This window comes from Nipponia nippon, unplaced genomic scaffold (genome assembly GCF_047370975.1).
Source record: "Nipponia nippon isolate SJK-2023a ecotype South Korea unplaced genomic scaffold, ASM4737097v1 scaffold_7, whole genome shotgun sequence".
Taxonomy (NCBI): domain Eukaryota; kingdom Metazoa; phylum Chordata; class Aves; order Pelecaniformes; family Threskiornithidae; genus Nipponia; species Nipponia nippon.
This window is the reverse complement of record NW_028262391.1, coordinates 21,527,821-21,671,999: the sequence shown is the minus strand read 5'-3', so window position 1 is coordinate 21,671,999 and position 144,179 is coordinate 21,527,821. Positions and strand designations below refer to the sequence as shown.

The window sequence follows — 144,179 nt, the reverse complement described above, 5'->3', positions numbered from 1 at the left end:
AAACTCTGGCTTGTTTACTCTCGTATTAGTAAGTCAGGTATATCTTTTCCTCTCCCCACCACCAAACCTTGGAAAGAGAAGTCAGTCTGCTCTACTGTGCTATAGTACAAGATGCTTTTCATAGCTCTGCTAGGCTAAATACTGCAGAGTTCAAGCACAACATGGTATTTGAATTACACTAACATGTAAAAACATCTCTGGATAAAAAATACTTTATTGCCACCAATTTAAAACCATAAACATGCTTTGAATCCAATTCAATATATTCCTTATTTGTTCCTGATTCTCTCCCGTTATTATTATTAGAAGGCATAAATTTCTAGCAAGGCTTGTGCTTGACAGGGCTCCATTATTTGCACATGACAAGGTTTATCAAAAACAGTTGGATTTTTATGAGGAGTCTTTTATGTTTCCTCCATAAAATATAAATAAATGAAAAGGATTAGACGGAGGAAGCAGAATATAATTCATCACCAATGTGAAGCTGAAGGAGCAGACTGCAGATGGATGAACTGAAGAAGAACATGGTGACTGGTCTAGAGAAGAAAACTACACTCTCTCAAGTGCTGGGGAGCAAAGAGCACAATAAAGGAGCATTGACTTTTCTTGCCATTTTTAGGTGTCCCTAAATGCACAAACTACCGAATCACCCTGAGATGCAAAACCACATACAAAATAGTAGTGCTTTATTTGTTTTATTTCTTTGGCTGATATTTGTTTGGTTTGTGGTTGCAGAATAAACTGAAAGACCAGAAACTCAAAATTAAATCTGCTCCCTGTAAACAGTTAGAGAGCAATTAGGAGGAAAAACCTCTTAAGGTGGCAGTGTCTCACTCTGTTTTCCATTACCCTCACATCAGTCAGACAAAAATCTGTTAAATTGCTTTGTATTCCCATAAAAATAAGTGGTGGACAAAATGACCCACATTTTTTTGCCCAACTAAAGCTGAAAAGTCATCCTGCAATCCTAAAGCAAGCCCACGGGATTAATTCCTCCCATCGTATATGCCGTACAAAGAAACTCCAGGAACGAGGTTGTTTTCTTACACAAGTTCGGCAACTGCATCACCTTCCATGTCTCTGTCTGTGGTAATGGCATATACAAATTAGGCACGTGGTAATTGCGACTATTTGGATAGAATTTACAAAGTAAGCCACAAAAGTCTGATGATTTCATAAGCAAAGTGGTAACAAGCTTCAAGTATTGAATGGCTCCAAAAATCTATCTTTACAAGCCCAGTCTCTACTTTCCAGCAGAACTGAACTTCAATTTCTCTTGAAACTCTAAAATTTGGGCATTAAGTTTTGGTCCAATTCAGAATGAAAATAGTTTTGCAGACGGTAAAAACTCTAATATTTAGTTTCAGTAAGGTAAATACAAAAGACAACATGCACAAACAAAATATTTTAATACAGCAGAAAGACAAAATACCTTATTATCTTATCAAAACAAAGTAAAAAAAAATTTATAACCATTTATTTTGGCACTTTTTCCTGCCAAATTTCATCAAAGTCAATATGCTCCCATAGAACATTTCTCTTTTGGTGAAACTGCAGTGAAAAACTTCTCAAAATGTTACAGTTTGAAGTGGGCATTTCCAAGGACTCTCCTGAAATGAAAGCTGATGATCATCATAGATATTTGGAGTGGAACGCGTGCAGTTCTTAGATGCAAGTGCCGTGTAAATACTTAGGCAGGTGAATTGTGAAAATATTATCTTACCTTAAACCATTGCAGGATTCTCCGTATTTTTTTCAAAACAAGTAGAAAGACCCTCCCCTAAGCTGATCTCTTACTACCTCATAACCTTACCTATAAAAACTTCTGGTTTTTATCTATATGAGGTGTGTCTTTCTTCCCACACCTACACAGGACTCTGCCTGTCAGTACTAAATCTGTTTCCAGCAACAAAGGAGCCAGGGGAGAATGTCCTTAGAGAGCAAGTGAATTATCCAGAATAAGTACAAAAGCTTAAGTTAAAATAATGGCTTACAGAATGATGGGTACAAGATGGAGAGGGACTGTCTCAAGGAGATAAATTTTGCTAACAGTTTCCACAGTGAAAAGGCATACATTATATATAACCAACCCTCTGATTCAAGTGTGTGATTCACAGTAGAAATCCAATAGAGAAACATTTTCCGGCACTTTTACATCACCTCCTCAAAGCATTAATTAAATAACAAGTGTTAATGTGTAAGGTAAACAAAACCTTAAATATTTTACTGCTATATTTCAGACTTAGTTCAGAAAGAATAACTTCATGTTTCATTCTTTCCTTCTTTTAATATTGTCATTTTTGATCTTGATCCCACAAACTTTTATACATGTGATTTCCCATAAAAGCAAAGCTGAATGCTTGCATTATTGTTTGCATGATATGCGCCTTACACTGCAAGTTCTTTGTGCAGTATTCTACCAGTACTAGATAAACAGAGAAATAATTAATGGGCAACAGGAGAGATTCAGGTGCTACTTAAGGTAAACTCATTCCCAGGAATTTCTTTTGATGCAGGCTATGTAGCGTTGTATTGACTAGCTAAATCTCTACGATAATGAAGTCTATCTTTTATTCAAGGATCTAAACCTGAATGTTTTCATTTGTTGGAAATGAATTGTGACCTCCTGGTACCTCTCCCTCTGCCAGGCTATGTGATATTTAAATGTGTTGTATATGCCCTGATTTAATCAGGCTGTCAAATCTGACTCAACTGATGATAGAATCTGACCAGATAACCTTATTATTTGTTTTGGACTGTTGGCTAAATCTTTGGCACACCCTGTACTGGATTACACCATAGATCAAAACAGGGAGGAAAAAAGGAGCCATGAAATGATATTTCAATATATGGGAGAACATCTAAATCTGATCTGTAGACATGCTAGCAATAAACACAAGGCAAAATCCAACTCCAGGCAGTCTGGGAAAGTTTCCTTGTGTACCGTACACAAAGGCATCAGCATTACATTTGCTCTTGCTTCTCCTTCTGATCATTCAAAAAAACACAAAGCTGCTACAGTTTAGCCCCTCTTCTGGATGTAAAGCAGTGATTTCCATTAAATCAAAATTAATGAACTCACAGGGAAGTACTGATATTTAAAGCAACATGCAACAAAGACATCTTGGATGTGTTAACTGCTACAACCTGGGACTTGTTCTTCCAAGGCCCATTCAAAAGAAGCAACTGATTAATTGAGAGAAGTCAGCACAGAGAGTCCAGCAAACAATAATTATTCTACAGGTCACCAGAGCTGTACTTGCAACTCTTTGATAAAAGAGGGAGCTCAGTCACCAATTGGCCACCACCTCTAGTTTTAGTCCCTACTGACCTTCTGTATGCCAACAAAGTGCCAGAAGTGATGTCTCTAGGACATGTGGGATCCCTGGAGCAGGGCATGAAACACAGAAGTGATATGGGAAAGCTGATTTATGCAGCCTTACTCTCTCCCCTGCATTAGACATTAATACATTGTGCCAACACACACCTTGTACCAGAGACAAATACCAGCCCCTGTGCCACCAAACGAGTGAACAAACAGAGAAGTAAAGTTAAACCAGAACAAGCTCAAGGCTCCTCTGTGCAGTGCACTGAGCTTTGCCATACCAAAAAGGCATTAGGTAGAAAGATTGGTTTTATAGCATGGGCAGAGCACATCTGAAAAACAGCAGAACAGAGAAAAGGATCTAGCAGAATTAAGCGGACATAAAGGAGCACAAAGAGGCAAGTGGGACATCTCTGTTACAGAGAAGGGCTAGAAGGGATCAGTTCTGAGGAGCTTCAGTTAAATAACTTGTTTTTTTCTATTCAGACTGAGTTGGAAAGGTTTTCCAGACCCAGCTCAGTACATTGCACAATGTAAACAGTATACATTATGACCCAAGGACACAGAGGACAGGGACTGACTCAGTATATGCAAGTTCTCCTTAGATCTATGGATTCATTGCTTAACAGGACCAACCAGATACACAGGAAGCAGGTGCTACGCATATGCCTTCATCTCCTATTGCAGTAGACATCTGGCATCTCTGAATACCACAATTCATGTGCAACTACTGGGCCATGTCCCTCTTCTGTACCCATCCTGTGACACTGGTGCCGTAAAGGTGAGAAGATCACCTAACAACTAGCCAGACTTTGAGCAGGAAACCCCAAAGTATCATAAAAATGATTGCCCTGTGAGTTGAGTGCCTTATGCCTCAGTCTGCTGCAAGAGCATATGAAGTAGCTGGAACATCTGTTGTGCACGGCTGCTGAATCCCCATAACATCAATGGCCTTATTACACACCAGGATGAGTTACCTCTGAGACTGCCTCTCCGTTTGTGGCTGTGATTTGTCACTGCTTTCATTCTCAATAACAGTTTCATAGAATGAACCAGGGAATACAGAAAAATATCTCAGACCATCTGTTTAGAAGGTGTATTTCACACTCTAGGGCTGATTCAAGCGCTACTAAAAAGGTGACAATTTCAGTCTAGCTCTTAAGATCTTCTTGTGTTGCTTTAATGATAATAAAAAGCAGCCTTTAGCTCCAAAATTTTGCCACAGTCTAAAACACAGACTAAAATGAGGTTCACAATGGGAAAGTCCTGTTTAACTAATCTGATATCCTTCTATGAAGGTCACCCCCCTAGTGGATGAAGGGAAGGTGGTGGATGTAGTTTTTCTGGATTATAGCAAGGCTTTTGACACTGTCCCTCACAGCATCCTTCTGGACAAGTTGTCCAACTGTGGGATAAGTGGATTCATGGTGCACTGGATGAAGAACTAGCTGAACGGCAGAGTTCAAACAGTTGTAGTGAATGGGGCTACATCTGACTGGAGACCGGTCATCAGCAGTGTCCCTCAGGGTTCAGTTCTAGGGCCAGTTCTGTTCAATGTATTTATCAACAATCTGGATGCAGAAGTTGAACGTGCCATTAGTAAGTTTACTAATGATACTGAACTGAGAGGTGCTGTTGACCCTCTTGAGGGACAAGATGCCTGACAGAGGGATCAAAATAGATTGGAGTATTGGGCAATGATTAACAGGATGAAATTTAACAAGTTCCAGTGATAGATTCTGCTCCTGGGATGGAGTAACACCGAGCACAAGTATAAATCGGGGGAGGAGTGGCTGGAGAGCAGCCTGGCAGAAAGGGGCCTAGGGGTGCTGGTTGGCAGGCTCAATATGAGTCAGCAGTGTGCCCTGGCATCCAAGGGCAAACTGCACCCTGAGGTGCATCAAACACAACACAACCAGCCAGTCAAAAGAGGTGATTATCCCACTGTATTCAGTGTTGGTGTGGCCTCGCCTTGAATACTGTGTGCAGTTCCGGGTCTCACAATTTAAGAAGAATGTGAAGGTCCTTGAATGCATCCAGAGGAAGGCAACAAAGCTGGTGAAAGGGCTGGAAGGAATGTCCTATGAGGAGCGGCTAAGGACTTTGGGCTTGTTTAGTTTGGAGCAAAGGAGGTTGAGGGGCGACCTCATTGCTCTCTACAGCTTCCTGAGGAGGGGATGTGAAGAGGGAGGTGCTGATCTCTTATCCCTGGTATCCAGTGATAGGATGCATGGGAATGGTTCAAAGCTGCACCAGGGGAGGTTTCAACTGGACATTAGGAAGCATTTCTTTACTGAGAGGGTGGTCAAGCACTGGAACAAGCTTCCTAGAGAGGTGGTTGATGCCCCAAGCCTGTCAGTGTTTAAGAGGCATCTGGACAATGCCCCTAATAACATGCTTTAACATTTGGTCAGCCCTGATGTGGTCAGGCAGTTGGACCAGATGATCATTGTAGGTCCCTTCCAACTGAAACAGCCTATTCTATTCTAGTCTATTCTATTCTAAATAATCTTAAGCAAGTGATAGTCATATTTTATGGGTCAAATTCTTCCCCGCTAATCACACCAGACAGTAATTCATTCCTTACATAGTCTGCCATTTCCAGGGGATTCCTTATCAAATGGTGCATTGTCATGGGCAAGATGGGAATCCCACACACTCCAAATCCAATTAATTAGTATGGACTAGACAGGAAATACATCTGACTATTATTATTATTATTATTATTATTATTATTATTATTATTATTATTATTATTATTATTATTATTATTATTATTATTATTTTCCTGCTCACTGAGAAATAGAAACAATGACATTACATTCCACTACTTAGAAATACCAAACCGCCAAACCCAAAGGAATAAGGAAGAACAAGGAAGACCGATTAAAAAAAAAATTACTAAGTTAATTGAGCAGAACATCATTATTTCCTCTCAAAAAAATTTGCTTTTCATCTCAAAGGATTCATAAACATTTTGTAAATTCTGTATGTACAGAGCTGTACCTGCTCTGTGGACCTATTTCCATAACTAGCAAGTGAGTTTTTAAATAAATGAACTGTGGTTATTTTCATTAGTGGTCTGGTAAACTGGGATCATTTGCTAAGATGACAGAAAATATTTGATTCAGGCCAGCGATTGTTCGCCTTGGAAACATGATTGTACATTAAAGACATCCAGTCATGGCAAAGTTATCTGTCCCATCAAGACAGCTTGCTTTGCACATTTCTACTACTTTAGATCTGTGGAAAGCCGGTTCCAAATAAGTCAACCAATGTCCAAGAAGCTATGCTCTATTGAGAGCTATAGTAATGCTCACAGTTTCAAATGAAGGTAATTTGATTAACTTATGCTCCACCTACCAGACAGAAGTTGTACAAAAGAGATAACTAACATACAAAGCTTTGTAAAATGTTTACATCTTTCTTGAAAACAAACTCCCAGAAAAGAGAGGTCTATAATAAGAACAGTTGTTCAATTAAAAAATTCATTCACATAACTTTGCAAACTATTCAACAGCTGTTTCACAGTGACTCAGAAGGTTGTCGGCAGCCTGCATTGCAGTTTGCCCACTCCTAGAAACCCTCTTCTACATAAGCAGACTTAAAGGAAAGTGAAATTGGTTCAGAGTATGTTACAGTTTGTCTTGGAGTTTGACAATTAGAGATCATTGCTGTAAGCTTGGTGAACAGACTGCTGCTTTCATTACCTCATCATTTTCTGAAACCTGAATCAGAGCAACCCCAAAATAAAGTAACCCAAATTTAACCACAACAGTATCGGCCTCCTGTACATTTATACACGTTTGTATAAGTTTAATTGGAAGTGTATGTTCATATATCAAGCCTGGAGACTTGGCTTAAGAAGACAGATAAATAAATGGTATGTGGCCCCCCAAACTTTTGGCTGGAGGGAAACCAAGGAGTGCTTTGAAGTTTCTTATAAAATGTAGAAACCAGTACCTGACTCAAAGCGGGGATATGCAGATTAGAATTCCTCAGGTACGAAGCTCTTCTGGCTCACAAACTGTTTGTGTTTGAATATAGTCTAAAGGAGAGGGGAAAAAAAAAGAGATATACCATAAGACTTTTTTATGACACAATTGTGGAAACCATTCCAAATTCCTGTTTTTTTCCCCTAACAAGGAGTCCTTTTGGCATATGTTGGAAGCTGCTGTTTGATATTGGTAGATTTTATGCTAGTTCTCTGCAGAGAACAAACTATATAGTCATAATTTTTACAAGAATTTTAATTACCTGTCAAATTATTTTGTGTTTCACTTAGGGGGGGTGCAATGGTATTTTTTTATCTTACTTTTGGTACTGTTCTCAAATCCAGTTGCCATCATTTAAGAAATGTTAATGATGCTGATGAATACTAAAGGTCAGACACTTAGCTTGTGTAAATTAGCACAGCTTAGTTGATTTCTGCAGCTCTACTGATTTACAGTTACTGAGGACCTTAAGATCCTGGCACTGCAATTTTTTAGTCTTGGCTATAGATTTTGTTCCATATATTCAGCTGTTTAGAAGTATTTGCAGGGTCAAGTGAAAATGCAGGTTAATGCAGTGAATGTCAATCAATGTGAACCAAAACAACTTTTCACGTTCATTTCCACTTGCATTCGTGGATACATAGTTTTGACCTTTTCTTTTTTTTTCCTTCTTTTTTTTTTTAATATGAACACACACAAAAAAAAGTGAACCTTACTTTAAACCCTTCAAGTTTCCAACCAAGACATGAACAGGGTATTACATGTGGTTTCAAACTAGCAAGCTCCAACCCCACCATTTTTGATTTGCACATCCCTACACTTTGAATCTGAGAACAGTCTGTGATTTTAGTATAAAATCATAATACAGCAATCCTGGACTCAAAACTGAGGCTATGTATTCAAAAACAGAGTAGATGATAACCACCATAAACTCTTTGGAAGAATCTAAATGCCATTATATTTTAGCAAAACTTCTAAATCGTTAGTTTTAGCATGGCTCCTAGTTTCATCCTGTGTGATTCATCTAAAGATGCAGGTTTACCTTTATGCAGTATGTCTTAACATGCGTTATGTGTTTTGTGTCATAATTCTAACCCCAGGTCAAAGTCTACTGCACTGACCAGTGTGACCAGTGCATTTGCTCTTTATCTGTATTTACTTATCTCATACGAAATGAGAGCTCTTCAGGGCAGGGCCTACAACTATTTCTAAATGAGTCTAAGTTTTAATGGCAGGTCCCAGCCATCACTATGACACAATTACCTATGATAAAATTCCTCTTTAGTTACTCTTGGGCAGGAAGTACGGAAGTAACACAGAACTCAGCTAAGCAAAATAGTGACTCATCTGAAAAAACAAGTGGACATGTAAAGACTGTTGGCTAGTAATTCTACATGAGATCCAGACTTTCTTAAAATGGTCAGCTAAAAGCATTGTAAGATAAATGAGTATAGCCTAAACAAAACTAGCTGTTCTGAAGATTGAAAAAAATATCAGAGATGTTAGTAACCCTCAGGGGAAAAAAAATCAAAACAATTCCATTGAAATATTCATAAGAATGGGACAAAATATACAATGGCCATGACAACTTCCTTTTTACATCAGGATAAACTGAAAATTATAGTAAATTTTCTCCCTTATTCCCATCAGATAATGAAATATTTAAACCAGAAACAAAAACAAGCCATTTGGCTGTGAGGTGCTGTAAAGCCACTGATTTGACTCTGGCAGAAGAAAGGTTTCAATATAGATACCTGAAAACTAAGAGAAGTGTTTTACTCTAGGGGTTAAGGATGAATAGTGACTGAGTGCATGAGCACACTCACAAATTTCATTCTGGAGAAGCTAAAGAAGAATTTTGAAGAAAGCATTTGAACAATAGTTTTTGTCAAGAAATATGCATTTTCTAATCAAAAAAGACACCCATCCAACCCCCAAACCCCATATTCTTCTGCTGCTTTCATTATTCTGAGAATTGTTCAAATAACTAGTTTTTAAACAGCAGAATGCACAAGTGCACCTCTATAGCCCTTTCCAGTGAATGACTTTCTAGCAACTTGAAAGCTCAAGTGTCAATGTTTCTGAGTGAAGACATCTACTGCTGAAGGTTTGAGGCCCAGAGAAAGAAATCAGGTCTTGAGTCTGCTAGTTTGAAGTTTTTTCCCTGTGTGTCTTCCACAAGATCTTTCCTACCATAAAAAAGGTGAAGATCATCAGAGACTATAGGATGAGTCAGGTAGGAAGGAACTGATCGCTCTGCTGCTACACTTGGATATGGACAATGAGGCTATAAGACTTCTGCCATGCTCATTGACTGTGGAAACGCTTGATGGGGCTGGAAGACTTGATATGAAATTATTGCCTTAGCCTTAGTAGAATGTCATTACATTATTGGTTTGTGTCAAAAAAGGCGATTAAGGTAGAATTTACTTTTGTTACCACATTTAGCCTTTCTAGAGAATTTTTAAAGTTATATTTAATGTTTTAAGTCCCCAGACAAAAAGCTGTAAGAATCAATGATTTGTCTTGCCCTTTTTGTTGCTTTCCTTTTCAATCCTTTATCCCTGGGTTATGAATATTAGACTGCAACAGGCTGTGGTAATATAAAGTATATTGATTCGCCCAGTGCTAGGATACTTTAAAAAAAAAAAAAAAAGAAACATAAGAACAGCAAGAGGAATGTGCTTAGCAAAAAAACAATAACTCTGGGTGAATGTGTTTATGTTTTTAAGTAGGGCCTGACATAACCTGGCGCTAAAGATACATGCTATACGTTGCAAGTGGGATTTCATAGAACAACTTCAGCAAAATCCCAAAGCTTTCTGGCAAGATCAATGAAAGCAAAGGAAACATAACTACCCCTTTTTCTGAAAGCATCAGAAATCCTGGAGAAGAAAACACTTTTAACAGAAGCAAATGGGACATCTAGAGGAACAGATAAAGCTCGGATGGACTCCTAAAACATTTTTGCTTTTTTCACAGAATTATCAGTATTACTCATTTCAGAATTACACCAAAATTGGATAAAAAGTGGCACAGTAATATAAAACAACTTTTTGGAGCTTAGGTGATTTGCAAGGAGACCTTGGCTGGATGAGAGTAAAGGGCTTGAAAAACTTCTTTCACTACTTTAAGAATTTGAGAACATAACTTAGAAATTTTGTGAGAGATGGCCCATAGTTCCCTCTGAGACAGGCCCTCACCTACCTGCTGACTGTTTACTCTGGCATAGATTCTTGCATATTCTAAATAAATCGTTGTACGTAACAAGTATTTCAACTTTTGCCCCTATCCCTAACCAGGACACACATAAAATTGGAATTTGTATTTTAAACCAGCTACATAGCTTCCTTTTACATTAAACAGTTTCTGCTCCATTCATACCTACCTGAAGCACAGCAGCCTTATCATTCTAGGATCTACAGCCTCTGTGATATTATTCTTTCTCCCTTCCCACAGGGCAGGCACAAAGCTGCATTTTGCAGTCTTTACCCAGGGAAGCTGCCTGAATCCTTGAGCCCTCTGCAATTTGACTGCTATATGCATTACAATATATAGATACATGAGCAATTTTTTACTCTTCTGTCCAGTTTTCTCACCATAAGCAGAACTCATTTTCCTGTCTCTCCCAAAGTAATGCAAAACAAGAATTGCAAAAGTAGTTTATTTTACCTTAGCTATCTTCAGTCCTTAATATGCATAAATACTACTGACTAATGGAAATGCATATTGTCCTCTAGAACCCATGACAGTCCATGGGAGCTCTTCTTCCATTTCTAGCAGCTTTAGATGAGTAACGTACGTTAGTCAGCCTTCCATGTCTCCCACTGTCATTCACACCTTGCCCTCCCAGAGCTCCGGCTGTGAGGCAACATGGCACAAGAAATTTAGGCATATTCACGTATCATGTTACCACAGCACAAGAGTCCAAAATTAAAGTAAAACCAGTCATTTAAAACAAACTTAATTTAAAGAAAAAGAGCTGGCAGCGTAACGTGTGGATGACAACAGACTGGAGCATAGGAAAGTTTGAGCTGTGTCAGACTGCATCAGTAGTGGATGCTCAAAAAAAGGTAACAAGGAGAAAGCAGGCACCAATTAATCCTTCCCCAATACACTCCCAACATATCACAGTTGTTGAATATACTCCATCAGTAGTAATCCCTTTAAATACAATGCTGTTCTATACTCAGAGAGGTACTGCACCAGGCAAATATAGCAACAGCAGTTTGATCCTAATTATTTCAAGGAAAACCCAAGATTAGACCTTTGTCACATGCCGCAATGTAAAATATGCACAGGAGCAAACTAGAAAAGAAAGACGGGGAGAGTGTTATGTACTTGGTCACAGCTAACACAACTAGATAACTTCTGGACCATGCACATCTGCCAGCTCAGAACAGGGGCACAGTGAAGATAAATGGCTCTACCCCCAGCATTGTACATCTGTCTTAAAAATTGCACTCAATCTTTCCATTTGCTTTTCAGACAAACTACTCTGTTTTCTCCCACTGAGGAAGAAATACCTGTTGTGCAGCCAGTCTGTGTATTTCTCCCTCTCTTCCTTCCCATCCATGCTCAGAGCAGGGAGCAGTCCCAGCTAACCCTACAACATGGTCATGCATGAAGCAACCTCTTCTCAAAGGTGGGATACTAGGATGGCAATAACAGGATGTTTTACTCTTCCTTCTTGTTAGGACAATGTAGCCATAATTATTATACATTATGCTTTCCAATAAAAATGATTATTTACCCATATTGCCTGGGGAGAAAGTTTTGGATAGAGAATCTCCAACATATCTGCCTGCACTTATTCCCATTATAAGGTTCACTGTGTGAGGAGGAGGCTGGAGCACCTCTCAGGGTTCTCAGGGATAGTTGCACAAGCGTTAATGAAACCCCATTAATCACAGCCCTAGCCATCACAAACTTGTCAGCACAGGAGGTTGCAGACTACCCACAGCAGGTAGAGAGGTTAGAAAAACATGTCACAAGAAGGTACATGTATGACCTTTCCCGAGTCTGCAGTGTTGGTCAAAACATTTTCGTGCTGTGGCTAAACCGGAGATGGGAGAAAAATGCCATAGGGAGAACATCTGCAAAACTTAAAATGACACAGGCCAGGGAATTTCCACAGTTCCACTCTCCACCTATCAGAGACTTGAATGGGAAGTATTTCTCCATCCACTTTGCCAGGCAGGTAATTATTTGTACTCCTCAGTACCCATATTAACTGCACCTGCAAAGGAGTGTTGTTCTCTAAGTATTTTGCATGCAAAATGTGGCAGAGGAGAAGACAGAACTGTTTCTTACTACCAGCATCAAAGCCCAGGAAAAAGCCGTATAAGCAGGAACTGCAATACTGTGAAGAGAAATAGCTTTACTTACTTGTCATGCAGTCTTCTCTCGCTCTGCCTGTCACAGTTGTGCTAGACATGCAGTAATCTTATACCTCTCACATATAGCCCAGGAGATCTGGCACCTGATAAGGTTTCACTGTTCATTCTGGGCCAAGTTCGCTCAGGTACACTGGTGCGAATTTGCAGTCACCCACAGTCAGCAGATATTCCAGCACAGTTTAAACCAAAAGTACACTTCTGGCCTCTTGTTACTATTCTGGACACCTCATTATCATGGAGGAATTTAGTATCTCTGGAGCAGATCCGGTACAAGAAGGGAAGCCTTTACTGTTCTCCTGTGTCAGATAAAGTGTCTTGGAACCTGCTCACAGATGCAGACTCAATCAGATAGAAGCTGCACACCCATCCCAGGTTTTCCCTGACAAACACAAGCAGATGTAGAGATTGATTGAAAGTGTCATTTAATACGAGGTCTCCTTCCTAGTGTTCCCATAACATTATTTGAAGGCCAATTTAGAAGCTGTGGAGCATACAGCTGGGAAGTCACACAAAGGCTTTTTTGGGAGCCTTGATTTGTCTGTATCACAAGTCAAAAGTAGTCTTTTTATAACAAATATGTGAATGAGTTGCTGGTTTTGTATCTCAGTATTTGACAAGCTAGTCTTCTTTTTCTGTCAGAACAGCCTGTACTTTTCCTCTGTCCCCAAACAGCCATATTCTGAAAATATATAGAAAGGGCTATGCACTTTCCTCCTGTGGATATTTACAAGGGAAAAAGGGTATAATGAAATGTAAGATAGTAAGAAAAAATATATAAGTTTCTGTAAAACATGTTTCTAAGTCATTTGGAGGATTTTGTTAACAAGAGATAGTGTTCAGTAATATCTTTCATTGGTTTAAATTTATTGTGATACAACTTCTTTTGATTAAAAGGGCCGAATTCACAGATTTTTTTGTATATACTTTCAAGTGATCATACAAAGACTTTTTTTAAGAAGAAATAGAAAGATTGTATTCAAAGAACATGCACAAATTAATTCAGTATTTCATACGGGATACAAAGAGAAAGGCAACAATTTGTAAACTGTGAGATAAAAAAAGATATCAAGGGAAGAGGGATTGCTTTACATAACAAGCTTTGATTGTAAATAAAATGTCTGGGCAGGATGTTTAACTGTAATAAATTGGCTGTTTGGGTCTTTGCTGACGTATCTTTTTAGCTTTATTGACATTAGCTATATTTGTATAGAATTTCATTGTATGCGAAAGAATTTCTTGTTCTGGATTTGAACAACTGGTTTACAGTATGAGCATCTTGAAAACACAAAACATGCTGATGAACAGAGACTGAGAAGGTAAGGAGAAAAGGGCTGAATTTCTTGCGTACAAGAAAATCACAGGCAAGACAGGAGATGGAACGTGGACATATTTAATTGCATTTAAGCAGGATCAGCATTTTGTTACATTTCTTTTACTAGCCATTTGTAATGCAGCAAGAAAAGGGGGGGGGGGGGGGGCAGGGAAGAAGGCTCTCCATATTGCATTATTGTAATCTGAGTTACCAGTGAAACCAAAGGATTAGACTTCGAGTTTAGTTAGGGATGACATTCCTTCCATCCACTCCTAGCATTTACTGCTAAATGAACAACAGCCCTGCCCTCAAATTCCAAGAAGATGGAAGCGGTTCATCAGCCAGGGTCTGGAATAAGCCTAAATGTTACATAAAAGGATCGAATATCTTTCCCATTCTGTTCCATTGAGTTCTTCAAACAAATTTAGTATTTTCATATTCTTTTTCTAGTTGAGATTTCTTTCCCCCACGTGTTGAATTTTTTCATGTTCACCCAGCAAGGTTCAAGAACCTAACCCAACAACCTGAGACCCCTGGGAGCTGCGGTCCTTCCAATGCTTCAGTGAACCTTACCAAGATCCTGCAGAGATGTGTCTAACCAGAGGTGAGGGCAGGGGGAAGCAGGGAGGCTGCACAGCATTGCCCTTGCCTCCTTAATTCAACACAGAGGGCTCACTATACTGGGCAAGGGACTTCTCACATACCATGCCTACTCTTCTCTGGTTGATCCGTGCTTCCCCACAGCATGTATAATGGTAAAACAAGCCCTTTTCACTCTGAATTATACCACAGGGCTTTTGCCTGAAGATATGTCATTTGAGAATGGGAGGATCTGTCCATTTAGGGAAGAGGCTTATGTTTGGAATATGGCTGGAGACGCCTTTCTACAACCAGGCTGACACAAGGTAATTGCAAATCCCCGCTCCCCAGGAGGTGCGTTCTCATTCAGAGAATGGCGGAACTCCTCCCTGCTCAGGATTTAAGGTGTTTTCTCAACTCAGACACAGTAATTTTCATGGCAAGACTAAGGAAAGAAAGGGAAAATCTACACCGCACAAGGAACAAAATAGAATACACACCGAACACATGTCTGGAAAGACATTAGCACTACCTCAGTGGGTCCTGTGTCTCAGTAGCTTGGGCTTCTCAAATAAAATCTTAGGGGTCTGAATAGATTAGAAAAGACTTATGGGGGGAAGGAGGGGCAGATGACTAGACTTTCTACGTTTTTTTTTTTCTTTCAAAACCCACACTTTTTCATTTCAAACAGGATGGCTAGAAATTTATCCCCGAATGTAGTAAGCACATGAAATGCATATGCCTTTAATGTGCAAATTCTATACTGCACAAGGGAATAACTAATGAGCCACTATTTTAATGAATCAAGTTAAAATGGCAAGGTGACATACCTCATTTAAGGGAATGAATTCTTAATGTCATTGTAAAATGATCCCCTCCTTCTCCTGGGAAGGGAAGGCAATATTGGTTTGGGTTAAAAAGTCCTACATTTTTTGTGTCAATTGCAGATTTTCCACAGTCCTCAGGAGATCTTTGTGGATCATACTCTTCTGAAAAACAATGGCAGGTTTTGGTCAGCAAAGTTAATGAATATGAAGAAAACAAACCCAAGCAGTACTCAGCAAAGAAGTAAGGTGACTTCATGTTCAAGAGCTCATTCACAGCCCACAGAATAAGCCTCCCCATGGGCACCCACTACCCTGAGAGAGAGGCGGCGTGGGCACATGCAGCCTGACCAGTGCAGCCCAGGCAGAGCTCTGCAGTCGGCGAAGAAGCATCAGGGGTGCAGCCCTTCAGAGACCAAACCTCCACGGGTGGTCTCTCTTCACCCCCCTCTCCTTTCACTCTTCCTACTGCCAAACGTCTTCACCCTGTCCTCCTGCCCTGACCTGTTCCTCACATGATTTTCTCTAACCCACAAGTGTTCCTAAAAGTTCCTCAGAATGGTACTTTATGCTAGGTCTTGCTAATGGTTTGGAAAAAAAAGTCTTTAAATCCATGGTAAAAATCAATCACCCCCCTAATACTTACCATCTCTTTCCACATTCTTAAGTTGCATTGGGTGTAGGTGGCAGGGTGTTGGCAGCGGTGGGTTGCAGGAGCAGCCTCTGTGAGGAGAGGTTGGGGCCGCCCCAAGCCAGACACAGCCTGTTCTAGCCAGTTCCTCAATGGCCCCGCCGCAGGGCACCACTGAGCCCAGCAGAGAAGCCAGTGGTACCCCTGAGAAAAAGGACTTAAGAAAGGGCCAAATGCTGCCCAATAGCAAGAGGTGAGGAAAAAAGTGTGAGAAAAAAAGTGTGAGAAGCAGCCCTGCTAACATCTGGGTAAGAGCCGGGGGGGGGGGGGGGGGGGGGGAAGTGCTCCAGGCACGCCAGAAGGCATTCCCCTGCAGACCATGGAAGAGCCCACACAGGAAAAGGTTTATCCTGAAGGACTGCAGCCCACGGGAAGGCCCCACACTGGAGCAGAGGAAAAACGTGAGGAGGAAAGAGCGGCAGAGAGGAGCTGTTATGGACTGATGACAGCCACCATTCTCCACCCCCCTGCACTGCTTGAGGCAGCGGGGTAGAGGAGTCAGGAATGCAGGAGTGAAGTTTCTCCATCTATGAAATTAAGAGAATGGAGATGTATCTCACAGGACCCCTTCTAACAGGGACCTATAAGAACTACAGAATACTTCCATTTTGTTACTGATATGTTTTATATGTGAGATCAGTTTGCATGTGTTCTTTGGATAATTCAACAGATAATATTCTTGCATTTTAAAATTTATAGAAACTTATTTCTGTCCTACTCTGCAGCATTATTCAAGACAATGTTCTGCCCAGTTAATTAACTTAGAAATCTGAAGAGGATCTGCAAGTAGCACTAAATTCCTGCATACTGCTTCTTAGGCTCCCATAAATTCTTGATTCACGTTGACAAGCCTGATCCAAATCCCAGTAAAATCAATAGGAATCTTTCTATCAACTTCCATGCACCTTCTGAGTCATTTCAAAACTCTCCTGACTATATAAACTTTTCTCAAAGCAGTATAAAAAAAAGGTGTATTTGAAACATTACGCTTTCAATCTTCCACCCCTAATAACAACATAAGATGGCCCAAAACCCCTATATCACTCAGTTTACTGAACTGATATCAGATATTCATTTGTTTGCAGGCAATATTGCAAGAAACAAGAACTGATTCAGTAAAGTCTAATATTTCCCCTAAAGTCCTGGCTCATCAGCAAATTAGTGAGCAGCCAATTAATGGACAGGATACCCAGTTCTCAGCAGGCACATCTAACAGTCACTGAGAAAAGAAGAGAGATTCTTCAGAATTATGTAAACAGTTCTCATAAACCTTGCAAGGCGCTACAGACAAGTATTTAACTAGCCTCTCCTGCTGGGAAGTGAAAGAGACTTGAATCATCTGTCTGTGGAAACGGACCAGAGAAGGGCAAGGCTTTGATTTACCGAGTGGGAAGGACTGCAGCAGATTGCTGATAACTTCTTTATGTAAAGCCCACAAGCTGCAAAGATGGAACGTGACTGCAGGAGGGATGAACAGCCATCCTGGAAATGGGCAAATAATTTATTCAGAACCAATTGTCCATTACTGTTCACAAAGAAATTGTTAGAGTCTAAAACATATTCATTATTTCCAATTGTTCCATTTATTTCTTCAGCAAATCACATGCATGTTCTGAAGATACTCAACTTGTGAAATGTACAATTGACTATTCCATTCACAATCTGCATTGTCTTGGATAGCTGAATTATTTGCATAATTTAATTACATAACTCAGGGCAGGAAAATTGAGCCTTTAATCACCATGAGTAATGCTTACTCAAGGAACAAGTCCTATTGAAGTCCAAAGAGTAAAGACTTTTCAACATTAGTAAATGAGTCAGAATCTGGCCTTATTCATAGGTTGTGCTCCGAGGTAGTTTTACTCCTTGCTTTTCAAACATATACCTATCCCACACAGTATTGTCAGGGAACAGCAATAAATGCCTTTTGACTTGCTTAGTCAGCCAGCATAGCATCAATTCAAAACTGAAATGCTACAATGAAGTATGTGAAGTTCAACACCTCAGGTAGAGGAAGGAGAGGGGGGAAATACCTGTATCTCCAGAGTCTCCATGCTCACAAAGTACAATGATTCAGACTTTAAAAAGAAAAAAAACAACACAATGTTCAAGGCTGTTTCCAAATTTAGATAAACATTAGTAGGATAAAAGAAAGTCTAAAACATCATACAGCAAATGAAAAATAAGACGGAACTGCACCCGATTAGCTTTTAGCACCACAAAAAAAAATTATGAGCTGTTCTGTCATCATTTCTGGAGGTCTTTAGGAGGGATCTAAATTGCTATTGTGGGAAGAGCACTAATAGAAAAAATTACAAACATATGCTAACTTGCGGTGTTTTGTATGCCAATTAAAAACACACCAACGCCCCCCCCCCAACAAATTAGACAAACTCAGCAAGCAATATTCTTTATTAAGACAAGTATTGTAAAGGAGACTGCAGCACAACGATTTGACAAAAAAAGCTCTGTACCCTAATGAGAGTGATGGCATGAATCTGAACTGAAACTGTAGCTGCAAATAGCGATCAGCAGAGACACCACACAGCACACTACCCAGTTCCAGGGCAGCAGTTTCAGAACTGGTGTCAGTGGGCATCTGTAACCTACACATGCACCTGTAAAGGAGAGGGTATGGGAGGACTGAAAGAAAAGGAATGTCCAAAAGGAAGTTTTCCTATGAATGAGTGACACTTTTGTGGTTTTTTTCTTTGTACTTAAAAGGCCACATTTTCCCAAAAACATGGTTTCAGCAGGAAGGAATTTGAACTCAATCAGCATCAGTTTTATCATCCATTTCAGGTAGATATCTCCAGCTTTCCTTGAGAAAAGGTGGAGAAAAAGTTCAACCCTGCTTTGTTCTATTTAGAGATTTAGCCAAAGCAGTACTAAAGGCAGGTCTAGCCAGTAATTTGAATGTCAAGCTATTTGCCTCCCATCATTATTATTTCAGTTTGTACCTGCTTGAGTAGAGTTTTGCCCACATCTGTTATGCTTGGTTCATTACAAGAGCTTGCTAATAAATAAACTGTTTTAATAATAGAGTTTTGGGTCTTGCACTACAACAAAGTTATCATCTGTATCTTAGGCCTTTTATCCTCCTTTTATGTGGAGGATGGAAGTTCCTTTTGTGGAGGATTTCGCAATTTCATTTTGCTTTCCTTGGGAAAAAAAACCTCTGGATTTGCAAACATCTCCAGATATTGAAAGTATTGCTCTGGATCAAAACGTTTCAGTGTTGGTGGACTTGGTGGGGGATGTTATGCAATAGGGCACAATAGGGCAGAAGAGGCAAAAACATTATCAACTGTTCACATCCAAACACACTACTGACTCCAAAGCACTGAGGGGATGTGGGTTTTCTGGTGGCGGCGGTGGTTTGGGTTTTGTTTTTGTTTTAACATATACTGTCTCTTAGATTAAGCATTCAGACTTCAGGTTTCTGAATCCCGCAATTAGGCTTGTGCAAATGTACCTGGTCTTTTTATGCTCTTCTCCTTCCCTCCTCCCCTTTCATTCTCTCTTCCGCTTCCCCGTCCTCGCAGTGAAGCCTCTCAGACTTGGCAAGAGCAGCTGGGCTCCAGCCAGCTGCTACTTCAGACCCAGGTCGTGCTTTCAAGGCATAGTCCTATAGCAGGGTGCGGTTGAATTGCGAAGAGCAAACCTGAGCCAAAGAGCATGAGGCCCTGGGAGAGCACACCACACAGGTACTGCTGGATGTGGGGACCCCCTCCATGTTCACCACCCCTACAGGCTAGTGGAGACAGGGAGCTACCTCTGATAAAGCCAGATCAGATACCAGCATGACCATGTTAACATCATGCTGTGCCACAGTGTTAACACATCCCATTTTTCTAAAACACACTGGATCAGGCAATGGCTTTTCCACTGAAATTGAGCTAGTGCTACTTTTGCTTTATTTATGAATCTCAGCCAACCTTTGTTTAGTTTAGTTCCTCAGTACTCTACCCCATTTAACACGTTAACTTTGCACTGAGGTCTAAGGGAATAAACCCAGCAACAGGGAACAGAGGAGGCCATTCAGTTTCCCTGGGTCTTCAGCTGGCAGTGTTAATCCTCACAGCTCCAGAATCACAAGTCCTCTGCTCTTACAGGCACATTGCTTGTATGAAAAAAGGAATGTTAAAATTTGATGGGGAGAAATAGCAGATCTGCATTAAATTCAGTCAAGCAAAACAGATCTGTTTTTTTAGCCATTCGATTACATGTTATGTTACCCTTTTCTTTAAGACAATCAGAATTAGCCACAGTAGAAAGACGGTTGCAGTGAGCTGTCCCCACAGAAATGATAACACCTAAGCCTGATGGAAATCTGAGAGCAACCGTTGGTTTCTGCCACACCTCCTGCTGGTCAGCACACTAAGGAAGCAGCCAGCTTTCTAAGACTTCAGTAAAGCAAACAGAGAGTACTGGATGCACAAGGGAATACATGAGGTAAACTTCACCCTTGCAATGGTGCAGAATGAAAGAGTTAAAAGAAGTTCCCTTGTACACATTCTACACAAACTTACATGCCCAGAGGCACTGCATTTGGCTTCCTGTACCTTATGTTTTTCCTTTTTACTTACCCCTAGTGGTTCATTATTGCAGGCCTTTTGACTTGTGAGAACAAGACTCCCCATTCCCTCTGGGAGTTTCGCCGCTGCCCTCTCGCTCCCTGTTACTCCCTTTTCTGTTTATCGTCTTCCAACTACCTCTCCCACTCAGGTTGGGAAAGGAGGTAAAAGGCAAAATTTCTATCATGATTCCTCCCTCCTCCACAATCTCTTTTCAAAATCATTTTGCTCTTAACAAGAGAAACACCACCCCGGTGTCTCAAGCCAAGCAGGTTCATTTAGAGAGCAGAGAGAAAGAAACCCACAGGCCAGCCTAACAGCACAGAGACATCCATACCACCTTCAGACTCTGAAATGCTGGCTGTAATCTGCCTGAATCTTCCCCTCCCTTTGAATCTGCCTGTAGTTTAAGCAAATCAGGCTCCAAATACTCCATGCCTGCAAGTCTGCTACACTTGTTTGCAAGATTCAAATCCTTAAAAGAGGCAGGGGCTGCTTTTGTGCAGTAACGGCCATCTCAGCAGCAGGTGCTTGCAAACATGTTGTTGCACTAAAAAGAACCGCCCTTTTCTGTTAGTATCAGTCAGATATTAAATGTACTCACAGTAAACTTGATTATATTTGCAGAGTCATTTATTTATCATAGCTTTTCACCCTGCCAATCTTTTTGCCTACCTTTATGGTTGAAGTAACCAATTTGTCAATACAGAAATCCCCTCTATATCAGTCTGAAAAACTTTTTAATATTTCAGACCTTATTTGTCCCTCTGTAGGGTAACAGGTAGTTTCTTGCCCTTCTAACAGGAGACTGTGACACAAGGTTTGTAGTAGCAATTGCATCTTTCTCCCTTTTGTCCAGCCACCTTTAACTTCCACAGGAAACAGAACAGCTGACTGAAAGAGCATGGGAAGCCGAGCTCAAGAGAGATGAAAGTGGCTGAAGGAGAAATGTAAAAAATATAAAAATAAAAATAATTTACTGCAGGATTTTTCTAAATATATCCATTTTCCTGGTGGATGCAATAGTGTGTGCTGCACGTTTTCTTTTCTTTTTTAAGGACAAATAATTTGCAGGTGTGTGAAGTTCAACTACAACAAATCTTTCAAACTGAAGCTACATTTTCTTTGTATGATTAATATGTTACATTACAGCTTGCTTATAAATTAAAGGAACAGAATATGATGTACTGCAAACGAGTTGTATATTTTCCCTACTAAGCTCCAGTGCCTGTAAATCATTTCCATCACACTTCATTTTTAATTTGAATTCATAAAAGGTTGTACATTTCTTTGTGGTTTTAAATAAAAAATGATTAAAGGCTGTAAACTTAAATGTTTATTAAAGGAAAAAATATGCTGATCTGAAACTTCAGGAATTAAAATATATGTAAAATATAAGAAAGGAGAACAAATAAGATTGCTAGTTAAGCCCTGGGAATTTAAAGTGAAATTTGAGGCCTTCCACTACAGATGCATCTGTGCCAGGGGAGGGTGGTAAGGGAAGGCCAGGGTGAGGAAATGGAAGGTCTGGAACAAGAGTGCCCCCCCACAACCCCGGCCAGGAATTTTGTGAAGTCAGTTTAGCCAATTGGTAGCTGATAATTGAAAGAACTAGAGCCAATGGAATTAAAACAAAGGAACACAACTTCCCACAAGATGCCAAACCTCATTCCTGCCCATCTGTAGATTTACAGATAGGCCACCAGAATGTCTAACCAAATTGGACCTTCAGACATTATTATAACCTCAGTGAGGCCAGGTCCCAAGTGAAGACTCAGATCTTACTTTTGGTAGCCTCAAGGTTATGCCTACAGAGTAAAAGCTCTGAGGTAGGCTTTAGTAATGATCTTTAGGTGAAGCATTAGTGTTAACGGACAGGTCACGCGTCCATTGCATGGGGATTCTATGTTCACATTCTGTTTATTGTACCTCTCATCTAATTTAAGGAGAGATCACCATTACTAATACAATGACCAGCAGGGGGAAGTAATTTTAATTACGTTAGAAAGTAAGTCATTAACATGGTATCAGACTGAAATTTTGCAAAATGTTTTCTATTACATATATAGTAAGCTAAATTACAACTGATTTTAATGCCTCTTTCAATAAGGTATTTTGCCTGTCAGTAACAATCTTGCAGAAGCCTACTATTAATGAAAACAATGGCCCTGATTCTACACATAAAAATTCATAATTCCTTAAAAATTCGCAGCACCCCTGCCTCACTTCTCCATTGATTGATTTCAGTGGGAATGTGTGTTTGAAATTTTGAAAAAAATTTTGATGTATCAGAATGCAAGCGAGGAGTTTGAAATCCTTTTTGTCTCCCACATAGAACTGCTGTAGTGTTATCAATAGCAGATCAAACTTTTCAGAACAAACTGCAAGGCTACATTCAAAACTGCACATCACATTTTTTCAAATGGGAACAGCTCCCAGTTCACATTCTAGCCACTGGGAGTTCCCATTTCCAAAACAGCAAAGTTTCCCCAGAGGAGAATGATGTGGTACTGGAGAGCTACACTCTGCTCAAATCATTTTAACTTGTACCTCTTCCATTTCATAGAGAAAGGTGAGTTACAAAAACCCTGAGCTCTCTGTCTGACAATGCTGACATTTTCTTAGAGAGTACTGCATAGAGAACCCAGGTTTATCCTTCAGCAAACACTCCTGCAGTGTATGTGTGTGCAGTATGACTATATAAACAAAATTCAGAAAACAAAAAAGAAAACAAAAGCCCCCACCATCATACTTTTGTCTGTTTTGTTTAAGCAGAAAAAAAAGCAGAAAACCAAGAAACTGCAAATAATTTAAGTTTTAACAGATGATGAACTTTACATTCTGATGTGTTTTTCTTGGTCTGATCTGGTGACCAGAGACAATTCCCTCTAAATTCCATCACTGATCATGGGTTCAACTGATGAAGAAACCCCTCGGCCCCAGCACACACTTCCACACGAAGTGGTGGTCAGGCCACGCAGGGTGCTTTCAGGTAAGCAGGCTCCAGGCCACGCCACCACTACAAACATGCAGCAACACAAATCCAGACCAACTTTAGGGAGCCCAAGTGTAGCAGGGAAGCCTCAGGACCGTCTTGCTCTTTAGAGCATGCTAAAGGTGGTATCCATGTAAAATAAGCATAAAGTTTGAGATTTTTATTCTGTACTGGATGAGAATTTCTACATTTCAGCCAGGATCACTAACCCCGCACTTTGTGTCTGCAGTGAGTGTAGCAAAGCCCCAGCCAGCAGGACCCAACAGGCTACTTGGAGAATCATATTTATATCAGGCGCCCGAAGAATGTTCTTTTGCTTGGCATTTCCTGCCTGACTGGTTCTCTTCCTAACAACCAAACTTTGTTTGTCTTAATTAAAGATGTTTACTTTTGCTGTGATTGCAGTAAAAGCCCATGTCCTCATAAGAAGCAATTTGCAGAAAACAATGCAGGGCAGGAAATCAACTCATAACAATGTCCAGCAAACCGAGCCTATAATATTTCTGCTGGGGACAGTGGCAAACTAATGAGCAATCTCCTAATTACACAGAAGCTATTTAAGTAAGCACAATAGTCTAGATGATGCTAAATTGACACCTCTTGCAGACAAACTGCTTAGTCACAATTTAGTACAAGCAGCAGCTGCAAACATCTATAGACTGTTCAGCCAATAAGCCTGTCAGAGATGCAAAATAAAAGCAGGCTTTTTTTTTACAGATCAAGTGTGTTTTATCTCACTCACAGATCAACCCTGCTGTAAACTCGTATTTATTTCAGTCTACATTCCTAGCAAATTTAAGCCTTCCTTTGAAATCAGCGGGCACTGCAAGCACAGAATCAATTCCTAAACTAAGGTCCAGACACAATGATGAAGTCTTACAATAGACCTCATTTGCTGCAGTGTTTATGCATTTATGAAGACCAGCTCTTCTGTATTGAAACCTCCTGCCACAGTTCAGGATTGTTTAAGGATTATGAGGAGTACAAAACTGGACTAGCTGCCAGTGAGGAGAAATTATCCATGATATTCAGGCTTCTTATGATAGATTAGACACATTCTCAGGAAAAGAAATATATCTTGGATATAGTAGTGTAACTTTTTTGTTCACTATGTTATGTATTCTAAAGCTAACTGGGTAAAGCCCTTCTTTCTAGTTGTGTGTTGTCTGGAAATTTGTGGAGGCTGCACTCTGTCCCACTGTAGAGGTCATTTATGAAGCCCCAGCACTGACCCCAGCTGTGGCATACATCACTAATGACTGGCCTCCGGCTGGACTTTGTGCCACCTATCACAACTCTGAGCCGGGCAGCACAGCTCATTTTCAGTCCCTCTCACTGCCTATTTATCTAGCCCATATTTCATCGGTTGTCTGTGAGGATATTATGGGAGACTGTCAAAAGCTTTGCTGAAGTCAAGGTAAACAATATCCACTGTTCTGCACATCAAAGCATGCTAGCTTTCTGCACTGCTTCCAGCTAGTGGGGGGGGGTTCTTATCCCTCTTCTTTCCTTAAGCTCAACCTAAAATAGCTTTATCTGCCCACCATAAAACAATTAATGTATTTAAAGTGAGTTTGAATTATTTACAGAAGATGCATAAGTGAGTACGTACATTTTTAATACTAACTGCAAAATCAAATAATACAGTTGAGTAAATACCAGTTATAGTTTGGATGTTATAATAAAAATTAGGTATGAATTGAATATATCGACTTTCTCCATGTTCTAAACTTAAAACATCTGCTATCTCACAGCCCTGTGGAAGACCCAGTGCAGCTAATTCAAGTTTTCTCATTTATTTCAGTGAGGTCAGGACCAAATCCCTAGTTTTCACTATCAAGCAGCTATCAGAAAACACGGAGTTCTTTACACACCAGCTTCTAACAGAGATGGGAGACACAATCTGGCCAGGAAGCCCAGGCTTTAAAAGCACAAGGCAATTGAATGATGCTTCCCATGAGACCATACATCAGTTCAGGGGGATATAGTTCAGCCACAAAACAATCCAAAACAAGACTTTTTAATCTTACGCAACAAACCAAAACATTTAAACATTTCTCACAAGTGCGACATCCAAATTCTCTGTTCACAGACAGCATCCTGGGAAGCAAGATGCTTTTTCCACTTAAGGTTCTTGTAAACACCTCAGTGATCAGGAGTTCTCTAGAAACATGCACTATTGATCAAAATTACAGCCTGACATTAGTTTGTAAATATCCCAAAGCCCACCATTTCCACCTGTAGGGATTTGGCAATACAAACACAACATACACGAAGCCAAAACCAGAGCTTCAAGGGCACTCTGTTTTTCTTAGGAATCAGAAGGATTTTGCCTCAGTTTCCCTCCCAGTTTCCATTCCCACACTTACATTTAGGAATTGATCCAGAAGTAGGCAGGCTGCTCCCTCTTCTGCCACTGTCAGGTCCTTTGTGAGACTGCAGGGTACAGCAGCCGTCCCTGATGGGGAAGCACCTTGTAGCTCTTACACTTAAAGTGTACTATACTAGCCCAAATACATGCAGAAACATAGATATTATCAGTTTTAGTAATGTCAGGGAATAGCAAGAGCAGAGCTGCTCCAGGAGGAGCCAGGGGCTGAGGAAGACCATGGCACCAGCAGGGTTGTATCCTCCCCAGCAGCACACAGTCCCACCATGCCAAAGCTGGGCAAGCAGAGCAGGGTGGGGACAACAACAGGTCTCATCAACAGTCCAACAACCATCAGGGAAAGACAAGGTAGCAAGTCACATCCGAGGTCAAACAAGAAAATCCAAACAACAATTCAGGAACAGCAAGGAAGTAGACTGAAGGCCTGAGCTTAAATGGGGCTCCTGGAGCAACAGGCTTCTGTGGGTGTGGGTGGAGGTTCCAAGTGAGGCTGGTCATGGCAATCGAGGCCTATTGCTGCACTTGGGGCCTTGACAAGTAATTTGATTTAATATTAAAGAAACATCAAAGAAAATAGGAGATGGTTTCCTATTAAGCCATATTTATCACTCTTCTCAAGTCTGGGGCCTCGCCACCTCTTCTCCTCTATCTTTTTCATACTCTAAAAATGGAAAACAGATCCACAAGTGATGACTGTCCTTCACAGAAACTGTGAACTTCCAGCTGAATTGTGTTCAGATAGAGCCTGCTTGACAGGGCTAGAGTACCTAAGGAACGAGGCAGGACATTGCCTAGGGATGAAAATCATTTTGGAGCTTATCTCACATACTCCATAACCTGAAAGTATCTCTTCCTCTCCCAAAGTCCAGCCAGAGTGGAATATAAGCCTATCTGAATCTGCTCAGCCATAATAATGAAAGCTGATAGATCCATTATTAATTTCATATTTGCTTCCCTTGCTTTACAATTAAACATTATTTACTAATAATTCTATACCATATACTCCAGCCCCTAAAAGTGGATAAAAGTACCTTTAATTGCATACTGTCCTTGATAGTTCTTTTTACTACTATCCTAAAAGGCAATACTCGAAAGAAATCATCTCCCTGAGCTAGAGTGACTCACAGCATGACTCACTTAGTGTTTTCTTTCATAAAAGGACTGCATTCCACTTTTTCCTGGTTTTAAGTTTTATAATAGGCCATGTTTCAACCGTGATAGAGCTAAGATATGCATATCGTATAGTCACCACTTTGCAAGTTGATTTACTACCACAGAAACCATTTAGAGTTCTCCAAAGAAGCTTTGAAGGTTTTAATATCAGAATCTTTCTCCAAGGTCTGCTTTGGTACCAATATTTGATTAAATTAAAACCTAATTAAAGTCTAAAATGAATGATGTGCATTTTCTCTACATTAGACAGACCTATTTGCATTCCATGAAAGATCATTGACATGGCAGCATGCCATTTGATTCAGTTTAACTCAATGATGTCCCAATGAAATTTATCTTTTTACCTACCAGCTCTCTGCCCCACATAGGCTATATTTGTCTTCTCTACCAGGTGCCCAGGGCCTGAAGGTTTAGACAGATTTCATTACCTGAGGTAGATAGTGCATAAAAACATCTAATTGATATTAGCCAGTCCATTGAACCATTCCTTTTCTTTGCTTTGTCCCCACCTCCACTGATGCTGATTACAAGACATTTTGCTCAGGTTTTGTCCCTGAGCACGAGAGGCATTCTTCAGTACCTGAAACCCATCATTAACTATCTTCCCCTTCAGGAGTTCTCTACTTGTTCCCAGGTATTTTGTTCAGCAGAAACTCACTAAAGCATAGCAGTGTTCATAACAAACAGTGAATTTTAATTATTTTCATCCAAGGAAAGCTGTCTTAAAGTTGCAACTAGAACAATTATGGCATTTTAGCTGAAAACAACGGGATGGTATTTTGCTATTGGAGATAAATTTCAAGGGAGTTCCTTGTTTTAGGGCATGGATCCCTATTGAGTCTGTACTGATACAGAGAGGAAAGCTCATCTGGGGCTTAAAAAGTAGCATTGTTGTCTGCCACAAACATTTGGCAGAGATAATTTTAATTTAGAAGAGAAGGGAAGTGAGTTGGTCATTTATAATCACGAGAACGCAAGTAAATAAAGACAGAAAAGCAAACCTCTGTTCACTCTGTAAACCTCCCATACTCAGTCATTGAAAGGAATTTGTGAAGAAAATATGAATGCAATGATTATGAATGAATATGAGATTTAAAAGTCCACAAAAACTGATATAAAGAACTCTTCTTTTATCAAAACTGCTTCCTGACAGGTCAGATCTGCAACTGCTTGCTCAGAGTGCTGGCTGGTATTCTTCACATGTTTTCTTTCTCATGCAAAATGAGGCATCCTGAACAGGAATACAAGGTGAGTCTTTCTAAGTCAGTGGCAAAGCCATTCATGTCACAAATATAGTCTTCTGATTTTGGGCAACCAAAACCTGTCCTTTATGAAGTCTTCCAAGTGGCAGTGCTGGTCATTTGCCTTCAGGCCTTTCCTCCTTCCCTTTCCTTCTTCCTTTGCTCCTGCAGCAGAACAGTTCTGCCTCTCCTATGCTTTAGGCTTCTGCTTACCACTGCATGAGAGACAAGCCAGTCTCACTCTTCTCCAGCCTTGGATTCAAAAACCCTGCACCCAGACACAGTTCTTGAGATATTCCCAGCACTAGTTTTCTTCAGGCTATCCAAGATCCTTCACTGTTACTGCCTTCCTTGCTTCTACAAGTTTTTACCATTCCTTAGAAGCCACACAGCAGACCTCCCTAAACCACTTTTTCCTTCTTTGTGTATCTTCATAAAGTGCAAATAGGGCTCTCTTCCAGGTCTCATTATAAGGGGCCATGTCAAACTGTAACTTGGGACTGAGCACCATGTTTTCTCTATAAGTCACACAATGAATACCTAAGAACATTTTTCCTACTTGTCCCTGTAGACTACATTTCCTACAGAGCTTAATCAAGAAGGCCATTTAAAAGGCAAGTAAGCCACTTATTACAACATCACATTTAACCACAGTGATTTGTTGCTGCATTTTGGTAATAAGTATTTAGGATAGGAATATTCCTCATCGCCGCTCTGAATTAATGTCATAAATGAACTTTACACCAACTTACATATTTCAAAATTAGTGTAATAGATAACTGATAGATATTAATGTATCTATCTATTTGTCAAGCCTCCTCCACACAGGCCATATAAGCCATATAAAATCTATACTGAAAGACCAGTTAACGTATTTTTTTCTTCATACAAGTCACTGGAATTTTTCTGAATTGTACCTGCTGAGCCTGTAATGGAAAACAGACAACTGTGGATTTGCTGTGGGTAAGGTAGGAAAGAAAGAATTAAGTATTCTTCTGTTAGCCCATATCTGTTAAATCTCAATTTGTTCTGCTGCTTTTCTAAAACAAAACCTGTTGGTAAGTCTTCTGTGATTACTTCTTACATTAGGTAAATCTGCTTACTGCCTGTTGCAATTCTACTTATTGTGGTACCGAAGCACTACACACTCTTTCCTTACAACACTTCTCTGATGTAGGAAAGAGCTACAGTCCCCATTTTAGGTATGGAAAACCAAGGTACAGAGAGATCAGGTTAGATATAAACTCAAGCTCATACATTTGCCATTGGGCATCACTTTGTTCAGGAACCAACAGGGTGTGAATTCCCTCACAGAACTGCCCATTGCTTAACAGCTGATTTCCATTAACAGCATTATGCCAATCATCTAATCAGCTGTCAAGGTTTCCTTTGCAGTTTTCTCACGTTAAGGAACAAGAGTATTTGCAGGTTTCCTAGTTCTTTTTGGTTTTTTTCTATAAATCTAAATTACGACTGACTAGTAGTATTCCAAGTCTTAACTGGGACAGGGTGTGGAGCAGGACTAAGCACTTTGAGGTGTCAGAAAGATTCAGAAACTGAGTGAGAAGCAAGACATAAATGGCCACCAGCAGCAGAAAGCAGTAAGGAGTGCTCATGTTTATGGGGGGAAAAGTTCATTGCTGAGAGTTGAATGGGAAGCAAGACAGACAGACATAAGCCCCTCACCTTGCACTGCCACTTTGACTGCTACTGCCACAGCAGACAGTTTTCTCTGGCCTTGATCCATCAGATGAGGCAGCATGAGAATGTGTTTCCCAGGCACTGCTGAGACATCTAACAATTCCTGCAGCATATCCATAACTCAGTTGAATGTGTGACACCTCAGCAGAGAGGCAGGGATGCATGACTACTGTGTGAGATACTTGACGTGCTCTCCATAACATCCCCTTCTTTTATTTCCTCTGCAATGGTCAACCTTTTTGCAGTTAAAGAGCCCCATTTTCTCTCTTCACCTCCCCTCCTGTCCTTTTTCCAAGGTTTTCTGTGGAGATGGTTCTCTGTTCTTGCTGGCACAACATTTGCCATAGAGACCAGTCTTTCCTGAGCAATGTGCCTTGTCCAGACCCAATTTACACAGGTAAGTGGTCCAAACCACATGAAGGACACTTTGAGTCTGCTATGTCAGTCAAGCTCTTTGGCTGGCTAGCATTATGATTTATGTAAGTATGCCCTTGAGAAGCTAGAAAATAACTGTGCCTGATATTATACAAAGAATACATAATTTTCTCTTATCCACTGGCCAGGTTTATGAACAAATGGCTGTATGTAGAGAAGGAATTACATTAAGCTCATTAAAAATAATTTGACAGGAAACAGGATTCATTTCCACAAAACTGGGCTATGAATGAAATAATAAAACATACTGTCTTTTCTTTAGCAATTCAATGTAATTTCTGTTATATTGCTGGGACATTTATGATACAGCACATGTATCAACAAAAACCTCTATCTTGCAAGCATGCTCAGCATTTGCTCATGGCAGAGGAAGTAAAGGTAACATTTTTCTTCAGTTTACACTTGGGCATGTGCCCTACAGGAGTCACCAGATATGATTCTTTAGTTATTTCAGAGTTAAAGTGATATAAAAAATCCTGGATTGGTATTTAGCCTAATTCTACAGATAGTGTTTATTTAAACATTATCTGCCCAGGATGACCAGTTAGTATTTACTTTACAACTCTCATATTAAGGCTAAAGAATTATATGTTTAGCTATTTATCTGATCCATTAGTCTCTCTTCCACAGTTTGGTAGCTGATTTGATATTCAGTGTATCATAGATAACTATCTTGTTATAGCTAAATGAAATGTGCATTTGGAAATGTTCATTAATACCATTATCATTAATTGGTTCTTACCTGAATCTCACTGCTGTAGGGACTGTTCAGATTAATGACAGATTACAGCTAGCCTTTTTTTAAAGGAGAATTTTAACAGCCTCCACACATTGCAAATGAAGTCTAACGGGCCGAATCCTGTTCTCCTACTGATTTAAAAACAAAGTGATAGTTTTTAGGCTATTCTTACTTTACACCAAGATATCAGGGTTCAGAATCTATCCCACTTTGCTTTTTTTTTAATTTAGTGCAATATTATGTCTAGGCATCTTAATCTTTGGAGGGAAGAACACACATTGAAATTCATATCATTTTGCCTTCTACTGAACATATTTGCTGAGGTGCATACAGAAACATTCAGGAAAAGCCTGAACTTAGGATAATCAGCAGCAGTCACACACATGAAGTCCTCCTGTCACTAAGCTGCTCTTACTTTGAACCTCACCTACCCAGTCCTTGTAACTCCTCTGAGTTTAGCTGTCATCTGCCAGTGTAGTGCTGGCACTACACGACAACTGAGATACCAACTGACTGCAGCTAAGGATCTGGCCTTGGGAATACACAGGCACAGGTGTGTCTGGGATGGTCATGCATCAGATACTGCATGTTCAATGGCCATTACACCTTAAGTTGCACCTGCAGTGTACTGCTAAGCTGTCAGTCTGTAACATAAAACAACCCAGTAATTGGAATAGCAGCTGGCTTGTGACCCATTAAGACTCTCCCTCATACAGCTCTCTCACCCTAGATTGTTTCTGAGCGTGTAAGTGAAACACTTTCTAAAAGGACAGGCAAAGGAAACCACAGGAGTCATGCTAAGACCCTGGAATACAGAATTTAGTCACTTCTACCAACACTGAATGAGTCCTCAAATCACAATGGCTATGGGACTCCCAGCCTCCCCATCAGAATGCGAAAAGATTAAGTAGTATTTTCTCATACACAAAGCTATATCCCGTCTGATTAAAAGCAAATGAGATTCTTGATCCAGCTTGTAGGATTAAGTATCTCCTAGAGAGATGACATGAGTCCTACAACGTACTTATTTTTAATAATTTACTCATAAGAGGGTCCACACTGGGATTGACTATAGGTGTAAAGAACTAATTTGTCTTGGTCAGCATATTAATTGACTTCTTGACTTCTCTCATGCAATGTAAAACAGATTGTCTGCTGCAGCAAAGGAAGTGCATTTAACCATCCAGCTGGTGAAGTCCTACATGGCAGACACTTGTATTTGGAACAGCCATTTCAAAGAATGCAACAGCCATTTGCAAAACTTCAGCAAAGGAGATCTGTTGAAAAACTGGTAAGTGCTGGCAGAGAGAAGTGTGTGTGTGTGTGTGTGTGTGGCCATATGCATGAATGTAAAAGGAGGAAGGAGACTCTTGTAACTCTTTTAATCCTGCAGAAATTCTCCACAGGACTTCAGCATAGAGAATATAATTTTTTTTCTTAACTTGGCAGCTTCTATTGTGCCAAAACGACACCTGAAGCAGCATTTGAACAAAAAAAACCCAAACAAAAAAAACAAACAAACAAAACAAAAAACCACCAAAACCAACCAACAAGCAAACAAAAAAAAGCCACACACAACATTCTTCTTTCCCCTCCAAAACCCAGCCCTGGATCTATAAAAGTCAAAGAATTTACTGTGTGGGTAAATGACACAAGTTAGTCAGTTTTTCCAACTGAGAAACACTTCACTGAGATGGCAGCAAAATGCAACTTAAAGCCTGAAACATGTTAGGTAGTGCACAATATGCTCTTTTAGACTCTGTGAGCAAATCTAGTCCTAGGTTACAATATATAAATGTGCCTCACACACAAGCACTATTCTTTCTAATGAAAAAACAATAATAATAAAAACCCTTTCCTCTAATAAAATTACTAGTAAAAATTATCATTAATGGCAGGCTTTATAACAAATTCTGTTGCCCTCCTGCTGTCCTCTGCACCTGCTGACTGTCTGGCACAGCCTGCCTCCTGCCTTGTCCAGCTGTTTTAAACGATACTTCACTCAGCAATGCTTTTTAATGACAAGAGTTTCTAGGAGGCTGATTCTCCATCTAGTATGCTCAGTGTGAAACCGCCCCTCTTTGTCCTTATGACACATAAAGGAAGCCTGACTCACCTGTTCTCCTGCTGTTGGCCCAAATTTCTGGTTTATTGGTAGCTCTTTGCAGTACCACGTCATCCCAAATCGGTAGTAAACACAGTGGAGTCCATCACAAAAGAATCCTGCCAAAACAACTTTGGATCAAATTATTCTAGTGATTCCCACCTTGTCCTCACTACTACAATGAATGTAATTGAAGAAAGAAAAACGTAACTTAGTTTCTCAGGCTTTGCTGCTCCCCAGGTACCACAAAAATTAATTGGCCAGGCAGTGTTCACAGCCCAAGTTTTACCAAGTGAACAGGAAACCTCCTCACAGTGGATTTAACACAGAGCATGTACTAACTAACAAAGAGGGTAAAGGGAATAGTGAGATTCACCTTGTTGAACACAGTGAGTCTATTTAAAAGCAGCATAAGGGCAGACTCAGAACTCAGCAGCTGAGTCGGAAAAATGGTTCTCATAAATGTTGAAGTTACCCACCGAATGCAGTCACTGGACGTTTGTGCCATTTCCATGCTGATTGTAGTCAGCAGATAGCATGCCCTCAATTCAACAGGGAGATGATGTGCCTTCTGTACAGCGCTGCTTTTATTTGAGCCAAAGCCAGTGAGCCACTAGGCTCCCTGCCACCTAACAATGAGAAACACAAATTACAGCAGCAAATGGTCTTTTTAGCATAAACAACGTTTCCAGCCTTCTCTGATTCTGCTCTGCCCTAATCCATATTTACCAGTTTGCGGAACTAATTCCTCCCGTTTTCCTGCCACTATTTGCATGATTGCAGCTGCCTTTACTGATACGCGATGAATTACATGAAAATAAAGAATGAGTGTATGAAAAGGATATGAAAACTACAACGGAACAAGACCCACATTACAGGTGTCTCTTCCCCGTTCCTGCGTACCAGACACAGACTGCCTTTGTTTCCCACACTCAGCTGATATGGCACAATCCCAAACTCATTTTAGGCAACAGGAATCCTTCTTTTGGCTTCAACACGTTTCAGAGCAGAGGTAAGGAAGGAAAAGTTGTCACAGTTACAAAACAACATTTTTACTATTCAGCAAAGCATCACTCAAAAAACAGTTTTAGCCAACTTTTAGCAGAACTTTTGAGGAAGAACAAGCTGTGCTGGACAGCCCTATCCTCTTGAGGCCAATTCTTTATATTCTAAGCGCCTAATCTTCATTATCTTTGTTGCTGACCACTCGATAAAATAATCATTTGATCTTAGAAGTTGTTTAGCCTAGGAAGAGGCAGGAAATAGAACAGCATATTCCTATATTAAAAGGTTAGTTCAGCCTCCTTGCTCCACTAAGTTTCGAAGCTTTCCTCCTAAAGTTCCTACTAAATTTCCCTCTTGAAAAGACTGCTACTGACAATCAAGGGAAGTAAGCAATTACAGTCTTATAATACTTGAAAGATGTAAAGCTAATCAAACATCTTCACAGCAGTTTTATGAAAGATCATCTGACTTTACGTATGCATATGCAGGTTCTGCGATCTGAGTGCGCTAGGAAGTTATACCATACTTCTTAGGGCTTCAGTAAAGACTCAGTTGCAGAACAGCCTGAATTTCTCTGCTACAATAGAGTTATCAGATACTGTTTTGGAAGCTTAAAGTCCCTGATGTGTTTTTTTATCAGATGTCAGCCAATTTTATGGTGATGGCCAGCTAATACCAAAGATAGCTGATTAATGACCCATGGACCAGAAGTGACCTGGAAGTCCATTTCCCGAGACTGTGACATCCTTTTCCTGAGTCACCATATCCACATACCAATAAGGAATTTTCACACTGCAGTGACCAAAGCCTCTTCCCTTTTGCCGCCTTTACCAACAGTCCAAACAGCTTTCTCCTTCATGTGCCAAAATATGCATGTGCCAGGTGACTTTAAGACAAAGATGTAAACCCAGTTAGGTGACATCACTGCATTCACCTTAGGCATGTGTCATATGTGCATCCATGCACGACATGTACATTAATCGTAACGTAAGCACACTAACATACAGATGACCTGTCTAGTAATATGGTGGAGGCGTATCACAATAAACAGCTCTTGAAGACCTCTTCCTTTTCTTCCTTTTCTGTAACTTCTGCCTTTTTTCCCAGTGATTTTTGGTTTGGGGAAAAGGGATTCTCCTTTATTTGAAACACAGAACCAAGCCACAGATTCATACCCAGATTCCTATTTTAAAAGTTCCAGTGCTCAGGATTTGGGGTTTTGGTTCCACTCATCACAAAGCCAGAGTTACTTGACCATGGCTTACTGAAGCTCAGGTTTTTTACAGTTCCCCAACTTTCAGAACTTTAGGATATGTGGGTTTCATTTGTCTCTGATTTTGAAGAGTTATCACTGACATGACAGCACACAATCTTGTTCTATATTATTTCCTTTAAAAGTTGGGAACTTCTTTAATCACAAATAATGAATAAAAAAAAAACCTAACGTGACAAATTATACATTTATGACGTTGCTTTTTCCAGCGCTACTTCAGTGCTTACATGTTGTAGTATTTTCTTTTTGTGAAACTAATGTGTATCTATTACTTCTAGCAGTTAGTAGGTGTAATTTCAACATAATTTAAACATGCATATCAAAATATTACTTGTGGGAAGAATGATCAGTTTGTCTATAGGGTTTTATTCCTCACAGAAATGTGGCTATAAAAAATTAACATTGTCCTGAATGTATCCCTTTTATAAACACAGCAGGATTAGGAAAGCATTCCAGAACGTATATCTGTCACTGTAGCTGGTATCACCCTATAACTCTGCTTAGCTAAAATCACTCTCTAATCAGAAAGGGTAATAGATTTGTTCTGATGGCACTGGAAAGTGATCGTGCAAGTGACAGATGTCAAAAACATCATTCTTACCAAACTCTCTCTTCACAGCTGAGATTAAATAGAATAGCCTAATTGCACCTTGTGCTCATTTAGTGTCTTTGGAAGCAAGAAGGTAGGATTTTAACATCTATTCTACAGTCTACGTTGTAGTCTTAAGTTTGAGCTTTGGTAGCCAGAGGAAGACGAAATACGGCTTCATTTTCTATCTTCTAGGGAGATTAAAAAAAAACGTTAATTTAAGTAGCAGACTCTGCACACAGAGGGAAAAAAAGATGGCTTGAATAAAGATCAGGCAGAAACATCAGCAAATGTTAAGGCCCTCCAAGCTCAGAAGCTGCCTGAAGCATACACTCTAAGGCTGTATATGAGGGCTCACACTAAACAGAGGCAAGAACAACAATTTGGCTCTGCCCACCACCCTGCCTCAGGGAGAGGAGCCCAGGCAGCTGCCTTTCTCCTGTTTGTGCACAGCAGGCTAAGGGCTGTGAGGGAAAGAAATTGAAGGTCTATAAAGTTAGTTCCAAGGCAGTCACAGCAGACAAAAGATCAGTTTAGTGTCTTTGTTCTTAGCTGCAGTTCTACATGGTGTCTGGGAAATTCCTATTGACATCCCAGTCACACAGAAAGGCACTTCAGGTACATATGGCACAAGTGCAATGTTCCCTTTTTATGGGTAACATTTACCTGCAGGGTTTGGCTATCCTATAAAGTGTCATTTAAGAATATTCTCAAGGGCTCTCTCATCAGAAAAGAGAAAAAAATATACTTGTAGCTTGCTTGGCTTCTACACTCTGTATTAAAGAAAACAACCTGCTCCAGTCACACAAAAGGTAAATAGATATTTCACCATCATCTCACTATTAGCTAGCACTGAGTTTTAAAATTCAACAGCATGACCATGCTGAAAGGAAAACAAAAGAAAAGACAAAGAGAACCCATGTTCTCTGAACCAACAAGTCTTGAATTGATACAGAAGAATGGGAGAAAAGTATTTGAATTAAGTCTTTCATCCAGAATCTGTAATAGTCAGGCTTTGAGGTAACAAGAAAAAAAACATTTCTGCAGATGGGTTGGGGTAAGGGAAGGAGAAAATAAAAAGTCTGCACAAGAAAACAAATACGCTGTACTCAGTCATCAAACTTATATTAGGTTTGTAGCCAAATAGCTTTATTTTATTTTTCAATTACCAGACAAGTTCATTTATGGAATAGCATGAGCCTTTCTTTCCTACAGTTTTTAGTATAATAGAAAACTAACTAGAGAAAACTGGCAGATGCAGTTTTTATCAATAAAGCTCTGGTTAGAGAAGTTGAAAATCTTTTTCTTTCATGCTTTCAAGTTCTTATTGTATACAATTGTTTTCCTCAGGGGATTATACCTGATCCCTTGAAGCTTTCGCTGCCAAGACAGTCCAGCCTTATTGTGGAATAAGAGCAGACATTGATAGGCATGGACCACAAGGGAGACTGTGGCAGCTCTGGGCCCCTCTCTCCCAGCAGGGTTTTGCTGCTCAGCCTTTGAGGGTCACCTGAGTATGGCTTAAAGGATCTGGAAAGGAGAGGATAACTGAAGGCCAAATATTTTAAAAATGCAAGCCCTTTGCCATTTCTTTATGAACCTCTCCCATCAAATAAAATAGATTCAACATTGTTTGTTTCCAAATGTGCTGGAAATGAAAATAACTGCAGTTATTGAAGCTGTGGGAGGTAAAATGGATATTTCAGCTGCAATGGGATGAGAATGCCCGTTCAAAGGTTCCCTTCAAGCTCTTTATAACAGACAAATCCTCAAAAGAAAACATACTTTGTTAACTTTCATTTGAATACATCCTGCTCCAGCCAGACAGCCCACTTAAAATGACAGAGAGGTAGTAAATTGTTCTACTGATTGGTTAGCTGGGGTTTAACAGCTTGAGCTTATCAGGAAAGTGATAGGAACAAAAGTGTTGGGCATATCACCATTCAAACAAGACCTCCTTCCACTCTCCCTGAACTTCTGAGGTGAAGGCCTTTAATTCCTCTTCGCAGTAAAAGATGTCCTGAAAACACTGGGAGATGGACAAAGGCCACCCAGAAGGGATCTTATTCAACAAGCATTGCATACAGCATCCCACAAGAAACCCTCTTAATGTGAAGTATTTCAATAGCTGCATTTGTGTACGGGTCCGTGTTTTTCCAAGAAAGTGTTTGCCTCAAGAAGTCCCTTATGAGGTAGAAACAACAGGAGATCTTGTCCTCAAGATACTTCCGATATCTAGTAAATGAAAGATGATGAGAAGCACAGACTTCCTGTTATTTTGTTCTGAGAAATGGCACCCCAAGGCATTAAAATGCCCAGGAAAATATGGAGGGCCAGATTTTCACAGGCACTCACAATACACACTGTTGAATGGAGATTCAAAATGCTCAGTTCCTGTTTTCTGGCCAATCCATTTAGGCTGCCGACTTCTGGCTCTGAATCCCCTCCAGAGCTCAATGGCTTGTACCCAATAACATGCACATGCCACTAAGCTCAACATTGTCAGACATCTACAAGCTCATCAGAAGCATTTGTACGTTTGGTTATTTCTGTTTGATGTTACAGTCAACCTTTGAATAATTGCCTCTGAAGAAATAGGAGTAAATAACACACATTCAGTCTGGCCAAAAGCATTTTATCAATGCCAAAATCTCTACAATGTACAAGACTGTACAACAGACAAGGACAACCCCTCAAAGGCAACTATGATTGTTGCATGAAAGAGTAACAAAGCTCAATTAACCAATTAAATTGTCTGCCAAGAGACTAAGGAATTCACTGTTCAAACATATACAGAATTAGGCTAAATAGAAAGTGTAGAAGTCTAGTAACGCAGGGTGGCCTTGCAAGGAAGCAAATACCACAGGGATCAGTTGGTAAGGCAGCCCCAAAACTCAAGGGGCAAAGGAGACCATAGGACGTGAAAGTGATGGAGAGACATTTAGTACATCTCAGTGGTCATGGTCATTTAACATCCTGAAATAAAACACAATATGGAAATCCACCAGTCAGGTATGAGCTCTCAGTTGTGTTGTGTATGAAGTCAAAGATACATGTATCTTAGATCCTCTTAGGATGTTGTCGTAAGAGGTTCCATGTGTGACACCACTAATTTGAGCTTCAGGTAGAGAATCCATATGCCAGAATTTAAAACTAGATGTAAGCTTCCTCATTTAACCCCATCTCCTATGTTTCTCTGGTTTGTTTTGTAACAATATTAAAAATGTAACTATAGCCCCTAGTGAAATCAGAAAGATTTATGAAAGGGAAATCATGCCTGACCAACCTGATAGCATTCTATGATGACATGACTAGCTCAAAAGGTGAAGAGAAGGCAGTGGATGTTGGTTAACTTGACGTCTGCAAAGCTTTTGGTGCTGTCTCCCATAATATCCTTACAGACAAAATGATAACATATGGACTCGGTAAATGGACAGTGAGGTGGACTGAAAATGAGCTGCACTGCCTGGCTTAGAGTCGAGATCAGTGGCACAAAGTCCAGCTGGAGGCCAGTCACTAGTGGTGTATACCACAGCTGAGGTCAATGTTGGGGCCCACACTATTTAACATCTTCATAAATTACCTGTATGGTGGGACAGAATGCACCCTTCTCAAATTTGCAGATGTTACATAACTAGAAAGAGTGGCTGATGCATCAGCTGGTTGTGCTGCCATAGAGAGGCACCAGGACAGGCTGGAGAAATGGGCCAACAGCAATCTCATGAAGTTCAACAAAGGGAAGTGCAAAGTCCTTCCCCTGGGGAGCAATAACCACCTGCGCCAGAACAGGCTGGGGACTGACTGGCTGGAAAGCACGTTTGCAGAAAAAGACCTGGGGCTCCTAGTGGACACCAAGCTGACCACAAGCCAGCAGCGCATCTTTACGGCAAAGGCAACAGCCTCCTAGGCTGCATTAGGATAAGCAGCTGCCAGCACAAATCTGGAGCGCTCTGCCCCTTGTTGAGCTCCCTAGGACAGGAGAGACAGGGACACACAGGAGCAGGTCCAGCAAAGGGCCACAAAGATGATTATAAGGGCTTGCAGCATCTGACACACGAGGAGAGGCTGAGAGGGTTGGGGTTGTTCAGTTTGGAGGAGACAAGGCTTGGGGGGATCTTATCAATCTGCATAAATACCTGATGGGAGAGATTAAGAAGATGGAGCCAGGCTCTTCTTGGCAATATCCAGTGACAGGTGACAGGACAGGAGGCAACGGGCACAAATTGAAATACAGGAAATTCCATTCAAACATAAGAAAACACTTTTTCTGTGAGGGTGGCCAAACAGTGGAACAGGCTGCCCAGAGGGGTTGTGGAGCCTCAGTCCTTGGAGATAATCAAAACCCTGACTGGGTATGGGCAACCTGCTGTAGCTGACCCTGCTTTGAGCAGGGGAGTTGGACTAGACAATCTCTGGACATCCCTTCTAACCTCAACTGTTCTGTGAAAACCTGCCAATCACGGTTAGAATCTATGAAAAATAAAGGCATCTGTAAAGTGTCAAATTTCTGTGTACATTTACTAAGAATATATATACTACGGGTTTCACATTTACCTTGAGGCTCTCGCCAAGTTCTCACCAAAGTAAATGTAACTTAGGTGCATATATCAAAAGAAAAGCAAATCTCACAATTGGTAATGGTAACATTAAACTAACTTTAACATACATGATGCAGGATGTGGTGGCGTTAAGCAGAAAAGTTTAAATGCAGCTTTTCACTCCAATGCACTTCCCCTGTCTCAAGCCTCACCAAATGTGTATAATGTATGTTTGTATACATTCGCATACAGATCTTTGTGTACTTTAAAGAGACTATCTTCCTCTGTGTCTTAGATCATTTGCTTGCTATTTTTGGCAAAATGTAAGAAGTATTTTATATTTCTATTCATTTCTACCAATATTCTCCCAGCTCATCCCTCCTTGCATAATACTTCTTCTTTGATTTTTCTTTCACCTTTTACTCTTCCCAGTGTGTGATTTCCAGTCAGGTGACATATCATGATAGCCATAACACATCTGAAAACAATCCAAAAGTCACAGGCCTATCAGTTCAGTGCCAAAGACAGCCACTCTGTGTACAATGTGGCAGAGGCTAATCTAACTCTTCCCATCTTTTTTTTTTTTTTTTTTTAGCGAGGGGCAGGGGGATTTGCAATGGGTAAGGATGAATCAAAACTTTGGAAAAAAGAAGCCAGAGCCTATTAAACTTGTTTACTGAGGTCCAGAAATGCAGAATTGCCTGTTGTTGCTGTTCTAATTCCAGACTTAGTCAACAGTACTGCAAATCAAACCATGGTACCTCAAGCACACAGAGAGATACAAATAGATTCGAAAGAGTCATTAAACCCCCCAAACCAGCTGCAAGTCTGTAAACATTGCTCCTCTTAGAGCAGGGAAACTCATCCCTAATCTCCAAAGTATCATTTGGGATTAAATTGATAGGAAGAATATGAGTTTAAAGGAAAATCTGCTGGAGTCTGACCATTCGAGTACATGCAATGTTTGTAATAAATCCTCCAGTAGTTTGTACTCTTCATTGCAGATGTCCATAAGCTATTTGCTTATTTTCCCAAGCTATTCAAGACATTCAAACATTTTTTTTCCCCTTCCGGAAATGCTGATATGAATCGTATGGACAAAGTAAACAGAGTACTCTGTTAGAGTTTCCCTTTTTACAAATGAGCCATAAAATTGTCCATTAATCAGCCTTGCTTCCCCAGGGGCCGGGCTGCATTGTTGAGGTTTCCTTTTCCATTTCTGATCCCTATTTTGTTGAGGAGATTACAACAAAAAAAAAAGTCACAATGCAGTAAACCAAAAAGAATAGGCTTTTGAAAACTGCCCTGCTTTCCACAGAACTTGGGCAGAACTGCAGTTTTGATCAGTGGTGGAGAATTCTAAATTTAAACACTCCCTATTTTTCATCCCTTACCTTCTAGTAAAATAATAACCCTATCACAGCTCCTTTACCTCCCATCCAGAGGACACGGTGTTCCTATCTATTTAAATTACTCCAACAAGTTCCTTAGAACAATAAAAAGGCCCTTTAAGGTCTCCTGGAGTAAGTGTCTACAACCAGAGAAATAATGAAAAGCTGAGAGAATTTACTGGGAATCTGGCATTTCAGAGCTTTGCCTCCTGTTAATTCCTGGGAAAGGTGTCAGTTCTGACAGTGGTTGAATTTATCCGGAGGGCATACCCTTTTAAAACAGGGCAGGAAGAAATATACATCTATTGTACTTTTCACTCCACAATGTGTGCCATCTGTGGGCACAAGGGCAACCAGCAACTCTACTGCACATTGGATCTTTGAAGATCCAACTATTTACCTAGGACAGCCAAGTCTGCACCTGGTTTTGAAGATGCGCGGTGGGAGTGGGGTAAAGGAGCCAACCTCAGTTGTAGTAGGTTTTCTAGCTGACTTTGCTGTGTTTTTTAGAATAAGTAGAAAGCTCATGAGGCTTACACGGGAGCACTGGAAGCTGGTGTAAAATAGCACAGAATGAACAAAATGCACCAACCTGTGCACGATTATGCTACCAGTAGATCTGGCCTCTGCTGTCATTGATTTGCTAACTACCATCTAAAAGCTAATGCCTTTGTCTTCTAGGTGTTAGACAATTTAATACAAACTTTCCAATTCATCCTGTTCCTAATTCAAACTTGGGCTCTGATATTGCCTCTTCTGCCTTCCCTGTCTTTCACTATCTGTCACACGAGTGGGGGGAGATGACATAAGCTCCTTGCAAGGGTATATTTTTAGCAGAGCAGCTTATTTAACATGCAAACCAAATACATAATCAAAGTGGGGTTTTTTTAAAGGGAAAGTCATCTCAAGGTTGACTTAAAAGCCAAACAGCTTTATCTCACCAAAGTCTCAGTTAAGTGCTGCAGTGTGGAGCCCTATGTGTAAGGCAAGACTGCTCTTTCCAGTAAGGCTCTGTTGATCTATGATCTAATCTAAGCTCTTTAAATAAGCTTTTAAGTGTGTAACTAAGAACCCCTTTATCTGTTATTAATGTCTCATTCTGTTATCACTGCAAGCAATTTAAATATACCAGTCATATTTGATGAATTCCTCTACAGATTTCCTTCCCTCCCAAAAATATGTGAAGCTTGGTAAGGCATTTTTTTTTTTTCCTCTCTGTGTTCCTTATGAGCTCAGTGGCACTCTAACATTAACCTCATGCACATAAAACACTGAAATGTCTGGACATGCATGCAATGTGACTCACTCACACCTAGTGAACAAGTTCTCTCATTCAAAGACTACAGAAGTGTGAGTTTCTTGAATCACTGATTTTATTAGTACAAACATGTTGAACTTTACTAACATACCTTTTGGCTTTATTGGCATACCGTATTTTATACGTCTTAAAGACCTTGGCAGTTTTTTCACAGTTAATTTAATCGAGATAGCATCCAGGGGAGGAAAAAGAATACCTAACTACATCATAAAAGGAATTTCTCCTAATCTCTCTCATATTAGTGGTGGCTGACCTAAGACGGTACCTGCTATATAACCTGGCTTTTTCTCATGGGGGTTCATTTATTCTTATCTAAAGCCAAATCTTACCACAGCTCTGATTCCAGTTCAGTCTGAGCTGTGGGAAATGTCTTGAGTTTTCACATACTGTTAGGGAACCCCTGTGTCCTGCATGAAACCTAAAGCAATGCTCTTTATGCATATTTGCATTGGCTTCTGTGTCACCCAGGAAAACTGTTCTTAAAAAAGAGCAAATAAAAGAAAAGCTGCTGAGAAACAATTAGCTGCCTTGGGAACAGTACCTGCCAAGTCAGCTCTTAACTTGTGCATTCGGTTGCCACAGAATTTGATCAGCTCCATAGCACATTGCATCTGACTTATCCTGTTGCATCCCAGAACTGCTGAGCCTTTTTCTGCAGACAACAGAAAAGATATTGTAAAGGTCACATCTACCCTTTTTAAATCTTCCAGACCAAGGAAAGAAGTCTGTTCCTTTTCTTACTGTTGCAATGAGATATTTAGCTCAGTGGTGAGATAAATGAATATGCAAAAGTTAAAATCAGGATCACAGTTCCGTTCTTGCTTAAATAAAAATACCTGATGAAGTATTTTATTCTGACCTTCAGCTGTCTTATCCATAATTGACTTAGACTTACAATCCTTCAGCAGGTATTACGTTGATGAGAAATTCTGTGCTAGCTAGGAAGACTTAAGCAAGTTTTGACTTTGCTGTTAACAAATAGGTGCCTCTAGACAATTTCAGTCCAAGCCCCCATGCCTCCCTCCAGCAACCTATTGCAAAACTGGCTAAGTAGTACGATCCTGATGCCTTACGCCAAGTCAGTGACCAAAAGCATCTCTAAAGCCAGTTAAACTAAAAGAACAGGTGTAGAGCATGCAGAAGGAACCAGAGAATCTCATCCTATGTTTTTCTATGGAGGTATAAATGCAGTAAGAAAATGTCTAAATGCTGTAATTCAGCAATGCCTGTTTTTTCCATTACTTACAGATTCAGGAAGAGAACAGTCATCGCCTTTCATCTTGTTCACACTGACATACATATGTATACACACATCCTTATGTGTGCATGCACACACACACATAACAGAGAAAATGAGAAAACACGGATTCAGAAAGAACCTAAGTATGACATCAACAAAGCAGAAAGTGCAGAGCTTTGAAATGTTAAACCCCACGCTAACAGAGTGTTTGTACCCGCCCCTTTGTGAATACAGCTCCATGAATAGCGTACAACATTTTTAAGACACATTCCTGGCTCTTACTTCATAACCCTGAGTGTTAAAATTGTAGCATAAAGGTTCCTATCACAATTTAATGTACCACCAAATTGTAATATGTCAAAATCCAGTCAAGAAACCACTGAAATCATAAATTCCTTCAATGAAAGTTACTAAGTCTGATGTTTCAGAAAGATAGTTCAGCTAATTCCATCCTAATACATAAAGTCTACCTAGTAGAGAATATAACGTGGGTGACAACATGCACTCCTGAAGCAGGCCTTAGTAAAAGACACAAGGATATAGCTAATTCCTCATGGTAGTCACTAGGAAAGAGTGAATTCTGTACCACCATGTCTCCCCGCCTCTTTCTAAATCTATTTTATAACTGTAAGAGGTCTCCTTCATTGCCCCCTTGCTTCCAGTAATGACTTGATTTTTTTTTTTTTATTCCTTGCTTTTTTAACAACCTTTGCAATGCAGAGGGTCTTTCTGGAAAAAATACGCCTAGAGCTTTCATATCATTTGCATATCATTTTAAACACATTTACATGGCATTTTAATCAAGGAAAATGCAGATGCACAGTTATAACTTTTTATTTATAGAGTTCTTATAAGGCACTCAGCAAAACATACAGACAAAATATGACCTCAGGGCTGAAGAAGAAAAAGTATCAGTGAGAAGACTATTAGCATGTCTTGAAAATCCATCTGATTAACGTCCTAATTTACATATAGCTATTATTGTTTGAGGCTATTCAGGATCTTATACTGTTTTGATTTAATCGCTTTTACGATAGAAAAAGCCTGCCTACAGATACCCACAAAGTGGCTCGTACATAGAGCCACATGACTCTCTTACTCAGTTCTCGATGTCATCCAGCAGGTATCTACTGGGGCAGAGATGCTCTAACTCATGGGTGCTTGCAATAAACAGATTCTTGACAGCTCTCACATGATACTGACCCTCAAATTTCAAAGTTTGCTAAAAATAACACTGAAGATAACCTGACATCTATTGCATCTCCTCAAATTGCCATGATCTGGTCAGCCTAGCTACATGTCACATTTCCATGAAATATGGTACTGGTAAGGGAGAAGGGTCATCATAATGAAGCTGGCCAGGAAAAAGGTGTTCTGCTGTGCCTCACACCAGCTAGCTTGTCACCCACTCACAAGTCTTCCCACCCAACCCTTCCCAACAGCAGCAGCAGGCAGAAGCTCCAGTTCTCGCCCCAAAAATATAATTAAACCAGTGGCTGACTCACCTTTGCCTCCCAACTTAAGGAGTAGTGCAATCTGCAGAGAAGGAAGTTATGTGGGAACTCTGCAGGGAACGACAAGCTCTGGAGAGGTGGAAGTCGAGTATGAATTCCAGAAACCAAGGAGTTCTTCAAATGTAGTCAACCTTTCTCTATAATTATAGATAAAGCAACCATACCAGAGGAATTTTGTAAGGCCGCGCTTTAAAAAGTCAAGTAATGCCAGATTTATAGCTATCAGAAGAATCTTAGCCTTTTTAGACACATACATTCTGATGATTCTCACAATCATAAGAACCTGGGACAGAAATAAGACCTGACTGGACACTAGATTTTAACTCCATGAAAACCGCTCATATGCTTCATCCAAAAAGTTAAAGCTGAAAATTTCTGCAGAATTAAAATACTAAGACAACTTTCTCCAAGATTTTTTCCAAAATATGACATGCACCAGATGAAATACCTTCATCAAATTTCCTCCTGGGCCTCTGGAAGCCAGAGAAGCAGCTGACTGAAATTGAGAAGAATCTTCTCAGTTTAGAAATTACTCACAAATAAAACCGAAGAAAGTTTCATCTTTGATACGCTTGTCCATCTCGAACAATGAATGAAGCGTCTGTCCTGGAAGGAAAGAAACAAGTAAGAAATAACGTAGTTATTGATGCCATGCTTGGTACAAAGATGGTGCTTTTGATATGCAAACTCCATAAATATCTGCCTGAATCTGACAAGCAATGCTGTGAGATTTAACAGGTGTTTGTAAAATGTTTGGTGATTCCTAGGTGAAAAGTCTTTCTGAAGTATTATTATTATTGTAGAAAATAGGAAAGGCCAGTCTTACTAAAGTAAAGGAATAGAAACTGTAGAAAATATGTAAGAAAAAGAACGAAAACCACTGTGATACTTCAAAAAGCAGCTCTTCTAAAGCCATCACTTACTGTTCCATAGATGTTCTACTTTTTTTTTTCCAATCTTCACAAAACATCAGTGTTTCCGATTTACGTCTTATTCATATGACAGAGTTATTGTATAATCTAAATCTCTTTCGGGGCAACAAAGTAAACAAAACTGCTAGTGCACTATATACATTCTGCAATTCGGCAATAAATATGTTCAGAGTTCAGCTATACTTGATGATCACCAGAATGTCACTGTGCCCAGACATCTTATTTGCAGCTATTAGGATGCTATTCTTTTCACAGCTGCATTATTCATTCCCAGGTAAGGTACATGAGTGTCTTCCACATGGATATGTGGAGAGTTCTTCTGTCTGCTGAGGGAAAGCCTTCATCCAGGTATCATATGACAGCAACTGATAGTAGGGATGATGAAAAGAACCACAACAAGGAAAACATATCAATATTTTCTTGAATTACTTCCTACTTTCTACAAGTTACAAACCACCTTTAGGTTATAAAAACCTGGAAGATGCCAAGTACTTCATTTAAAAAAAAAAATCACGTCGTCATCTGGGAATTTTTGCAGAAAATTATACCACTGACTAAGTGAAATAGTTTGCAAAAAAAGGACATATCTGGCATTCCGTGTTTTTTTGAGTAGAATAAAAATTTGTATGAGATGTGATTCAGCTCATCTCCAAGTCAGTGTTTCAAACCCAGTTAAGGCCCATAATTATGATTGAACTTTGTAATCTCATATGAAATAACTAGATAGACTCCGTCCATTTCAAAATGGCTATTCATATCAGGTGTCTAAGCACTACTGTCATGAACTTCCATACTATTAACTGCTAGTGTATTTTAAAAATGCATGGACCGATCAGACAGTATAACATTGTCAGCGTTCATAATTTTATCAAAATTTTCACTGTATTGAGTATTTTTCTTCAAAACGCCAGCTGCAAGGGTCATGTGACTTTATCTGGAAGTCACATTTCAGAATAGTTTCTTACCTGTCCTTTTAAGTGAAGCTTGATAGCATAAGGCAGCTGAACCCTATCAAAAGTACAGCAACTACCAAATAAGATGCTACAATAACATATTGTTTTAAAACCTCTCTTAAAGGCAAAAACTATCTCATGATTATTATTAATAACACTACATCAGTGTAGATCAAACTTAAGGACAAAACCACATTTTAAGCTGTGAAAGGTCCCACTGGTCTTGGTACCTGTACTTGCCAGGTTTATTTATATTTAATGCCAGCCTGCCTGTAACTTATAAAAAGCATCTATATTTTTCCAAATCAAAAATGTGAATGTAATTTTAAGATTCATATAGAGCAGGAAAAAAAACTGGAAAGAAAGTGTAAATCTTGGTGATTTATAAGAACAGGTTTGTATTTTAAAATTATTTCCATAAGATGTAGTCCAAAAAAAGCTGCACTGAAATCCAAAATAAAATGAACTTTATATCAATTTTTTTTCGGTGATTAGAACAAAAATGAGAAATAACAGAGCTTGCTATATTATTACTATTTGATAAACAATGTGTGGTATGGAGTTTGTTATGAAAGGCTAGTGTCTGAGCAAAAGGCTTAGCTTCTTAAGGCTTATAATAAAAATGTGAAATATCATGAACTGGGCAGGGGAAGGATTTGCAACACCAACAGATTAACCTTCATTCTATAAAGATAGGAGTAAGCAAATAAAAGAAACATGCCTGTCATCAATAGCACTGTGATGATGTGATGAAGGTCACGTTTGCCAGAATTTTCATTTCTTCCCCCAGGGAACATGAAACATGTCAAGTACATGATCATGTACCTGGAGGAGCAGTAATACTGCTTGTGATCAATCATCCTTTCTGCCTCTTGAGTGGAAAGCTAAACTTTCAGAAGTTAGCAAAATCAAAAATGAATTAATGCATGTACAGCTTAAGAACTGAGACCACTCTCACTAATAAGTGAAGTGTCAGGAACTATTAAAAAGTCATTGAATAATCACCTGTCCCAAAACACAGCAATAATTCTGAATGTCTCATCAAACGAAATTTTCAATAACAGCCAGGTAGAAGAAAAACACTGGTTCTTTTTCTTGTCTTTTACTCATTCAGTTGTGAAGTTATAATTTGTGAAGTGATGTTTCTGAACAAATATTGGGTTTATTCTGCAGTTTTTCTGTATTTCTGAAATTAATCATTTGAAGATTTATCCTGAAATTTCCCTTTTTTCAAGGGTTGCATTTTTTGACAAGTATTCTGATATAGATGTGCACTCCTTGTCCTTTAAGGTTGTTCTGATCTAAGAATTACCCCAGAGAAATGTTACAAAAATTATTTTGGTTTTTTTTCCTGTAACATAGAGTCAGAATTGTTAAAATTCTTCTCAAGATCTGCAAACCTCAACAATGGGCTATATCACAGTTTAGAATACAGCTCAAGTCAAGAATTGTGAAGTAGGAAGAACAAAAGTGAAATATGTCAATGAAAAAGCATAAAATACTTTCACCTATCTTGCTATCTCTATTTGGTTGAAATATGCAATTTTTAAAATATTTTAGTGTGATCATATTAGCCTGTTTTACTTCACTTGCTTAAAGAATAATATTAGACTACTCACAATACAGAATGTTAAACTCAAGAAGTTCATATTGTCAAATATCATTAAAAATATATATAAACACATATATATAAAGCTCCTATTTTAATTCCACTTTAAGAAAAAGCCAAGCACATCTAAAGTCCATTTTAATTATTTTTGGCCTTTATATTTTCTTCCTGAGTTATGTTGAGAAAGAGAAACCGTATCACCAATAATATTTTAAAGCCATCACTTAATGTTCTATCATACATCACTGCACATTTCAGTTTCCAGACCTTTCAGTGGTTATACAGCTGTTATTTATGGCACTAGCTACTAGTTTTATAGGCTGATTATCAGAAAGGGAATAGGAGTTGGGCTTTTTTTCTGGCTTCTGTCTTTTCAAAAATGAAAGCAGAACAAAACCGGCACAAATAAGAAGGAAATTGTTCTCCGGCTTTTGCTCAGTTTGTGTTGTTTTCCTTTCAGGTTCTCTTCTATGGACTCCCACTGAAAACGTGTCTCTAAGGAGCATTTGTTAAGGCTAAACTGACAGGTTACTGGTGGCCTTTGTCTTCCCGTTTTTAACTATTTTCATTCTTCCGTTATATCAATGACCAAAATATTCTTTCCATATTTATATACTGGTGTCAGGTCTCATAAAGCCACACAACACCGAAGTAGTATTCGATTATCTCTTACTTAACAGCTCTCCTGCATCAAGCACATAAGTATGTACAGCTCCAAAGACAGCACAGTACAACATTAAGAGAATTTTTATAGTAAATAAAAGATGACAAGTCCTCTCCCTCTCCACCTGTCAAACAAAAATACATTGTATCTGTTACATAAAACACTAACAGTAAAATATAATTATTCCGATTTAAAAAAACATGAACAGTGACACTACATTTCAACATCAGCAGGTGATCGTTACCATGTAGGCCAAGTTACCATAGGAGAAAGGAAAACAGATAAATTGTTTAAAAGAAACGGTCTGTTACTAGAAACGCAAGCTCATATGTGCCAACAAATCGTATCACAAGAAAAAGATCAAATTGACGTGAACACAGGTTATAGAAGTAAAATGGAAGAGATATGCTTTTAAAGATAATTAAGAACTAAAACAATCATATTATAAATATTCATTATAGAAAGATAGCTTCACTCCTTAGAAAACATTTCCAGGTTGCAAATGTTGTAATTGACTTTTTTTTTCTTCCTTGTTATGAAGGATGAAAGACCACAGCATCTGCTGTACTACACAATTGGTCTGTTCCTAACACTGAAAAGTTGGGCACTTAAAGGTGAAAATATGCAAGAGGCTTTTCTCTCATTACTTATTTCTGCAGGTCTGTAAAACTGAAAGGATTAAAACTTTAGATCCATTGATTACAAGCCTAGGGAAAAGACTGGAATGATGCAGTTAATACCCAGCTTCTTTTTAAAGAGAAAGTCACAATGACTTATTCTGCCTACAGAAATAAGAAATAAGAGGATCTGGCTAGAAGAAGATCTCCAAAACGTGGAGGGCAAATCTTAACACAATCAACTTTTTGGAGGTTTTCTATTCCCATGGTGAGAAAACAGCAGAGGTGTTAATTGTGAGCTACAGTTCAATATAAAGGCCCCACAGAGCACTCAGTACTCAGTTTTTTGTTTCTCATGAAAGGCCCATTTTTTTTTTTTTCAGCTAAAAATTCAATCTCCAACCCCTCTGTTCCACTCAGAATTCATAGTTATGCCTAATCTGCTGCTTTTCTGGCTTACTTACAGGCCCTCTTGGCAGGTAGTGAATGCAAAATCATTTTAATGGGGGAACCCCTGGGAACGGGAGCAAAAGTTTTGAGCATTTACAATTTTACAATGACGTACAGCCAGCTGTTAGAAGAAATAAGCCTCCATCACTGGAGCTCACTGGAATGAGACCATTTGCATGGATATTTTCAACTCAGCAGTCTGCTAAAGAAGGAAACTAGGTCATCCAAACAACAAAAGAACAGGATTGGTCTGCACAGGGAAACATCAGGAGGACGTATGTTACTTATTAAACCCATCGCACGATGAGAACTCCATGCCCAAGCTGAGGGTCACAAACTGTTGAGGCCACAAGCAAAGCGAGGGTCAATAGAGCTTGAAGGCTCAGATGGGCAGGTAAAACAAATCAAATGGTTCAGAATGGTAGCAAGCAAAGAGAAGAAACTGCTGGACAAGGACAATTTTACATGTTGGACGGTTTATACATGAATTTAGTTTGGATCTAGCCCAGAGCACATTTTGGGCAACATGATCAGACACTAATTCCCATCTTTTCCATTACTTACCATCTCCCGAACAATAGCTCTAAGTGATGACAGCTGGTGCCAAACTTAAAGAAAATGGACCTAATTCATTTCCTGCTGAAATGAATAGAAATCTCTCCTTGTCTTCAGAGGAAGCTAGATTAAGCCATTTATTAGCAAGAATATCTGGTCATAACAATACTATTATAGAACAATCGGAAAAATTATAAGAAACTGAAGAATAAGCACTGTGGTTAAGAAATAATAAGAAACCTACATTTAAATATGCATCATTCTCCCTTTGATACAAAAGTCAGCCATGATGTCTTATTTCACATTCATTTCTTCCCACACATTCAACCAATCAGTGGTTCCCAAGGTATCTGTTTATCTTGTTTTCCTCTACTTCATTCTTCTCCATGGAATTGCTCTCTCAACTGTTTCACGTAACACAAATGTTATTTTCAATCTAGTGCCTCCTAAAACATCCACAAGAAGGACATTAAAAGAAAAATATCTGTCTTAAAAATCTTGTATTCATTTTGGTGTGGGGTTTTCTAAAGGAGGGCAGTGGTTTATAGAGCTGAACTCTCCTGAATTCCTCTGAAAAAATCTCACTTGTAAGTCAAGGATGGTGCCTCTGTGAGGACACTATCTAGGACTCAGTGAACGCACAGTCAGAGGGTCTCTGCTTAGTTTCATGGTACAAGGTGCCTATATGGCTATTCTGAGCAAGGATTGAAGTCTTTTTCACACTCAGGAGTTAGAAGGGGAAATCAAGAAGACAGGGGGTTCGATTGCACTGGGCCAGGGAAGAGGATTAATATTCACCAGGTGGGCATCAGGTGGGAGAGGAAGGCACTAGCAGGTCAGTGGTAAAAGCAGCTACTTATGTGTCTTCATCCTTGGAGGTTTTCAAGTCCCAAATGGATAAAGCCCTGAGTAACCACATCTGATCTCATAGTTGACCCTTTGAGCAGAGTTGGTCAAGAGACTCCCTGAGATCCCTTCCCACCTGAATTATCTTGTGATCCTACACTTCTTACTGCCCCCACTTCTTAATCTCTGTCTCCCAGCTGAGAGGAGAGAAAAAAAGAAAAAAAATCTGTCAAACACAGTTACTTAGGTTAAAAAGAAAAATCTGTCTCTCTACTGGACTTGAGAAATCCTTCAGTCCATACCCCTTCCACAAGGGAGAACCATATCTATACCATTCCTGACAGATCTATAGTTTACATTCCTTAAGATTTCCTTTGCAGAATAATAGAGACTCAACAGCCTCTGCTAGTAATTTATCCTGGTATGCCACTATCCTTCTCAGGAAGGTTTATTCCAACTCAGTATGTAAACCTGTTTTGCTGCAGTGTAATTCCATAATTTCTTGTCCCAGCTGTTAGACGTGGAGGGCAGATTATTCCTTCCCTCTTTACAGCATCTTGTTCTGCATTTTTAAATGAATGTCAATCTTTTACCTAGCCTGAACAACCCCAGTTTATTCAAATTTTCCCTGTGTTTTAAGTCACTGACCATTCTCCTTGCTGTCCTCTGCACCGTCTCCAATTGGCCAACATCCTTCACAACATGTAGTGCCCAAAACTTGACAACCTACTCCAGCTGAGACTGAGGCAGGGAACAGAGTGGAAAGTTGACTCCATGTATCTTGCAGGCTATGCTCCACACACAGTCATGTTTGCTTTATTTACAGCATCATGAGGCCCTTGGCTTGAACCCAACTCGTAACCAGCTATAACTCTAAGCTGGATGTTTTCCTTCAGAATTGGTATTAGCCCATATCCTACACCAAATACTGAAGCAGTTGATTTGTTCTGCCTAAATGTTGAACTTCCATTTCTCCTTTCTGGACAATATGCTGAATTTTCCAAGTCACATCTTCAACTCTCCAGATTATTTTGACTTCTAATTTAAATCTAACAAACTTGCAAGTCCTTCATAAGTCCAGCAATCCCTCTATTTCACCATTTGAGTCATTAATGAAAATAATGACCAGAACTACAGAGTTGTGTAAGTAGGAGGAACCTGTTACTTCCTAACTTCTCTCCTAACCTCCTTCCTCCTCATTTCAAGTCCATTTCTTTCCTCCCTCCCTAAGGCATCTGCAGAGACCAGGCAAAGCACAAGAGGAGAAGGCAGGCTTCAGCCAGCCTAGCAGTCAGCGATGTAATTTAGTAGTGGTAAAGGCCAAAAGCATCAATAAAAAGATAATAGGATAGAGAACTACAATTCAAAAGTGGAATTCTTTATAAGGCAGCTGATATCACACCTTGTTTGCCATTTTCCTGGAGATTTAAAAGTGTGACATTTACATGTCTAAATGGTCCTGCACACAAAGCAAGCTACACCTGTGATCATGACGTGTACTGTCTCTTGCAGGTCAAAACAAGACAGTAGAAATAGCAGTATCTGATATTCCTACATCCCCTGTAAAAGCCTTCTGGCTGAGCTCAGCCCTTTCTGATGACACCCATCAGACAGTCTACAGTGTCTTAGCACTATACAATCTTTCTAACTCTTTTCAAATGTTCTCCTTGTATTCTCAAACCCGGAAACTTTCAGCTTAATGGCTTAATTATGCACTCAGATAATGTAAATACAATAGTTTGGCTGCTGTAAAAAAAATCCAATTTTGTCTGCTCACAGTGTCTAAGTGTGAAGCAATTTGCAGTGAGGAAAATCCTGTCTTATCCTGAATGGAGCCAGAAATCTTGATAATGTTCAGTTGTATTTGAGTGCTTTCAATTTTGTGGTATTTCCAAACAGCGGTGCCCCCTTCCTAACTCTGTAATGTCCCTTTTAAGACAACGCCAGAATCAAGGCCAAAGCCAGTAGTCTTTATGGAAGGGTTTAAAATATATATATATATATATATATGTATATATATATAATGGGAATTACTATGACTATCAAAAATGAAAGTACTAGCCTGTTGCTAATATAAGTCAAAATGGGAACTCTTCCCTTTGGAATAGAGATTGAGTGTACAACTGGAAATCACCCACAGTTCAAGTTGTAGATAGATGCAGCACACAGTGAAAAAGAATCTCAACAAAAAAAAAAAAAAAGGAAAAAAGGGAAAAAAAGAAAAAAAAAGAAAAAAAGAAAGAGAGTTACTAAAAATTGGTTATTCCAATTTTATGTTAATGTAGTTGCATTAATCAGCAGTTCAACTACCATAGCCAAACACTGGAGAAAAAGAGGATCACACAGGTATAGGCCCCCAGAAGCCTTTAAAGAAAGGTTTAACTGCATTTCCTGTCAATATCTATCAAGGACACCAAAACATTGCGCTATTTTCCACCCTATTCGACACTGAGAAGGACATAGGATTCTTTTTTTCCCTCACCAAAAACTGAGTTTGTTCTCCACCTGAGTCAGGATTGACCTACTTAGATAGTCCATGAAACATATAACATTATTTCCAAGTTCATTGTTTTCCTCTACAACAAAGAATCTCTTCATGTTCCCCAAATGTATCACGTGCTAAAAGGCATCTGCAAAATCTCAGAGAGGGCAAACACAGAAATCCAGAGAAAAAATACACCTAGGATATAATTGCAAAAGTGCTCAACATTAGATTAAAATTCTTTTTTTTTTTTTTTTTTTTTATAGTTTCAAAACCAGGAAGAAGGATGATTTAGGAGCTTTCCAGACCAAGGAAGCATTTTCCACTTAGTTTAAAGAAAAATTACAGGCTTGTCCTGGCACCTAGCAGTAAAAATACAGGCAAAAAATCTCAAGGCATCTCCTCCATTTTCACAATAACTTTTTCACAGCAGTGCTAGGGTAAAATAATGACAATCTCACATCCCTGCTGCCAGCTCTTACCCATTGTACCAGAGCATTATAAGCATTTGGCAGCCATCCAACAAGCCAGAACTGAAAATTATTTAGCTGAAAAATAAAGTAGGGGTGTTTGCCACTTATGTTTTAAGCCAAATCAATTCGTCAACCAGGTTCACCACTTTCTTGTGCAAGAGCTTGTGCTAGAATAGCAGTTGTTAACACAAGGGTGAAGACTACATGGGTTGTATTTTTAGCCAGCCTCTAGCTGCAGACTCAGAATCCCAGAAGACACATTAGCATGTTTTGAGCAGTAGGTTGGTGGGAGGGAGGAGTCTGTCACTGAATTCAAACCTGGTCTCACTCACACTAGCTGCACACCAGTATGCTGCTCTCAATTTTCATCCCTGTAAGGGAAAAATCAAGACCAATGAGTTAATGAAATGTCGGGTGAAGAATGAGCTAAACATGTCAAAATGCCACAAAAAATATTGCTCCCAGAAGAGAAAGAATCAAGAGTTGACCAGAAATGGCATATGGCTGGTGATCATTATTAACAACTGAAAAAGAAAAAAAAAAAGCAAAACCAGAAAAAAAAAAAAAAGAAAGGTCTTCTCCCACCCCACAATTCAGTCAGATCCTTTCATGGCTACCACCCTAAAATGATAAATTATAGGCATTACAAAAGATTCCAAAATATTTATGGCAGTCCCTCTAGTTCAGGTTTATTCACAGCATATTCAAAGATGCAGACAACTGAGGAACCTCCCATATAGTTGAAGCTCAGTAGTATTGAATAAAAAAAAAAAAAAAGTAACAGCGACTGACTCTTAACCACAAAGATGAAATCCAAATCTCACCTCTTTAAATGTCATTCTGCTATCATCCTTCTCTTCATTAACTTTTCTTTCCATGCCATGTTTTTCATTATTAATTCTATCAGTGAGCATAGTTATGCAATTAATTTTGCAGTGTTTTTGTTAATTTTCTTCCCCCAGCCCATAATCATATATAGTGTGTCTTTCTGTAAGAAACAAGCTTAACAGGGTTAACAGATGACAGTATTATGCAGCAGAGGCATGGAATCTAAATACGTAACAGACTGTTATATGATTACAAAAAAAAAAAGTAGCCTTCTCTCTGTATAACCTTATTACAAGATAGAACAGATATAGAAAGAAGCAAGATGAATTTTAATCTGCAATAGACATGCTCTCTTATGGATTATAGTCCTTGCATTAAGAAATCAAAATAGATTTCAAGTGGATAATCAAACTCTGAAATTTTGTCATCTTCTTATAAAAGGTCAGTTCCCTATCAATGTAAATCAGCTGAATTGTATTTCATACCATAACATTTATCTGCATCAGTGAAGGATCTGTAAACACAGAGAAAATAGTCTTGCAGTTAAGAGTCTAGCCTAGGAATGAGGAGCTTAGAGTTTAGTTCCCAGCTGTGCCACCACTGCATGAACTTCAAATGTAAATCCCCTCATTCTGAACATCTATTTCAGCTCTACAAAATAAAACCAAAAGTTTTCTGGATAGCGTATTTAAATTCTAAGCCACTTGAAGCAAGATAAACGATCATTGTTGTTATCAAAGTGGTAGAAACATAGTGCTCATCCATTTTTTCTCTAACTACTGATCTGGTCTCTGTGGGCTAGTCCAAAAAAACTCTATGATTCACACTGGGATTCTGTCCACACTAAGAGAGATTTTTAGTAAAATTGTCCAAAAAACTTTCCCAAAGTTATTTCCCAACCTATGAACCTCTGAACCACAAAAGACTTCAGAATCACAGCATGGAAATGGTGACATTTGTGTTTTCCCCAGTGTTTCCTTGTCAGGTAGCACCTCAAGGAGTTACTAACACGACCATACTGTAGAACAGGTTGAACACCTATTCAATAAATATAGCCCACTACCTTTTGATGCCTGCCAAATCTCCTTCACCACTGTCCTAAGCTCTTCCACCAAGCCTGATGCCTGCTAAATCTCCTTCACCACTGTCCTAAGCTCCTTCCAAAACTCTTCACAACTTAGTTACTTCTTTCCTCTATTCATACTCTTCAGCTTACTTGTTTGACTACCTGTTTTCTTTTCAGCTCCAAGATTTCAACTAACAAAAGATGTAGCCCTCGGACATAATTTAGAGTTTAGATTGTCTCAAAATTCCTTAGAGAAAATAATACTGTTACTCACTCTGAACCTTGTGATTTTATTGCCACTATCTCCCTTTAGTGTTGGTCATTTTTGACTTTCATAAGAACTGTCCCCACAAAAAAAGGAGAGTGCAAATATTCTCATAAGCATTGAAGAAGGAACTACTATGCCAAATACAAGCACTACAACACAGTCTACAAATAGCAAGGTCAGTGAATTCATTTCAGGTTGCTTATAGGCCCAAGAAAGAGGTTTTATTCCATTTGAGATGGGAAAAAGACACTTAAAAATATGTAGCACTTCTCAAGAAGGCAGCATTCAAAAAGGCATTTATATGAAATGGCTTGTGCTGCTGTCTAGGGCTACAGAGATTAACAAAATTATACCCATGTTCAAAGCTCAAGCACCCAGGGGAATTAAATAAACCAAAGATCTGACAGATATGTGAATGAGCACACATGCAATCAGATGACATAAATATGATAGCAGAGAAAGGGATCTCAAGTTTCCTGAAAGCTAGCAAGCTTAAATTGTATCTTCCTCTATGGGTCAGAAAAGGACCAGGAAATTTTGAACACTGGGTCTATACATCCAATGCTTTTTCTTGTGACAGGGCCAGGGAGAAATCTTAATGTCAAACTTCCAAGATGAACTCATCTTCTGCTTTTTCTTTTTGTCATTCTTTCTCCCTTAGCCTGAGAGAACAAAGCCCCTGTACTAAAGCATTTACAACACTGCATTAGAATGAGAAAAGAGCAGATTGCCAGACAGTCTTGGGAAAAAAAACAATATGAAAGTAATCTACATGGAGCAGATTGTTGAAAATCAGCTGGCCTGAACTTGTTCACACAGAAATAACTACATAATATGAAAAAGTAGGCAAGCAAATTGCAGAAAAAGATGCTTAAAATATTTGCCCAGAGAAAGGGGTAAAAATCTCTTAAATTATCTGCTGCAAATTGCTCCCCAATTTCAGCACTGCAGTATGTTCTACTAATTAGACTTCTAAAGTATTCATACATACCTCAGTAACCTTGTACTAATCTGCAAGGGTTGGAAATCAAGCTGAGAGCTCACGACAAGACTGGTAGAAATGGGGAAAATATTTAATGACTATAATGATTAGCTATACCATTAAGGATAAATAGAACATGAAACTTTATGAATTTGCTTCCAGTTGTGCACCAACTTATATAATACACCAAATATCTATAGGACAATAGAACAAACATGCCTTTCTCTCATTCATTTTAACAGAGTTAAACTCAAATAAGCTTAGCTTATCCACAACTCTGTTTTTGAAAAATGATTCAAGATTCCAAGGAGGTGAAGAAGTAGCAGCCCAGCTGCAGGTGAAGTGTAAGACCTGGCTCATCCTTCCAGATGTACTGGACTTATACTTTTGCAGAATAATCTGGCCCAATGAGGTGACATAAGTAAAAAAATTTATTGCTGTTTTTTTAGAAATTATAACAAAAACAACTCACTGCACCCCAGCATATGCTCCTAAGAATGATGCAACCAGGTGAAGCTGTAAGGAAATCCAGCATTTTCATAGAGGAAAATACATATGACTAAAGTCTAGGAGCAAAACTGTGTAAACATTTTTTTTAAGTGAACAAACTGAAAATTGCATTCAGTTAACAAAATTAATGTCATTTTTTGGTCAACCAAAAAGCTATATTTCTTTTTCTCCTCTGCTTGATAGAGATTAAACACTTCTCTCCAGCTTTCTAACACTTTGTCTAACTACTTCGTTAGGGATATTTCAAAGCCAGCCTATTCAGACCTAAAGTCTTTTTGGAAAATGAAAGCAGCAAAGGACTAAAAAAAAAAAAAAACCCCAAACAAAAAAAATCTGTTGTTGAACTTTTACATAATAGTGCAAGAGTAGAATAGCAAGATTCATTTGCGCTGCCTACCTGAGAGGCCAGGAACCCCACTTGCAGCCTTGCAGGCATGTGCCCTTCTCCCACCCTGCAGCATACTGCACACTAGGTTCCACAGCCCTCCTTCCTTCCTGCTTACATGACGAGGAGGGAGAGGCCCTACCTTCTCCAGGATGGGCACGCTGAAAAATAATTCTAAATAAAACGTGAAGATGTTCATTTCAGCAGTTAGGAATCAAACCCATCTTTTTTTTTTTTTTTTTCAACTTTTAGATAAAACTGTTGCATAAATTCTAGTCAAACTCACAAATCATTTCAGAATGACTGAAATTACATTGCTTGGGTAATTATTTGCTGGGGAAAAAATAAAATTAAAAAATTAACAGATCTCCTCTGGAAAGAATGGCTCTGCATTCTCTTCCTGGCTATGCCACAAGCTTGTTTGTCTGCTTCATTAAGTTATTCAGATTCTCTTTGCCTGACTTCTCTTATTGTTCAGACACTGATCGTGGTGTTGCCTGGGTGTAAGGGTGCTGCAAAGCTGCATCACTAATATCAAAGGTCTTTGAGATTCCTGTATGGAAAACATCATGGAAATGCAATAAGGTTTTCGCACTGAACAGCAAGAATGTCTTTTAATGCTTTGAATACGAGACAGAGGGAAGAATCAAGTATACAGAGCCAGATCTAACTCCAGAAAATAGAAACTGAGAAAATCTACACTCTAAAGAGTGTAATACTGTAAGGTGTATTGCTGGATTTACTAAACATTCATTAATTTGGTGATGAAATTTTGCTGCTGTCCAAAACCATCATTCCACCAAATTTTTAATTCCTTACTGTAGAAATTTAAAATATATATTTTATGATATCTTAACATTTGGTGGCAAAAAGCTGCAATCTCATTTTAAATTGTTTCAAATGAAAATTTAATTTAGATTTCATTAGAAATACGCATGACAAGTAATTGCTATGTTTGTTGACAGAGGCCCCATCCAGCAGCTCTACCATCAGAGCATGCAAAAACCCACAGGATAAGAGGAGCCATGATGTTGTGCAGAGCTCTCTGAAGTAAAAAGTCTTTCAGACTACGAACATCGATGCTTCTTTTTTTCAAATTAATCACCAACAAATCACGTTTTTTCCCCAAAGGTTAACCTACCCATTCTCCTGGGGTGGATGGTGCCCTTGATTGATCACATTTCTCATGGAAGGTCATGAGTAACAGCCTGACTTCCATCTCTAAAGGCTCTAGACTCTCTCCATAAATGATAATCTGGGAAGGCAGCAGGAATGGGGGAGGGCTCACACATTAGCAGCATGGTTGAGCTCATGCAGGTGGCCATAACTTATTGCAGACGGAGGTATAAATTGCTAACATCTCTCACAGGACCATATCATTAAGTATGTATGTACAATACCATATGTAAGAATTTGAAGCCACAATGACTTCCTCAGAAGAAGCATCGTTTAGGGAACTGAATGGTGAAATTTTTTCTTTCATCTGGAGGAAAAGGTCCCAAAGGAAAAGAGTGATGAGAAGTTTGTTTATCATTTTTAAATGAGCTGCTAGAAAAGAAGAGAAATGTTGGAACATTTTCATCCTGGAAAGAGGAGAGACATTGTGGTCTTCTATTTTTATCACTTAACAAGCCAATGGCATGGAAACAGTAAGGGATCTTCACTGTACACCAAGACAAGGTATGTGTTGCAGGAGAAGGAAATGGCTCTCTTGCCCACAGTTTAAAAGAGGGAGAGAGTTGGTGGGTTCTTCAAGGGTCTAAGTTAAAAGGCCATCTAATTAAATTACAGCTCCATCTATTTAAATTGCAACTGTGCACTTCTAGTTTGAAATGTAACAGACTTCATAAGCTTCATACCTTAAACTCAGGAAAAGAAACCACCCATGGCTTCAGTCTATGATTTCAGGGAAGAAATTGGTGTAGATTGTGAACATATGTACATCTTAGTGTGGCTGTGGAAATCTCTACCGATGCCTTTAACCCTCCAAATGCTAAATGGTGAAGAAGATGCTCTGCTAGGCTGGAAGCAGAGAGATTTTACACAGTTGTTTCTGATTTAGGGATATAGCACTCCTACAAGAAAGATTACCAAATTGTCCATTCAAATTCTCCTTGTGCCTTCTGACTGTAACCTGCTTCCCAAATCATGCTGAGTCCTCCACACGTTGTCCCAGATGCACAAAGATTACATCTGTTTTTCTAGGCTGGGGAGCCTCTATAGCATCACAGGGGTAAGGGCTGGATTTCATGCAACAGCAATGCAAGTTGTTCTACAGTTAACAAATATATTGGTTTCTAACCCACCAAACATCATAAACAGCAGTGCAAACATTTTAATAAGCTACTGTGTAGTCATTAAATATTTAAATGTCTTCTTAATTAAGTGCTTTGTTTGACATAAAAATCCTCATTCTCAATGCAAGATTTAGCCCTGTTCCAACACAAGGGCAGCAGCATGACATGATATGTTAGACCATCTGTGTTTACAATCACTGGCTTTCCTAATGTATATATGAAAATGAGGTCAAGCCTGAAACACGTTGCTTTATTTAGTTAGAAGATAACTCAGGCTGTTACTAGACATCAAAATCCATGACTTTTCATAGGTCTGACCAATTACAGAAATGAACTGCTCAGTTGAAATAGCATTTCTGAGAGTTTTTCACATTTCTTTGAAAAAGATGCAGTGCTGTAGAATTACATAAATATATCCAATTTTTGCTGCTACAACTACCCGTGACAATGCGTGTGCTGAAAATCAGAGGAGAACACAACAGTCATGTTTTTCAAGATTTTATAGAATCTAAACCAAGTCCTCCACTGACTTTTTTTTTCCTTTAGTCTATAGAGTTTGTACCTTCAAACAGAATTTAGGTGATGTATAATTTCACTTTAAAATTACATCTTCCAGGCCCATCCAACTTTTAAATATCCTTTTACTATTATTACTTCTAAACACAAGAATAATTACTGGCAGATTAATGGAAGGTGATATTCAGCTATGCAGTCATTACCAAAAAGAATTACTCCATCAAAAGTCTTACTTACATTGTATTAGTAAGGATATCGCTATTGAAAGAGGCCAAACCTGTGGATGAGGGAGAAGCTTGCCATGGGAAGAGAGGGAAGACAAAGACATTACAGCACCGTGGAGAAGTTCATGCTAATACCTACAACAAAACAAAGCCACTCCCTGTGAGAACTGCAGCCACAACTACCAGCAGGCTGTGGAAATTCATATAGAAGGCAGGAGGTCTCTCAGTTTCCCTTAGAATTAATGTAACCTGGCAAAAATTGTACAATCTGAGAGATCACTTCCTGCAAATATACATGTGTTGCGTACCTCTACAACTCTATACCTAAGGGCAATAAACTTTTTCCAAGAATAGTGAATGAAATTCAGAGGGTAGTTTTAAGTTCTTACAAGATACAAATCTTGTATCCCCACACTGCCTGGGAGCAACATTTCATCCACCAGAGGCAGAGACACCAAGCACTAGGCTTCTGAAATTCAACATATGAATATATGGAATTGGGCTACTATTTCCTCACAATGTTTGGTAGTCTTCTAAAATCATCAGTGCCTGTAGCCACGTGATAATTTGGCATTCTCATAGAAAAACAGTCATGCCTCTAGCTTTCAAAGTTTCAAAAGAAAATATAAGCTATAGTAGCTTGTATAGCCAGGTGGCAAATAAAATTTAAAGAAAGCAACTGAAATGTATTTAGAATCTCTAATTATATTGGGCTTGAATTTTTATCACTAGGGCTGGCAAAGCACTAGCTTCTATAAATGTATGAAAGGTTGGGATATCCAGGATGGTGAAGAATTATCTACAGTGACTCCTAGAATTATAATGAGCAAAAGCTGCATTAAATCGAGGTAAGAACATTTAGAAAAATAATGCTAAAATATGGAAGATTGAAGACATCATTCTCAGTCACAATTTTTCTTTTCTTCTTCCTATGCGTTTGATCTAGAGAGAGGCAATAAAAGTAATATGAGCTATGAAAGGGAAATCATATAAAAGGGAGGCATCGGAGGCCCATTAAACACAATCAGTTACAGGGAATGAAGGACAATACATGAGCAAAGAAAAAAAAAAGTGCCATTTTAGATTTTTAATCATGACTTTTTTTTTTTTTTTTTTAATAATTTCAGGCTAGTTTCTTTAGAACAACTATGGTTTCCTAGAATCTTTTTGACCATTTATAGACTTTGCTATACATTCTATCTGAATATGCTTTAATACTGCACAAAGACTTTTACCAAGCAGTTCCTAGCCCATCAACTATTTGTTCTAAATTAGTCATTACAAAAATTATTTTTGCATTCCTTTACATTTAAATTCTGATAGTGAAAGATAAATAAGTACTTGACTACAGATCCTCAAAGTATTGTTTGAGAGTGATCAGGCAGGGATGAATTGACTTAACTGGCAGCACAAATGATCCAAATAATCATTTACAGGAAAGATGCACTACAGATGGCAACCAGCACCTTATCTCCCCCAAACTGCTTCTCCACTGTACTCCCAAATCTGATCTGGAGGAAGTACTATGAGAGATAAGACAAACAAAGCAGCGTATAGGCTTTTTGATGAAAGAGCTAGAAAATATGCAAAGTTCACTTCCCCTCAGATTGGGACAAATGCCATTTCTGTCACTATTGAACTGAGGTAGCAACAGGCCAAAAAGGAAGACTTAAAACCACCCAGGAATATTGTGTTTGCTCACTTCATAAGAAATTCTTTTGTTTTAAACATTTTTCCATTTTAAAATAGGAAAATTCTTTTTTGAAATTTACTGCAAAGTTTCAAAATATTGAAGCTATCTGTTTCAATATTTTCATCTGCATTTTGACTTGTTCTGTTTTTTTTCCATTTTGTATTATTTCTAAAGTTTGAAGTAAAAAGACACTTGAAAACAAGTTTTTAATAATGATCCCACGTAAGTTTACATTGTTTTAATTATATCTTCATACATTTTTATACAATTTTTATACCAGGACAGAATTTTGGCAAGCATCAGTATCTTTTTGACAAGCTTGTCTTTAAAAAAAAAAAAAAAACCAAAAACACAAACCAGAAAATATCCCACTGGAAAAAAGCAAGTAAAAAACAGAAGAAAATATAGATTTAGAAGGATTTTTATCCAACAACCTTGGCTACACTCACTAGACAAGACACAATATTTAGAGCAACCAAAGCAATCATTTATATGCAACACTCCTAGCTGGAATGATTCCTATGGAATCATAATCTGCAAATATAAAGACAGATCTTCCTAATACCAGTATGTATTCAAGGGGCTAGTTAAATTGGTCAAAAGAACACCTGTCATCTTTAGCTATGATTTCACATCACCATCATTCCCTTCCTATCAAGGCTAGGTAATGTTATAGGTATTACTGAATTTGGTTTCTGAAATCCCAGCGCGTATATCGTAAGAAAAGGTCTGAAACAGCCATCTTTGTCCACATCTGTGACATATACATGCAAGTGTAGGAAATCAAGCATTGTTACAAGAGAATTTTGAAATTTACATACCTGAGAGGAATTAATAGAGGAGGAAAACAGGTATGGAGAATCTGATGTGGAACTGACCATGCAGATCTGAAACAAGAAAAAAAAGGGTTGGCGAGATTAATTTCTCTCATCTATAAATGTTTTATCCATTAAAAAAAAAAAAAAACAACAGATAAATAAATAGATAAACACAGGCATGCAGATTGGTAATAAACTGACTGCCATAAACACTTATCTGTAGGACAGGATGTAAACGTGCCTTCCAAAGAATTGCACAGCTTCTCCTTAAAGAAAAAAATATGGAGCATGGAGCCACAACTAAAATATTAATTTTCCTAAACAATAAAGGCACTAAAATTTTACTCTTTTATTTATTCATTTTCATATGCTACTTTTAATTACAATGGAACTTGGACTACTTATTGGTTTCTGTTGGATATGACCAGTCTGGGAATTCCCAAGTATTGCCTGAATAAAAATATTCAATACAATATCCAAGCTATGTTCAGCAGAGTGTAAAGCACATAGCTTTTATTTCTTTCTGAACTATCATAACCACAGTAGAAGGATCCGTGGGAGCACATCATTCATACACTAATAAATAGAAATCGAAGTGGGAACTGCTGAAATGAAATCAGGAGCTAAAAACCACTTTTTGTTATTCCCTGCACTCTATAGCATGACACAATTATATAATAGATGTAGTTAATTTCAGATGCCTCAGGTACAAGGTGGCTATCAAATCGTGTTCACACCAAGTACTAAATTATACGATGAGACGCCTCAGTACTTTCAGTAGCACCATTAGTTGAATAAATGCTGCATAATACAAACATTAGTATTCAAATCTGTCCATAATTTCTAAAATGAAATGTGATCACTTTGGGTACTTACTTGAAGTAAAAGGTATTACGGTTAGCTATTAGTATTACTTACACAATCACTGAATGTATACATACAACTTCATACAAAAAAGTATATGTACAGTACAAATCTTTCATTTATTTGTTCTAAACTGTCTTTAAAATTCTCATTCAAAAGCCAACTTACAAATACTTAGGGAAAAATATTTGGAGCTACCTTTGTGATAAATAGTTTGAAAAGTGAAGATCCACATCTAGAGTCTGAACTTTTATTTAGTGATGCTAATGAGAGTGTTGTCACAGATTTTTATGGCAGAAGAATCTGCTTTTTATAATGCATTGTCACACAAGCATTCTTAAGGAAGGGTTGTGTTCTTAGGGACTGAAACTTTAGCTGCAACAGCATGCTGCTCATGTCTGAGCTCTGAGATTGCTTCGCTATTCCTCCCTTGAGAGTTCTATGGATTTGGTTCAAGCACCATTGAATGTGATGCTGTATTAATTGCCCTGGAGGGTAGCAAGGCCTTTGAACTGTGGCTGTGAGTGATATTTTGCTATAAGACATGTGTCAGCACTTGGCTGGTTAACTCTAGGGCTGGGTTGTACAGCATGCTGGGACCAAGTATCTGGAAAACTACTTTGCATCCTAATCTTACATCTGTTTTCTATCACACTGTGAGATTGACTGGCCATTCTATCAGAGAAGCATCATTCTGGAATAGACAGCCTAAGTAAAAATATTGTACTGTCAAAGAATATTAAAGATATGCCATCATCCCTCAGAGCTCGTAAAACTGGCTGGCAGACAGAGACACCAAAGTAATATAGCGGCTGATGTGCTATCCTTTCTCCTGCAGAGGAACATCTGTGGCCAACTTGGTACAGTAGAAACTAAAGTTAAAACAGTTCCACAGTCCCACTTGTCTCTGTGTTTGCGGGTATAAATTTTGTCTGGATATAACTGCAGGCAGAGTGCCTATCACACAATCATCTGTCACATAATCCATTATCATCAGTATTAGAACAGCACCAAGAGGTCACAGCAGAGCTTTAGGAGTTAGAGCACTCACCTGAACATTACAGATTCCAGTTCAGTTCTGTCCTCCCAAAAGAGCTCCAATCCCTATCTCCTTTTCCTTTGAAGAGGAGTAAGCCAGAACACCATACTGTATCCTGTCTCCACACTCCTTTCTAAAGTCATGCCACTTTGCATTATAAAGCACAGAGAGCATTGCTTCTGTAGCTGAGACCGTAAGGGCATTCACCTAGTAATGAAAAACCTGGGTTCTGATTCTTAGACTGAAAACAGTTTCTGTTTTACGTATACTAGGTGAAATACCTAAAAGTTACATCTAATTCATGCTCTGCCAGTATCTTTGTATGGAAGGGATCACTGTCACCGTCTTTTGTGTGGTCCCCATTCCTGGGCTATTTGTTACATGTTGGAAACACAAGCAGCTCCTTAGGGGACACAGGTAGAGAAATGCTTGGAATGAAGCTCCTGATCTGCCTTAAGTACAGGACATTTCCAAGATGCTAAGCTCTGGCAAGAGCAAGGCAGTCATGGTCATGCACAAAAGCAGAAATTGTAGGAGTCTACAGGATTTCAGTGAAGCAGAATGATTTTCATGGCTAGAGGCATGTATGGAGGATAGAGGGAGTTTAACTTATGGACTTAGTCAGGATTAAGATGTCAGTTCCACTTTCAGTACCTAGATAATTTTTCATATTTTCTCTCCTTTTTTCCTTCCTTTTTGCTTTCTTTCTGATTTTCCTTTCCTTTCCCTTCACTTCCTTTTCTGATCCAGTCTATTAGGAATTCTCTGACAAACCAGGGAACTAAACTTGCCACTGTTATCATACAAAACCTACCTCTCTTTCCAAAAGGACACGAGCTACACCTTCTCCTTTTATCCCTGCTAATAATAATGTTTGATAATAATAATTAATCTCTTTAGTTTACAAAGTGTACGTGGGGTTCAAATGGATGCATGAAAAAAGCAACCATAAATTCACAAGATATGTTGACAATGGTGCCATGTACTCATTTATATATTGACATGTAAAGCAGAAATTTGTTATATATGAATTCCTGAATAAAATAAACCTTCCTTAGTCATTTATTTGGTATTCTAAAATATCAGTCAAAAATAAAAAAGAGACTAAGAACCCATACTAAACATTAAATCATAGGCTCTTTTTTTTTTTTTTTTTACCTCTTTAATCCATCACAGCAGAAATATTTAGGAGAAAGAGATGTTGATATTTGAAGTTGAACATTTAACAAGGATGTCACCTTAAGATTAAAAAGAGAATAATTTTGTAAATGCAAGATGCAGTATTTCAGATTTTACAGTCTGACAGAGCCACACCCTGTGACATAAATACAAAGTATAGCCAGAGTCTTTCAATCTAGGACAAAGAGTTGTCCTTCATATTGCTGATAATATATGAACTAAGTAATAGAAAAATATGACTAATGCACCTGTAGCTTCAACCAATGGAGAGGTATATCTAACTTCCTCTTAGGATTTTATTCAGTATGATGACAGCAATTTTGCTTCTATGCAACAGTACAAGAATTTGGATAGAATCTTCTTGGCAAATAGAAAATACTCCATAGACACTTACACTTGATGATTAAAAAATTAATAATCCCTTGCTAAGTAAAATCTCTTAAAAACCATGCTCATCTAATTTGCTAGGGCGCAGCGCAATTGTTGAAGCTGATGGAAAAAACTCCCACTAAAGCCAATGCATGCAACAAAAGAGATAATAATCTCCTTAACAGGAGCAAGGGTTTCATACCACAGAATACTCAGTGCCGATGCACTTCCTTCCTTGGCCCAGATCCCTGACTGGTGCGATATTATCATATATTACAATTCAGCTGTTGACCACCATAGTCCATCTGTAAGCGTAAGGAGTACTTTTTCATGTCCTAAGAAGTTACCTTGTATTTAGTTTCAAAGGAAAAAGAGCTACCTAGAAGTCTTTAAGTCTGAACTGTCAAATAAGAAAGTTTTTGCACCAAGTAGCAGTATAGTTTGTAGGCATTTATCAAGATAGCCCATCAGGTTGACACTTGACATGTAAATTGTATAGTAAATCTGACAGCTCAAATATTAATGCATCCACCTCATTCTATCTTACACAGTTACTACTGCAACAGACTTTTTGAAAGCATCCTTGATATCCATTTCAAAACTGGCTGATTTTTCAAGTTGACATCATATCAACCCAGTTTATTTAGAACTAGCTATTTGAAGACAGCTCAGTCTGTGATTATTAAATTAATTACTGATGCTAGTGACAAGTAATATTTTGTATTCATATTCCCCGTTAGTTTTTAATCAGCTAAAAAAATCCTCAACACACACAAAATATATTCGATCTTTTCAGTTGAACGCGTTGCCATGCCTGTAGACCAAGGGATTACATTAAACTATCCCCCCCCTCTTGTAGTTGCTTGCTCTGCAGGATATGTTTTCTCTTCATAATAACCTGATATCCAAAGAAGCGATGAGTTAAGACTTCCAGGGCCAAGTCAAATACCCACAGCCATCCAAAAGAAACAGCTCTGCTGTACTGCAAACAATGGAATAGGCACTTTCAAAGCACTGGCACTGTTTACAGCTTTGTATGCTGTAAGCTGGGGACTGCAACAACAGAGATCTCGGCATCATTCTGGGTGCTGAGCAACTTCACTTCCTGCCAAGATCTGCAAGAGCTCCTTGCAGGACCATCTCTGCATTTTGCAACACTGGACTTCAGAGTAGATAGGAGCTGTTTAGTAGGATGGGATTTCTGGGCTGCACATGGCATAGAAAAAGTTAGTGTCTCTGAATTCTGTTTATACAAACAAGAATCCTTTGTAATAGGCAGGTTTAATGTTCCTTAGGAAGAATTGAAACAACACTATTCTTAAATACGCCTTGTAAATAGCAAATCGTAGGCTGATAGAAGATACAAAATTGAAAACATTGCTATTCTACTGAATAGGAATGACTCCAGCCTTCTTTAAGAATAGTATTTGTATTTATTATCAGACTGGACAAAGAAAAATAGCTACCACCTTCTTTCCCCAAAATAGATCTTAAGTCCTGCTTTTAAAAACATTTTAACACCTACCTTGGATTCATTTTTTCATTTTTGAATAGCAATTTATAAGAATCATTATCCAGTAGTCATTTGAGAGATGCAATGATAAATAAACATAACTCCCAAATTGTTTATCTCGCTAATTGCATGTGACCTTTGTTTTCAAGTTTCCTTTATATTAATTTCAAGTGTCTGACTCATTTCATATCCAGGCCAGCCTTTATTATATAAAAAAAGATTGCCTTAGTTTTAGAAATAATGTCCTTTCTCAGTCCTCCATGTTATTTATCAAATGACTCCATCTGTTCCTTGAGAGAACCCATCCAAAACAAAAAAATTTAGAAGTAGAAACAAGAAAAATTTCTTTACAATCCCATTTTATTTTATCTTAAAAATAATTGGGAGATACACAAAGAGAGAACGTACATGTAGAATACAATATTTTAGGGAATCATTATATCTTTGAGGACATATTCTAATGCCAGGGCACTGAAAAACAGCAGAAACAGACTTTAGGAATGCTGAACTGCAAACGGGCAACTGCAAACGGGCAACCATGGACCAAGGTCTGGCAGATTAGTGTGATCTAGCTCAGGACAAGCACATGTCTTGATAACCAGTAATAGGGAGACACTAAATTTACTCAATTTTATGGGGCCAAAAAATTGAAGTCAATGGTATTTTAATTATGGCCACAAGATCATTTGTTTCATATATAAGAATGTCACTGGTTCAATTAAAAAAGATATATTGGACCCATCAGATACCACTTTTCTCAGGGAGAGAGATATAATTTTAATTTTTTTTTTCCATTTTAAAACCTATTCTGGAAGTAAATATTTGTCATTCTAACAAATACAGTAAATATATTCACAAAACAAACATAATTTTGATTTTGATCTGCAGTAGGTGTAACAAGCTCCCAGTTACACTAAATATGTTAGCTCCTGACTTTTAGATCAAAAGCTTCTGATATGCCTAAGCTAAAATTTCAGTGTAGCTAGACTCCAAATATTATTTGATGTGTACTGCTTACCTTCTCTCACACCTTAACCCTGTTTTCATCCAATCTGCTTATTGGCCTATTTTTTGTAGACATTTTCTTTTGCTACTTGAGAAAATACGGGTATTTATCTGGCAGGACCAAACTGGCTGTGAGTTTTCCTTCCAGTTGATTCAGACAGTTTAATCTCTCTTAAAGGAAGAGAGGCTGGTGGCAAAGTTTATATCTTCCCCTAGTACCACTAAGGAAAACAGGGAAAAGAAATCTTTCCACCTCCTCACAGTTATGGTTAATTGATTTCCCCCTTCCCATCATGGTCATGGGGAAAGGCACTGCCTTCCTGTGTCTCCAGACCATATGGCTGAAAGGAGGGGAAGTAACTGCTAACTGCAGAGAAGCAGCAGGCTGTGCCTAGAAGACAGAGAAAGGAGGAGGTAACAGCAGAAACCCCAAGTATCAGCCAAAAAAAAAAAAAATATGGCCATACTTGTATTGCTAAAAATGACAACCAAGATAAAGGCCCCAGGGATCTTTATTTAGAATAATACAATTCCTAAGGTGGGTATAAATATAAAATAATTAGCATGTAATAAAAACTGTTGGCAAGAATGATATAATACACCTTAAATTATTTGGCTGGATTAGCAGATAGCAGTAGAATTGCTCCTAATAATAAATATTGCCCTGTTTTTCTGCTGACATGGTAAACTCTGATGACAATGGCCTAGTACTTGAAAAATATACTCCTTTGGTTTCAATGTCAGTATTTGGAAAAGCTGATCTGTGTGTTACTACCTCATACCAAATGGTCAAGCAATGACCAAGGAAAGATTTTTGCTCTACTGCGAAGGTCAGATTATTCCTCGCTTTAAAAAGGAAAAAAAAACATCCCAAATTTCAGGTTTTATTCTGTGTGTGTACTTCCAGCTAATGGAGGAGTAGCACCAGATTTTGGGCTAAAGGTTCCCAACAACCTTCAGAAGGTGTCCTGATGAGACTATTTGAAGCCTCTCCTGCCCTACACCTTGCCATCATTGAATGTAACTGATAATTGATCCCATACTCATTTCTCTCCATTTTGAAAATAAACACATTAGGTAATTGGAACACTGAAGCAAATATAATTGTTCAGACATTTCTCATGCTTTATCCTGATTTTGCAGTGGCTATGACTCATTAATAATAAACAACTTTTTTGTATCCAATCAAGCACCATATCTTTTCCTGTTCGAGATGGTACCCAAGATATTTAGAAACATTTCACAGGCAGTTACTACTCTTTTCATCTCAACCCCTATGTATTCTGGTAGAAAGACAAGTACTTATTCTTTTCACAATATTTTCTGCTTTTGCTTTTTAACAGTCCATTTAAAACAAGCTGCTTAGTGATCTTGGGAAGAACCTGCAACTGTCCAATCATCCTAAGCCAGTTCAGCAAAATGCTCGAGCATGTAACTTAGAAATCAGTCATGAGGGCTTCTGTATTTCTCTTCGGGTACCAGAGCACAGCAGAAAGCAATGATGGATTTCGTATGCCACAAGGGCAATCCATGTATTAGCCCTACAGTGCTTGAGAAATAACCAAAGGAAACACTTACCCACTTCGCGAATGGATGATCTCTTAAAGATGCAGAGATGCTGTAGGTGATTTTGAAATTTGGAGAGGTTTCTGGTAACTACAGAAACATGAGAATTTATAAAGTCTAGCTCCTTTGTTGGTTGTTGTTATTCTCATTTTCAAAGGCTCAGTACACCAATGCATTCACCTTAATAGAGCACACCTAAAAATTAAACACAATAAAATTAGCAATATCCTTTTAAAATTGAAAACAATATGACTCCTTCTTTCTGTTCTTGTTGGTTTCAGCCTGAAGCAAATATGAGAAAAAGACCATTTTTCCCAAATAGAAGCAGAAACCTCACAGGGTACTTAATTTCGCAGGGCTTCTAGACTGTGTCTGAGTGCTATTCAAAATATTGAGACTTACATGTATAAATTGTTTTAATATCTGATCAAGTCATTTTCATTGAAGCAAGAATGCTAGCTAATGGATTGGTCTTACCATGTAAATTTTATTTAGAATTTATAAAATCATGTAGATACTCTTTCTATGCAAGGTATATTGATAAATACGCTCATTATTAATACCTGTGGATGCAGCATGTATAAACTGGCCCCTAATTAAAGGGCAGGGGTTCATGTTTTCTGACAAAATACTAACTTTCAGTAGAAATCTCTATGAAATAAGAAATTATACTGAATTCTCCTGCAGTGATGCATGTTAATTAAAAGTGGGTCTCCAATGTATACTGTGGGCAAATGCAAGCTTGCCTCACCGATGCTGTAAGCCAACCAAAAGCCAGAAGTCATAAATTAGCCACTGATTAGGTACAATTAGTAAAGCCCAACTGCTTTGCCTAATATATTAATTTGTGTCTAATCTATTCCACTATACAAGTACTTAGTCTGGAGCTGACTCATGTCCCACAGGATATAAGTAGGGACAGAAAAAGTCATATGCTGTATATTTCACATAGACAACACCCTTACAAGGATAATTGCCTAGCAAGCTGCTGGGAGTACCAGGTTAGGAAACTTGACAGTAATGTAAGAAAACAATAGTGAAATTAATGTCTAGGAAGGGGTTCACTCATTTATCAGTCAACATGTATCAATATCACACAGGAAAGTTTAACTAGTGATGATGAGACACTCAAAGACAAGTATTCCTTTAAAAGAATTAAATTGCAGTTGACCAAGATAATGAATTAGTAAAAATTTTGCAGTCAACTCAACAGCTTAGATACAACATTCTTTACAGTAATGTCCTGAAAAAAACCCAAACTTTTCTTGTGCTATATATTCCTGAGCTAACAGATACAGAGTCAAATGTCTGGATCTAGGAAAGAGGTTGAGACAAGTACGAAATTCCTTTTATGAGGATCTAAGAGTAGGATTGGTACTTGAAATGGGAAGAGAAAATATTTTTAAAATACCATCTTTCTGAGTTTGGAACACTGCATATGAAAGTTGTGTTGTCCTTCACTTTGACTTTTTCTCTTACCAAAAGTACATTACTTATGATCAAATGTCAGATTGACATGACTGAGTTTTGCTGATCTGCCAATATTACCAGCTTTTCTGATCTGATAAGATGTTCATTTCAAAAATACTTTACTTTATCAAAGAAAGATGAAGGTCTCAATGTCCTTCTACCATGTTACTTAGCACTGAATATGCACATGAATTCTTCAACATTGTTTCACTCTAATGACTGCATTGCTCACAAGATAAAAAGCAGATACCACATTTTAAAAATAGAGCTGTTACTTATTTGGTGATTTTTATTAATTTCATCCTGATTTCAAAATGTGAATGAAAATATACAACCTTCGTACTAGTTTGCTTTGATGTTCCTTAAAATATTTTCACATCATTAATTGGCTTGCAAATGTATATGCTAATATTGATGAAGGAATTTGACATTTCAAATTATCAGCCTACCTGCTAATACACTAGAATGAAATTTCCACTAGCTTCAAGTCACCCATAAAAAGGGAACTCTGCTTCCTTAGCCAAGGGGAGAAATACAGTGACCCTCACTCATCTTTCCATCCAGTTTTAGTGTGCAGAAGAGCACACTTACCCCCAGCAGGGGATGTGATAAAGCAGCACATCATGGAGAAGAGAACCCACAAGTTTTAGAAAAAAAAATTATATATCCTTGAAAAACATGAAATAAAACCACTGGGAAATCTAGGTGCCTACACACTGTATGGTTTTGTTGTTCATAACTCAGAAGTAAAAACCAGAGACAACAGGAAGATAAGTAAGCTTAATAAAGACAGCTTTAGAAAGCTACCAGCTTCATCAGCCTCATTTCCAGCTGGTGCACATCAGCAGAGCTCCATGAAGTCAAGGGCAAAAAGTGTACCAGCAGAAACCTAGTGTTAAGCTCAACAGAGATTAGCTAAAGGTGGGATGAACTTGAGATGCGTAACACTGAGCTGCGTTTGTTTTTAATGACCCCACCTATCTTTCCTACCAGCATTCAGTTCATCAAAATGTTTGCGTAAAACTAAATTGCAGATCTCTACCCAAGAAACTAAACCAGGTTTGATTAAAACCAAACAGGAACTCTAGAGTTATTGCAGGGTTTTGTTTATTTAACTTTGCTTCGGTCCACGCTTTGTTACAAGCAATCATACAGCCTTCCTAGTGAATTCAAAATGTGAGCTATTCATGATAAGCACAGGGTGAAACGTGATCACAACTTACTTGTATACCATTGCATTTTGAATACAATGTTGAATTTATGAGAGGTACATATACAGGACAGACAAGAGCTCTAAATCAACTCTTCTCTGCAAGCAGTTTCCGCATCTCTAAGGCATGAACAGCATCGCAGTTCTTCTCTTAGCAGGAAGCAATCAACAGCCAGAGAGAAAAGCCACGAAACATTTTAATCAATAACATCAGGGCTAATAATTACTGTTGATTGCTTATTCTAAGCTTCTAAAGACAGGTAATATAATTTTCTGTGTCTTACAAAAGGCTGAATGTGCAGGTGTTTAGCAAATATTAATATATTTTCTAAATGCATTAAAAATATTTTTAAATTTTAAATATGTAAATGCAGTCCAATGACATTTCACTTCCAGCATATAATGTGTATAATAAAATATAACAAATATTTACAATGAAAGCTCCTTCAATTAAAATATTCATTTTCAGCAGCATCTGTATTTTCTGTAAGGGCATATTGATCCTGAATTAACTTCCTTCCAACCATACAAAGTATTTTCAGCTTTCCTTTCAAAATGGCTTTCCGACAACTGTTTCAGTTGATCCAAGAAAATTTTTAGGTACGTGTTTTGGGGAAATATTTTCTTGTGTCTGGATTTTCATTAAGAATGAAAGCACATTCCCAACTATCAGGATTTTCAAAAAATACAAATTCCATGTTTTGCTGGCTCCAATACTCAGAATTATTTATTACTGTAACATATAGAAATGCAGCTTAAAAAAAAAAAAAGTAAAGCTTTTCTTCATATCATAGACAAAGGCAGATTATTCCTCAGTATGGAATTACCCTTTTTTTTTTTTTTTTTCCCCAAATTTCACTGTTGCATTAAGAAATTTCAAAGTGTTAAGGCTCTGCTGGTAGAAATCTGGTTATATTCTTTTCACATTTAAGGACTCATAGCAAAAAGAGTGCTGCTTCACATACAGCAATAAAATTTCAAGGACGTAATTCTAATAGTAATCTGCCGTTGTATCAGAAATTAATTACTGTGTAATTAGAATTGTATAAAATGCAAATGGGATTTCTTAACACTATCAACAGCTGTTTGAAATGCCATTTATCTGAAAACATTGGAAAAACAGAAATGCTCCTTCACAAACTATGTGGCACTGCATTTGGCAGCTATCTAGCAAAGTCTAGTGAAACCTCTGTCTCTTACATAAGCAGCCCTATTTAACAGATAAAATCGTGAATATGCAGCATGACTAATACAGCTCTTCCCCCGACTCCTGCTAGATAAGCAAGGACATGTAAGAGAAGCACCTCTGAGAGAATGCCAGGACTCAGGACCCCCTCAGTGTCAAGAAATTATCAGAAATATCTACCACAGGGAACCACCCAGCTAATGAAAACAAAAATTATCTGAACCTCAAGGATAATGATAGCTCAATGTCTAATTATACGAGATGAATTTTTGATGACACCTCCTCCGGTCAATTAGTTTGCTAGTCACCAAAGAGTGCTTTTGGCAAGGAGGGTTAAGCAGAAGGCTGGAAAAATAACAAGAGATAATAGGACTGAAAATGCTGGAGCCAGAAGGGTCCCAATTCTTCGGCCACTTCTCTCAGCGGCAGAAGTAGGCTCTGTGGGAGCCAAGAGAGTTAAGATAGGTTTAAACCAGAGTGAGAGAGAAGAGAATCAGTAGCCCTGGGAAGCCCCCAACAGCACCCAGGGTGAGCATTACCACCCCTGTGAAACCTGGTCTAAGCTGAGTGCTACAACCTCTCCCCAAGACCCACGACAACTGTACCACACAGCTGCTCAGCCTGCTCTGCTGTTCATCACCCTGATAGACAGGCTGTCTGAGCAAGGGCTGCAGTACAACACCCAGAAAGCCCATCACTCCTTAGGTACACCTTTACTAGAAATTGCACGTGCCCCTGCCATGCCCTTCAGGGCTTTGTTCATCGTGTGGTGGTGTGCATGATCCTCTCCAGCGACTCGCAGCACTGGTCTCGGACTTTGGGCAGAAAAAGATGAAAGGAAATCACTTCAGTTGCTGGTCAGCAATAAAATAAAAAGTAGTTATAAAATAGTAGAAACTAGGCATATAAAAGGCCCTGTACTTCACGTATATAAATCAGCATAACTTCACTAAACTCCTCTTTAACAATCCCAAATGCCAGCACCAACATCAGTCAGAATACGTTACACTTATCTTCTGTAGCCCACTCGGGCATTCAGGACATCATGGGGCAATAGCATTTGTTCACTCTTACTAAGCTTCTCCAGCTATTTCTCCAGCACAAGGAGAAGAGTGACATGGCAACTGCTGGAAAAGACTGATGAAAATTTCACTTACTCAGATTTAGAAACTTGATTGGTGTAAAACACCAGTTCTTCTGCTCTAGAGAACAGACCTCTGCAAATCATTATGTTTGTGTGGGAAGCGGAAAGAGTGGGAGAAGACAGGCAAACAGAATAAACAGGCATAATTTTTCTTGATTTTTTTTCTTCCTCTTTAAATTTTACAAGTTTGCAAGCAGCAAAACTCAGGGTTTTGATCTAGAGCCAGCCAGACAATGTTTTTAACCAGAGCGAGCATTTACCATAGCGGAAAAATATCCAGCAGAGCCTTGTATCTTGTCATTTTCAATAATCCTACTATATCCCACCAAGATATTTTTTTTCTAGGCCATAAATTTGTTCTTACCCAGTAACCTACCACTTGCTCATCCCCATTAATTCCAAAGCTTGTTACGGATAGATTTAGTTACAATTCTTTCTTTTTTCTGTTCCATGAAACAGAAGTACTATGTCATAACTGCATCACGCAATTCTCACTCTCTCTGAGAAGCTACTCAGACAGCTGGTATTTCACCGAGATCTTTATTTTAGACTTTTCTCTAGCAGATAAGAGCAGTGCAGAAAAGGAGATGCATATAGGAGATAAAGCAAAGATCTCGCTAAAACAAGTCTAGAGAAGGTCTGAGGTATATAATCTCAGTGCTGGAGAATATAAACAAATCAGTTGTGTTAGGTTTAGACTTGGTTGACTTAAAATGAATTTCTCCAATACCATCAGGCATTAATATTGACATTTCATGGTATTTGAGATGCTATTTACACTCTGTACACTAGGCATACGCCAGACAGTTTACCTTCAATACAAGAAGCTGGTTACTCATTTAGGAAGCCAAGGTGGGATGGTGTGGCCACTATCACCTAATGACCCTTAAAAATTACTGAACAAGGACTACAATGTCAAAATGGCTCCAGAGGCTGCCTCTTCTATTTGGAATTGACTGCAGTCACCACCTATACATAGAAGAAATCAGTGCTGCTCTGTACTATGTCTTTTTATCAGCCACACTAAGTGACCCATCTTATGCCTGGTAGGCTGGCCATGTACATTGGCCCTATAATATAGAATAATACAATAATTCAAGTTGGAAGGGGCCCTGAAGTCATGGAATAGAATTATAGAATCATTGAGATTGGAAAAGACCCTTAAGATCATTGAGTCCAACCATTAACCTATCACTGCCAAGTCCACCACTAAACCATGTCCTCGAAGTCCAATATCATCCTCAAAGCAGAACTAACTTCAAAGTTAGATCGCTCAGGGCCTTGTCCAGGTGGGTTCTGAATGGCTCCAAGGATGGTGATTCAGCAGCCTGTCAGGGCCCTGTTCCAGTGTTTGACCACCCTCATCGTGAAAAACAAACAAACATTTCTTATGGCCATTCTTAAGAAATATCCTAGTGACAACAAGACCTAAAAGAGAGCAACAAACCATGTTAAACAGTTTGAATAATTTCATAACATATAGTAAAGACTCTGCTTATAAGCAGTGTGACTAATAAGAGTATGACTTCAGGGTTACTTTATGTTTGCCCTGCTGTAACTGAACACAAAACACAATAGTTGTGGCAAACTCATGCTGAAACCTGCATTGCTACAGCACTAATGTGGTATCACCATTCTCTCATTCTGAGCCGGACCATCCCACACTTCAATGTAGATGCAACTCAAAATATTCTTGTGATAGTTTCACCATCAAGCTTCTACAATTCAGTTTTCCACATTTTAGAAATTATTTTCCATTTTCCAGACACGGGTATATGCTAACTTCCCTTAGGCAAAAACATGATATCATTGATGTGTTTATAATCTAACCTTCTACCAACAAGAAAAAGCAAATTAACGATCTGAAAAAGCAGTTATTTGATACAACTTGATTCAGTGATGTTTATTTCCAAAGAATGCCTTAAGTAGGGTTGATCTAAACCAGTGACAAGCACTGCTTTCTGCTGTATACCTAAACTAAGACTAAATTAACAAACTCTTTCAGTTTGTAATCAGGTAATAAAAATAAAGTGCGGCAGACAGAAACTAACCTGTTTGTTTTTTAAAGTAATGTATGTGCTGTATCCAGACCTTAATTAGACCACATAGTAAGAGACTTTTATAGATAGATTTTTATAGACACTTTTCCAGACGTGCTGTGCTCCTGATATTCCTCCCCCAAGCCCCAATCCACACCTTGCTAAATAACTTTTATAGGTCTAATTAAACAGGCTGGTGATTCAGTAGTAATCCTATTAAAACAACAGTACTTGAGAACTGGCATTCTTACTATAGCATCCTCCTTTCTTTCCAGTAGGATTCCATAAAAAGAGCTACTGGTAAGATCTCAGGGCATTTCTATATTGCATAGTCTGATGCCATCCTAGAAATGCCTCACGTAGTTCTTCTGTGTGAGCTGGATTGTCTACACAGTTCAATGCAGCACCAAAAAAGACACATTAACTCTACTTCCAGAAGTAGTATGGCAGCAGTAGTGTGGTGCTGCACCCAAGCTAATTACATGCTTTTCTGCTATACTCTTCCTTCTTATGGAACTAGGAGAGCGCAAGCATTATTCATCGGAGACACCCCCCGAGATCTTTTATGTCTAATATTATTGAAAGACAAGATAAACCTCCATCATTGAAATGTTGCCTAGAATTTAATAGGGATCTATAAAAATTACCCTCCAAAATAGGATAATTCAATTGAGAATGATTCACTTCATTTTATTCTAGTATGATTAAATTTAAGGAACTATTCTATAGAAGGCATGCAGGCCCATTAAAGTTGATAAGAAAGCTCCTGTTATTGGAATTGAAGCCACAATTCCCTAAGATGACTCAGAAATCTCAGAGACTGGTTATAATATTCTATTCAACTCTGCAGGCATTTTCCATGAAGAATAAAATGTTGGAAAGCCCTTAGAAATTATTACAAAAAGCCACTCATGCTCCAGGATTACCACTTTTCTAAGAACTCCCTTCAGTTGCAAATATGCCTCTCACGTAAGTATTTGTGTCGTTTGAATACTCCACTGGTATTACCCAGGTAATACTGGGACTCCTGAAAGAATAGAGGCAGTTGCTGTCAATCAGTCCTGCGCTAGCCTTCCAGCATGAACATGGCACATTTGGTGAATGCATGTTGTAAGTTTGATTGCAGCTGTTGCTGCACTTCCCACAATTAAGAGCATTTTTCTGAACTCTGTAAGAAATACAAAGTTATGTGCTAAATTTTATTCTCAGTTATAAAGGAGTAGTTTTAATGCTCATATAAGGCATGTTTTTACTACCCTGAAGGAACAATTTCTGTACTATAAGAGACTGAATAAAGGCTTCCTATCATGGTTCCAGCAACATCTTCAAACATGTTGAAGTTATCCTCATACTTTAAACTCCATATCACAGTAAGATGCTTTTTCCTGTGTCAACTTTATCAGTCATTTATATGGCAGAAGGTGAAATAGTTTGAATAAAATAAGATACTCTTACCCAAAACTACTTCCATATTTTTAAAGGAAATTTTACAATTCTAACATTTTAAAAGATACTTGTTTCACTGTGGCTGAAACAACAATGCATTTCTTCGTTGCCTTTCTTACTATGGCTGATAGATGCTGCAGTCTAGAAATGCTTTTGCACTAAGAAAACAAAGTTGAACAGATGGTTTGTGGCCTTCGTCACCCCAAAATGTGCTATTTCCTAATCTTGAGCTGAGAAACTAAAAATGCCTAGAAATATACAAAATTTCCTGCAAAATCCAATCCCAACCCAAACTTATAGTTAGCAACTAACATTACAGGGTGGTCTGCAACTAGCCTCAAAATCGTGAAACACAAACTTTACCTTACATAGTTTTCTAAGAAAGTTCCAGCCAACAGACAGTTAAGCACTGTGGCAGCAAAACACTTCCTATCTGGGCAATCCATGCCACTAAAATAACAATTCCTCTTATTTCCACCCTGCTCATAGGGAACCAGCAGGCCTTTTACTCATTATTATTTATTTCTTTGATCTTCTCTCCCCTTGAACCTTACTACACTTCCTTTTACAAGTTTTCCAGTTCTTTGGCAAAGGTGTACATATCAACGCCATCTGGCTGCATGCAAAGAAACATGACTACATGCTTCCCTGAAGACAAGCCTGCTGTGCTAGCCATGAGCCACCGACATGATTTCCAGTTCAGCACTTCAGGAGAGTTCTGCTCGAACACCGCTGCTTGCATTTCCTTACAAAAGAGGAGAGGAAAAGAACCTAAACCCTCCACTGGATCTATAATGGTAGGGAATGTGCGTCTCGTGTTTTATGAACACAAAAATTCGAGGCTCAATCATGTGTTACTACTATGTGTTCTGCCTGCCAAGCCACTGCTCTATTTCCGGTAAGTATGCAGCAATATAATGAAAGGACAAACTACAGATCTTATAAGTTGCTTTTAAGTACTGCTTTTTGCACATTAAAACCATCATGGGAGAGGCTTTGCATCTCAGGAAGCATGTTGGCAAACCTTGTCAATTGTTACTGTGTTTTACCAAAATATTTAACCAACTGAGTAATAATAACCCCTATTTATCGTACTCACAAGTGGTGAGCAATTCCTGCTTTCCAGCTGTAGATTTATGACAAAGTAACATTAGAAGCAGCACTCTTAAACCAAAGCCTGTCATTTGTTAGTTAATTTCCACAAGCATATATTTGTATGTCTAAATATCATAGGCAGGACTCCCATGACAAATTAAAGTTAATGGAAATTGTATGCATCTCTTAATTCTTGGAATTGAAACAATATTACCACTGCATGCAATACTCAATGAAAGCTTGCTATGAGCCTTTTAAGCACAGCACTTTCTTCAGCTCGCTACCTTTGGCTATGCAGTCAGTTCCAGTTTATATTCAGAAACTACCCATGGTTAAGCTGCTTTGACTAATTAACCAAACTGAGTATTACATTCGTTGAAGTGTCATAATCTGTTCACGTCAAGCTCAGCTCCATCTACTGATATACTTATCAAAACTGTAAATAGACAGAAGAAAGTATTACAATTGCTACTTTGCCCTCAGGACCCCAAAGGGTCCAAAGCTGAAGCCTAGACAACATATTGTCAGCAGAGGCCCTCTTTCTGCAGCGTTTTTCATCTTAACCATACGCCAAAGCCAGGTTTGTTGCCATTACAAATGCACAGAGCGCATTACTGTGTTTGGGCCTTAGCTTGAAGACTACTGATGACAATCTTTGGTTGAAAGCTCTGAATGAAATATGTTTACATACAGAGAAGTGATTTGTTAAGAAAACAAACAAACAAAATATGGAGGCAATTTGCAATTAATGGTTAAACGTGTATTTTGAGGCCTGCATCTTTTAAACTAAAACAATAAATTCAGAGTTTTACTCCTCTATACCAAATTGTCCATGATGCAGGAGCATGCTGCACTTGGGCACTATCTTGGCATAATTCCAGTCAATAAATTTTGCAGAGCAAAGGTCAGCACAGGACTCAAAAAGAATCTCCTGCTTCACTTATTCAAATATATCCATATAAGCTCCTCTGCCTGTGCATATGTAATGGTAAGCCAAGAAGGATAGGAATTTTCAGACCATTGCAAAACCTAACTACACAAGCTGGGTTCCTGAACTTTGATAACTACTAGAAATACAAATAAACTCCTAAAACCTTAGAATTTTCAAATAAATTGTTTTTGTCATTTGTATTCTTCTAAAACTGCAAATGTGATACCATAGATGCTTTATAATCATCCTGAAGAAAATGTAGACGTTTTCTCTTAAGATGCAGAGAATGTGCAACTCAAACATACTCTAAATTAAAAAAAAAAAAAAAAAAAAAAGGACATAAAAAAGGCTCCACATTAACACCCTTGAAGACAGATATTACCTTATTACATTGGACAGTATCAGGCACAATAGACTCCTATAAAAATGAGAATAATATATCATATACTTTTTATTGCAAGACTAGGTCATTGACAGTGAATTTGGAAGCAAGCTATGCACAGGTCATATCAATAATCTTTAATGTCTTGTCTTATGCTAGATTTCTGTGAAGTTTCAGGCTTCTTATTCACTAATTCTTTAAGCATTAAAACACCAGCAGGCGCCAAATGAAATTATCAGGCAGCAGGTTTAAAACAAACAAAAGGAAGTACTTTTTCACACAATCCATAATTTAATTGTTGAATTCCTTGCCACAGGATGTTTTGTGTGCCAAAGTCATAGGCCAGTTAAAGAAAAAAAAGCGTAATTTAGAGAACAGTTTCACCAAGGTCTATTATATAAATAGAGCAAATATAATCTGCAGCTCGGGAATTCCCAAAACCACAGAATATTGGAATTTGGCAGAGTAAATAGGGGGAAGTGTCATTCCACTCTTGACATCCCCCAATTCCCCCCGCCACCCTCCAAAAAAAAAAAAAAATTCTGCTAGAGGATACCATCGGAGGAAGAGGTTATTGGCCTAGCTGAACTTAGGCTAAGCCTATCTGGCAAGGTGCTTTTTCCTGTGCACTAACTCTACTGAGAATGCAAAAAAGTCTACCTGTAAGTGCCATCTTCTTTGTGTAAGACTTTTGAGAACGTATAGCAAAAGCTTCTAAGTTGGCTTTTCTAGCTGCTTTTTTGTGTCTACATTATCAAGGCAAATGCATCCCAATTTTCAACTGTATAGTCTGTTCTTTTCAGATCAGACAACGTTTGGATAACCATGGCTTATTAAAAATATCTGTTTAACGTTTGTATCTCAATTTAACTATAAACAGGCTATGTATATACTCTCACCTCAAGAAAAAGAAATGCTTGTCCCCTGCAGTTAGTTATTATTTTGATACTGAGTTGCAAGATACACGCTGATATATCAGGGATGGATCTGTACTGCTTCTAACTCTTGCATATGAATGAGCACCATTATGTGATGCAGGCAAGATAATAACTATTACCACTGAGGAGGGGATTCACTCTTATTCAGAGAAGTGATTCTTTAACATCAAAAAAATATATTGATCAAGGATAGCATATGAATAACTTGTACCAATGCAATATACCAGTTTTCCATATGTTACCATGTAGATTATTTTCCTCCTCCAAAACAGCTATCTACATGTCTACACATTGGTGCCATATTTACTATGGGAAATGATAGCTCAGGCGATGCTTGGCTCTCAGCTCACTCTCTTAATTTTTGCAGTAGCAGATGTTGCCATAATTCTTTTTCATAGCCTCACCTTTCCGGTTTTATCTGCAAAGAGGGCTGTCAAATTTATCTTCTGTTTAGATCATCAGCAACAAAAATCAGATGCTTTTTGAAAAAAAGCCAACTTTTTGAGCTAGGTGAAGCATGAATGTTCAATAAAACAAGCTTGCTTGTTTTATTTTTCTAGCAGAAAACTAAGGGTACAAACATGTGCTTTGTTAAATCATGAAGTAGAGTAACTCAAATTCTTTGGATTTTGTCATGTTTTCATTCTTGAAAGAATTTTCAAAATGAGTTAGGTTAAACTACTATGTAGAAGCTCTCTTTTAGAATTAATATAAACTAAACCAAATATATTTTAATTTACTTCCATGTCTAATCTAAATTACACCCATTTTAATTTTGAATGAGGTTTGGGAGAAGGAACTGATGTCATTTAAGCAATCCACATTAAATTCCAATGGATTAAGTTTCAATTTAACTTTTCTAATACACACATATCAAGAGGTCATAGTTGCTTTTGAAAAAAAGTAATGAATATTTTAGATACTCCTTAATAGGTACATTGGGTAACATAGGAGATTTCTCTCCACATTATTTCTGGAAAACTAATCTATGCTACAAAATGCATTTAATTTGCTACTGAGACAGAAGACTTGAATATTAGTTTATAGCGTTCTTGTCAGAGACAGCTACTTCAAAATCACATAACAGCTTATCAAAATGCATCATTTAATTTTTAACAAAATGTTGCTGGAAAATATGTGGGAAGAAACTAATCAGAACCAGGAAGGTCTGAATGGAAGAAACTGTTCATAAAAGTGTTGAATAAAAGCCAGAGGAGTTTTTGAAAAAACTCCTGCTAACTCTATTGCCTTTATCAGCATTACATATAGCGTGATTCACAACCATGAAGAACCTGCAGTTGGGCAAATTTTTGAAGTTATTTGTTCTGAAATAGTTTCCAGATTGCACTACAGTAGGAAAACATATTTATTCTAGAAGGTCGAGTAAAGTGGTTTCATTTATTTTCACATTTAACCAGGTTTTCTAATAATGTTCTGAAACGCTCTAAAATATTGGCAGTTATGAGGCTGATATTGTTGCAAGGTGTTCCTGTTTGCAGATGAGAATGAATTCCACTTGTAAGAAAAGATCAAATCCCTACACACTGGTGATACACTTTAGAAAATCCATTAGGGATAAAATAAAAAAAGAGATTTCATAAATAAATATGTAATATTTCACATTTAAAAGCTAATCTGAGACAAACCTAAGTTAGTAAAAGCATGTTATCTGGAAAAATGAACTGCAATAGTTCAACTGACAACCCAAAGAGATTGTTTTAGACGGTCTATCCCCACTCTGCTACTTCATTCAGATCTTTAGTATATGGGGTTACCAACTGAAATTACCAAGTTAGCTGTAATTCAGTTCTGATTAACTTGCCCAAGCCATGACTACTTTCCAGTGGAAAACTTTGTCTACAGTTAAAATACTGATACATGATTGACTCAAATACTTCACTGATTCGGTGATTTTTCTTGTGTGAAGTGCTTAAGGTCAAATGCAGCTCGCTGATTGATACAATTGGGATTTAGATAGTTTTCAGTCCAACCAAGAAAGCGATACGAATATAGCTTTTACTACAACATGGTTCTGTCCACAGTGAATAAATGGATTCTTCATTCTTTTGCTTCTCCACACAGCTAAAAAGAGAATGAGGACATTACCTGAAAGGGGCCTACAAAAAACCTGGAGATGGACTTTTTACAAGGGCACATAGTGATAGGACAAGGGGTAATGGATTTGAACTGAAAGAGGATAGATTTGGATTAGATATAAGGAAGAAATTCTTCACCATGAGGGTGGTAAGGCACTGGAAGAGGTTGCCCAGAGAAGTGGTGGATGCCTCATCCCTGGAAGTGCACAAGGCCAGGTTGGATGGGGCTTTGAGCAATCTGGTCTAGTGGAAGGTGTCTCTGCCCATGGCAGAGGGTTTGGAACCAGATGATCTTTAAGTCCCTTTCCAACCCAAACCATTCTATGATTCTATGATTAGTAGCAAATTTAATAAACATGCATCCCAAAGAATGATGGTGTCTACATTCTCAGATGAAAATCATTATCTAGTCCACATGTTGCGAACTATATGGACGTTTTGGAAGCCACCTGGACTTCCTGTGATTTAGAACAGTAGAAGTCTCTCAAGGAGGGGCTATAACTCATTCAAAGGCACACTCATGGTATGATTTGAACATTTCTAAAATTCTATATAAGAAAAACTCAGAGTCAGTAATAAAAAACAAATATTAAATACAGTGAATCCTGAAAGATGTTTGGTAAAAAAAAAGTAGGAAGAAGAAAACTCTCCTATTCTTGATTTGTTCAATTTTTTGCCTTCCCCAATGGTATTACTACCTTATTTCTGCCAGCCTGCTGATTTAACTAAAGTCTATATCCTCAGCACTATAGTATTTAAGCAGTAACAGCACCAAGAGTAACAACCTGAATCCCTTTTCTTTAATTGCTTCTTAGAGTAACACTTGTATAAAGAATGGGTTTGTGTTTCTGTATGTGTGCATGCAACCAATCGCCTAAGGATAAAGTTTTTTTTAGTTGGTTTTCTTTCTTAATAAGAGCAAAAGCTGAAGAGTTTTTCCACTTACCTGAAATCTGCAGGGTCTGTAATTACTTGTCAGCTCTTGCAGATGTGACCTCCTTAGAGAGGTTTTGCCTCACCAGAATGTCCTGATATTGGCAATGGCAGACATACCAGCAGATTTTTAGGGGTCCTATGGATGTCAACATCTCAGGGGGAGACCTGAAAGATAAATCTCTCACATACTTACAGGCCAATCCTACAAAAAGTCCTCCATATTAGGGTAAAAAATGACTTTCTGTGTTTTAGTGGACAGCTACAGCACAACTTGCTCACATTGTTAAATGTAGAGTCTGCAACGTTTTACAGTGTACGCATCTTTCAGTAATGCTTCATATGTACGTTATTATTATAGTTTTAACACTACATAAGTGTATGTGAATTTGGTGTTCATGAAATTGAACAGACTAGTAAAAAGGCTAGAACTCACTGGTCTTTGGGGAAACATCTCCTTATGACACTCCTCCTTGTCCGATGCAAATGGCCAGCTATTGCATTGTGGAGCCTTTCTTGAATCCCTGCCAATGACACTGGATCCTGTAACGGTTTTATAACGAGGCTAAAATCAACACTTCTAAACTAAATGGGAAGAAGAAAAAGAAAAGGGAACTGGGACATAGTGAGACGAAATACGGTGAGGGCAAAGTCATTTAGAAGGTCAGAAGAGAAAAAACGAGACTAGAAAAAATAGAAGGAAGAATGAGAAACTATATGGTATAAACAGAGTAAAGTAGATTTTTTTTCCTCCTTTCTCTCCCTGGCACTCAGTGCCATGTCAAGTGCACACTTGTCACTTTGTGAGAACTCACAATCAGCAGCTAGAAAAGGTCTGATGGCACTGTCCTGCTCTGCAGCTTGCACAGATCAACAGCAGCATGAAACATTCTTTTTGGTTTAAAAAAAAAAGTGCTTAGCTTCAGTTCTGAACTGGGGAAGAATACGAACACATGAACAGTTTATTCTATTGCACACTATTAGAAGGTGAAGTTTCGGTCATTGAATGCTACAGTCTCAGTACACTGCACAACCTCATTTATCTATCCTCACTTATCCAAAACATTTTGTGACAGACTGTGCTGTCACAGTGAATAGCAAAAAAAACCATGTTAAACTACTGAGAAGGGCCTTGGGAAGGAGCAGAGCTACAGCATCAGGAGTCCAAAGCAAACGCAGTCTGCCCACCCATTCAGAGCTTGCCTACCAAAAACATAGTTCTCAGAACAGGTTAAGTAGATAAAAATGTTTTACATTATTATTATTATGGTTCACTTATTTCATTATCACACTCTTTAAGTAAGAAAAGAGAATTTCTAAAAGGAAAGAATGCCTTTCGCAGGAAATCCAAGCTTAAGGATTGCTGTCAAGCATACTCCAGATATTGTTTTGCTGCTATAGGACATGTTTTCAGTTTATATTGTATCACTCTTTTTTTTTTTACAATTTGCACAAAACCAAATCTTTCTTTGTTAGGGATCATCTTCTCCAGCTGCTTTTTATTGCACCTGAGGTTATGATCTTCTGTTCACGTCATTATGCTCAGGAGACTGCATAGGTGAGGAGGTAAAGTTTTCATGCAGCAAGAGAGTTCAAATCTCTTCTCTCAGAAAACACCTATTTTTCCCAAGAACTATAAACTAGAACTAGATTAAAAAGCAGGATCAAGACATTCATCACAAACATGAACAATGGTGGTCAACAAAGCCATTGTAGACAAAGCCATGAAGAAATCATAATGGAAAACAATATAAGGTACTGACAAAATCACTTTACTGAAATGTAGGGGAAGTTGGGCAGGGAAGAAAGAGAGAATTTGCCTTTGAACAGGGCTTTAAAGTCTTGTTTCCACTTGTGCTACTGGTTTCCTGGATGGCTGTGTGCAAGTTCTTTCACCCCTCTACAGTTCTCTACTCCCTGCTTTGTGCACGGTGGAGACAATACTAACTGCTCTTGCAAATTGCATTGAGATCTATGAAGAGCAAAGTATGGTTAATAGATAACTAGCAATATCACATTTAAGCATATCCTTCTAATTCCAGCTCTTCTCATACCATCATTCTCTACAAAAAGTCACCTCAAACAGCTTTTTTGCAAAAAAAAGCAATAGTTTCAAGTGATTACATTTATAATTTTAATAATGTAAGAGTTTTACAGTAAGATACCATGCAACCAAGAATTCATTACTTTTCCTTTCAGATTTTAATAAAAGCACACTATGAATTATTTAAACTAAATGAAACTTGTCAAGACAAATTAATTTAGTACATGTTGTGATGCAGTATATTCTGGCTTTAATCGTGTTTGCTGCTTACTGAGTATAGCAATTCACAAAGTCCAGTAATACTTTTTCCCAGCCATTAGAAACAAGAACCATGGGAGTGTTGTATCATTTTCATTACTCAGAGATTTTTTTACTTATTTTTTGATACAAAGTTGAAGTTAGGTTATTAGACTAAAAAAAACCCAACCAAATAAATAGTGGAAATACTGAAAGGTTCAGAAGATTTCTCATGTACCTCTTCTAATTCAACTCTAGTCAGCACTACCTAGGAATAATCTCAGGATGATGAGTTTTCAGAAGCTGCTGTGCAAAAATTGTGAGATTTAATTTGGTACTGTTTAATTCTCATTATAAAGTAAAACCAGGGTCCCAGGAAAGTCAGTAAAGATTTTGCCTCTGACATGAGCGAAATAGAAGACTCAGTCCATTGCCTAAACATAGCTGTTAGTGCCATGTGAGGTGAGATGCCCTGGGGGACTCCACCTGGCTCCAGCTGACAGTCTAGCAGTGCCTGAGTTTCCTGTAGGTTCTGTTACTGTACCTGCCAGCCTTCTGGGGAATCCTTGGATGACTGGGACACCTCAAATAGCACTAAGCACTACCTTTAGATCATTGAACTGAGCCCAAGATGTCTCCCATTGGAGATCCCAGATTGACAGTGCCTTACACAGATATGTGTCTGCTGACAGCCCCAGTCTAACAGATCTGATGACATTCCTACAGAAAAATACGCACATTTAAAAAAAAAGATGCACGTTTAAAAGGAATCATCCTTTCCATTCAGCTATGCTGTCAAGTCTCACAAAGACTATGTATCAAAGATTACATCCCATACTATACAGGTAAAAATTGTACAAATTTCTTTTCCAAAGCATTTTGTAGGGTAAGTTTCTTGAAGAGTCAGGTTGCAGAAAGCAGGATTCTCTTTTGGAAGTTCTGTACCTTCCTGAGCATAACATTTGCTTCTAAAGAAAGTAATGAGCAGAAATTCTTATGTAGTCTTAGGTCATTGTTAGCTTGTGAAAGAGATGTGGTTGTTCACATCTACCAGAGTGGGATACTTTTCCAGATTTCTCACATTTTAATGGAAGCTGTGAGTTCTCTGCATGTCTAGAAACCAGACTAAATCTGTTTTTCAGTTTGTGCTAGAAATGATGGCTATATTGAGTTTTCTGGGGAAATTAATCAAGAAAATAGTTTCATTATCAGGGAGGAAGCTCAGTTTAGGAAGAACGATGCAACAGTCTTCCAGAGTCAATTAATGCTTGCTATCCAGGATGACGACATTTGAAACTGCAACAGTGCTAAAAAGCTGGAATGCTTTAAAAAATAAAGCAAGCTCAAGTTGGTTTGAAAGAACTCAAAATCAGATTTTTTTCCAAGAAGTTAAGAGCAATGCTTATAGCACATATTATCTTAATTTTAAAATTAAATTTAAAAACTACTCTTTGTAACAAGTCTATAAATAGAGTAGTCATACAGTACTTTCCGAATAGTTTATAAGGCATTAACTTGTGTTTACTTAGAGGTCATTCAGTTCAGGAGGACTGATTTAGATCTTGATATAAGTAGAAACTTCATCACTGGCAGAAAAACACAGCATTTAAGTTTCTGAAAGCAGTACACAAGTTTTCTTGAGATTAGGTATGTTTAAAGATACTGAACCAGGTTCTCTGGTTACTACAGTCGTTTATGCTGTACCATCTTTCCTCCTCCTATCTGCAAACCAAAGAGGCCACTCCGTCAATATTGGACATAAGAGAATGCACCATATTCTCCTTATACCTCTGACCAAATTCAACAGCAGACATCCTCATCCAAAGCAAATGTTATGTGCAGACCATGGTGGGTCAGGCCTATGTAGAGCAGCCTGAGTTATTCTAGGTTGCCCTCTGCAATGTAGGCAGTCCCAGAGTGAGTCATTGACTTTATTGTTGGAGAGCTGTTTGCTCCTATTCTCAACTTCCCATTTTCTTTCTCTTTCCAATTTCATTTATTCCCCGAAAGATTTCTCCTGCTCTCCCCCTCCTCACAGGACTTGCTGATGGCCGATAGAAAAGTGACCGGCCCAATATAACAGGGAAAATTTGCCTTGCATCTCAAGGAAGAAATAGACACCAAGACAGACACTTGCTTTGCATCTCAAGACACGAGATAGACCCTAAAATTATACACACCAAACTCCAGGATTAAAAGAGAGGTCCAGGGGTTTTCATGACTAAGGAATATCTGTAGAGCAAGAATGGAGGGAAGAATATTGGCACACACAAACAGGGTATTTTATGCTGAATTAAAGGGTGGTCATAACAAGTTCGTAAGTCTAGCTGCCAGGAAAGGGAAGGAGGAATAAATGAAAGGGTGTGATTCAGAAGAAATCAACCTTCTCCAGTATATTGAGAATATATGGGATGAGCTCTGAAGTGATTACATTTCCTCACATAGATACGAGTAAAAGGTACATTGCGAAGGGCTGAATTGGCCTCATTCTTCTCTGAAAAAAAATTCAACTTGCATTATAACAACAATAACAACTTTTAACATTTATATAACAGGTTTTCTTATGGAGAATCCCCAGTTTCTGCTCCTGTGTTGGGAAGCAGTAGTCCCAGTACATGTTGGTTTACGAGAGGAAGTAGAGAAGAGAATACCATATCTAATTGATACTTCAGGGAGATTTGAAGGAGAATGAACACATATTTGGAATCAGGCCAGGACACTGGGGCTACTACTCCCTATCCTACAAAAAGAGCCATTGGACTGTTAATAACCATAAGCAATCAGGCCCTTGGTTTTACATCTCATCAGCAAGACCACACTACATATTCATTTAACTCACACTTGCTTTAAAGTTCTCTCAGCTTCTATTGCTAGTGGGTTTAATTCTTTGTCTTATTGATACAATGTGTTCCTTTATTTTTTATTCATTGGAAATCTGTAGCCAACTCCTTTAGCACTACACTGACCAAATCATAAATGAAGAAATCCTGCACTGACAGAAAAAAACAGATCAAGCAGCTTAGCATGTTCTTAAGATTTCTAAGGTCTATGTACCATTCCTCATGCCACAGGCTTGAGATTTTTTTTCAGATAAGATCACTCTGAAATCATGAGATTCTTTAAAAAATAAAAAAATTTTCAAATAATGGTACACAGTAAAACTTAGACTTTTAAACATGTACTGATGAAGAGGAGAAAATGCATATACACTAAAACCAAAATTTTTTTACTTCAGTGTCTTGATAAGCTGTGACAAACTTCCAGTTTTTGAGGTGTTGCTCAATCTTCTGTCTCCATTATTAAATTTCTAATAGACATGGTATTAAACTAACAGTAAAACTAATCTGAGGTCATGGGGGAAAACGAGCATTTAATTATTGAGTGCTTCAGGAGAGAACATTCTTCTAATCTAGCAAGCTAAAAACAAGGTGTAAGTATTTTTAACAGAAAATATAAGTTAGGAAGTAGCCTGGAGAAAGAAGCCCAGTTGGGTGTTCCTTAAACTTCAAAATTGTTTATTTTTTTCTATATTCCGTACTTTACCAGAGTTGCACTGAAAATGCAAATCTTCAGTAGTGCCTGAAAATTAATTCTGTGGAGCTCAGAAGCCTTCCTGTTTTGACCTTTCTTCAGAAACACATCCATTACATCGTCCAACTCTTACAAAGTAATATTTTCCAAGAGGGTACCAATAAGCTCTCTTGCCATGTATGCTTCAACTGTTCTGGGAAGGAAACCTGCATTTTCCGGTATTCAGCTTGAGTAACAACCCTCAGAGACCATTCCACAAACTTTCTGAAAAGCTGAATTTTTCAAGACATCTCTATTTAGATATTCTAAAATTTCTTGTGATTTCTTTGTGATTTCTTGTGATTTTTGCAAAAAGCATGCACATTGTTATTGCAGTGTAGCTGATAGAAACACATCAAGCCCCATAATTTGATCAAGCCAGAAGCAGATCACAAGCTTGTTTTAAAAGTCTTGGTGTCAACCAAGTAAGACCTAGGCTCCCTAATCACATAACATTAAACACACACACACACAAAAAAAAACCCAAAACAGTCAAATGAACACTCCCTTTGAAATAAGCTTTCTCAGTTAAGAAAAAGAATGATATTTACAGTCCTGCACGTTCCTTAACTGATACATGTATGTTCATCCCACTTGGATAATACAGTGAGTTTCCAGACCATGCTACACTTTTCAAAGTTTCAGTCTCTCACCTTCCTTGTTAGCTCTGTAATAGGACTGAAGCATGCAGTAACCAGTAAGACTAGATTACTGCACAATGCTATTTTAAAAGCTAAAGGGAAATATCAGAAGGTAGAATTCAGGTTTCCAAATTAAAAAAAAAAAATAAATCAGGGTCTTGTGCTAAATTTCTAATTATATATTTATTTACATGCAGTTGAGTAATATTAGCAGTCACACATCCATACTGTCCATACCACTTGTATCAAATCGGTAGGGTTATAATAAGGTTAGAACAATATTGCTGTACTGTTTTTAGAGCTGAAGAACCCACCTGTTAGACCCTTCTGCTGGGGATGTGGGTCACATTCATAGAATTGCCATTTCCTGTGCTATTATGGGGTTCACCTATATATTACTCTCCAAGAAACCCACAATCCTGCAAAACAAAGATATATGAGCAGTAGCAGGCCAGATCAAGGACAACTGTCTCTTTTCTACTCATATGAAAATTAAGTGGGAAAGTCCATTTAAGGCAGCACATGACATCAGTTTAGCAAACGACACAACCAAAAGGAGACTCAAAAGGAAAGTAAAAAGTTAGGGAAACACCCTCTCAGTATAACACCACTGAAAGTACAAAGCCTTGGGGAAAATAATGGTAGAAGAATCTTCTTATACATTTCTTTTCACATAGTTACCTTCCTCTTAATATAATTTGTACTATGTTGAACACATCGAGATTTTGCATGATCTCAAAAGTTAAACGGTCCTAGGTGAATGCGGTACAGGATACAAACCACCTGGAAATGGTAGTATTGCAAGTACAAACCAAGCTGCCACAGTTGAGCACTAGACCACTGAAACTGAGTATGCTGAAAGAGTCCCTTGGGTCTTATCTATACTAATTAATAGGAGAATAAGAGAAGATACTTTCTGCTTATGGTCTCTATATTGAGAAGAAGCTATCTAAACTAATACATCGCACTCTGAAGCTTATTTACATCTGCATGATTTCCAGCACCACCTACAGAGGACAGTTATCTGCACAAGGATCCGATGCATTAAAGGAACCGAGCCCACACTGCAGGACATTCCTTATTTACACAAACATGCACTCTAGATTTCTATAGACACAGGGACTTCTAGCACATCCCAAGCAAAGGGAAAGTAGCAGGTATCCAAAGCAGCTTCACAACTGATATATAATGTACTGTAACAAAAACTTTCTGATTGCATCTATGTCAGTGGGCAAGCATTGCAAATTATCTGAAGCAACAACTTTACTCGTGATCAACATTCTGAACTATTTATACTTACACTGATTGTTATCCTGTACTCCTTGCCAAGAAGCATTTTGAGGGCCCTTTAGCCACCATTCCTCAGCTCTTCAAGAGCTAGGTCAGATGCTGAATATGTATAAACAGCCCTTTTGTGCTTGAACTTGAAAGAGAAATCAGTCATCTGTATATGATCTGTGTTACAGCAAAATGTAATTTTTCCCTCTGACAACGTGTTTATGGTTGTTAAGTTATCTTGATTGCCAAGAGAAATTTGTTTTCTGTGAGGGGTTCTGTAGCTTAAAATGTCAACTGTTTTACCCATCCCCCTCTTTTTCTTCCTTTTTCAACCAATTCGCAAATTAAGTTGACCCTCTGCTAGGCTGGGGAAAAAAAAAAGATTCCTGAAAATTAGAAGTCTGGCACAATCTTATACTAAGAGTCCATTTATCTTGTCTTTTCTATAAAGATAGTTTGCAGATTCTGGCAAAGATCCCATTTCCAGTAATAAAAGTCCCCAAGGACTTCTGGTACCCGAGACCTTCTCTTCCTGGATCCTGACCACATTACTGTGATTAAACTGTCTATTACAGAAAATATTGTTATTATTTGTATCTATTATTGTAAGAAAAAGAGCACAAAAAACATTTGTATATTAAATGCTGGATAATATTGTCACTGATGCATCTGAAGCGACTCTGCAAGCCACAGTTTAAGTTCAAAGGTGTTTATCCTCTCTACATGTTGCTTTCTTACTCTGATCTGAGAGGTACTGGTATACTACACTCATTATAGGCTTTGAATACCCAGCAAAGTAATGGAATAAGGCAGACCATACAGAGCACAGAAATAAGTCAGATTCTTCCATAAGTAGGTGCTGTCTGATACAATCACCTCTCTGTGCAAACTATCTGAAACTCAGCACTCTTTTGTTACACCTAAGTGTAAAGTCTATAACCTTACCTTGTTTAATCTGCGCCTCACAGCGAATAAATTCTTATATACATTCTCTGCATCCAGTTGCCAACCAGTACTATTGTACATGTGCACCTCTCCCTGCCTCTGGCAGGACAAGGTTTTCCTGGTGACCTCAATATTCTGCATTCCAAATGTGAAGACTGCTGACTTCCCTGTGGCTCCAACTCACTCTAGTAAAATCATTATACCGAACTGCTTCGTCTTTCACGGTGTTGGAGGATAAAGTGTGTGTGAAAAATTGCATGCTTGGAACCATTTCTGAGCACTGAACAGTTTTGCAGATGGGGCTAGCAGGCTGTTCAAAGTCCTTGTGACGTTTCCCTTTCTTTTAACCACAACTCTACTCACTAAGCAATATAATCTTCCTTATACTATGGAGTATGCTAATATAAAGCCACTTTGTCAGCATGCTGGTGACACTACAATTGAAGTATATATCAGGTCAATCATTCATAAATCAATGTGTATATTCTTCCTAAGCTCTAATGTCATTTCATCAATGCACTCCTTATTTTGCAGTTATTGATACTAAATTCCAACATGATTACAAAATCACATTTTTCACTTTATTGCATTTTGAATAATGAAGGGTTTTCCCCTTTATTAAATTACACTACATTAGAAGAGTCTGAAAATCCTCTGATGCATGACCAAGGACATAGTTTCATCTGTTTTGTTTTTCTCATTCATGACTTAGATGAATTTGTTTTAACCAGTACATGTATTTCACTTTAATTCCACTTTATGTCTGTCAGGTTACATCATTTCTGATGTGTGGATACTTTGCTACAGAGCTTTGCAAAATGATTTAAGTTTAAAGTAAAACCAGCTTTTTGCATAGCTCAGGTGTTTGGAAATGAGATACGGGTACTTAAGTTACCAGTTTAAATCGAATACATGGCACAAAGCCATATCAAAACCTGGCAAGACCAGTCTGGGTAAAAAATATTCCTATTTGAAGGTTGCTTGGTCGCCTATATAAAATGAACAAATTTCCTAACAGTTACTTAGAAATGCAGGTGTTTACACAACCAGAGCTGCTAGCACAATTGGTAGATCGTCAGCTGTCTTAGCCCAAATTTCAGGTGTTTGATTTTGAACTCAAGTATTGTACAGTAGACCAGGAGAAACTTTGCACTATTTCTTAGTGTTACACCATGCAAGTTTATTGTTTGTATTACAGAAGAACTTAAAAGACTGTATAAATGAGAGCAAGACTCCATGGCATTGGGTGCTGTACAAACACACAGGTGCCTAAAATGAGGAGGGATGAATCCAAAACTAACTGAAACTTAATTTAGGAGTCTAATCATCTTCAGCACTTTCAGGAGACACCTATGGAAAAAGAGACAGATTGCAGTACGCTGAATCACCTCCTAGAAGTGTCCATCTCTCTCTATGAAGCACCCAGTAAGTTAGCATATGTATGGGTCACAATAAGGGGACAGTCCCTGAGCTTATCTCTTTAACAAACAAGTCTTCTAACCTCCAGTTTTCCACATAAAAAAGAGGAGGAAACAGACCTTAAAATTTTACAAATTTGCTTTGTTAACACGTGAGATGAATTTAAAATTTCAAAGCTGTGGAGATTCATTAACCCATGCTGCTATACAGTCTCTGGTGATGGTACCACATTACCTCATTGGTGTGACAATACTTTGATTCAAAAGTTGCCATATAGCAAAAGAATGAAAATGCAGAAATCCAGGAAGATTTACTAGAAATATCCTGTGTGTGTGTATATATATATATTTTTTTTTTCTTTTAAAAGGGCTCACTTATTTCCTTGTGGACATTCCACTGCATTAATGACTGTCCATTGGGTGCTGAAAATAAAAAATAATCATGCCTATGTTGATGAGGGTATTCTGCCATTTCCTGTACAACCAGTACCTCCCAGAAGCACACTAGACAGGGAACTAAACAACCATTGGTATCTGAGGACATCTGGGAGAAGAGCTTTCATTAGTCACTGACCCTATGTCATCACAGAACAGCAGGTAATCCAAGGGCTTTGTTAATGGCTTATCATTTACAACATGCAAGCTCAACGTATGGGCTAAGAATTATTATGCTTTTTTTTTGTTGTTTTCAGAAGAAAAAAAAAACAAAAAACCAAAAAAAACTCTGCCAGGTCTCAGTTTTAAGGTTTAAAAGTGCATTATTGTAACAAAGAGACAGGCACGTTTCTTGCTGGCAACAAGGGGTGTTTGTGTAGGAAAGCAGACAGGACTAAATCACCACCATGCACAACAAATAACTTCAGTTATTTGCAGGTTCTAAGCTGAAGTGGTGAAATTCTCATTTCTTCTCCTTTCCTGCCCAGGTGAATGTTTATGCCCTCATGGCACTTTGAGGAATTCCCTTTCAAGAGCAGATATCTTTCATTTGTAATGCTGCAGCTACACACATGTATGTGCCTATGAGTGTACATGCAAATTTATTTTTTTTTTTTAATAATGCTGCAGGTAGACATTGATAGAATCATTCTCCTTTCCCCCTAGAGCTGTGACACTAACAGGCAAGATACATTTACACCTCTCCAGAGATGGCAATTTTGCAGCTGAATGGCAATAAGGACATCCCACAGCAGCAGAGGAAAGCCTAGACAATGGCAGAGGATGGATTCATGTGCACCTCTATTTCAGAGAATAACTTATAAAACCATAAGTATGTGAGCTCTTGTGTTTAGAGTGCATTACCCTTTCTCCCAGTTTAAACTACATTTAGATTAAAGCAATTTAGCTCAAGACAGGATTTCTCACTAGGACAGGAACAAAAATTAAATGTATCTCTGCCCCCCATTCCTTCTCTGCTTCTTTCAGCACTTTTGTGCTCCTGAACAGAAGAGAAATTGCTCTCTCTATAGCACAGCAATTCTTCACATTCTCAGTTCAGTTGGGCACAGCCATGTAAGAATCAAATATTAAAATGAATTATTTAAGAGATTACAGACTATATATAGCAATATCCAAGGGTCTTAGTGCTTTTTAACTTTTTAGCAGACACTCTCCCCACAAAGAATAACAACATTGTTTAAAGCCCTGCACAAAGATAGGCATTGCACTGAAATCAGTTTGGGGATTATTTTTTTCCTACCAGTATAACAGAGAGTAGAATTTGTTCCATTATCCATGATATTTAAGGTCATTTTTACAAGTATTTGCTCAGAGATTGTGCTTCCCAGCTGTCCTCATTGCAATTTGCTTTGTTAATGTCATCAGAGGTTGTTGAAACTTGAATACGGGGTGAAAAAACAGCAAAAACCAATTTTCTTTAAAGCTAGTTCTCTAATAGAAGCGTAATTTTTTGTTTTGGGGTTTCAGTATTCTATACAACACTTTAATATTTTTGAACTCACACGTGCATGAGCAACATAAAATCAGCATCAGAGTTATTACCTAGGAGACACAGGTGGGTTGCTTTCCTAAAGCAAGTACCATTTCCCAACCCATTACTCCTTCCTGTAACTCTATAAATAATTAAGAGAATATGCCTGTTTCACGGGAGCGACTCTTATCAAGTGCCAGCTAGAAAGGCCTCCACAGCATGTGCTACAAACCATATTGCTTTGATTTTCTATGTGTGTGTGGAAATGTTTGGCTCAAACATAAAAACATAAAGTGGCATGCACTAAAACTGTACGTCTTCAGTACCGCCACTTGTAAACTACTTTTACAGATGTAAGTTAAAGGGATTTAAAGGCTTTCGTGCATATGCTAATAAATTCCATTCACAAAATCATTTTTCCTCTCCCTTACAGGACTTTCCCATGTGCTTTCACATGATGCACCTGTTCTCATTATGTGGGCATATACCTTTGTCCTGTGATAAAGCATTCCTTCACCATAGAACAATTAAATGTCACATTTCTCTCATTCTTCTAGATTACTCAGTAAATCACTTGCAGCAACTAAACAAATTGCATCAAATGGATCACGCACAGTAAGGCACACTTCAATGTTCTGAACAACATCTGATCACAACAAATTAAGAAATTTCCATTCAGTATGAATATGCATAAGTAGGAAACACTATATCTGGTACAAAAATAAGTTTACACTTTTTCTAATTTTGCGTAACACGTACGATACGTGATGTGCACTAAAAATAAGCACATGTACGTTTGAAGTACTGAATATTGTTCAGCACACTGCTTGGAATGGTTACACAAACTGGTTTGTAACTGGAGCACAGCCATAGAAAAACAAATGATGAAAACTTCCATCAGTTGAAGATGATGGCTTTTGTTCAGTTGCATAAGGTTAACATAGCAAGATATATTCCTGTATGAGTAAATGGCAAATGCATGAAGGTGACTGACAGAATGAAGTAAACTCTTTGTTTTCTAAAACAATAGCTACTCATTCTCTATTGTAATATTTCTCTTATGCAGAGTTCAAGGCAGCAGTAAGTTCCCTTCCTCCCTTTTAGAAAAAGATTATTCAGGTTGTACGATGATCTCATAATCCGCCAGTGCAGTGGGCTTAACTGGGAAAATGATGACTGCAGTCTGGTCTGTGGCTGTGAGGTGAGGAGGGCACCATCACAGCACAGAGCTGTCCCCAGGAGTTCTGTGCTATGAATACCTCTGCATACATCCTTGGAGGGAGTTCATTAGACTATTTTAACACACAGACTAAGGTTTGCAGTCTATCATTGGTAGTTATAAGAAGGATAACCAGAGGTTCAGCTGACTGGACCCATGTGGAGTCTATACAAGCAGAAGACACGTCCTGAAGAATAGGCAGATAGATACAGAGTGGGCCATACTGATTAGCTTCAGGTATTTATATTATCTATATTAGATCTGAATCCCATTCTTATTCACCGCAAGGAGCATAGGGAGATCAGCCAGCCACCTAAACTAGCCTCTAACAAGGTTGGGTACTGTGAATATACTGCTCTCCTACCACGGTCACCTGAACTCCATTCCTCTTCACCATGTCTGGTTAGGATGCTGTGCTGAACATATGCAACATCAGTATCCTGTATTAAAAAAAAATAAACCTCAAAGCTACGGAGAGGAAATCAACCTTTAAGCAGCCTGTCTAGTTTATAGGGCTCTTAGGTCACTATTTACACCAGAAATTTCTGCCAGCGCATCCCAGTTGGTGGAGAAGATGTCTCTGAGATGTCTCTGAGAAGACATCAGCTGAGTTCCCTAGGCCACACAGTTATGCTCCACATCAGGATCTGGGAACACGCTGGCCCCAACTTAGCCAAGCCAGCTAACATTTTATATGTTCCTTGCTGTAATCAGTGATTGCTAAGGGCACATGCAACATTTGTACAAAGGAAAAGTAGGCTGTCTTTGAAGATGCAACCCCCACTAACGACAGGAGACAAAAGGACGTGGTAAATATGGATATTGTTTTTTGAAATAGGTAATGCATTCACACTTGAGCAAGCACATGAAAGACATCAGCAGTCCACAGATATTATCCAGGTCCTCTGCACAGAAGTGAGTTTACCCAGAAAAATGTATTTTCATAAGCAGTTTTAATTCAGGGTGTTTTAATTGTTGCATGCACTATTTTAGAGGTATAGGTACTGTTTCAGTTTCAGAAGTTCTAAGCATATAACACCCCCTCACCCTCCCCACCCCTTGTAATCAGTGGGGTTACAGTGGCATAGGAGAGATCAGAAATATAGAAAGACTATATGATTTTTTTGGTCTCATTAAGCAAGGACAAATTCTGAAGGCAAGAGAGAACAGTCTTTTCCAAAAATGCAAGAGAAAAGGAAAGAAATTGATGCAGTTTAAATCACGCTTTTATAAATGCTAACATCCTCACGTTATCTTTATATCCAACTAAATGATGTGTGTTATACAGTAATAAGACCTATATTTTCTGGAACAGGAAATCAGTAAAATAGTTTTCTATCAGACAGTGCATCTGCTAGTGCCTCAGGACACTAGACTAACTAATGCCAGTAAGGCTGATGTGTGGCAATCATAGACAAATGACATTTTTTCCTGGTTGGTTTATTTTGTTTAAATTGTGTTAAGTGTATAAATAAATAGCTTAAAAGTATTCTATCCAAACAAATAGAGAAGTTCTCCTACAAAAGCAAAAATACTGACAGTCATGGAGTCCTCTAACTGGTGGGTTTATCTCCATGGAAGCTTGCAAGTTAAGCCATTTTAGTTGTCACTGAGGTACAATTATGTCACTTGGCTCTATATATTTATACATCTACCTCTGAAAACTACTGAGAAATCTGAGCAAACCTCCTTTAACTGAATAAACTGAAAACCCTAAGAAGAAGCATAATTGCTTTGGGAAATTATTCCTAACCCTTAAAATTGTAACCATTCTCGTTACTTTAATTAAGTGTGGTTTGGGAGAGTGGATGGCTCGAGAGATTGGTAATCAGCTATTGGTTTACCTCTAGTTCAGGTCAAGGACTTAACAAATGGGGTGCTGAATTATCGCCTCTCACTACAATGTGATTCCCTAATCACATTTTCCAGCCTAAGTGCTTGGATTCTGAAGAACCTTAGTGATACCAGTCCTTTAGCAAGCCTGAGCAAGAAATCGGGCAACTGCTCAGCTCCCAGACCACCTTTAAGCTCAAATTAAGTGTATGTCATCCACTGTACTGTGGGAAACAGAAGCCACAGATATCTTCACTCCACTCTACAATCACTCTGGATCCACGGCCTTGTCTTTTGGACGAACAAGATTTCAGCCCTCATGAAATAAGTGCAAAAAGACAGAGAGAGACAGATCTGCTTTTAGGTGGAAGCTTGACTTAGTTTCATTTATCTTTTATCCATGTTGTGAAATTAGCAAGAAACTAGGTACAGTTTATCCAAGTACTTAAAATATTTTCACTTTACAAGCAACCAACAAGCTCCTGTACATTTCATAAATACTAACATCATAATCCCTTCTTAATCTGGCAAGGGGTGGATGTTTTCATCCTTTGGCCTACTGAAAGGTAATATTATTGAAAAGTTATTTGCCCATTCCCTGGTGATTGAGTCTGCAGCATTCACAATTTAACTAGGGAAGTGGAATTCTTGCCTTTCAGGGTTTATTTACAGATTTTGCCAGATGAATGTGTAACCCGTGAACTATAATTAGGGATTTCCAGCTGTTACCAGAAAGCCTGGGATGCACAGCTTGCAAGCTTTGAACATATTTAAAAATCACTACTAGTAATCCTAAAATATTATTAAACTACCGGGGATGGAATAGCATACGTATAAAGGTGTATTAACCCCTTAGTCACTACAGTTATAGCATGCATATACTCTAGAATACACATGCAGACCTTTGAGTTTGTGATGCATTTAAGCACAGTCTAATTCAAGTGCCACCAGGCTCAGCGTTATATTTCCCTATATATATTTTATTTGACCACTGAGCAAAACTGGAAATCCTTGATTTTTGTTTTGACTAATTGAAAACAATTTTGTGGAGCCTGGGAGAGACAGCCTTGGTCCTTTATTTAGGTATGTAGCTAGAAGAACCATTGCATACAAGAGGAGAGAGTCGTCTCCATCCATTCCTCCGTGCACTGCCTTAGTTATCTGTTTTCTAGAAAACTTTAATTCAGAATGTTTACCCCATTTCCTACAGTACTTGTTATAAAAGTTATTCCTCAACAGGTTTTGTTTTAGATATAATTTAGACAGTTCAACATTCTCCAAAATCAAATCTTGTAGAGTACCCTGACATTTAGCTTGTTTGAAGACAAATTTCCTCTAAAAAACAAACAAACAATGTTTAGTTCAACTGCATAAGCCAATTATGAATTATGAGACTTTCTGAGAAGAGACAGATTTTGGCATGTGGAAAATTGTTCTAATATTTTGGTCCATAACCAGCTCAAGCACTATTTGACATAAAACCCCTCAGATATAACTTTACCACTCCCCATACAAAGAACTAGTGAAGGACCTATTTTTTACCACATGCAAAATTATAAGTTCAGAGAGATTCGAGTTCTACACCTCAGTATTAGTTAAGGAAGTTTTGTGTTTATGATTTCAGAGAGAGATCACATAGCTTTTCAAAACTCTGTCCTCTCTAAATGAACTCTTCAGCTAGGGAAAAGTATATCTTCAGAATAAATAAGAGAAAAATGTAAACAGCTTCAGAATAAATAAGAGAAAAATGTAAACAGCTTCAGAATAAATGAGAGAAAAACTTAAACATCATTCTTGTTAAGAGGCAGGTCTGAATGGTTTTCATCATGTGAAACCATGATAGCTTCATTCCAAAATCCAGCCACAATCCTGATTAACATATATGCTGAGACCATACACATATGTTCCCAGTGTTGACCACTTGAGTTTGAGCCATCTAGTTTATTATTATTTCTCATCTGATTTCTAGTCAATATTTCAAAAGAGACATAAAACAAAAGCAACGAAGAGCTGCTTTTAAAAAATACAGACATGTGTAAACTTCTATAAATTATTTTTTTTTCTCAAGTTACTAAGTACAGTAATTCAAGCTTTGGCTGTCTGCCTAAAACTACAGTTTCCTTAAGTTTTAATTCAAACTTTCATCTATAAAATTGATTGTGCCATTAAAATAAAAGTGACATAGTTACCAACTACTCTCTATAATTAGATACTGTTAGGTGCTTCCTGTTACTTGAAAAACATTCTTCATTTAATATACAGAGAGAGGTAGTGTTGACTAATGAGCTGCTCCATTACTAACTTTTACCAGTTAGTAGTAATAGTTTTATCAGAGCTGCAAACACTTTTGAATAGCCACATCTTTGTTTTGAGAGCTAAGCTGAAATGTTCCAAATACAGTAAAACTCTGGAGCCCATGCGCAATATGGATCCTTTGTTCACCTCCTGTACAGGCTGAAAGAGACAACCTAGACATAAATGGCCATTTGTTCTCATTACCGATCCCAAGGAATATTGTGAAAGAATGCGGAAATTAATCTAAGTATCCTGGCTATGTTCCAGCTTGGATAACTACATCCTCTCTACCCTAAACACCCTCTATTTCTCTCCACTCTTTAATTTCATTTTAATAAATTACTCATTTCCCCAGTTATAAAACATTGCCTAGTGCTGATGATAAAGAATGACTACCATGTTCCTCTCCAAGAATGGCTGCAGAACAAATCTTACCTCCCCAGGGTCAGGCTGGCTGGGGAAACAGCATCCCGCCTGCTTGAGTTGCTCCTCAATTAAAGTGCTGAGTAAACATAAGAGATGAGCCAAAGCTAGGAAGAGCAAATTTGAAACAATACATTGCACTTCTCTAAGTAGGAGAGTGTTCCAATCTAGGAGTGGAAAGATTTCATTGTTATATAAAAACACAGATCATGTTTGCAGTTGTGGAGCCATATTCTCATCTGACTTTGAATATCTTTAACTTGGGATTGTGGCTCCAAGTTCTTTCTCAACTTCAGCTATGTCAGCAGAAGAGGTCCCATCGGGCTATGTCCCTGACACAGCTTCCCTCCACCCTCTGGCTACTGCTGTCTCAGACCTCCCAGCTAAGCTACTTCTTTGACTGCTTGTTTCAGCCAAAGTAAATCTGATTAGCATAAACAGCTTAATAACAGGTCTTGGCTAACACTAATCCAGTCCATGTTGACTGGAACAGGGTTAGGGAAAATGTCACAAGCAGCTCAGCTGCTAGATACCAGAGGACAGTATATTCTTTCAGGGTGACAAAGGCAGCCACCTGGAGGTTGGTCTCTTCTTCCAGCTAATCTTCAGCCAGAGAACAATCTATGTCTACAGTAATGCTTGTCTTTAGCCAAAAATATATAAAGCAGGATGCTCTGGCATTAAACTGGAAAGATCCAACCTCTTGTCATAAAGCAGAGTTCATATGATGGAATTTATACAGAGATAAGCTAGCTACATAAAGGCACAGAAATACTGAAACATAAGCCTAGAAGATCAAAGTACTATTTGAAGAGATCTGACTGCTATATCAAACAGACCTTTCAAAAACCTTTTATACCCCTACCATATTTTGTTGGTTGAACAGAAGTTTTCCACTGTTGCCACATCCTATTAACACTAGAAAAAAGTATTAGTAAGGAGGGAAGGGAGGTGATTGTCAAAGTAAGCAGCAACAGGGAGGGGGAAAAGAAAAAAAAACAAACCATGACAAGATCCAAACATACAATTAGGTAGGGATGCAGTGCAAGTAGCTACCTTGTTCTCTAACATCTAGTCCACATTTTCAAAGAGTGAAGTGTGCACCCAACTCCTAATCAGTTTTCTGGACTATACAAACTGAATAACCCTGGCTACAGAATCTTAGAAGAGACTGTGATCCTGAGTCGGATTGAGAGGGACAAGTGTTAATGAGGTGTGACAAACCAGAAAAGAAAAAAGTTGTCACTTTGCTGCTCTTCCTGGCTGGAGTAGGGCTGATCTTTCCCTTCCTCTCCAGAATTTGGTATCCAACACCAGGCTTCATAGCAGTTTAGAGTTACACTTTTAGCTTGTCAAGTGGCCAGTGGCTCAGATCCACTCAAGTTTTCCAAAAGGTTGCAACACCCACAATGTTATTACTCCAAACAAGACGGCACCCTGGGTTTTTCAGCATTAAGTAGGTTCATTTAAATATCAGTTCAAGGCTGGAAATATTAGAAGCTTATCATAGCAAAAGAAGGTTGAATACTGAAAGTGGATTGCAATATTGGAAACAAGATTACGAAATAAAACACCAAGCAGAGAACTTAAGAGGACTCACTCCTGAGTCATTTCCCATTAAGCCTACATTTTCCCTTTCTTTCTTCAAAACAAACTCCCAAACTATTCACAAATCTTCAGCCAGCGATAGCTCTGATAATTCACATTTGCCTCTACCTTTTCCTCATGAGCCTGGCTTTTCTCTTTCTTCTTTCAGTACAAGTAAAACATTCAGTGACTGGTTCTGGAACCAATTCAAGCCAAATCAAACATTTGGGGCATCTCTCAAAGGGAAGACAGATAAAGGGGAGAGAGGAGTTAACTTTCAAGACTATTAAAAAAACTTTATGAATCCAGTATCATAGGAAATGTTCAGTGGATGCACATCCTGTCTCTGGCTGAGTTTAAGCTCTCCACAGGGACCAAACACAGCACATTAATAATATAGATGACAGAACTGGCATGTAGAGTCTTTGTCTGAACTATATTCCCTACTCTCTTCTTGTCAGCTTGGAGGCTTGCAACAAGTGGGTTGCTTCATCCATCACTCTCTTATATATCCACAAGGCTAGATCCAGCAAACAAAAAACTACTTCAGATATTTCTCTTAAGCATGACAGCAGTATCACAGTTTAAATAAAGATGTTTCTAGTTTTCTTTTCTCTTTCTGTTTTATATATTTTATCTTTGCATCAAATTTCTATTGTTTCAGTCAGAAAGAAACGTCCTTGGTTTTTTCCTTGTTTCTCTGTATAGCTTTATCCAGGACATCCAGTCTTTGATTAGCAGTGCCAGTGATTGTGACTAAATGGATAGTTAATCCAGTCTGTAAACTGTGATGGCAGTCCCGTTCCTTTATCCTTTCTTACAGAAGGCATTATCCATGCTACCGTAGAAGGAAAATTCTCCTGTGAAACCATAAAAACCTGAAAGCTGCTTCCTAACCTTCACCCCTCACTTTCTCTAAGAGCAGCTGAGAGGTTCTACATATCTGGGCTGTTAATTGGCTCTTACTATCAGAACAGCTGAGCACTAAACAACCCTTAAGCGCAGTTACCCTCACCACACTCCTGAGGTAAAGCAGTGGCATAATCTCTACTGTACTAACAGAAGGCACAAAGAGTCTGTATAAGTTGCTCAAAGCATTCACAAGGTCTGTAGTAGAGGCAAGATTTCAGTGCTCCCTTTGCAAGCTAGGGTTCTTCTCTCTTCCAAAACCAGACAGCACAGAAACAGGGGAACTTACTTGCTCCCTCCTCATCATCCTCCTGCTTTTCCAGTTTTGATGGATATGAGGGTCACGTATTGGACACTTGTCTAGAAACCCCTTATTTTGTGGGCGGGAGGAATAAATGGTTCTGTATCACTGAAGGAGATGTTACTACCAGTTCAGCAGGTTTGTGAATACAATAATTTCCTATAACGTGCATCCCTGAAACCAGCTAAAGTTTCCCCCAGCCACAGAAAGTGTGGGAATAGAGATGAATACCACTTTAGCCTCTCTGGACATCTGTCATCTTTGCCATCAGTTTATCATGTCACAAAGACCTAAATCAAACGTGCAAGAACCTGGTTTTGTATAAAATTTGCCAGCCTCAATACAGACTTATAAGGAAAGACAACCCTAGAGCTTGGGTTTCTGAGCATTCTGTAGTTATGGCAACTTAACTTAAAAAAGTGTCCTGTTGCAACTGAGACCATTCACCATTGTACTGAAAACTGTTCTGTTGTACACTTGCATTTGTAGCAGGCTAAGCACTCCCATCAATAGCCCCATAAGCAGTTTTCACACTTGTACTATCCAATTTAGGAGGGAATGTTGGTTTCATCTCAATTATGTACTGTAATCCTCTATTTAATCCCTCCTTTCAGGTTTTACTGCAATTTACTCTATTCAAACTCTGCCTTTGCTGTTAAAGATGTTACTATCCAGTATGGACATTTGCAGCGCACTACTTTCTTCTTAGATCACACCAGTCCCTTTCTAGGTTATAATAATTCCTTGAGCAATTTTTCACTATTTTTAACAAATGAAAGTAGAAAAGTTAAGCAAATTGTCCTGTGGGTACCACAACTAAGTAAAGCAAGCATCCTGCCCATTTGTGTCCTCCACCCTTTAACAGCTCCTTCTCTCCTCCATGCTCTTTCCGTATCACTCCTGCCTTCTCTCTTAGTTCCCAGAGCGACATACCCTTATAAACTGAAGGTGTTACAGACAACTTTTTAAGCCAGAGTGATTAGTAGTTGCTGCTGTCAAACTTAAGTTGCATGTGTGATGACTGTCCAGCTGGCTGCTGCTTTCTGGACTGGCAAAGATGCCAAGTCATAACCGTTCTGCTTCAGGGGGGGAACACGCACTCTAGCCTCTTGAGCCACCAATATGCACTCTGTAACACCTTTGAAACTAATAGCCCTCTATCAAATTTGGCTGAAGATGTCCAGTGAGTTCCAAAGCTACTGAGAAATGAAAGATGGACAGATTGACAGCATGGTTGCATGTATTTGTCTTGAAACCCTATCGCATCTCCTTTAACAATTCAGCCATTAGCTGTCTCTAGATTCAAGACAATAATACAGGTTTAATGACATTCCAACACAGTCAAAAAAACATAAATTTTAAAAGCATATGGTCAATCAACAAAGATTATCCAGATTACAGTAAAAGTCAGCGGATCTGGTTACTACTCTGCCTAGGGGGTACCCCTCACTTCTGTTAGAAGCACAAAGAACCAGTGTCATATGGAAGCTCCACATTTAGCTTGTTTTGAAGTTTAGAAAATTGTCTCATCTCCCACCATATCTATGAGATTGCAGTGCTTTCCCACAAGCACACAAGCCATATCTTCACCTTTGCCACCCCCCACTAACTATACTGACAAATACATTCCTGTTGTCATTATAATCCTGCCAGAGGAAGGGCTGGGGGGAGATTTTTAAAGTAAATCCCTCTTTAAGCTTTACTTAAAAGGTTTGAAATTAGTTCTGTGTTAGGTTTTCATGTCCCTTTTAATTTCTTTCCTCTTCTGAAAAAAATTGCTTGTGATTAACAGAGAGAAGCAAGGACTCCAAGGAAGGTAACTCCAGCTGTCTTCAGAACTAACTACTAGAAGCATTCCTAAAGCCTGTTATTTCTCATGTAAATAATAATGAATAAAAGTCAACCTTATCAAATCAAGGTCATTGTGGTAATGATGCATCTACTACATCCAGATCTTGACAGCCTCTACAGTGAAGTCTAGGCAGTTAAAGTAGGATATGATCCAATTGTAATAAAAAGTAGGTTCCTTCTAACCTTTCTACACATTGACTTTGTCTCCTTTGCCAATATATCTTCCAATCACATCTATCTCAATAAGGTTTTCCAGGAATTGTGGGATAGGTACACAGGAAGCAGTGCAATCATAGATTCAATATATATTTTGATTCAGTTCCCAGTGCTTTGTTACCACCCCCCGTGAGGACAACACAGTACTCAACTGCTTTTTTATAAGAGACCTTAGAACTTCAATACTTTTCTTAGAAGCATGGGATTTTACAGTATGTAGATGATAGCCAAAAGACAACTTAATTTTTACTTTTTATTGAGGTAAAGTTTTGAAAACTAATCTAAAAGGTCTTTAAAAAAAAAAAAGTAGCAGCAGTAGTAAATAGGGCCCCTTATACTGATAATAATATGATACTTTTCCATGGGGATATGTGTTAGCACAGATATTGGAGTGTATGAGTTTCTGACTGTGGCAATACAAAGCTTAACCTCTTCGTGTGTACCTCAAGCAAAGTGAATTTACCTTTTTTGCAATTTACCACAGCACCATTAAAAACTTCGGGTATTGAACTTACAGCTAGTGGTCAGCTCTAAAGCAGAAATTGCAGTGAGGTAGCAAAGTGCAGAGCACTTTTCAGGAAAAGCAGCGGGGCTGCCAGGACTGAGAGGCATCTTCTTGGAGAAAAGGCAAACAGGAGAGTAGGGCAGTGGGAAGAGGACAAAAATCAGCATTTGACTTCTAAAAAAAAAAAAATAAATCTAGAACTGAAGAAACAAGAAATTTAGGATTCCCCCCTTAGAAAGAAAGGAGGAAGCTGGAAGGAGAGAGAGGCTGGGACACTAATAGGTCTGGTGAAGTTTTCCAGGGTTTTCTTCTCTCATCATTTCTGAACACTGCTTGGAAAAAATTTGCATTTAAAACTTTTGTAAAAAAACTTTGTAAAGCTATGACAGAGAGTGAGGCATTCCCCCCGACCAATGGGGATGTAAACTTCTCTGAGGTATCCAGAATTTTGTTGAGGCTTGCAATGCTACCAAATATGGAAGACTTAAGAAAGTGTAAGCTGTCTCTTTGTATAATTCCCCTGTTAAACAAAACCTTAACACTATTGCTATGTACAACCACAGACAGGTACCACTATGCTTAATCCATTGGTTTTATTCTCCCAAAAGGAATTTTCTGCTCCTTGATAGAACACTAATCTTCCATAATCTTACAAGATCGGGTAACCTGTTTATGTCCAGAAACTGTCTCAATCCTTATCCTAGGTTTCTTTCATGTCTTCTCCCTTTCTGAACAAATGCATTGTTTTGTGTCTGAGCAGGGGCTTACAATGTATTTTCTCTTGTGAGTGGTATTGACCCAAAGGCACATAGTACACCCTTCACTCAAAGTCTGAGCAACATTTAGCATCACTTAAAAAAGAATGGCAATAAAATCTGTCACCCACGGCCAAAAAAGAAAAAACAACCAAAAGCAAAAAACAAGACAAATTCCAAATAAAATAAAATTATGAAGAGACAGGGATAAGCACATCTCCTCATATTTACCTGGAGGGGAATTTAAAACTACAGCAAGTTTTGGAATAAGTGAGAGGAACAGAACAGAAAATGCAAAGAAATAAAAGTTCCTTGTAGTGTTAATTTCCCTGACTGCTTTGCACATGCTTTGAGGAAGATGCAGGGCAAAATCATTTCGAGATCACAGCATTTTGAGGCAATAATGTAGCTCATTTTGTCACCACTACAGATGGCAGGCTGTAATGAGCCCACGTTAATGACTACTATAGATATTCTATACACAGATACGTAATGGTGCGCTGTGAGATGTCGGCAATGAAACCAAATACTGAGAGCCTTGGCCTCATTTCAGGTTTTGTTACAAGCATGAAGCTCAGACCCAGCTTGCTCAAAGGTGGACATAAGATTAGTACATTCAAGAGAATTTGGTCCAATTTTTAAATAAAACAAAGGTTGATTAATGTTTTATGTACTGAATCATTTTCTCCCAGATAAAACCAGATGAAACTCACAGGTTTTTCCTGAGCTATCACATTCATTTTTGGAAATGATCTGACTGAAAGTAAAAGACAAAACTGACACCACAAAAACTGGAACTCAGAAACACACCTGCTTGGATTGTTTTTAAATCTGACAGAGATGCCTTTTTGATATATAAAGCCCCACAGAGACTCACGTGAACATGCATTTTAACTACATACAGTCAGGGCCCCAAGGGCACCGATAGATCATACCTGTCCCAGCCAGCCTCACCCAGGACCCATACCCATGCCCTCTGCCCATACATCCAGGAATATAATTTAAACTCAGGCCTAGGCCCACAGTCCTGGCCTGAGCTATGTCACAAGCATACCTGTTCCCATTCCTGTGCCTGAGCTACTGTTGTTTAGACTTCTCACACTGTTCACAGACCAGATGCAATGCTTTACTGTCACCTGATGATGGCTGGACTGCTGCTGTCACCACTCTGCTCTTCCAGCTCAAACCAGGACTGAAGGCCCAGGTTTGAGGTTAAATAAGGTTCTTGCATGCAGAAGTGAGGGGTAGAGGTCTCAGGTGAGGTTGGGCAGGACAATTAAGGCTTATTGGTTCACTCAGGGCCCTGGCATATACAAAACCTGTGAAAGTTTGGGAAAAAAAAAAACAAACAAACCAAAAAAACCCAAACCAACAGATATTGCTTATAGTCTTTCCAAAGAAAGTATTTCAAAATTACAACCTCTAGTCCAGGGAAGATAGAAAACAGCAGACAGACACTGTATGGGGACCGGGAATTTACTTTTCGCTTTGAAAAAAGGTGATCATTTCCAACAACAGCTAGGTGAGACATGCTATAGAAATGCCTCTGACTCAACAACAGCCAGGCAACCCAATACATACAAAGGATGTGCAATTATGCATTTCCATGCAAAGCTGAAGTTATCGTATTTTGAGCCCATAGGTCATGTCAAAACAAACACTACTTCTGCTTCTTCCTGAAGTAGGAGGTGAGTGAAGGCCATACCATGCTGGCTAGATATAGCATATCCAAGAGATCTATCACATGGAAGAATCAAGTGAAGTTTAGGTTGACAGCTATGCTTTGTGGGATGGAAGTCATTCTGAAGGGCAAGAATTTGTCATATGAAGAATTGGCATTTGGGATTAGTAAATGAAGAGAGATCATTTGAATAACCTACCAGATGGGAAACACACTTGTCATGAAGGTCCCCTTAATTGGCTCCAGCTTGAGACTAATCTGAAAAAATGGGTTTGGACACAGCAACAAACTAACCAACAAGAATCAATAGCAGTGACTCAGGTAATGGCCCAGGAAACAGCTAAACAAATGTGATGCAAGGATTATAAGGGTGTCTGATGTCATAAAGTTATAACGGGGAAATTATTGACCTTGTATAATTTCTGCCTGAAGTGGTCATAAACTTCTAATCATTTGTCACAGACACAGGAGCAAAATTAAAACAATGTGAGAATACAAGCTCTCTGAGAAGCTTGGTACAGCTATGAAAATGCATTGCCTTGATATTAAAGACATCTTCCACCGCTCACTGTAAATAGTTTCACAGAATCTTGTTATCCTTTATTGAGATACCAAGTGGGAGTGATTCTCATCTCCTTTCCAGTATCCTTACAGTGATGTCAACCTTTTAATGTCAATGAAAATAGTTCTAATTTACTGCTTAACCAGAAGAAAATCAGATGCATTAACCTTCCAGGAATTATATCTAAACATTTCTAACATGGGCAAACAGACAAGTTGTTTCCATCATGACGTGAGAAAATAAACAAATTTATATTCTTCTTCAAGCTGCCACAACTTACTCCCAAAGGACTTAAGACTAACGGACAAACTTCTTACACGCTACCTGAAATCCTCTTGGGGTAACCGTTTTTTCAATCCTTAGCATCACATCACTGTGTTTCAAAGAATATATTGTTCATAAAGCACTCTTTTCCTGCTGCAACAAAGCTTAAGACCTTTAAGCCCTGGCTTCTACCTGAAATACCCCCCAAATATTTTTAGTCCGTCCTATACAACAGGTTTTCTATACAAGACCCACGTTATACACAAAAAACCTACACTAATTGGTTTTTAATATCTTAATAATCTTAACTTTTCCTCATGTAATAATGGTTAATTTAATGTGCTCCTGTAATGCACTCCTAAATTACTAGTTTATAAAAAAAAAAAAAAAACAAAAAAAAAAACCAAAAACACACACACACCACACCACAGTGCTGATTTCAGGTTTCCACACATTGCATTAATTATCTGGAAATATCTCTGAGACTTCCTAGAGCAGATTTTCACAATCTCCTTATTATCCTGCACAGACATTTTAAACATACTGTAGCTACTCCAAGTTCATCATCCTTGTAATTTACACAAACCTTGTAATTGATATTTGTAAGCACAGAAGATCTGGAAGTGAAAAGAAATATTAGATGGCCTCCTGCTTTTAGCTCACAGATCTTCTTGAACAGATGTACTGAGAACTGGTGCTATAAAGAGATGCAGACACTCTCTCACTGAATCCAGGGGAGAAGTGAGCAAGGGGAGGATGCACACAGCCAAGTCCTGTTCTTCCCTGCACGTAGGTTACTTTCAGGTGCTCATTTGTTATTTAGGGATATTTACTTGTGAGCCCAGCAGCAAACAGAAATGAAGGAAAAAGAAAAAATCAGGAAAATAAAACAATGTGAAAGAATGCCTTCCTACCAGAGTAGAAAAATGATTGTAATCACTAGTAAGAGAACATGCAAATACCCAATAAGCCACAAACTGAAAGGTATAACTAGATAATTCAGATTTTAAAATGAGTTCTTTCCTCTCTCTCGTACCACCAGTGTGAGAGCCAGAAGACTAAATCCTGAATTTGCTAAATAAATCACACATACACACACACACACACAAAAATCACACAGCTCAATCTAATCTGGACACAGATAACACCTGTTAGGAAGTATAATATAACAGGCAGGATAATTATTGTATGCCACAGTGTAGCACAGAGTTTGAGGGTCTCTTCCACATCCCATTTCTCTGGTGGTATGAGAGTCCAATATTCTCCGACCAGGTTCTTTTAGATATTCCATACTTGGAGGGTGCAATATTTAATATCAAATTTACCTGTTTAAAGATAGTTGATGTTACACAGGATTTCTGATTTAGCAGAGTAATAAAAAAAATACATTGAATAACGCAATACAACCATAAGTTACACTTAGCAAAATATATAGCAATTGCAATACACAATTCAATCACAATCCTAATGTGATTCCCATTACCAGTCTCCAGAATATGCTCACCACCACAATGCTGGGCATCCCAAATCACCAGGGATGAATACATAGGTTGAAGCCAGCACAAATGCATTGCTCTCTTTAGTTTTTATATTATATGTTGGGCTGAGCAACATATTCAGTTGCCCCATGCTGGTCTGGCTAACTCAGGGAGGCATTCACACTCTTTTAATGAACTCAGGGAGTTCATCTAAAACAAAGGCCACCCACTGGACCCCTTTAGTGCTGAGATACTGTCAGCTCATTGCAGCAGCTGTGGTCAGTCATATCCTGCATTATTCCCTGAGCTTCACAGACACATCACCCTGGCCCATCTCCTCTGAGCCTTCTTCCATTTCAGGGTGTATTGGTCAGTCACACGGCTCACAATTACTGCTTCTCATGGTACACAGTACCACTTTCTTCTGGGCAAGTCGAAATAGTGGAGGGAGGCTGGGCAGCTTCTACCCTCTCTCTCAAGGAAGGAGTGAAATTATCTTGAGTGAAAGACTACTTGTATCTGCTTCACCAAGAGGACACAGCAGATCCACAATTTACAACACTTCAGAGAGTTTATCACCCATTACAGTGAATGGTTCACACAACCAAAACTTGGTTTGTGTCAGATGCAGACCCAGAAAGATGTCACTGAACATCAGGGTAGCCTACAGTCACATTGTGACTTGGCTCAGAAGTATTTTTTCACAACCATGAAGATTCATTCTTGGTAAAATAAGGTTATTAGGGCCATGACTTTCAGACTTTTTTGGGCTATGCCTAGTATGTTTGAGTCTTAATCTAGCTGTGTTAGGTACAAAGAACATAGATTTGAGGACAGCGGTGATACTAACTGCTGAATGAACAAGTTACCAACAGAAGATATGAGCATGTAGAGGCAAAAGCTTTTGTACACATCTCACTGTCACTAGCAAACACACCTTCGAGCATAAAGCACTTTTGTGCAACAGCAGAAGAAAACTGTAGGGGCTTTCACCACCACAACTTTTCCAGTGTCTTTCCTCTGTTTGCCTCCAGCTGCCTCCAGAGGTTGCTGACAGCCTCTCACGCTGTCTCAAGGCGAAAGCACGTGGATGAAGGCAAACGAGGCTGCCAGATACCCCTGGCATTCCCATAGGCAAATGTAATTCACAGAGCATGACCATGAGAGTATTAATGCAGGTGCTTTTGTGAGTAGTTCCACTGCAGACAACGTGTCTACTCAAAAGAGTTATTTACTCAGTTGCAAAATTTGACAAGTATCTACTTACACTTGGAAGTCAGTAACAGAACAGTTAGGAGAAAGCTCTGCAATTAATTCATTTTGTATCATTCCAGAACTCAAGCTAATGCACTCAGCAGTTTGGGTTTACCAATGTCGGATGCAGGGTCTGCCCTGTAGCAGCTCCAAGTCAGGTGGGAATGCTCTAATTGTCCTCACCCAAGCCCTCAGCAGTGCCAGGCATGGCTAAGGAAGGCTTCTCTTTGTCAGTAGCAGCCCCTCAGACTTTGACCCCAGAAAAATCCTGACAAAGCTTAAATTGTACCACTTACAAGGTATAATGCAAGAAGCAGCCCCTTGTTTCCCCTAATTTTATTAGCTAGGACAATGGCATTTTCTCTTGGTTGACAACCTCTCAGGACTAGCCTGCTTTAGGAAGTTGTACTGGCCTGTATGAAGGAAGACAGATTACATGCCCTTTTCCTGGAATCCATGCATGGATCACAGGGGAAAGAAGAAAAAAAAAAAAATACTTAAAGGCAAACAAGATCCATTTAGAGCAGAACAAATTATATGTATGCACATTGACATACCCTGAATAGAAACATTCTTGATCAGCAGCATATAAACACTTCAGCAGAGGGATGCTACGTTGATAAAAATAAATACTGAAATATAGTTCTTGGCTCATTTATATATATATATATAAATATATATATAAAATATATATTCCAATTCCCTTTGATCAACCACACTGTTCAAGGTGCAGTTGTGGTGGTTTGAGGCTTTTTACCCCAAAACTCAAGAAAAAGAAAACAAGTTACTGAATCACAGAAGTTTTTGAAACTAGCAATTGCATACTGGTCAGTTTGTGCCAGCCAAAGCACATAAATCATAACAATTGTTCTTTCCCCACCCACTGGATGTTTTCCACATTACGGGTTTCCTTCTCATTTCCACCCTCTTTAGTATTTCTTTATTCTATTGCTACTGTTCTCTTAACTATCAAGGGCTTTGTCCAACTTTGAAAATGTCACCTTCTGTATCTCCTCCCTTTGTTTTGATCTTTCTTTAATTGTCAACTCTTCCTATCCTTGTGACTTCCATGTACTTGATTTTTTTCCTCCTCTTTTTCAGAAAACTGTAGTTTCCGCAATCACCCTTTCTTTGGAAAAGCTTCCTAGAGTTTATCAGCCACGACATTGCACCAAAAGAGCTATTTTTTAGACCACAGAATTTAATAGGAGAAACTGAGCTCTGCTTTTTACATGGTTGGATTGTTTGGGTATCGTCTTGTTGTTTTGTTGGGTTTTTTTAATTGTAGACTTACAAGGACATAATAGCCTATTAAATGCTACAGAATGACCTGGAAAGACTATTAAAACATTCACATTGTCTACTATATCATATAAAGCAGTTTATATCACCTTCTTTCCTATAATATCTGAGCATCCTATAATCAATATTATGGCTGTGCTTGTAGCATGCACCATGGCATATAGCAAGTGAATAGCCCTGTTTTACAGCTAAGAGAGATACAGCTCTCTATGCATGAAAAAGGACGCAGCAGCTGTTAGGAATGCAAGGCAGGCTATTTGTCACTGGATTTTGTGGCAGTGGATCAGTGACCCTATTTGCCAGGCCTACGTCCCCACTGGCAGACAGCCTCTTTTCTGACAGGGGTCCTAAGACACCTGCAGCTCCCCGCAGACTGTGTGATGGACCACTGGAGAGCAGCATATAGAGAATGCTACCCAGTGAAGCTGACCCAAAGATCAGACTTTATCTGGTTTACTCTGGGAGAAAGGGCTATAGGAACATGCTGTGCCTGCTCTGTTCCCTGTTGTAGCTTGCATGACAGTCATCTCATTTCAACTAAATTTGTTATAGCAGAAAGATATCTCAAAAGAGCATTTCCTGCAGATCTCAGTCAAGTTGAGCAAAGAAGGATGTCATGAGACCAGATTCTGAGAAGGGCTGCATCATGGTATCTCCTTATTAGGCACCAGGGAATGCACAGAAACTTTATAAATGCCCAGCCATAAGAAGGATTCACGCTTCTCAGATACTGAAGGAACAGCAACATAAGATACTTATGCAGGAAACTGTAGGATCATACTCCATAAGGAATGAGGCTTTACTAGTGTCAGTATTCAAATAATTGCATGATTGCAACTGGTGTCTGAACAAGTAAAGTTTAAAAAAAAAAATTTAATTCGGAATGACTCAAAATTAAAATTGCAGCTTATGAGGTTCTCACCGACAAAATAAAAAATTCCATTTAAGATCAAAATACTTTGTGTCAAGCTTAAAATAATTTTTTTGATTTGAAGACATTTAAGAGAACGCACTTTCTTATTCACATCTAAATTCACAACAGTGCCATTTTGAAATTGTACTTTCTTTTGTTTGAAACCATTTGCCTATTTTGACCCTACCTCAGTAACTATTTTTGTTCTCCTTGAACTCCCTTTTTCAGCAAAATCCCACTGGTCTTTATTTTTTGTACAGCTGTAGTTCACAGCATTTGAAAAACCTCAGTTCTGTAAAGAGCCATTCTCAGTACATTCACCAGTGCCTCACTGGCCATTTTATCCTATAGATTGAGACAAAAAATATCCACAGAACAACTTCCGTGGGTGAAAAAATTGCCAAGTTCAACCTTAGCAATTAGCAAACAGGAAAACAGAATGAGATCTTAGGATGAGCTTTTCAGTGTGCATTCTTCATCCGGTGCTACCAGTTTTGCTTTAGATCACACAGAGGCAAACGTTCAAGCCAGTAAAATCTCTCATCTTTATCTCCTGCCTTGTTTTTCTTTCCTCTGTTCACAATAGCAGCCTCCCCAGTGTGGGATAATTCCCTATAAAGATCTGTCTTGCTGTCTGTGTCCTGCATTGTTTTTCTCTCTTTTTCACATCACAAACATCCCTTGAGTGGAATAATGCCCTGTAAAAGCTTAATAGTACATATGCTACATGATGTCTATTTGTGTTTTAAATGCCTTCCCTAGTGTGGTAAAATACCTAGTAAAAATCTGTCCTGTCTTTATACTCTGCATTGTTGTTTTCCGATACCAGTGAATTCTGCATCTGAGCAGTGTCGGATCCTTGTAAACGGCAGTGTCATAAAAACAGGTACTAATACCTGAAAACAAATGATATTCTGAAATGTTTCTCCTTAATTTCTAGAACAAACTGTGCCAATAAGAATAGGTGATATTCTGCATAAACCACTGCTAGTGGTAAGTACTTGAACTGTAGAAGACAGAGACAGGTATACTAAGAATTTGGGGGCAGACATTCAAGTACTATAGGTATACAAAGCTCGCACCTACTCTCATCCCAGTTTCTGCAAGTAATAATAAGCAAAAATTAGACACACAGTTGTTCTTACACCACCCAGAGTGCAGGGGAGAAGAGAAGAGGGTTTGGTCTGGGATGGATATTTCTATCTGCTATCTTCTCCAGCCTGCTCTTCAGGGAACAGAAAAATTTAGTAGTAGGGCTGTACACAGACAGCCCTCCGTAATCCAGAGTAGCAGGAAGCCTGGATATGGTAGATAATGCAAAAGCATGAACAATATAGGTGCTATATTCTGCAGAACATGGTGCTGAGACCCCAGACAAGCTCAGGTCCACTAAAGCTGCTTAGCTCCTGCTCAGCTAGTTCTCATATCATGTTCATTCCCCCTTGCTTTCCCCCCCCCCTTCTCTCTATCAGCACTATGCATGCTCATTTTCTTTTTAGCTAAAAACCCTCCATCACCCACAAGTGTAAAAAACAAGTCCTAGCAATGCTGGAGTTTGATGATCATTTTTAGTTACGTGTTACTGCTTTATGTATTTTCTATGGCAAATCAGCATTTATTCAGAAGTAATTTTCTGGTCTAAACTAATGAGCAATGAGTGTGACAAATACTGCTGTTAGTGATTGTGCATTTTAAGGCAATTTTAGAGTGCACGATCTCTGTGGGAATAGCCAAGCACATTTTGCTTCTCATATATATAACTTCAAGTCTCAGTGATAAAGTCCCATTAAAGATATCCTACCCTCTTGACTGGGGTTTTTATCTTTGCTAATGTAATGCTAGTGGCTCTGATGCAATGTGGATGTCCTTGGACTGATTTAATTGGGTGGAAACCTTTGAAATATGCCATAGGCTAATTCACTTTGAGGGTTAAAACAATGAATCCCTGTAGAAAATAATATATTAGTGGGTAAAAAGATGAATTAATAGCAGTACTCGAATATCATCTCTACAGCAACCAGAACAGCTGAATTAATAACATACCAGGGTTTTATTATGGCTTGAGAATTACAGCTATGATGACACTATGAGTAGCTCAGCCTTCCCCTTTATTGGACCTTTGTAGACATGATAATCCTTTGGCCCCAGGAGAATTTGTTCTCTCGTGATGATCAAGCAAGGTTACTCCATTTACATGATCATCTCCTCCCTTAACCATCTCTTTCTTGCACATTTCTCCCCCTCCTCCCTTTCTCTCCTTCGAGTTCACACACAGGTCACACACCAAAGAATCTATGTGATACCTGGACTCATGCAAATCAGTAGCTTGGAATTTGATTGCCCTAACTTCAAATCATAGCTTTCAAGGGAATAAATGAGCTCTCATTCTGCCCACAGAAAAAGTTTCTTGTAATAAACATATAGGCATAAAAAAAAAAATCCTTTCTAAGTAATACTAAGAAATCAAGAGGCAAACTCTCCTGTCATGTGCCTTGGTAAAAAGCTGGAATGGTTCTCTGTACAAAGAGGTGAAGGTTACCAAATTTACACTGGACTAAGTGTGGGCAGACTACACCGTGTTTCTATTTTTTTAATCTAATGACATTGTTCAACAAAGACAGAGGCCTCCTTGTCTTCATCTGACACTGGAATACTTATCTTAATGTACTTGTTTCTGCAGCAAGAATTTCAGGGGAAAAATCCTTCAACTACGGCATTATCTTCAGTTGGCTAAGTGCTTCCTTGATTGATAAAAGTGCCATCTTGTATCACAGAACCAGGGAGACGTTTTTACCAATATATGTAGTTCTTGAAAGTGCAAGATGAGACTGTTGAATACTACAGACATCTGCTAATGTTATCTGTCACTTTCGTCAAGAACTTTAGATTGTTTGCTCTATCAAAATTGGTTCAAATTCCTCCCTCCTGCCCCCCCCCCCAAAAAAAAAAACCAAAACAAAAACAACAAAACTCAAGAATCTTAAGAGGATTTGATTATCTTGAGGCACCAAAGGGGTAAAAGGTCACTTACCATACTTTTTAAATCTCTTTCTTTCAGTCTGTTGGAGAAGGCAAGGGCTTTGGGTGGGACTAAGGGGACCTGAGATTCTTGGCTAATTTGTTTTTTGGGGTATTTTTCTAATTAGAAGAAGAAATTGATTAGTGTATTTAGGAGTTTGTGTAACTACTTTTGACCAGCTCAGAATCATAATCTGAGCTGGACAGAGCTGTAGGCAGAATCACCATTCAACTTCCAAGTCACTGCAAGAACTCCACAAGGGAATGAGGAAAAACACCTGTAAAAAGCAGCGGAGGCACTGGTGGAAGGAAATGAAAAGAAGAGGCAAGGAATTCAGTGTGGTAGCGCTACCTTCAAAGCTAAAATTACTTTCCACCACACTCAAACCCTTTTTCCCCACGCACACAATGATCACTTGGCCCCATTCTCTGGATATTTCTATTCTATTTCATACATATTTCCTGTAAATGGGGATTAGGCCATTTCAATCATGACCTGCTCACATAACAATTACTTAGCAAAAGAGCTATTAAAATCAATGGGAGAGTTTGGCCCATTTAGAGAAAGCAGAATAAAATCTATTACTGCTAGCATTTTCCTAAACCTGTGTTGTTACGGGTACTGAAAGGAGTCTTTTACTGTGCACGGTTTCACAGAGGATAATGTCATCTGTAATAGACCGCTACGTTAGGAACAGATCAAAATGACTTGGGCAAAAGCAATGTCTAGAGCTCTCAGAGTGAGAGCGTGGAGCTTGGTTTGGCTCTAGGCTTTTTCAGATATAACTGTGCTGTCACTAACCTCTCTGCATCTGGATCCCGCCTGCCTTATACTGGATTTGCTTACTGAGATTGGTACTTCTTCAGAGAAGAAACAGTGTTTGTCTACACTACAAGCAGGTACGAGTTTGAAGCACGCATGGACATACCTGAGCTAGCACCTACAGGAAAAAGAGATCTAGTGGTAGTAACAGTAGAAAAAAAAGCCACAGAGAAATGCAACAGCTAGGAGTTAGTAATTCAGTTAATTCAGACTAGAACTAAAGTGCGTATTTTTAAATAGAGAAGCTAATTAAGTCATTAGAAGACATTACCAGAGGAATGGTTTAGTTTCTCAGTCACTTAGGTCCCTGAACTCTTTACATTTGAATATGTTTCCACTACATTTCCCCAAGTACAAATCTCTTCAGATGCAGAATCACTCAAACTGAAGTGGTAATCTTGATGCCAGAATTACTAGTTCGGGTGCTCTGACCTACATCAGCATGATGCCAGGCACACGTTGAAGAAGGTCTGCTCTTACTTCAGAAGCTAGGAACTTCCTAATTGATTCCTGAGTGAAGTTCCAAGTAGGAAAATATGCTATCAAAAAATTTCCAGTCAACTTTGTAGACTGACAGTGCCTCACACTTTGCATAACTATCTGAATTCAGGGTGTTTATACTGAACACCACCTTAGTAAACCTTCTCATCAGTTGCCTACATCCATAGAAGGAAATATCTCATTTAACTTTGCAAATAGATATATGCAAGACTGAAAATCACATTAGAATTGATAGCAACAGGCCCAAGAGAGAGAGAATATGAGAATTGTCACTCATTTGAGATAGAGCAAAAATGTCATCCTTTGCTATTATAAGTACTGCCCGTGTCAAAGAAATAAAATTACATACCTTGAACAGAAATGTGAGTTGTTATGAATCTGCCCCATACCAGTACACTATGAACGGCGCATTGTCAGTGTTGTGAGTGTAGTAGGAGCCAGTAAACTTCAGAGATTACAGGTGAGGGGGCAGGTCTGCCACCTTAAACTAACAAAATGTGTGTTGTCTTTAGCTTACAGTTCTTCACAAATACTACCCTACATTCATTTTCAAGCCATCGTAAATTGGACCTTCAAAATCAGGTTTTCTTTGAGGTTTAAAGGTTGAGTTATTGGCACTCCTCAGGGGAACAGGCTACTAAACTTTTGCATCAGTCTGGAGTGTTTTGCATGCTGTTTTCAGATCAGCTACTTTGTCTAATGAATGAGATGTGAAATGAGTTCCTAGGGCTCAGGAGAAAGCTGAAGGAGGATTTCTCAGTCTCTCTGAAACTCATAGCATTAATTCTGCATACACTATTGCATGGCAGTGTATAACAAACACCTAGACAAACCAATCCATCACCAAACCTTCTGCAAAGCATTAGCAGCCAAAAGCAAGGGAAAGGGCAGGATGACTGTTTTTTGAATTCCAAGAATTTTTAAAGAAAATAAAGGTTGACACATGAAGCTTTTGCTTAACAGTATCTGCTGGGGTTCTGAGTTTCTGTTCTGAGAAAAGCCACATACAAACACAATGTAAGATATCCCTAGGGCTATAGGTTGTTTCGATACCAGAACCATACACAAGATAAACTGGCAAATGCACTTTCTTGCTGGTATAAAGAGAGTCCAGACTACGTCTGTTTGCCTGTGCAGGCACGTCAGTATTGCTAAAAAACACCGAAGGCCCTTGAAACTATTTTCAAATACCACAGTCTGAACCTTTGCCACAGCTAGATTACTGCAGGAACAGAACAAGGACTCAGACTAAAGGAAAAAAAAAAAAAAAAAAAGTTTCTCAGTTGCAAAGTGCAGATTCTTTGTCACTTATTTGCATACATAAATGTAGAGCAGAGCACGTGGGTGCCACCCTAATATAAATGTTTCTTATAAGCTCTAATAACATCATGATTTCCATATATAATGTCCCATATATAAGCACGGAAGAGTTTCTCCACAAATTCCCAGGCCTGCCCCTACCAGCCAAGCTGGGCTCTTTCCTTCTCATGCAAATATGGTACAAAAAGGGTGTGAGCAGAACAGGGAGCCGCAGTAGAAAGATTCCCCAGGCCAAAGTGGAACTTCACAAACATCTGTGACAACCCCAGCCTTATGCCTGTAAAGCCATCCTCTTCGTTATTCAACTGAAGATGTACATGTGCAAGAGAAAGCAGGACCTGCTGTTGGCTCTATCTCTAGATCTAATACCGTTGGCAAGTCTGAAGAGTTCAGAGAATTCACAGGCAACTCAAGTGAGGGAAGTCAGCAGATGTGGGAAAAGGCTACTTTTTCTAGTAAAACAGGAAGAAAGTAGGCTTTCAAAAATCAGAATGGCATAAGCTTTTGGAGAAAAGGGAGGGAGCCAAAGCTGGCATTACTGCTGCCTCAGGTATTGTGCTTCTTTCTAATTACTAGAGAAATTGTTATCATTAAATGCCATCAGTCATATTTATGCATTGATATTTCTAGATAAGTGGGATGCCCCCCTTTCTGGACACTGTAAAAATTAGATTGTATCTTCAGGATAATATAGATGTCCAAGATGTTTCCCAAACAGCAGATGGATAACTAAAACCTAACAAAATCGTTTATTAAAACAAAGCTCCGTCAAAAGCATAGCATTCAGAGCCAACAGTGATCAGCACTTTAAAAAAGCATAAGCGACAATAACCGCAGCTGCTCAGAAAGTTCCTGGTATCTCAGATTCACTCAAGGTTCATATTAGAGATTCTCCAGTGGCTAAAGCAGTTTTAGGATTTAGCGAGCTGCATTCTGATATGGAGCTCAAGAAGAAACAAATCACATCACTCTGAGCAACTCTGAAACCAAATCTTTTGAGTATTGCCCATCATTTGAACTCGCTCACCACATAGTCCTTCAGCAAATAGTCTTTGTTACTAAAGTCACAGTTAGTGTTCCTATTTGTCATTTACACTTCATAGATATAAAGGAATATAGATAAAAATCTGTCAGTACTGTATGGCACCCAACCACCATTCACTGGCAGTAATTAAATCCTGCTGTAAAACTGCTACAAATATTTCTCAAAAACAGGAACAGATGTTTTTTTTTTTTTTGCAACCAAGCAATGACGAATATCTGACAAGTTCCATAAACCAGAGACGTGGGTACTTCAGAAAAAATTTCTATGATTTTGCTACCATGCTGTCTCAATTTGCCAGCAATATTACAGAGATAAAACATGACTATTTTCTGGTATTATTATTCTTGTCTTTAGTAACACAATAAGTGTCAGGGGAACTGTGGAGTAAAAAAAAAAAATAATCATCGTAATAATGAGGCACAAGGCTTACAAATTTACATTTCTGTTTCCAAACCATAATAAATTAGCCCAATCACTCAGACTTAGTTACGATTCACAAATCATATCCTCATGTGGCTTTTATAAACTACGATTGTCTAATTAATATTGGTACTTATAAACATCTCCTGGTTATTCAGTACTACCATATTTTTTTTTGGTGGGTATTGAAATTCAATTACAGCACATGAGTTGTTCTAAGCAGTGCCCAAGCTGTGAGATAGTTCAATGTATTCAAGATGGGAGGGGGGCACATTTTGTATTTTCTTGGTTTAGGCCTGCTGCAAAGAGAACCTTAGTTTTTCCTTCAAAGCACGTCACTAAGCCAGCCTGAAGAATTTCTCTACAATAAAGCAAACCTCCCCTCCAGTTCCAGAGTCTGTATATTCACCACAGAGGTGTCATGATAGCTTGTCAGTAGGGCAAGATGAAGAGAGCTATTTGATCTGCAGGGATGTAAATTGATAGCAGAGATACCATGTTCAATCAAGAGTCACGGTAACAACTGGAAAGCAAAAATCTCAATCAAACTGGCTTTAATCCAGTGAAATGTAGTTTAAACAAAGAGGGAGGAGACAGAGCCCAGATTTCCAAGAATGCTCAGCACCCCCAACCAGGGTAATATTTTTAAAGAAATAGCTCAGATCTGAGATAGGCACCTGTAAAAACAAAGGGGTTTGCTTGGTGTCAAGAATTTATGAAAACTGGGCTACTTGGACTAAATGTCTTAACAGCAGCTGAACTGCCTAGAAAATCTGACACATAAATTACCCAGAAAATATAGTGCCTGCATAGGTTCCTTACTGAAAAGCACGATGACACCAGCTACCACTTATTTAAACTAGTGCATTTCATTATGTCAGGGCAATTGCTACCCTGGTACATATCTTATTAGTGCTTATTTATTATCAATGTTAAGGAGGTTAACTGCACTGTTATTTCCTCTGCTACTGGGCTTTATTGCATGTCTGAGGCACAGAGTTCTGACTAAGCTCAGGCAGCAAAGGAAATAACAGAGGCCATGGCTTAACAATAAATATCCTCTAAAGGAATATAGCAATCAGGTAGGGAAAACAAAGCAAATTTCTTCTGGGGAATATCAAGAGAGGAAACCTAGAGCACCTGCTCTGATGAGAACTAGATGAATAACCCACAAAGGTCATTTATCAGAGAAATTGAATCTTTTTTTCCTGTTGCAAAACATCTGTGGAGAGTGTGATCTTCACTTGCTTGCCAAATTCCCAGAATTCTTTGATTTAACATTATGGAGTGATTCCTATCAGTTGCTGTAGAAAGTCACTTCTCATTCTACAAGTAACATTAATTGGTTGCTGCCTGGTCAGAAAAGTTACCTTGTACTACTGCTGATCTATCATTGCATGACCTCAAAAGCACTTCCGCTACTGATACTCATAGTCAATTGGAACATTCACATGTTTAAAAGCTTTCTCATCACACCTTCAAAAACTTGCCAATGTGATTACAAGGGAAAGCGATATCGATAGGAGTCCATCTCTCAGAAGAAAATTGTGCAGAAAAAAAAAAGTGTTGCATTAGTAGTAGCATTTTTGTATTATTCATCGACTTAACAGGAGCTCTGGTACAAGAAAAACAGTGTAACACTTATCTGCACACAAGTAAAGATACATTAAATAGACCATAAAAATTGAAAAAAATAAGGAGAATAGTTACAACGTTAATCAAGCAGTAAACCAACAGCAGCAATTTTCTGTGCACTTCCAGTCAATGGCGAGTGCTACATTTTAAATTCGTTTATGTATTGTTAAAATTAGATTAAATCACATAGATTTTTGCAAAAAATAGTCTTGAACAGATAGGAAAACACAGACTCATCATTTCACAAAATGAACCACTTGTTTATTACACTAAATGGTGCTTATCCTCTTGCAGTCTCAAGTAATTTACATGAGCAGGCTCATCTGCGCACACAAACAGCAATCCCTTCCCCAGTCACTGGAGTTCCTGCAATATGCAAGCCAGGAGTTGGACCTGGTGTTTCTTAAGGCAGAGAAAAATCCCAGTTCTAAACAGGAAAAAGATTTGCTGCATGTTACGAGACAGACATCTTGCAGTTTTCTGTGTTTGCTGGGACAGAAGTGAACATGCGACGCACAGATGGGGGATCGGAGTAGCCACCTTAGCTGCTGCATGCAGTTTCTGGCTAAACAGACATTTTCCTTTACAATGATATTGGGAACACTGAAGCCCAAAGTGCATATCAACCAGCAGTTGATACAATGACTACTTTAGTTGTTGATTTTTACCTAACATAACATCTGGGAATATATTTGCTGGATTTACCATTACACACTCAGAAAACACCTTTTATCCTCACTCCTCTCAGCTTGACTCTCTCAAATACATGCACATGTATATCCATGGACACATTTTGTATGCATGTCTGTAAAATAGCTCTTCATTTTCAACACTGATCTCATCAAATCCTAGGAGGAATATAAACAAGAGCAAGTTTCCCCAGCCTGAGCAGAAGCACCCAGTGCTGGGAAAGACCCAGCACCCCAGCAGAGGCGGACAGGCAGCCCCAGAGGGGTATGGGGATCTAGCGCTCCTCCATGGCAGCCCATGTACCCACTCCACAAAAACAGCTGAAATAGGGGAAGGAAAGCATCGCCCTTACCTTCAGTTAGTACCCAAACGCTGTGCTGAATGCTATTTGCTCCCAAGCACCGTGGTTTGTTTTGCTATAGGGCTGCTGCCAGATTTCCATGGGTTGGGTCAGTTTCGTGACATTAATAAAAAAAAAAAAAAAAGGAAAATAAATAATTACTAGGTTTGGAAAGAAAAGATGCTTTGTGCAGGTGAAATCACCACTTTCCTTTGTGTTTCACACCCTGTTGGCAGTGTGGATGGACCCTTCTGAAAGGGCAGGCAGTGGGTTTTGGGGGAAAGCACCCTCCTGCCCACCAACAGCTGTTTAACAGAAGCGCTCACTGTGCTTGCTGACCACAAGCCAAAGAAATTAACCCACTGGCAGTTAAAATACAGCTCACAGAAAAGAGCATAGCACTGCAGGAGGCACTGGGTCCCCTCACCACTGGGCCAGGCCCACTGCGTGTTGCTGTGCCTCAGGCATGGGCCAGCAGCCATGGCTGGCCCAGGCAGCCCTGCCAGGGCACCCACCATTGCCTTTCTGACAGGAAACTTTCTGCCTTCAGCTTTGTTTATTTGAGGTAGAAAAAAATTCTCTCAATTCCATCAAATTCTCCTGCATTTTCCTGTCAAATCAGCCTTTCTCTCACTGCCTGCCAGGGCCCAGCCAGCGCTGCCCTGCCAGGGTGAGGCTGCTGTGGGGCCACTGGGCTTGCTGGGGAGCGGCTGGAGGCTCAAGTGAGCACCTGGGGGCTGTGGCAGAGCCCCCACCTTGGCTCCCCTGGACAGCCCGACCCCACCACCCCAGCCCTGTGGAAACTTTCTTGGCAATTCATTCCCCAGGGGCAAGCTTGTCAGCAGCAGGATGACCAAGAGTAAAAAAAGGTCTCCTAAATCTGTGATTCACTTCTGCTGGAAGGGATGGGTTAAACGAAGGAGTGAACAGGAGCAGAAGCCATAGGGTGTGTGGAGGGAGGGAGGGAGGGAGGGCCGCCAGGGCTCAGTCCCCTACGCTCACTCCCCAGGGGCTTCCAGGCAGCGTCGACGGGGACAGCTATGGGAGCACACATTTGCTCATTTACTCCCAAGCAGGTTTCTGTCACTTTTCCTCTCATTGCTCCTTCCCTTGTAAAGGTCTCTGCTCCACTTTGCTCTCTCTTTCCTTGACACACCTCTTCGAAGAGCACTGCATTTATACCTTCTGCACTTCTCCCCTCCAGATGCCTCTTTTCTTTGCCCTTTTCCATTTGGCATCTGCAGGGCTGGCTGACTTGATGTTTCACCAACAGCCACGTTACCACCTGTGTTGGAGACGTTGCTACTGCTTTTGCTCTTTTCTCTGCATAAGTCAGAGTTGGTAGAGACAAAAAATATTGTACAGATCATTTGGGCAATTCCTCCAGGAGAGATAAGATTGCTGCCTATTGCAGGTTTATTCATTCTTTAATTAATACCTATAGGATCAATTTTCAAGAATCCCCCACAACATCACTTGGGATGTTATTTGAAAGGCTAAAGGCAGTCCAGAATATTTTCCCTAATATTCAAATTAGTTTTTTCTTACGTTCATTCTACTGCTCCTAATTATGTCATAGCTTCTATGGTGTGACTGAATCCTTGTTTTTCTTCTATATACATCAATTACATTATTTTGCATTATTGGGCTCCTTACCTGGTATCCTGCTAAGCATGTAATATTTACCAGAATGCCTTATGTTTACCTCTATACAGCAGTCCTTCCAGTCCACTTTATTTCTCTGTTACCAGTATTTTTCAAGTCACTGATATCTTTACAAGATATCCCAAACAGATATACATGAGGATGCATGCAGAGATATCAAGGCCCCAAGATACCACTATGAAAGACAGAGGGCAGCTAATCTGGGGGAAAATAGATGGCATTAAAAAAAAACCCAACAAGTTAAAGCAAGATCCAATCTATGATTTGTTTGCTCCAGGACATGTTCCAATGAATGCAGTCCCAAACTGTGCTAGCTTTTCTTCCTGTTACATCACTTTGCAGATCAAAGCTAATTTTATGAAAACAATCAATCCTAAGTCTTTTAACTACATCATTTCTTGCTACATCCCTTCCAATTTGGAGCACACTCTAGATAGCTTTTGTTCTCATAAATATTAGTTTGCATTTTTCCACAGTATATTTAATTTTATTTTCAGCTCAAGAGTCAAATCTACCTATGGAATTAATAACTTTCACTACACAAATCAGATTTTATTCATAGACAAAAGTGGAGTGGCGTGGATAATGCAAAGAAAAAAAAAATCAAGAAATAAGGAAATCTCATAAGAATATTCATTCAAATTAAAACACAAAGCTGCTCCAGTTATATTAGCATCCACGATACCTTCGCTTTCTACAAATACCATTGAAATTGAGTTTTATAAGATTTTCTCTGAATGCTTAGGTAAGCAAATCTTAACTTTCTATACATGATCATTCACACAGGAATCTGATTAGGAGGGTTATGTTCATCTAGTTAAGAAGTAAAAATAATACTATACACTTTGTGGCAATCTCTGCCATAAACCCATGGAGAGCAGTGTGGAAGTCAATTCCGTTGACTGCAGGACTGAATACGAAGTGTACAAACAGCCTGATAGGGACTGGTAAGTATGGAAATAGTTAACTAAAGTGCAAGCAAAATTCATGAAACATTTAATCAAATAATTTTAAATTATGAATAAGCTTTAAAAATAATCAGAGACTATATCCAAACACTGTGAAAAGGAGAGAAAAAAAAAAAGACATTGCAAAGATACTATTTCTGGAGATTTACATACTTTCTTCTGTGGGAGATTAACCTGAGCTACAGAGTCTTAGACAACAACCAAGTCAGAAGACTTGCGAGGTATGAAAGGATAAGACTGGGGAATAATAATTTGATCTACTGGATTTGTACGAGAAGCATCAGGAGAAATAGATGGGAGGAAAATCCTACTGGAAGTCCGGACAAGCAGTCCCACAGGGAGCTTTCTAACCATAGGAGATGCCCAGCCAAGCACCATCACACCAAGGAGCACAGAAATGCTCAGCAGCTAGTTTGACCTCCCTGACATTGCAGCGATCCTGCAGCTCCCTCCTTTGACCTTGCTTCCTGCCTGGGACACAGGAGCAATGGATGAAGGCAGCTCAAACTTTCTAGATGCAGGGCCCAGTATTCCAAATGTCTTCTCTTCAGGATGCCTGTGTTCTGCTTACCTCAACAAGCTGGTGGACTTTGTAGCTTGCTTGCTGCAGACAGCTGTTCTGCAGCAGTTGAAATCCTGTTTTAAAGCAACAATTCTTTCTGGAATAATGCAACAGAAAAACAAATCTGGAAGCAAATTGTTCTGTCAGATTCAAGGCTTTTCTTTCAACAAAAGCAGCCCAGCTGTATCCAGAGTCCCAGCGTATGATAGTACGATCACGTTACTATTGTTCTCCATCCCCGTTTAAAATGGACACTGGATACAGAGAAAGTATCTCTCAGGCCATTATGGATACTATATGCTGTAATAGAATACTATTCCTGTAATATCTCAAAGGGGACATGAGATATCACTTTCTTGCCATTCTTAGGTGACCATTGTTAAATAATGTATAGGCAAATGGGTGGATTGCCATACAAGGGGGAAAAAATATCTTTCTATTACTTCCAGTGTTACCTCAGTGAAACACTCAAAGATCTTGTTTATTTAGGTACTTTTAGAAAGTGCCTGAAACCCTCTGGCTGAGAAAAGAATGAACCAGCGTCCTCTAGAAAAGAAGCTCCTGAACTAGGGTAATCAGGCTTTAATGGAGTTCTGCCTACACTCAAAATGCGTCCTGCAATATTCTGTCTTGCCAGCCTAGTGGGAGTGCTTTGCATTGCCATACAGGTGATTCCAGGTTTGATTTCCATTTCCACTTCCCCATGTCAGACGAAGGTGCCAAATCGGCTTAAAGATAGTAATCAAAACCACATTCTCACTCCCAACTACATTCTCAGCTCATTCAGCCTTAAAAGACCAGTGTACCCCACTATGAGGTCAAATTGGCAGGGGCTCTAGGAAAAGGCCTGGCAGGATGAGAAACACCCTGCTCATAACAATCCAGAATCTGCCAGTTACTGTAGCAAAAAGAAAAGCCCAGGAAAATTGAAGCAGCTCTCAACTCATTTCGGGACCTGCCTTGCTCTGTGCAATACAGAGCTGAGGAAATCCTTCCTTGGAAGCCCAGTTGATAGCACATGATTAATCACATGGGTGTGCAAGAAAATAAATAGGTGCATGTATTCTTTAGCTATGCTATGCATTTCCCAATGCAGACTTCCTTCACTTTAATGCTGACAAGCTGTTGATTTTTTTTTTATTTTTAATTATGAACTGAAATCCCTTTTGCTATCAGTTATAAATATAACAAAGTCTGCTGTTTAACTTCAAATTCCATATCACTCATGCAAGTTGTAAGTTTAGTCAGCTTAGTATCTCTGAAATAAAATATTTGCCAGCAGAAAAATGAAAGGTTATCTCACATTAAATAAATTCATAGTGATATGACTTGCTAGTGAAAATTCCAGCCAGATGACTAGTGTTAATCTTGTAATATCATTAAACAAATCCACAGTCATAAAGGGTTTCTCAGCCCTTTTCAAACAGTAAAAATGCAGGAAGAAACATATCCTTGTTATTAAGGAACAGGTTTGTGATCCTAAAGATCTGACTTTTGTTCCTGGCTTTGGCACATACTGTCTGGGTGACCTTTAATAAAATAACTACCTCTCAGCATGCCTCAATTCCTACTTTGTAAACTGGGGGTAATGAAATATTCCTTTTTTTACAAATAGACGAGAATATCTGTGGTAAAGAAACTGTAACTGACATGTTCAAATAACACAAGGGCTGCCTCAAAAAAAGACCAAGACCTTCTGACGTCTTAATAGATCTAACCTATAAAAATAGTAAGAAAATTATCACTGTTTTCATCTGGGGTGTAGAGGTTGCTAACCGTGGAAGTTAGCAAGCTGCTAAATTACTTTTTATTATTATTATTTTTTTTTTATTTGATGCATTCCCAAATGTCAGCGTCTCAGGCAGACTGATCCATTCTGCAGCTGCAGTGTTCGCTTCTGCCCTGCTCTGAGAACCAGCCTTCCTCCTCCTCCTTTCCCTGCCCTCCCCTCAGGTCCTTTACCTCTGTCTCCTTCGCTGTATTTTCAAGACTGTCAGGGCTACAAGATGTTCACGTTTGAGAACTTCTGACGCACTCAGCAGTCATAAAAAGAGGATGCCTGACTTCTGCAGAGAAGCAGATAATCTTTCATTTTTCTTAGGACAGCAGTTTTATAAGAACTTGCTTTAACACACCTTGTCAGCTACTGGGATCAACAAATCTGTGAGAGGGAAATGCTGTTACCAAAAATATCTTTGAAAATCTGACTGACCTCCTTTTTTTTTTTAATTTTTGTTTTTTATTTAAGGAGGAGGAACAGAAAACCTAGCCAAACCCTTTGCTTACTTAACAGACATGCTGTAGGAAAGAAAAAACGTCTCCAAAAACAAAGCTCTGTTGAAAGGCAGTACAACACCTTACAACTACAGCAAGTGGCAATAGGCAGCGTACAGAAAAACAAGCTTGTCTTGAATTCATGAATCGACAAACTGGTTTCTTATAATAATTATGAATCATCATAAACTTCAAACTTCTAACTCATTATATATTATTAACTGCTAATTCAGCTCTTCTCTTTCTTGTCTTTTGTCTCTTGGGAGAAATGGGAAGGCATTTCAGAGCTTCCTTGGAACCTATACCTTATGGTTGATTACTTCAGTGCTATCCCCAGGAGCATCTAGTTACCATCTCAAACAGGGTTATTACTCTAATTTAGAATGGTATTAACAATTCTGTTAATCCATCTCTGCTGAAAAAAAAAAAAAAATGTGTCCAGATAGTAACTGCACACACTGCTACGGAATTTTATATAGCAGAAATATGCTTTTATATCTGTTATTCTATTCTGAGCTTTGTGGCTTTGTTATAGTCTTGAAATAGGAAATAAAATATTTACTGCGCAAAGGTAAGCCTTCCTAGGAGTACACATTGTTAACCGTCAAACCTCACCCTTACTCCAAAGAATCAATGTCACCGAGCAGCTGAAGTTCTGTTTCAGTGAGAGCAAGGCATTGTCATGTTCATGAGGCCTCCTATAGCCTCAGCAATGTCTACAATCTGTAGCATCAAGTAAAAGGTACAAACACAAGTAAACAAAAGCTATTATTTTTACTACAAATGAATGTATTTTCTTTAAATAATAACTACTTATAAACTGAAGCTAAAGTCTGTAAATTTTGCATTTTAAAAAACTTGTCACAACAGGTATGCTCACAAAAGACCATTTCCTGCCAAGTCAAGCAAGTAAAGAGTATTTTCCAGTAAAGAATATTTTCCAGTAATTTCAGAGAAGGGGAAGCAAGGCCTAAGACCCAGATCTTACATGAATTTAAGCATCTAACCCCCAAAAGTTTGAAATTCAAGTGAGGTTCCTAAAAAAAAACACCACAGAGGCCCCAAACCTGAAGTGTTCATAGATCTAAAAAGACATGTTTCTGATGAGAGAAACCATCTAGGTTCTTTCACGACTCATATTGCTTTGTAATGCTTTGATAGCATTAATTGTTCTTGGTGCAGATCTGGTTGGAGATCCCATGAAGGAGCTGGAAAGAGCCTCATGGACTTGATTTCTTTGGATCTTGAGTGAAAGAATAAAATTCTTGCAAACAGCCTATTTAGAATAAGTTATTAAACTGAATTACAAGCACTTATCCTGTCCTTTTAAAATGAGCAGCAGCATAAAGTACTCAACCCCCCCCAACCAAAAAACAAAAATCAAAAAAACCCACAAAACCTCTTTAGTTCCCAAAGGCAATTTTGCAAAGTAACACATGGAAATGCAAGGAATTATTTGGAATAGGGAATATAAACTGTTAAATTACAACGAGGGCAATGTTGTTTGGGCCAATGGCATGAACATGGCCATCTGTCTACAGATCAGGGAATGGAAAGCTGTTTTACAGGCTACTGGACAAGTAATTTCTGTTACATCAAGGCAAAGATAAACCTTTATCTTTCATATGGTATTCATTAATCTGTTCAGATAGTCCATAACACAGCCCAAACAGCAAAAAAATTAGCTGCAAGAAAGCATCACTTGTTTAAAAGTGTCAACACAATTAGTCAAACCTCTTCATTTCAAACCCTGTATGTATTTATCTGAATCTGAATACATCCCTGAGATAAAGTAGCTCCAATGGTATACAACAAAATGCTATGCTTCTATTAAAGCTAGGTGAAAACAGAGTGGAAATGAACCTACTTTATCTCATTATCAGTGCATGCTTCAACTGTATCAGGTCACAGCCTTGCCCACCTGTACCAACACTTCTGTAATTGATTCCTACAAGTCCTCATACGCTATGGCTTCCAGTTCCATTTAAATGCAGATGTGGACTAATGGAAGGGCTGCGCATTTCTGAACAGAAACTCAGGGAACGTATTACTTGCCTATTCAGTGATCTGAATGCTTTTATTCTTTTCCTTAACAGCCTTTATTTTGTTGTGTGTATTTTTTTTTTTAATTTAAACAACATGGGATTTTTTCCACGCTCTGTTAAAAGAGGAAGGGGGAAAAGAGCTAATTATATCTGAACTGAAGTGTAACCATGGCCCTATTAAATAGGTAGCAGTTATGGGCTATTGATCGCAGTTCACAGGAAAAGCTTGTCATGTAGTGTCAAGAGGTTAATGTAATTACAAGAGCGGGCAGCAGGATCAGCTGTGTCCTCGAATAGGCGAATAACTAAAAGCTGCTTTAGAGACACATAATGTTGTCAAAGCATAAATAATTCATCCCAGCATTCGAGAAGAAATTACTGCTCCGTTCCAGCGTATTATTCAGCCATTAAAATCCTGCCCTTGTAAAGTCTTTTGATGTAGTCATATTTTCAGTTCTAAGAGCAGTTTTGGAGCATTCAGCTTTTATTAAGCCTTATATTGTGCAGTTTTCAAAGTATTAAAAAGGATATGAAATAGACTTACAATTTGTTTAATAACTGCATTGGAATTCAGATAAGAGGGAGAGAGCAGTGTGGATTTATGGAGTGCCTGTGCAGCGCGAAGAGGAAACCGTGGTGTGATGTGATGGAATTTTTAACTTCCCTAAGCTGGTCAGAATTAAATGGGCTTCAACTATTTACTAGCATTGATAGCTGCAGCAGTCTTCACAGCATTTGGTGACCCATTTCTCAAGAGCCAGTTAAGTAGGAGAGCCGTGGGAAGTATCAGTGTGCCCAGCTATTCTTCTGTTACAGCCTCTTGACTCCAGCTCTTTGCTTTTCCTTATTAAAGTCTGGGGCAGTTTGATATTGAATGGCTTCCACTCCTTGAATTTGTAGCCTGAACAGTGTCTTCTTGTTGGTTGCAATGTCTACAGTTGCCCACATTTACCGTCAGGGGCTATCATGCTAATTTATGTTAAATTACAAGAAAAAGACCCTAAGTAATTGCTTCTCTACCAGACTGCAGCTAGCCCCATGCAGTTGGGTAGTTTGGTGGAATGACAGAAAAGGGAGAGGAAGGACAGACTGTTACAAGGAACTGCTCTCTCCTCAACCCGCCCATCCCCATACCAACTTAATCTGATGCTCAGACGCTTCTATTACACAGCCAAAGCCCCCAAACTGCCCTTTGCTAATAACTCCCAAATGAAATTCCCAATTAAAATCTGCAAATAAAGGAGAGCTTTGAGGTCTCAGCCCATCTATTCACAAACTTAGGGTGGTTGTGACTTTGACCACATACGTAAAGGAAAAAAATGTAGAATCTGAATATATAATTTTGATGCCTCTGGTTATTTTTTATTGTAATATCCAAACAAAGACAATTTCTTGTTTGAGAAGAGACAAAGCAGTTAAGAGCTTTAAGGAAGCTTAAGAGCTTCATTTCAAGCTAACCAAAAGGAAAGTTGCCCTCCACACACACCCCCAACCACGCTCTCCTCACCATAATTATTCATCATACTCTCCTGCTAGAGCCTCGTCCCAGTCCATCACTTGCCCACAAATGTGGCTAGAGCTGGAAAGCTACAGCTGGAGACATGAGCCTTACCCTCCCCTCTGCTAACAGCACTTCTGCAAGAGCATTGCCAATATTATGAAGTCTATAGCAAGCTTTCAGATAATGATGGCTGTGGACCACTGTTCATTTCTCATAAAATATAACAGCAGTCTGCATTTGGTATACAATTACAGAAAACAATCATAGAATGAAATGTTACAGCTCTCAGATACTGCAGTGATTGGCAGCAATCTGACAAAGAAAGGAAAAAAAATTATTTATGAAGTCAGTGCAGGAAAAAAAAGGAAAATAAAACAGAAACTACAAGTGAAGCTGAGAAGACCACAACAGCATAAAGTAGAAGCTTATCTTCCTCACAAGGAAAGGAGGAGGGGCAGGCACTGATCTCTTCTCCCCTGATGACCAGTGATAGGACCCGAGGGAACGGCAGGAAGATATGCCAGAGGAGGTTTAGGTTGGACATTAGGAAAAGGTTCTTCACCCAGGGGATGGTGGAGCACTGGAACAGGGGATGGTGGAGCACTGGAACAGGCTCCCCAGGGAGGTAGTCACAGCACCAAGCCTGACAACATTTAAGAAGCATTTGGACAACGCCCTCAGACACATGGTGTGAATTTTGGGGTTGTCCTATGCAGGGACAGGAGTTGGACTTGATGATCCTTGTGGGTCCCTTCCAACCCAGGTCATTCCGTGATTCTAAGATTCAGGAGAAAGGTTCACCAGCAGAGGAAAAAAATACAGAGAAAGCATGAAGAAAGCAAAAGAAAAAAAAATATACAGATTCTCCATTATCTTTTGCCTTATGAAAGCCCTTAAAACACCACTACTCTGACATAGCAGTTACTCTTCTGCCTTATTTTCAAGAAATAAAAACAAGTGAAGTCCTGCCAAAAACTACTATTCTAATTTTAAATCAACTTTTGAACATGACATCCCCAAAAGTTAGACATTTTAACAACAGCAGCTGAAGATACCTCGTTTCTATGACAAAAGAGAGCTAGTTTTTATCTAGCCGTTTCTTTTCAACAAAAAAAAAAAAAAACAAATCTTCAGGAAAAAAGACTCAGAGCAAGCAAGCTGGTCCTCACCATGAATACCCTCATCTTTGAGCCAGGTATATACTGCTTTCCCGTGTCTACTTCCCATGCACTAGTGTACAGATGTTTGCTGTGTTGTGAGGGGAGTTTGTCTTGGCTTTGTGTATATCTGTGCGGTGTTGACAGTGGGATTTTGATGTTTCTTACACTATTTCATTCAGAGCCTGAGGAACAGAGCCCAGTTTATTCCTAAGGGAAGTTGAATTTAGTATCTTAAATTCACCGTACACGAGTAAGATAATTAGGAACGTGTCAGTATTCTGTATGCACAGGTTACAACTCCAGGTAGTTAAATAAAAGAGGAGGCAATGTTTGAAACTGCAAATGTAAGCCTGAATAGCGACCTAAATACAGCTTTCTGATGGTTCAAAAGTTACAAACTGTGGAAAGACATAAAAGATGCAAAAATAGGAGCTTTATGCTGTTTTCCTCTCCCTTAGGGTTTGTGTGGCCTGTGGTAGCTCTGAAATCACATCAGCATGCATAGGCACAGCTAAAGGCCAATCCCACATTGACTCCATCAGGTGGAGATTTAGTCCAGCTGAGGACTGTATTTTTTGTCATTCCTGTCATTAAATCTCATTACTCCCAATCCGCTGGTCTGGTTCACACCTTACAGCAGTGTTTGGCTTCCTTGAACTTATCCTGCGATAAGCAAGGATCAACACTTGCTTCCTATGCATGCCACATAGTAAAAATTAGATCTATGCATGTGCTCCTGTGTTTGGTTAACAGTAGCTCAGTTGTCTACCATGACTATGTGAAAACACATTATTCATTGCCATAGGTTGGACGTAAACCCAAACTCTTCTTAGGAAACAAGCCAAAACCTGAAGTTTTCACCTGGCTTGGATTTGAAAATTTGGCAATTCAGCAGTTTTGAATAATATCTGTGGAAAAACATAAACTAGTAAAATTAGACAAAGGCTTGTTCAGAAAGTTTTTGACAATTTTTTCAGAAAGCTAGTTCCACATTTCTAGTTCATAAAGCAGTCTGAACCCCCTCCCTCCTGCAGGGGAGTGCTGGCTGAGCAGAGTTCTTTTACTGTTAAGAGATTCACTAGCTGGCTGAATAAAATAACACACAGGTTAAAATCTTTCTTCTTTTGAAGACAATGATAAAACTCCCAGTGGGGCTGGGATTTAACTTGAGGATTACGGCTGCTGTGAATCAATCCTTTACCAACTTTAGAGGAGTTAGGCCAATTAACACCAACCAAGGGCACAGCCCTTTCATTCTACCCAGAAAGCAATAATATCCATTATTGGTTTTCCCAGTCAGCACTCTGCCATTCTTCTTCACCACAACTTCCCCTCCATCTCCCACTTTTTCTCATCTCCCAGTTCTGACACTTGGCTTGCAGAGCCCTCTGAACCCTTAAAAATATTTGCTCTCTGAAAAGTAATAGAAAGAAAAATGTTTAGATTTTTGCTTTGTCAGGAATCTGCTTTACTCATGTCCAATTAAAACAAAAATAAAAAGTAATCTCCTCATCTTCAGTGAGGAAGGAGCTGGGGCTTTTAAAATACACAAATCAAGTCAAATAACAGCACAGACTGCCAGCCCCAAGTCAGATGTGCATGGAGGGGCGTATGCAATGCATTACAAACATCCGCTCCACATCTCGGGCCACATCCAGGGACGTCTCAGGTCCGTTGTTCATGTTCTGAACTCTTTAACACACAGACTTAGCGTTCTCAGATTATCTTTTGTTTTGATAATTAGTAAATACAGTTATGCATTTTTAACTCATCAGAACAGAGCGAACATTGTCAATTTGTGACTTCACTTTTCATTATGACAACTCTAAAAATGAGCAAATTCTCCTCTTTGAAAAACTTTGTAACATGCGCTTTTCCACACTTTCATAAGTTGTTCCTCTGCTCCTTCCCCACCCCACCCCCTTTCTTGGCTTCCCTTTTGTTTCTTAGCCTGGCTGCAGCTCTGCCCCAGCCGCCTCCTTCTACTTTGAGACAAACTTTTCACAGCCTGGACTGAAGCAAAGACAACCTCCTAACTCATTGGGGCTGTGCAGATTTATACCTGCTTACAATGCCTGGCCTGAACTATAGTGCTGTGAGACAAACTGCACTAGCTCTGTGCTACTTCATGCCAAGAAAACACCAGCTGACTTCTTAAGCCATCTTTAAGGCTCCTTTGCACTTCTAGAAATTTGGACCTCAGAATATGAACAGGGGTTTTCAGTTTTGTGTGTTTTTCTTTTTAATTATGGTTTCTCACTGAGAAAGTTTGATTGATTCAGGCAACATAAAAAAATCCCACACAACTCGGTTGCCCAGTCACACACTGAATTTCAAATAGCGATAAATCAAAGAGGACAGTTCATGAGCTGAATGCTTGGCTATGCTCTTCAGCAAATCCATTAAAACTATCTGGTTTGGTTTACAAAATGATATATAAACAAAAAGAGCAACACCATATATATAAAATATCATCTACAAATGAGATATCATCTACAGCTGAAATGCAGCTGCTTTAAGTAGGTTTGACTTGAACCAAAGCCCCAGAACATAACACTGAGACCAAAGAGAAAACAAAAAGCTGCAAAATGGAACGGATGAAGCAACGCAGCTCCGATCCCACCAGTCCGATACTGCCCTAGGTAAATACTCAACTGCAAGTCACCTCATCTACAGGGATAAATGCTTGTTCATGCAGTTACGTATGGAAGAGGCATGCTTTTTTTGCACAGACTCAGATGTTACAATGAGCACAATTTGTTCACAAATAAGACCTCCAGTTGCTCAATTTAAGATTCCATATGCTGTTCCTGCTGATAATGAGATATTAAAGATTATGAGATAAACCAACGTGTCATTCTGACTAAAAAAGCTAAGCTTATAAGTCTATGGAAATAACTTTTTAATACAAGCAGAAAGGGCTTAGCATTAGTATAAGTTTGTTCAACAGTCAATAAAAATTAGAACCAATAAGAAAAAGGGTGGATGAACAAAAGATCTATATTCCAGCAAGAAAATAAGACTTAGTGTTAAAAAAATCATCTGGTAACTTATCCTGTGCTGGGAAGCTGTTTGTTTATACGAACACTTAGAATTGCCTGGGCAGTCCTGTGTCTGTTGACAATACCACATACAGCTTCTCAGTCACACACAGGGAGCAAAAAAACATCCTCAGAACATGAAACACATAAATAGGAACACATGCAATGTTTAACAACTACTTTCTTTGTGAACAAAGGGAGGAAGCATTTCAGTACCCAACAGCACATTGTCTTTATTTCCTCAATAATTTAAGTAGAGCTGCTTTTCATTTATTCCTGAAATATGTTTGTATCTGCATTAGATACTGTAGTGATGCACTCTAGATGTGTGTTGTTATGACAAGCATGAGCCTCTCCAGTCCTGTAATGAGAGCAGGGCTGCCAGGAAATCACAGTGCATTCAGGACTTGGGAAAACGGAAAATCTCACCAGTGGCAATTTAAGAGTGAGAGATGAGGGAGGTTTAATGATGGAAAAGGAAAAAACTGACAAAAACGGGAGCTGGAGAATAGGAAATACGAATAATTTAAGATAAGCATAGGAAGGAAGCAATCAAAAAAAAAAAAAAACCACACCAATAAACTGGGACTTTATCAGACAAACTTTGACCTACGGTTATCTGCATCAAGAATAAGTGCACTGAGGGACCAAACAGCCAAGTACAGGTGAAGAAACCCGGTACTGGCACTGCTGATAACAGTATGTGAAGTAATTACCAGTTAATGTAATTTTTCAAATGAAAACATGCAGGTTTCTTGAGAGAGAAGGAGAATTTCAGGTAAAACCTGCCAAGCAGACCTAGTGATTCTGCTGACAGTCTAGGCAAGACCCTTGCTTTATTTATTGCTCTACCTGGTTTCTTTGATCAACGCAATACAAATCTGAGCTCAGGCCCAGAACGGCCTCATGTGCTCCTGGAACACAAATTGATTCTGTTCAGCTTTTCTTCCTCCACTGTGAATAAGAAAAGCTTATTTCAGTTGGCTCAGTGTTTGACAACAATTAACTTTGGGAGGAGGGAGTGGAGACCATATCATTTTTCAACAAACTGCAAAACTACAATCTAATAAAACAAGATACCGCTGCTTTCAGTTAAAATATAGACACACACAAACTTAGAATCATTTTGCAAGTGTTTCTGATTTAAGCCACACTTGTTTCTTGTTTGCTGCTTTCCCCACCCCTTTAGTAAGCAAATGACAAGCTAAAGGCTTGATATGATACAAAACATACCCACCACAAAAGCACCAGCCGAGGCATCAGATCTGTTGCTCCCTAGCTTCTGAGCCCAGAAACACTGTCCCTCGGGATGCCCCAAGACAGACAGAGCTCAAGTGCATCCCGGGCTGAGTCTGGAAGCACACTGCGGTCAGGAAGAGCTTGCGCCACTTCCACAATTCACAGAGAAACAGCATTTGCACCTCCTGATACCATAACAACTCCCAGCCCTGCTACCCAGCCCAAAGAGGAAAAAATGACCTTGTATCCTCAGGGAACTGGCTCCTTGTGAGTTCCTTCTCCCCTTCCAAGCAGCTGCTGGCTAGCTGGGTAGCTAAGAGCATGGGAGCACGCTAATTGTGGCTTGCAATTAAAAGAGATGCCCAGCAGCTGGGTTGCACCTTGGATAATTTCCACAGCTGGCAAAGGCTAGATACACATTGACCACTGGTGGTTTTATACACCTTGCAAAGGTCATGCTGAAGACAACCAACTGCATTTACCTCAGATGGAAGCAAAAATAATGTTGCTGAAGCCAGGGTAGGAAAAAGATGCGATGTCAACAGTGTATTTGTCTTTTCTCCTTAACCAGACTACCCCTATGCACAGATAAAAAGCGGCTCCA

At 38.8% G+C, this 144,179-nt stretch overlaps 1 long non-coding RNA gene across 3 annotated transcripts; it reads right to left on the bottom strand.

The window, feature by feature from the left end:
• Positions 1-75,658: 75,658 nt before the first annotated feature.
• Positions 75,659-143,850, bottom strand: LOC148050854 (uncharacterized). Of its 3 annotated transcripts, XR_015700630.1 has the most exons (6): positions 143,816-143,850; positions 143,574-143,688; positions 129,133-129,207; positions 88,357-88,463; positions 87,934-88,088; positions 75,659-77,731 (listed from the first exon to the last, which is right to left on the bottom strand). It is a non-coding gene; the product is annotated as an uncharacterized LOC148050854 (long non-coding RNA). The 3 variants fall into 3 exon arrangements; XR_015700629.1 differs by having other exon boundaries at positions 143,574-143,837; XR_015700631.1 differs by lacking the exon at positions 129,133-129,207 and having other exon boundaries at positions 143,574-143,837.
• Positions 143,851-144,179: the final 329 nt, after the last annotated feature.